Source organism: Phycodurus eques, chromosome 13 (genome assembly GCF_024500275.1).
Source record: "Phycodurus eques isolate BA_2022a chromosome 13, UOR_Pequ_1.1, whole genome shotgun sequence".
NCBI classification, from domain to species: domain Eukaryota; kingdom Metazoa; phylum Chordata; class Actinopteri; order Syngnathiformes; family Syngnathidae; genus Phycodurus; species Phycodurus eques.
The window spans coordinates 5,852,539-5,968,851 of NC_084537.1; the positions used below are offsets into that span (position 1 = coordinate 5,852,539).

General features: G+C 40.8%; 1 protein-coding gene across 1 annotated transcript; it reads left to right on the forward strand.

Annotated features, from left to right (window-relative positions):
- Positions 1-2,029: 2,029 nt before the first annotated feature.
- Positions 2,030-96,571, forward strand: carmil3 (capping protein regulator and myosin 1 linker 3). The gene is given in 41 exon segments (XM_061694237.1): positions 2,030-2,229; positions 9,648-9,742; positions 20,323-20,373; positions 21,435-21,494; positions 21,578-21,699; positions 27,297-27,391; positions 27,672-27,742; positions 34,061-34,134; positions 39,143-39,218; positions 39,330-39,418; positions 44,191-44,285; positions 45,828-45,914; positions 48,155-48,264; positions 48,361-48,438; positions 52,309-52,385; positions 57,569-57,673; positions 58,929-58,998; positions 59,110-59,191; positions 61,872-61,968; positions 62,059-62,113; positions 62,937-63,109; positions 65,753-65,821; positions 68,387-68,462; positions 68,464-68,481; positions 70,325-70,423; positions 70,611-70,730; positions 73,816-73,929; positions 74,417-74,592; positions 74,674-74,761; positions 78,210-78,335; positions 79,005-79,071; positions 79,218-79,390; positions 80,247-80,326; positions 84,810-84,929; positions 87,111-87,279; positions 90,597-90,972; positions 91,449-91,552; positions 91,658-91,874; positions 92,908-92,979; positions 93,199-93,318; positions 95,868-96,571. Coding segments are annotated over 41 exon segments (4,245 nt in total). The 5' UTR covers positions 2,030-2,171; the 3' UTR covers positions 95,909-96,571.
- The last annotated feature ends 19,742 nt before the right edge of the window (positions 96,572-116,313 follow it).

The window sequence follows — 116,313 nt, forward strand, 5'->3', positions numbered from 1 at the left end:
ATAGACATTGTCTCGGACCGAGGTCCTCAGTTCTCCTCCAAGTCTGGAAGGAGTTCTGTAAGGTGGTGGGCGCAGCAGCCAGTCTGTCTTCTGGCTACCATCCACAATCCAACGGCCAGACGGAGCGGGCGAATCAAAATCTGGAGTCTGCTCTTTGCTGCGTTGCCGCACGCAATCCTGCCTCCTGGAGCACCTTTCTCCCGTGGGTTGAATATGGCCAAAACTCCCTCATCAGCGCCGTGACAGGTATATCTCCTTTCATGGCATGCTCTAGTTTCCAAATCCCTCTGTTTAATGAACAGGAGCACCCAGTGGCTTCGGCGAGGGAGCACCTACGACGGGTCCAAACGATTTGGAAGGACGTCAGGGCAGCCCTCACTCGTTCGGCCAAAAGAAACAAGCGGTTGACGGATCTTCCTCGCTCCCCTACGCCTGTATAAAAGGTGGGTCAGATGGTTTGGCTCTCCTCCCGTGAGCTCCCTCTCCAAACTGTGGTCTGTGGTACAATAAAGGTTGCAAGGCACCACTGATATAGAACAGCAGGCACACCCACTTTTCAATTGATGGACCTCCAAACATGCGTTCAGTCATTAACACAGTATTAAATTACATTGGATTTATTTGAAATTACATTTTATTTATTAAATTTGATTGGATTTATTTTATACAGAATTTTAAAAAACACAAAAAAAACACAACATCCTCTGCAATTTTACCATAAAAAAAGACTTATGGACCTACAGGAGAATATGGCCCTTGGTACTTGAATTTTAAGTTTGGGGGGGGGGGGGTCTTCTTCTTTTTTTTTTAAAGTCATATAGCAACACTATATGGGCTTTAAATAAAGGCACCCTGGTTGCTGCCAGATGATGAATTTCTTTTGACCTACATTTATTCTGTCATTACATAACCCACTACGCAACTCACTCCTGTTGACTGTTAGGTTAATAACAAATATTTTAACATTCCACTATCACTTTTGTCATTATCCTGCCCATTTAGATGCTATCAAGCATATCTAAAGAAGGTGATATCACACAAAAAAATTCCACATAAAGTCCATTATTTCCGGCACAAAAAAATTACATTTTTTCCGGTACCCATCATCCAATTCTTTTTATTTCTTGGTGCATTGTACTTTTGACAGATTGTCAAGATTGCGGCACGGTGTATGACTGGTTAGCACATCCGCCTCACAGTTCTGAGGACCCGGGTTCAAATCGGGCCTCGCCTGTGTGGAGTTTGCATGTTCTCCCCGTGCCTGCGTGGGTTTTCTCCGGGCACTCCGGTTTCCTCCCACATCCCAAAAACATGCATGCTAGGTGAATTGAAGACTCTAAATTCCCCATACATAGGCATGTGAGTGTGAATGGTTGTTTCTTTATGGGTGCCCTGTGATTGGCTGGCAACCAATTAATTAGCGGTCTGTGTGACTTTAACCTTCAGTATAGTTCCGAGACAGGCTTTTGGCACCATCAAGTCTGTTAGACATAGCTTTGGTGCCATATTGTGGCATTTTAGGGCGTTTGATAGAGCACAAAAAAAAAAAAAAAAGCAAATAAGTCGATTAATCAATTAATAACGTTCCAAATCGGCAAATTGGGACACCACACGCAATAAAAGCAGTAAAAACATGCTTCAATTTTCGGTTAAGATGCTAAAAATCTGTGCGCGCCATTAAACTTAAACTAACCATGATGTAACAAATAAGCCTCAAACAACCCTGCTTTTTTTTTTTAATTAATTAATTCATTAATTAATTATATATATTTTTTGGGGGGGACTAAAATGATCCCTTCATGCTTAAACATGTTGAACAGATACATCCGGAGGTCACACGTCTTTCGAATCATCCATGCTGATCTATGAATCTGGGAGCATCAGATGAATCATTCTATTCTGATTGCCCCCCCCCCACCAATCCCACCGCTTTCTCTCTCTCTCTCTCTCTCTCTCTCTCTCTCTCTCTCTCTCTCTCTCTCTCTCTCTCTCTCTCTCGCCCCCACATAGAAGCGTCCCAAGCGCTGCCACCAGTGCGCCTGCGAACAGCGCGGCACCGCGTCGTTTTGGCTTCACAGCTCGCGGTGGCGCAAAGTGGACAGCAGGAAGCACGTTTGAGGGCGTTTGGGACGTTTGGCGGAGCAAGCCCACGCAGCCAGGAGCGCGTGGCCATGGCCTCCAAAGACACCACGGCGTCGGGCTTCGCCAGTGTCAGCAGGGAAATGACAGGTGAGCTAAAAACGACCCTCTTCCGGGCTTCTGCGTGATGTTTTCACCCCCGAACCACAACGCCGCACCTGGCGTGGGAAGTGAAGACTGACGAGTGTTTTGGAGTTTTGTGTCTTCTCTTCTTTAGTTCTGAGTTACGGCCGCAGGCAAGCGCAGTCAATGTCCCCGCTGAAGGCAAAAAAGCGGAGTTAATGGCCGCCGAGTCTGTGAAGGTTGTCATCTGTATCGATTTGATCCACTTTTGGATCGATTCCGCAGCGAGTAGGATTTATTGCGCCGCGGGTTGGCGCGTGTCTTGTGTGGCAGGCACTCACACACACATTTTGTGAAGACTTCACGTCTTTATTCGCTTTGTGGCGGAAGTTGGTGTGAGCCTGCTGGGCAGTGATTGACAGGGCGCACAACAACATGCTTGGATGCTGAGGTGTTACACGAGAAGGACGTCCCTCACTGCTAATGATCCTGACGGCGTCGCCTCCTTTTAATCTTGCTGTTAACCAGCTCATCCTGGTCAAAGCCCCTTCTGTCTGGCCATGCTGCATAAAGTCATTAACACACCTGCCAGATCCCAGCCAATGCTGGCAAAATAATGATGGCCTCCGCATCAGAGTGAGCAGGCCCATGGAAGAGCCAAAAAGGCTGTTTGGATATGAGTTGGGGGGGGGGGGGGGGGGAGTGGAACAGCCGCTCCATCTTTTCTCCACTGCTGTTCTTTGGGAGTATCTGAGTTCAACAAAGGGGGTGCAAACTATGTTAAAAGGTTTAAGTGTTTGGGTTTACCCAGCTTAGTGTCAAGAACGCTCTGTCTTTGGTTGATCCACACTTTGGCTCCTCGTTCGCTATTTGCATTGACAGTAAAATGGCTTACGGATCAAATCGTTACTCCTTCTAGCCCCTATTCTGAAATAATAGTCCAACAAATGAAATAACCAACAAATGAAAACTCCAAATTGCCACATCTCCCTCCGGAAATGTTTTTCATTTTAGTTTAAAAAGGCTAATGCCCAGATCAGATGACAGGATTTTAGCCCCGATTAGCTATTGCAGTCGATTTCCCAGATCGGGCCGGACATATTTTGTCGCGAACGACAAAACGCCTTGTAGCGTGACATAATCCACGACCAACGAGTTGGCCCTACGACACTGAATTGAAAAGTCTAGCATGTTTGATTTTCTTGCATATCTTCCGTGTGTTCCGTGTGACATATCAGTTCCCCGACAGCGCACCTTAACGTCGACCAATAGGATTGCGTATTGTGACCGGTGCATCACCTCCCGTGCTTTCCGTCGTCAACATTTATTCACTCGCACGAACCAATGTTTACCGAACCTTTTGCGCATGATTCGACAGAACGTTGGCATGTGTACCTACAAACGTTAGTGTCCCCACTAGCTTGCCAGGCTACATAACGTTTTGTTGCCTGCTTGCGAGCCATATCATATTAAAAGTACATGAACATACCTCAAGCCCTTCTTGAATGGACGGCCCAAAACATCCTCTCCAGAGCGAGTTTGTTTCCGTGGTGTCGGAATACAATGCCAGACAGTCGCTGGCAAGATTTTATGGCAGTAGTATAACAGTGGAATCGTCAAAGACTAAATTTGTCTTGTAGTCTGATCCAGGCATTACTTTAACCAGGATCCCTCGCCTTGTTGTTTGCATGTCGGTGCTGTAAATGTTCGCTCCCTTGGACCAGGTGCTTTCTAGCTAGCTGGCGGGCTACCTAGCCAAGCCTAGCGAAGCAAGGCCTACCTAGCTGGCTGGCTAGCTGCCACGCAGTGCTGCATAAACTTTCTCTCATACTTTCTGCCGTGGGCGCAGTTCAACCAGGCGATCGCTCCTTTTCGGCTTCGGTTGTGGCAATGCCGTGAATCTGTGCAGCTCCTCGGGCTCGGCTATCGGACGCCTCCTTCCGTGGAGGTTTCCTTTGTTTTGTTTTTTTTAACTTTATGCAGAGATCTCGTGGGAGCTACCATGTGTACATGTGCAGAATCTATGTGCAGTAAGTTTAAAGGGTGTCGGTCATAAACAAAGGCTCAACATATTTTTTTAAAGTAAATTTAATTGCAGCTCTTGTCAGAATAAAGTAAACCGTATGTTGGCATCAGAAAATTCTGATTTAGCATTCATTTTCTTCGGCGGACTCGAGTGCCAATTTTAGTCACTACTAATTCGGGCATAGCCCTTATCCACAACCCTGCGCCGTTCTTTGCCCCATTCTTTCTCAAGTATGAGAGCAAACTTCTTGTTTGTTGCAGGAAAATGCGAGTTATGACTCTATTTACAGAGAGGATGCAGAAAAGCATCTGCATACAGCAGGCCTCTCCACATTTCCATTAGCCTGGCCACTTGAGTACACTTACATGTGACCTCTGCCGGATGTGCAGACTTGCATTGCATTGCATCTTTGAAGAATATATGTGTATTTGCTGTTGGTATAGCAAAGCTATAGGATGGAGGACATAGAAATAGATGTGTCCATTCCACTTCTTCAGGCTCAGAGCCCCAGATCTTTCCAGGTTTCATTGGAGTGAGCCAGGTTGTTTCTATTAGGCTCTGAGACTAAAAATAGCCCAGATACTGCATGAGTCCTTGCTTAGAGGTTCTCCGTGTGTTAACAGTGTGTGTTGGCTCATCCTTCCAGTTCTGTCTTTGGAGCTCCACTAATTTCTGTGACTTAATCAACTTCGCATCGCAGCAGTCATCCAACACTATGCGCCTCTAAACTTAGAGCTATGTCATGACCATTAAAATTGTCATTTTCATGGGACTTTCATAATGCCAATTTCTAAAATATACAATAATAATAAGTGCACTCTTCTTAAGCAACACTGTAAAGTAGCGTAATGTTGATGACACATTTACGCAAACCCGTAAATTGAAACCTTGATGGAGTTCCATAAAAGCCTTCAGTGTTCCATGTCATCTATTTTCTGCTGAAGACATTCCTGATGGTTGACAAACAACAAAGGTGTTCCCAAAAAAATACTCACTTCCTGCTCCAGGAGGCACATGCCAGCTGACATAGTCTTTTGATTTCTTGCAAAGGTATATAATTTTAGTTACCATGATCAGGAGTGGTGGCATGGAGGACGAGTGGTTAAGCACATTCACCTAACACTTCAGAGGTGGTGGGTTCAAATCTGGTCTTGTAATTTCCTGTGTGGGTTTTCTCCAGGTCGTCCGGTTTCCTCACACATTCCAAAACCATCCATAGTCGATGTAGGTTAATTGAAGACTATGAATGTTTGTTTGTCTGGCTGGTGACCAGTTCAAGGTGTACCCCCCCCCCCCCCCTCCCTTACCAAAAAGTCAGTTGGGATAGGCTATAGCACACCCATGACCCGAGTGAGGATAAGCAGCACAGAGATTGGATGGATGGATAATAAGGGCTCCGATACTCCTGGCCTTGACTTGAGCAAACATGAATTACTGCTGTCAAAATGTTGATGAACATTTGATTACATTCTCTTGATCGACGACATGGAAACTCAGGTTTAATTTTGTAATGTTTTTAAATGGAATGGGTGAGTCTCTCTCTAAATATTTTGAACTTGTGTGTCCACGAGACGAGAGTGTATTGAGCAGAATAATGCAGCCATTAAACCATAACAGGTGTATGTATAGATGTGCCCTCTGCTAACAGTTGAAACTAAATCAGCAACGCTTCTGGTGGTTGCAACCAAGCAGACTCATCAATTATGCCTCAATTACTTCAATACACAATTAATTCCACTATATATCAAAATCTAAATGCTCAGTTTTCAGTTTTACACTGAAGCAGGAGTCTTTTCAACTGATTTATGATCATCTCTAATTACTGAGGCTTTTTGGTGGATTTGCTATCATCCATTTATAATTGATGCTTATTATTGTCATAATGTCAAATGTAACATGTATGCTGTCAGTTACCTTAATTTGGTTATGGCCTAGCACAAAAAGATCCTTACTGACCCGACATAAATATCGTTCCAATGGTTGTAAATGGTGTAAATGGTGGTGGCCTCTATCTCCTTTCTGTATCTCTAGTTCACAAATTTAATATGCTGAATTGAGCCAGGGGTGATCCCTCCAATATTCATATCAAACACTTCCAGGAATCTGTGTGTTTAATATAGCACAATGTTAACCCAAGTCGGAATTATACATTTAAAACATGCCTTTTCATACAGCTTTAATTTGCTGTACTTGGTTTGAATAAACTTTATTGACACATCATCGCAGCCAGCACGAAAGTATCTCCATAATGAGAAGACTAAAACAATCTACAACAATTGAATGTGTGCAGTATTTGATGGCGACGAGCTACTATTTACCATAAAGAAACAATTAGCCTCATGTTTCAAAAAGAAATGCAGTGGACCCCCGCATACTCGCAGTTCGGCACCCGTAGTTTCACAATCTGATTTATTTTCAAATACTTTTCCATTTTCTTCCGCCCAATTTTTTTAAAATTCAAGAATGTATTGTTCTTTTAGTTTTTTTTTTTCTTTTTGGGGGTGAAGCAACCGCAAAAAAATATATATTAGCAGTTTATCCCCACTTATTTGAGAATTGTTTTGGTTTAAAAAATATATTTTTTCAATGCAATTAAAATGGGCGTCACTTTATCCACGGCTATTCGTGGTCCAGCCCGGTCCCTATCCCCTGTGAATAGCGGGTGTCCACTGTAGTCATTGTTTTTTTGTTTTGTTTTAAAAAGAATGCGCAGTCTTTCTGGGGAAACAATAAATCTGTACTCCTCGTCTGGTACGAGTGGAAGTCTACAGCAGGAGGGTCAAACTCATTTTGTCATGGGCCACATCGTAGTTAAGACTTCCCTCAAAGGGCCACTATGACTGTGAGCCCATATAAATGAATAATCACCTCATATAATTACACAGCACATTGATGAATAACCAGTTTTGAAATCAGAAGCCTATAAAATATACTTATATTTCATTTTAAAGGGCGTTTGGTAACAAAAAAATGCTTGCAAAATCTTAATGTTATTACACCAGAACACAATTACCAATTTTGATTTGCTTTCGCGGGCCACATAAAATGATGTGGGGGTGGGGGGGAGAGATCTGGCAAAAACTGGGCAAAGCCACCACAGATAATCACACGCCTATGGGTGTAATGGAGACGCTGAGTAACAACATGGTGCCCGTTAACCATGTGATGCCGATTTAACCAATGACAGAGTATTGCAGTCAATCACAGTGACCAGACTTTCTTTATAGTTTGAAGATTTGTTTCTTCTTCTTCTTTTTCCTTTTGGCTTGTCCCGTTTGCCAAAGCGCGTCATTCTTTTCCATGTCAGCCCGTCTCCTGCATCCTCCTCTCGAACACCAACTGCCCCCATGTCTTCCCTCACTACATCCATCAACCTTCTCTTTGGTCTTCCTCTAGGTTTCTTACCTAGCAACTCCATTCTCATCATCCTTCTACCAATATACTTGCTCTTTCTCGTCTGGATGTGTCCAAACCATCGAAGTCTGCCCTCTCTAACTTTGTCTCCAAAACATCGAACCTTGGCTGTCCCTCTGATGAGCTCATTTCTAATTTTATCCAACCTGGTCACTCCGAGAGTGAACCTCAACATCCTCATTTCCGCCACTTCCAGCTCTGCTTCCTGTTGTCTCTTCAGTGCCACTGTCTCTAATCCGTACATCATGGGTGGCCTCACCACTGTTTTATAAACTTTGCCCTTCATTCTTGCAGAGATTCGTCTGTCACATAACACACCTGACACCTTCCTCCACCCGTTCCAACTTGCTTGGACCCGTTTCTTCACTTCCTTACCACACTCACCATTGCTCTGGACTGTTGACCCCAAGTATTTCAAGTCCTCCACCTTTGCTATCTCTTCTTCCTGTAGCCTCAGTCTTCCCCCTCCACCCCTCTCATTCATGCACATATATTCTGTCTTACTTTGTGTAATCTTCATTCCTCTGCTTTCCAGTGCATGCCTCCATTTTTCTCACTGTTCCTCCACCTGCTCCCTGCTTTCACTGCAGATCACAATGTCATCTGCAAACATCATGGTCCGTGGGGTGTCCCGTCGAACCTAATCTGTCAGCCTATCCATCACCACTGCAAACAGGAAAGGGCTCAGGGCTGATCCCTGATGCAGTCCCAAATCCACCTTAAACTCCTCTGTCACACCTACAGCACACCTCACTACTGTTCTGCTGCCCTCATACATGTCCTGTACTATTCTAATATACTTCTCTGCTCCAGACTTCCGCATGCAGTACCACAGTTCCTTGCTGGGTACTCTGTCATAGGCTTTCTCTAGATCTACAAAGACACAATGTAGCTCCTTCTGACCTTCTCTGTACTTTTCCATCAACATCCTCAAGGCAAATAATGCATCTGTGGTACTCTTTCGAGTGAACACATTTTCATCTCTATCCTTAATCACCCTAAACTGCAGCACTTCCTTCCAATCTCTATCCCTCTGTCTGGCCAACATGTATAGATCTTTTTTCCTTCTTTAGTGTCCAACCTGGCATACATAGCTAACCTCTTTCCTTGTATGATTTCCTGTACTTTGAGGTTTCACCACCAAGTCTCCTTCTCCACTTTCCTACCAGAAGCTAGACCAAGTACTCTCCTGCCTGTCTCTCTGATCACCTTGGCTGCAGTAGTCCAGTCTTCTGGGAGCTCCTCCTGCCCACCGAGAGCCTGTCTCACCTCTTCTCGAAAAGCCGAATAATGCTCTTCCTTTCTCAGCTTCTACCACATGGTTCTCTGCTCTGCCTTTGTCTTCTTAATCTTCTTCCCCACCACCAGTCATTTTATACACAACCATCCTGTGCTCTCTAGCCACACTCTCCCATACCACTAACTTACAGTCAGTAACTTCTTTCAGATGACATCGTCTGCACAATATGTAATCCACCTGCGTGCTCCTACCTCCGCTCTTGGAGGTCACCCTATGTTCCTGCCTCTTCTGGAAAAAAGTGCTCACTACAGCCATTTCCATCCTTTTTGCAAAGTCCACAACCACCTGTCCCTCCAAGTTCCTTTCATGGATGCCGTACTTGCCCATCACTTCTTCATCACCCCTGTTTCCTTCACCAACATGTCCATTACAATCTGCACCAATCACGACTCTCTCTCTGTCTGGGATGCTCAGAAGTTAATTACTCATACAGAGGTTATCACTTTATTCAATTTCTGAGATAACTTGGTACATTTCAGTTTTTTTCACAAAATTGTTGCTATTTGATTCAATTACTACGTTGTTTGCGATGCTTCTATTTATTTATGAATTAGTAATAGTCAGGATTTGGATGGATTTTTAAAATATGGGTGTTTTTGACCTGCATCACAAGCTATCTTGTCCTTTTGGCTTTAACCCAGTATTATCAATGCACTGGTTAACATCCATTGATACATACCTGTCTGCTTTTTCTCCTTCTCCCAGAGAGCATCAGGAAGGTGCTGGACAAACAAGCCATTAAATTTGTGAGAGCTATCAAACTGGACACCAGGAGCGGTAAATCGGAAGACAGGATTCTGGTAAGAGGCCCCAATAAAGCGTCACATTCAGATTCCGATTACTCTCTGGTTTCATACCACATCACCTGAATGAGGGATTGATTGCTGAAGTGAAGGCATCTTTATGTTATGCGACTTGATGAATATGGAATTGAATGACACCAAGCGGAAATCAATCTAGCTTAATTAAGACAAATTGAAAGAACCGTAAGAAGTAACAGATGAGGCATCGTGACACACTAAACAGACGTGTTGAAAATCAGGGCTTAAGGCAGATGCTGCCTAAGCAGAGCAAAGTGGACACTGTGTCGGGGAGAGCCTACTGAATCCCCAAACGCAGAGTTTATTAGATGTGGCAGGATGGCCTTAATGCCACAGGCAAGAGTTTGGTCTGTGCATGTGTAAGCCTGACATTGCACTGTACACTACGTCACACACTTTTCTTTCTTATAAAGAATCCTGTGTGTTGTTTGAAAGTACATCCCAGAGGGGCTGTGATTCATTCAAGATGCTTTGTTGGCCAAGGCCACATCTGCTTTGACAAATTATGATTTAGTCAGCCACATTAGCAACTGATCACAAAATTGTGGTTCCAGTCATGAAGGAGGTAAAACAAGCTGAAATAAATCATATCCATTATTCAGTTTAGGTTTCTGTTTTTTGTGCCCTATCTTTTGTCCTGACACCCCTTCCTCCTTTTGCCTCCATTACCTCCCCTCCCCACTATTTTTGTCATGTCCTCTTTGTTTCCTCTCGACCTCCCTTTTTCCCTGTCATTTCAATCACTCGCCTCCTCATCATCGCCCCCCCCGATTGTTCTGCTCCCCCCAGCATGCCAGTTGCCTCTCACTCTCCGCTGCTTCTCCCTTGTGCCCTTCCCTCCATTTACATCCCTCTATCTTTAATCCAGCCTATAAAAAGTATTGGGTCCTTCCTTCGATCACAGGCAATTCAATTAGTTCCAAGATTTTGTGTTACTGTCCATATGGGCCTTGACTTCTGCTCTAGACTCAGTCAAGGAGGAATGTATGGATTCATTCTTCTTTTAATCTGAAAAATTGATCCATTTTGGAGGTGTGATGGTGAGCATATGAGGAAGATTTGAATACTCTCTGTTAATTTCTCTGTGGCTTGAGCACTATGAAGAAGGATTAGGGGATTAAGAGCTATACAAATACACTTGACTTGATTTTGAATGTCATATTCTGAAAACTTGAAAACTAATTCTTTAAGCATCAAAGCTGAAATATAGGCCTACTTATCTTGTCTATTATGGTTCTTCCCCCTAAATAAGAGGCTCGCTTTTACCTGGGTCTCCACGTTTATTTAATATTTTGGACAAATACATCATTTGTATGTTGTGTTATGGTATAATGTCTGTTGTTCTCTATTTTTATTGTCTGCCCCTTTTCTGCCCCCGGAGATTGATATCCAGCTTGTCTGTCCGTGTTGACTGTACCAGCCGTCACACTATGACACACATACAGTATACCGACATGGTTGAGCCACCCCCTTACAATTTCTAGACACAGGCAGAAGGGTGTCGCATCACAACCAAGAGACACCCAGGGCAATCTGTTCGGGGAGCGTCAACATGCATGTTTCCATCACTGGATGTACACACACACACACACTCACACACACAGTTCGGTGCCCCCAAAACCTCCCTACATTTTTACTCCCATTTATTAGATCACCCTATTTGAGGATTAAAGACAACTTGGAAAACAAAGCACATCTTCAAAGGCAGAGGGGGAGGTGTTCGAGGGGAGGTTGCAATGCAGCACAAGGGTGGGGGCACTCCAGGAAAAGGAGCTGAAAATGTTCTAAGGGAGAGTCTGGATGAAATGTCTGATACGTTGTGATGCCCCAGTTGTTGATTTGGCTCTTCCACCACTTATTTATCCTGATTAGTCACTCTGTTTTATCCCTAGCAGTCCCATTGTTCGTACCTAATAATTGACCCGTTACTGCGAGAGACTTTCCCCGTTTGACAGTGCTGAGCACATTCGGGTGCAATAGAGACTTCTTTACGCTCTATGGTTCCATGGAGGTCCCGCTTATAACACTCCTGCAGGGCTGTGGTTTGAGGAAAAGTTGGAGGTGTTGAATGTAATGACGGTTTCTGCCTGCTTTGTGGTCTTGCTAAGTCAAGTCTTACTGTATGTCCCTTTTCACATGGAGTTTCCATATTATAGTTGAAGAAAAAAATAATACACAGTGACACAGAAAGCCATCTGAAGCCGGAAATTAATTAATACATCACTGCATATGTCACCTGTAAAAGTATCTTAAAATAATACATATTTTTAATCCATCGTCGCAGATATTTTTGACGATGGCACCTTCAAACCTCATATACTTTGATTCAGGCTGCACCTGTGTCCGCCATTACAAGGTTGATGCAATAAATACAAGACTTTACACCGATTTTATCGGGCTGATCGGTATCGGCCGGTATTTAGCATTTTATGCTGATCGGCTTTAATGTCATAATTTGCTGATCCGATCAATGATGACCTTGATCGGCTCCGCGTCGCCGCGTGCCCAGTATATTTGAATCCAAAAGCTAGTTTATTTTTAGCCTTGTCGCGTGTCTTTTGACTTAGTACTGTCGGCCAATGAAGTTATTTAAAAAAAAAAAAAAAAAAAAAAAAGCGGTGTGGGACAGAGAACACGCCTGAGACAGCCAACACGTAATGCCTGGATCAAAACTACAAGACAAATTTGCTCTTTCACAGTTGCACTGTCAGGCTACTGCAATAAAAATCTTGTATTCCGATACCACCGCCTCCCGTTTTTTATGATCATTGGGCTTTATCTTGTCAACTCAAATGCGACCGGATACACCCGTTACCGTGGCAACGACAACAAGAGTGGAGCGTGCTGACGGTATTATAAGGGCAAAATGGGGAAAAACGTGTGTTGGTGGTCACCGGTGCTCAGGACCGGAGAGAACGTTTGTTTAAGGCTTGCTTGAGGTATGTACACGTACTTTTAATACGAGCAGGCAATAACATGTTATCTAGCCCAGCAAGCTACTGCTAGCACGATCGGTTGTACGTAAACATGCCGCCGTTCTGTCGAATCATGCTCTAAACCTTCGGTGTGGGTGAAGTCATTTAATTAAAAATAAAGTAATTTAATTACAGTAAGTTAGCATCCATTATTTCTGTCATGTTGTAATGTTGGTTTGACCTGACTGATTAGAAGACACGATCTGACTAGAGCAGTGATTTCCAAACTTTATGGAGCCAAAGTACATATTTTACTATTGAAAAATCCCACGGCACACCAACAAACAAAAATGTCCCAAAAAGTGGATACATTAATTACTGTATACACTTCCTGCCATCTAATAGGAGACCATTCATTTGTTCTGTCTGTCACTAGGCCTCACTGGCATAAAGAGAGGAACAAAGATACATTATTTATTTTAAATATAATTTTTGGAACAATTAAGTACACAAGTATATACAGTAAATGAACAGGTCATTTAAATAGACACATTCCTCCATCTTGTGATCGAATCGGTTTTTTAAACTCTCTGATCGGTGATCGGCCCCAAAAATCCTGATCGTGTAAAGCCTAATAAATAGATTAAAATAACAAATACTGAAGCCTGTATTTTTTAACGACAATGATTATAGAATAATGACTGTTTTACAAATGCAGAATTCTTTTTATCCTATTAAATAATAAACGGTAATGTTCTTGACAAAAATTGTAATATTTTGGTAGCTCTGTAGTTAAGTGCAATTGTAGTATACACTCTCCTCCAAAAGTATGGAAAACACAAAATCTTTGTGGGGGGAAAAAAGGCCCAACGCATCTTCAACATAAAATAAAACAATTGCTTGGCCTGAATTTTTTGTTTCTTTCTTTTTTCTATTTATTTTTTATTTTTTTCTGAGTCGCGGGTGGAGCAAAACAGGGGGGACTACTGAACTTCATCAGCAAGTTTGCACATCTATAATGGAAAAACTAGGTATTTCTTTCTGCTTAAATCGTTGTGCTGTGACAAAAAAAAGACAAATTCAGAGCAATGAAATCAGAGATAAGCTCGAGGCGGAATGCTACATTCTCGCATGTTTGCACCATTCTGTCAACACTCCATTTTTCCGTGTAATATGCTTGTGTAATGGTGTGTATTACCACTGCTCTGTTAGTATTCATGCTTCTTCAATCCAAGATGCTCTGCATGGAGTCACTCTGTGACTATCCATATTTACCATCTGACAGTGTGTGATATGAGCCCTCAGTGCTGTAATTAGGATTTAGGCTTTACTTGATTAACATACCACATGTTGGTAGCCCATGGCAGAGAGTCTATGAAGTGTGACTGCTGACCTTCTCTCCTCCCCCATGAGGAGACAAATAAGTGTTGCCCTGCAGTCCTGCCAGTACACACCAAGCATTCCATCTTCTATCCCTCAATCATTTTAATTTCCTTTCTCGAGTTTGTTTCCTCGCTTTTATAGTGCCCTCCTCTCTTCTTCCCATATCCTTCTGGCCTCTTTTACACTCGCTGTTCATCTTTAGCCCTCATACTCGCGCCATTTCCTCATGCCACGCACCCGATCCCTTATCACTTCTCAGCCCCCTTTCCTCCGCTTGTAAACTTTGTCACTTCTTAAGCCTATCGACAGTGTTGCTATTCTCCTAGTATTCTATCTTGCTCCCACAGTGCTTTTTTTGCCATTTATTTAAAGGGGACATAGTATTATGGAAAAGTGACTTTTTAATTGATCGTGTACAGATTTCTGGGTCTCTGGAGGACCTTCCCACCCATCAAGTGTGAATTTAAACAAGTAAATGTAGTTATCTGCCTGAAAATGTGTTTGTGAGTGAGTGATTCAGAATTTTGCCGAATTGTGACATCATAACTACATAACTGCACCCACACATAGTTTGTGAATTAGTGTGCACAGATCTGTACACTAATTGATGAGTGTATAAAATGCAGCCTCCACGAGTTAAAATGCTTTCTGCCTTACTACGTTCCAGACCATACTAGTAATGAAAGCCGTACTCGCCATTGGCCCAGCAGTTTTATAGGCTGGGGTGAGACCTGGCTCACCTACAAGAGACCACCAGGCCGCCCACGGAAAACGGGCTGATTGGTCCTTAAAGGTCAGGACAAAGATGTTGAACATTTTCTTGTTGGCTTAAGATCCCCTTTACAAACCACATCTGCCATTTCGAAGTAATTAAATAGCAGACATACAGCAGTTAAATTGATCAAAATTATACAGAATGCGCCTTCTGCTTTTTGCATCCAGCGCCTTCCGGTCTTTGTCTCTTTCCGGCACTGTGACGTAACACGAGCCAAACAGCCTGTTCATTCGGCGTTGTGCGCTATTGTTCCATGCTGTTGTTCCCGTCCTTGTATATTTGTTGTTGTATGATTTAGCGATGTCACGATTGTTTATTGTGTGGCATTTGATTGTACAAATGGTTCAGGCAATGGCAAGAGTTTTTTTTTTTGGGGGGGCTTTCCAAGTGAAAAAGGAATACGTGACCAGTGAATAGGGAAAGTCAATCGAAAGGGGAAGAAATGTGGTTTGGTATGGGTGCCTAGCAAGCATTCCAAACTGTGCTGATCACTTTGAACTGGCATGCTTTGAGAAAGACTCAGCTGAAAGCATTGGATACAGAGGCAGATGCTGAAACCTGCTGAAAATATATTTCCTATGGCCATCGGGACCTCAACCGCCAGCAAGAGAACTAAATCTCGCAGCCGACATTGTGCAGCGGCGAAGAGGTGAGGATTTCCTTGTATATACCTACAACTATATTATGGTTACTATGGACTGGGCAGTAGGAAAATGCTTTTGACATACTATCACTCTTTTTCTGTTGCACAGCTGCTACTTGGCTGCTCGTCGTCGTCACTGTCAGGTTCCGACCTCCTGATCGGCTCAAACATGTACGGTTTGACGATGCCGAGTTCAGTTAGGCACTCCTGTACATCGAAATCCTCCAACTCCTCCTCCTCATATTCCAACACGTTGCTCGCCATTGCGTATTGAGTGTAGCGCCCTGTGTTTGTCAATTGCATTGTCACTTCCGGTAGCCCGGTAACTTGAGCGTCGGGTATGTTCGGGGAATGCTCAATACGCTTAATAAAAAGCTCATTTTTAGCTAAACTATATTTGACAACTTGCTGGATGTTACATGCATGTGTTATATAACATATAAACAATGCAAATATGAATTTTAACTGACCCCATAACAACTTTGTCATCTGCCCTTTAAGGTATTTTGACAAAAGCATGTCACAGATGGTAACTGTTATAAATTGTGAAATATGTGCAATATGTCTCTTTTAAGATCTGGACTCTTATTGTATGAAATAATAAAAGGCAAATTGTGACCTTTTACGTTTGTGTACTCTCATTTGGTTTCATCTCCAACTCTTTCGACCACTTTAAAGTCCACTTTTCACACAGGACCTGGGGCATCGGTGCTTTCAAAGGCCACCATCACTTACAAACATCCCTCATAAGCAAGCAGACTACCAGATAGCAGGGATGTGCTGTTATGAGGCAGGTTTTTCTTTAGCAATAGACACCCACTATCACACAATTTGTATGTGTGCATTTGTGAGTGACCACAACAGAGAATAGTCGTCCACAGACTTATTTTGCATCGTTATAGTGTATGTGCACAGGAGCCACGAGTTTATTGCTGAGCGAGCGCGCTGTACCAAAGCATGTGGCTATGCCAGATTGCTCCCTATTTTCTACAAGGGTTGTGTTTTAAATGCCCTTGTGGTTGAGCTACAAATACTACCAATCTGGCTCCGATCCGCAACATACACGGCCCACAGACACGCACTGTGATTTGCACCGTGTCGTTTGAAATGTAAGAACCGGATCCCGACAGCTTATGATTTATATTTCCCCCAACCCCTGCCCTCAACTGACTGTAACAAGCACTTGAGGAAGAATTACTTCTGTTTACAGCTTGCACTTGCACTGTAACACTACCTTGATATATCATTATGAAGCTTACCCATTAAACTAGTTCAATCACAGCAAGGGAACGATTATCGCTTATTCTTTTTAGGCTTATCTATACACCTAAAAAGGAAAATTCCTGCTAATATGTCTTGTTCTACATACAGCTGATCAAATCTACACCCATCTGAAGGCCTGAATTATTGATGCCTCTGTTAACACGATGAGACCTGCCAGATTGTCCGATGGAATGAGATGCCCTGTCTGTGTCTCGTTCTTGTTTCAAGGCATGTGCTTCATGCTGGTTTCAAACCGGTGCTGTTATTGGACCAACAGTTTACTGCAAAGGCTCTGTGGAGCACTTGAAATAGACACTTTTTATCCCCTCCCTTCTGTGTCCTTCATTTCCATCCCTCTGTCGTTCTAATTTCTTATCTTTTTTTTTTCAACACTTTGCTTGAGCTCGTTTTGGATGTACGTGGATCAATGAGAGGTCAGCTTCTCGTGTCCTCTGTAGTGGAAGTGGAAGAGAATAAGAAGACTATATTATCAGGATGCAAATCTCTCTCTCCCTCCCTGTCTCACTCGCTTGTTTTGTACGGTTCGTTTTTTTTCTTCTCCTTACCACCCCTCAGCAGGGTGCCATTAACCATTCAGCCTAAGGAGGCCTTGAGGTATTGAAAGCGACAAAGCAGAAAAAGAATAGAAATACTGAAGCTAGAAAGGAGACTGGGGAGTTGAGAGAAAGGGAGACTATAGAACGGTAAGGGCAGCATGGGATGCAGACGGGAAACTGTAGCACATTAGGAGATGGAGGGATTAGGGATTAGGGAAGAGGGTGGCGTCAGTGAGCAAATTTCCATGGAGATGAAGAGAGAAATCTGGGGAATGACAGGGGGCGCTATGAGAGGGTTTTATGGTCTTATTATAGATATAAATGGATATCCAGAACATATAGAACAGACGAAGTGGTATTTGTCTGTGTAGAGATATCATGTGCATTCGTTGCATGCAAATTTTGCATTGTGAATTACTACTTGGGCAGATGTGAATACAGTGGTGCCTTGATATTGACATTTACCACGCTCGGCTGCCGTCCGCGCGAGTATAAAGAAGCCTTTAAGCTTGCGGGGCATTCCAAGGCAACGTTGTTTGGTTGTTTTAAATCAGTAGTGTCAAACTCATTTTTGTTGCAGGCCACACTGAAGTTATGGTTTCCCTTAGAGGGCCATTAAGACTATGAAACCATAAGAGTATCATTGTCTCTTCATATTATTGCATATTTATTAAAAAAAAAAAAAAAAAAAAAAAAAAAAAAAATTAGTTTTGAAGTACAAAGTCAAGGGAAACTATTTGTTCAACTATTGTTCAATTCATTATAAAAAAAGTGGTTTGGTAACAAAAAAATGCTTTTAATCGCTCAACTTTATTAAAAGTGAGGAAAATTTTCAATTTTGGAACAGATTTTAGTGAGAATTATGAAGTAGATGCACTGCTTTGCTTTCGCAGGCCACATAAATTGATGTGGTGGGCCGGCTCTTGCCTCCGGGCCACGAGTTTGACACCCGTGATATAAATACACAATATGTAATTCTCAGTTTTATGTTTAGTTTGACAGTAAACTTCAACTGGGAGTGGCGTTAAACAAACAGCTTGAAAACTCTTTGTTTAAATTTTTTTAATGAATTGTGCACGATGGGCCCATATTCTCCCGTTGTCAGTATTTTACGCGCCTGGCTTCCGAGCTTTCAAGGTGTGCAGATTCTCTGGTAATGACTTCTGACACAACTACCGTGCGTACCCGGCTAGTTTGCGCGTAACACAATGAGACGTGTAACTCATTGAAGTCGTCGGCTTGCTAGCAGAATTCCTGAGTTGTGGAGTTTTTCTGAGACACATGAATGCCATACAAAACCATTTTAAATATGAAATGAACTCCTGTAGCGGATGCAAGTTAATCGTCGCCAGTGTCCTGTAACAGGCTACTATGAAGGAGCATGTGTAGGCCTGTCACAATAAAAAGTTTTTTAAGAGGATATATTTTACCAAAAACTATCATGATAAACTATGTTTCTTTTATTGCCTCTAAAATGATGACAAATAAGGTCTGCCCTAATTATTTTTGAGTATTTATCTCATTTTATTTTTTTGCTTTTAAATCAGTATGGAATTAATATTGTATTCATCCATTTTCCGGACCGCTTATCCTCATTGTTGTTGTTATTGTAATTTCCTTTCTTATTTCCCTATTAAATTGGTTTTCTTTACTCGTACTTGGCCCATAAAAAGTGATATCGGTGCATCCCTAGTTGTTAAATTTAAATGACATCAGTAACCAGACCATTGGCCCTTTTTGGTGTGCAGAACATATTTGTCTGAAAAAGGAGAGCACACGAGTGTTTTCTCCCAGTCCAGGAGGGTTCGAAGTTACTCAAAAGACAGTTAACACTATAATTGAGATGTCTGAATTGGCTTTTGTGGTCCACAAACTGTACAGATACAGTTCTACAATATTTGTCTTCAAAAAAATTCGTCGTGTTTCGCCCCACCCCTGAAGTGTTGTTTGCTTTCTTTTCTAGTATGGAATTCTCATTAATAATACTACACATTTGCAATGAAGCAGTGAGGCCAATTCCTTATTGACTGAAAACATAGTTTTTGTCATAGTTTTTTTTTTTTTTGGATCGTTATTTTGCTGCGTGATGAATGAACCCCTATCATTTTGGTTCCATCTTTAAATTGGCTGAAAACTGTTTTTGAAGATTTCTAAGTAAATTTTGTTGCTGCCATCGTACGTTACATCACTGAAGATTAATTACTCTATTCCAGAAGAACACATGCAAGCCTTGGCATGACTTTACCTGCACTGTTACACGTGTGATCTTGTTTTTGGTCCTTTGTTACAGCTCTTACATTGGACTGATGTCATCAAGCAGATTATTATTATTATTAATTGTGTTTTATGTTTTAACTTTATTTATTATGTAAAACTCGGGTATAGCTGTGGTTGTTTTTTTTTAAGTGCTCAAGACATAAAGTTGAGTCAAGCTGAGAGTTAAGTTTACATTGGTTATAATGTTGCGCAACGCTGAAACCGTTCTATAGCCCTCAAGTGTAATTTTATAGTTATATATGTTTATAGTAATGACCAGTGTTGGGAAGATTACTTTGGAAATGTAGTTGCTTACAATTACAAGTTACTGTTTAAAATGTAATAGCAGTATGCCTATTTCAATTACTTTCTCAAAGTGTTATAACTCATTACATAGGATTACTTTTCTTAATTTTGAATAAATCCATCAGCAGGACCTCTGGATGTTTCCTCTAAAAAGGTTGATTAAATTCAGAGATCATAATAATAAACTCATAACAAAATATGATGTAAATACATAAAAAAATTGGATTACACATGGACAACAGAAAAAAAAATTATACCATGTTGACTGAAGACAAATATGCACAATTTAGACAATATCGCTTCATATGACAAACCAGATGAGTGGAAAAAAATATGAGCTTTTGCGGCTATTTTTCAAATGTAACTAAAATTGTAACTCCGTCTTGCTCTGAATACTCATGTGATTTGCATTTTACATTTGGTGCTTTGTGACAGAGTAAATGAATGTGTTCTCCCCTCAGGTCCTGGCAACATGGAGACTGTATCTCTTTTCTGTCAAAGTGCCTACAAAGGTAAATGTTCCCCCTCTCTCACTTGAATTTTATGGCTTTCACTCTCGAACCTTGATCTCTTGATATTTTACAGGCACACAGAGCAGTGAGGTACTCTAATAGTTTCAGTTAGAAGCAGAGATGATAACAATTTCAATGACTCTAAGACCTCAGCTGGCACCTGATTTAAAGCATTTGTGCCAGATTTTTTGGCAATGCCCAAGTTGCTTTTATTGTTTAATGTGGGTGCAAATGAATCCAAAATATATGAACCTTCAATCAATAGCTGGTTGGCCTTCGTTATGTTTTCTATACTTTGTTTAAAAATTTGTCAGTCTGTTCCTGGTCTTAGTATTTTAAGCTTACCATGACCTATGATATGAAATATACATTGGTCTCCTTTGTATCCATCAGCGTGTGCAACATGAATATAATTTTCTCAAATTATTTTCTTCACGTTTTCTATTCAAATATTGTAAAATGAATTATCTGGTTAAGAATATGGATTGGATGCTACTATCATAAGGATATAGTTTTTTTAATTTTTTTTTTTACTTTTTTTATCTACAGTTTTTTTTTTTTTAGACGTCAATGGCATACTTTATCTTATACACCTATAAATCCCGAGGGAGCACAGATGCAAATTAGCTCTATAGCTAACTCTGGCGCAACACTTATGTTGTGCATGGGCCCTGTTAAATAAACTAAAACAATAAAACTGAAAAATCTCTACTGGTATTCCTCTACTTAGACATTTTGACAGGAAGGCAATGTGAAAGCGTCACTCGTAATCAAAGTCTATGGTTACGCGTCTTGTAGTTTATAGTCACAAACATCTCACACAATCAACATCCAATGGATGTGAACTAAGGGAAACTAAAAAATTACCAAACTAATTGAAAAACACACTTAGCAATTTTAATTACTTGGGAACAATCACTGTAAAGCATTTCATAAAGGTGTCTTACAACTACATAAATTTCACTTAACAGGGCATAAGTGTTATGGGTATAGCAGCTGTGAAAATAAGGAACAATCAAAGTTCTAAAAAAACAACATGAAAATTATGTTTTCTGTTTAAGGTGGAAGTCACATTCAACTTCTTGGAAATACGTGCAATGAACACTTATCAAGAGCATCAGGTAACATTGCTGTAAGATCTTTTCCATTCATCCTTGGCGTGAATAAATATGAAGACAAACACTATCTTGTGTACATCTTGTAGGTTATAATCGATACAGACAAGATCACTTATTCACTGAGACTGGAGACCCAGGACCAGTTGGATCACATGGTCAATCACATCAACTACGCCCTCTCCCGAGTCTTCAACAACTCCATTTATGCGTAAGCATCTAAGACTTCCTTTTGCCTCAAGGAAAGAAGTCGTGTAAGATGAAAAGACAAGTTGGCCGACAGTAACTCGCTCGTTAGAGCTTTGGGATGCTGGCAGCTTCACTTTTGGCCGGCTTTCCACTTCAGCAGCCAAGTTGAATCCTTGTATCTCTATAGTTTGCATCCAACCCATTTTTTGTGTCATGCTACACTATAACACCCAGAAATCATTGGAACTAATTTAGCCAGCTGACACTGAAGAGCTGAGGCCTTAAGACAATGCCTTGCCTCATTTTTAGTAACTACAGTAGAAGACAATGCTTTACCTCAACATTCTAAGTGGGGCAGCCGAAAAACAGTGGCTAAGAATATGACTATTATTCTAACTAAGGGCCTCAAGATCAATTTCCCTGGGCAGCATTGTCACTAATGAGTATAGTTGAAACGGTATGAATATTTCACATCACGATTACCATGACCAACACTATCACAGTTATCAGAAAATATTATCATGATATTGCAAAATGAAATGTTAACCAACCACATGTGCACGCGTATTGCAACATGTTTTAATTTGATGACAAAATACTAGTGTGTGTGTGTGGAGGGGGTGGGGGGTTAAGGGCATTTGCGTAAGTTGGCCTCCAATAATATTCAGTGAATGTTAGAGAATGGAAAAAACAGAGGGAGGGAGCCACTGCCTTGTAACTGATTGGGATCGCTGTATTGAGGTACATAATGCATCAAGATGACACACGGTCAATGAGTGCACGATATAGTAAAGGTAGCGTAACTATTAAGGTCATTGATGTGTCAGAGTCAAAGGTAGAACACAATAATTTGATGTTTATGAACCAAATTCTTACCCCTTTCTGCTTACTACAAGACATTGCATTTAAAATAGAGGCAATAATCCCTTACTTCTGTTTTATAATCACATGAGGAAAGTAGTCAGTGCTTCAATACAGTAGTTTTTTAGGCATCATTTTTTTTAACTCCTGCAAATTTATAACAAATAAAAACAAATTAATTCACATGTACATGCATACAGTATGTCTTCACAGACTTTGCTCAATACAGTCTTTAATATGATGATTTGATCATCATATTGATGATTTATTTGATGCCACAAGGTATCTTTAGCGTCACTGATGGTGTAGTGGTACACTCGCCTGACTTTGGTGCAGGCAGCGTGGTTTCAGTTCCCACTCAGTGACGGTGTGAATGTGAGGGCGAATGGTTGTCCGTGTCTATATGTGCCCTGCGACTGACTGGCGACCAGTTCAGGGTGTAGTCCGCCTTTCGCCCGAAGTCAGCTGGGATAGGCTCCAGCGTCCCGCGACCCTAACCAGGATAAGCGGTGTTGAAAATGGATGGTATCTTTACCTATCTTTGGGCGGTTTCACCCATTCCTCCCCAGAGATTTTCAATCAGATTCTAGTCTGGCTGGGCAACACAAATACATTTGCAGAGTTGTCCTGAAGCCACTCCTTTGATATTGTGGCTGTATTTTCACCCAGTATGTCTCTGTACAGTGGTACCTTCATCTTTCCCTCAAGCCTGACTTGTCTCCCAGTTTCTGCCGCTGAAAAACATTCCCACAGCTGATTATGCTGCCATTACCATGCTTCACTGTAGGTCGAATTGGCCAGGTAATACCGTAATTTCTCGTGTATAATGTGCATTCCCCCCCCCCCCAAAAAAAAAATTGTCAAAAGTCAATAGTGCGCATTATACATAGGTATAGGGGGAAATGGAAAAAAAAACGTTCACATCTTATAAATGTATGCCGCCATCTCGTGGTTATGAAAAAGCTGTACACTTTCATTCCAAAATGCCACCGCCACCTAGTGGTTACAAAAAAGGTGTAGCCTACATTTTCATTCCAATATGACTGGGTACGTATGACTGCATTTATGTACAGTTATGCTCATAAGCTTACATACCCTGGCAGAATTTTTAATTTATTTTATTTTTTTCTTTTAATATGACTGATGAATGAACAACAACCATCATTCATTTCTTTATGGTTATGTGTTGTTTAATGATAATGCTTTTCTGAAATGCTTGACCTTTTAATTTGAATCCCATAAAAATAAAATTAAATGTGTTTGGCCTGGCCCTTCATTTTTTCTTTTAAGAATTGTACCCATTTTACAAATTCTGCCTGGGTAATTAAACATCTGAGTACAACTGTGTGTTTTCTCATTTACTAAATAAAAGTAGGGCTGTGAATTTCAAAATAAGAACAAGTAAATTAAAAAAAGGATTACGTGCTCAAATAAAGTGCTTATCTTCATAATAATTCTTTAAAAAACTAAAAAAATACAGATAATACTTCATGTTTTGAGCATATGGGTAGAAGCAAAATCATGCATTGTAAAAATGCACTATACATGGGTAGAGGGGTTTTCCAGAATTTTGAGGTAAACTTTGGGGGTACGTATTATACATGGGTGCGCATCATACACGAGAAATTACGGTAAGCATTGCCAGGGTTACTCAAAACGTGACGTATGGCATTCACATCAAATAGTTCAGTTTTGGTCTCATCGGACCAGAGAATTTTGTCTCTCATGGTCTGCGTCCTTCAGGTGCCTTTGGGCAAAATCCAGACAGGCTATGATTTGCCTTTTACTAAGGAGTGCATGGCTTCTGTCTGGCCACTCTTCCATTCAGGCCTGATTGGTATATTGCTGCAGAGATTGTGGTCCTTCTGGAATGTTCCCTCCTTTTTCTGTACAGGAACACTGGAACTCTGACAGCGGAGCATTGTGTTCTTGGCCACCTCCCAAACAAAGGCCCCTCTTCCACATACACTCTGTGTAGACGGGCGGACAACTCCAGGAAAAGTCCTGGTGGTTCCAAACTTTTTCCATTCATAGGTAATCGAGGCCACTGTGCTCACTAGGTGGGACAATCAAAGCAGAAGTGTCTCTGTACCCTTCTCCAGATTTGTGCCTCTGGATACTGCTGTCTCTACGGAGATATCCAGACAATTATTTGACTTAATGCTTGTTTTGTGCTCTGACGTGCACCTAACCTTATATAGATAGGTGAGCGCCTTTCACAATTCTTGTCCAATCAACTGAATTTACCACAGTTGGACTCCAATGAAGCTGTAGAAGGATGATCAGTGGAAATGGGATATACCTGAGCTCAATTTTGAGCTTCATGGCAAAGGCTGTGAATAATTACCTACATGTAATTTGGCAATTATTAAAAAAAATGTATTCATTTGCAAAAATCTCAAAATTGTATTCACATTCTTATTATGGGTTGTTGTGTTGTAGAATATTGAGAAAAAAATAAAACTAATGTGGAACAACATTTGGAAAAGTGGAGTGGTGTGAATATGCACTTTACATACAGTATCTCATATCCTTATTTAATGTTCTGTGTAGAAATGCTTTTGCTTTTTAAATCACTAAGACCTAATTTATTTTTATTTTTAAAAAAAAATTTAATTTAATTTTTTTAATTCTCACCACCCATTCCATGTCCTGTGCCCATCTGTGCAACACTCACCCACAAACTGCTGCTTCCAGTTTGCTGATCTTTACTGTGAAATTGATGTTTTCTCTTGTGGTTATATCAGTGCTCGTCCAAGCCTTTTGGTCTGCGTAGTATTTGCATTTGAGCTCAAGTGGTACGCCTCGCTCCAGAGATTTCTTTCAAGCGGTTTTCTTGTTTTGTGTGCACCAGGCCAGCATTCATACTGGAGCAAAATAAGCTCCACCGGCAGAGCAATTGAACTTTGCTTTCAACCAAATTAAACATGAAAAGTGTTAATACCACCATTATCTCGACCGCAGTTGTCAAGTACCCTTCAGAACTTTTGACAATAGACTCGTAGAAAAATTGTATGTACTACTAGTACATACAATTTGTGTTTAAACAGATTATTTAATCTGTTAAACAAAAGTAAATGCTCAAAAGTTTTGCGTTACATGACAGTTCTTCTTAAAGCATAATTTGCAGTTTATTTTTATATTTTAGCCACCCACATTTGGCCTGCATTAGTCAATCAGACAGTTGAGCAGAAATATACCTTTCACTCATCTCGTCAAAACATTACATTGATATTTAAATAAATGTCACTATCGAATCTTTTTATATTCGATTTTCCTATTGATTATTGGTCGAATAATAATTGCCCAGCCCCCACTTTTATTTGTTTACTTACTCACTACTCACATCCATTTTATTGTCATTTATGAGGGATGGACTACGATCCTTAAACTGCATATGTTGATACTGAGTGTATTATATAAATTTGGTGTTTAGAATTTCAGACAGCAAAGTGCTAAATGGTTAGCAATCGCAATTAGCATTAGCGCGCTAGGTCAAAAAACGCTACCAACCATTCAGATCACTCAGAAATCGTGTTATATGTACAATACACATCTAACAGTGTCTTTAAAATCACTTACAGACGCTCCTCTATTGTTTTTGGCAAAGTTTATAGTGGCCCAACACTGTGTCCGTCTGCAATAAATGTCCATGTGAAACATTGGTTCCGGCGGCGCAAACTGGTTGAGCGTTTTTTTTTTTTTTTTTTTTTCCCCATTTATTGTTTTTTTTAGTCCCGGTGGAGCTTCGAGGCAGAGATTTTTTGTGGAATTAGATTTACTTATTTATTTATTTCGCCAGCCCTAATTTCAATGTTGTTGGTACTTTTTTTATTAAACCATCTTACCACTTTCCTCTTCGGTGTGTTATAGATGTGTCTGTAGCTGTGTAATTCAAACAGTATTTCTTTTTTTTTTTTAGATTTAAACATGGATCAAAAGTGCTCGTTCATAGATTTTGAAAACTATTACTATGCCAATTTTTGTCAGAAGGGTTGGGTACTGCAATGATGAGAAAAATCCTGAAAATGCTCGATGAAATATGTTGTGGTCGTCTATGGCTAGATTTAGCAAAAAGGCAATTTGTTTCTTTTTTAAAGCTTTATTTAATAAACAGAAGGTCCTCCATTCACGATGGAGTTATGTTCCTATGGCGATGACATGACCTGAATCAGTAATTGAATTTAATTTCAACCCAATATGATCTATCACTGACTTATGCAAATACAGTTTCGAGTATACTTAATGTAAATATTTGTATGAAAAATTATTCCAGGCCATAAGTACAAAAATGATCAAATGAAAAACAGTATGGCAGTAATTGTGCTACGTGACAATGTATTCTTACGGCTCGTCATAGTCTGTCACTAACTTATGCTAACACAATAGTGAAGTCATAATTACAGTAACTACTTATACTAAGCCATAAATATAAAACAATAAAATAAAAATGTAAAAGTATGGCGGTAACTGAACATGCCCTCTGGTGCTGTATAATAGCGTTTTTTTTTTACACCACTGTGAAAATTAGTTAATTGCGCATCCTTTGTAACCTCAAAATGTTGTGTTGCAGTCGTAGTCTGAGCACCCATGTACGCAGTATACAGATGTTCATGCAGTCTGTATGTTCTGATATTGCAAGTAAAATTTTTTCTGTGTAACGCCCTATGCGAGCCTTTACTTTAGTGTTCAAAATCCATTAGGGTACCTTTTGAGAAAGTGTATATTACAGTTGCAATTCTCTCTCTCATCTTTCAGTCCACCTATTTGTCGAGCAGAAGGAGACATGACTGATGGAATTCACAAATATTCACCAATTTCAGAGTCATCTTTAGACTCCCAGAAAACTTGCGGTGAGTCTACTTTCTGCTCACTGATCTTACGCTCATACAGTACACGATGTACACTCATAGCGTCCATCCGATTATTGGCTTGGTGAATTATACAGTCATTTGTAAGTGATCGGATCTAACTTTTTTGGTATGTAAACCTTGTAATCGACAAGCAAAAGTCAGTCACAGTCATGCACCTTAATGTTTACAACTGAAATCTCCATTTACTTTCATCTTTGCTATTTTTCTTTCCCCTCTTCATGCTAGGGATTAATTTGTTCTTATCTCCCTTATCATTTAGGAGGCTTTTCAGAGACATATGCAGCTCTTTGTGACTACAATGGAATTGGGTGCAAAGAGGAAGTGCAGTGGGTAAGGAAAATTTACAGGCTGCACAAATCTGCTCCTCTTCGTGTTTTCTTGTGTATTATTTAAAAACAAACTCTCTCTCTCTCTCTCTCTTATCTCTCTCTCTCTCTCTCTCTCTCTCTCTCTCTCTCTCTCTCTCTCTCTATATATATATATATATATATATATATATATATATATATATATATATATATATATATATCGATATAGATATAGATATAGATATATATATAGCCGTGAAAAAAGTATTGGCCGCCTTCTCAAATTCTATTTTTGCTCAGTTTCCCCACTTTAAATGTTTAAGATCATCAAACAAATGTAAATAGACAAGTATAACCCAAGTAAACTTAAAATGCTGTTTTTAAACGATGATTTCATTTATTAAAGACAAAAAAAAAACAATCCAAAGTTTCCTGACCCTGTGTGAAAAAGTATTGGCCCCTATACCTTTTGTCCTGTTCAGCTGTTAGGTCAAGCAGAATGGAAGATCTGTATCCCTTTTATGCCAGAACAGTTTTACCGTGTCACAGTGGAGTTTTTAAGCTTTCGCTGTGGTTTCTTTGTATTATAATTGAAGTTTATTGAGAATCAGAGTCGAACAGAACAAAGTTTCTCGAGGGGAGAGAGAAACAAAAACAAAGCACTAATTGTAAATGGGATGAGAGAAGTAAGTTATTACATTATCTACAACAATGAAACATTAAATATGAGTGTTGCATGGGGCTGTAGTGCTACACCCTGTGAGGGAAGGACAGGACAAGATAGAACAGGACAAGGACAGAGAAGAAGCATGTAGGACAAGGGTCGTGAACCCGGCTGTACAACTGAAGTGTGGTGGGATTAACTATGTGAATTATAAAAGTCTACAGGACGAGAGTATAAGTGAGGGGATACACAATCAATTTGCATATTCATGAGTTATTTGTCGCAATAAGTGATTGGCCCCACACCCAGTGAAAGAGTCCCAGGGGTGTGTGCCTGCAGACACATGCAAGTGAATTGAAACCGTTTTACATGCACGAAGACTAGCCCCCCCCTCTACCTAATAACTGGTTTGGCCATCCTCAGCAGCAACAACTGAAATTAAGCATTTTCTACAACTGGCAATGAGTCTCTCACATCTCTGGAGATAATTTGGCTGATTCTTCATTGCAGAATTGTTTGAATTCAGCAAAAAAGGAGGGTTTTCGAGAATTTTTAAGTCATTCAGAAATTAACTAGCAGGTGTGTTTTGGATCGTCGTCCTGCTGCAAAACCCAAGTGCGCTCCAACTTGAGGTCACAACCTGATGGCTGAACATTCTCCTTCAGGATTTTCTGTTAAAAAGCAGAATTGATGTTTCCAACAATCACAGCAAGTTGTCCATGTCCTGAAGTAGAAAAGCAGCCCAAGATCATCACACTACCACCACCTTCTTTGATTGTTGCTATGATGTTCATTTTCTGAAATGCTGTGCTACATTTACGCAAGCTGTAAAGAGACACACAAAGCTCAACTTTCATCTCCCTATAATATTCTTCCAAAAGTCTTGGGAATCAGTCAGATGCCCCCCTCCCCAAAGTAAGACAAGCTTTTACAGCGGCTGAGATAAGTATTTAACATGTCACCATTTTATTCATTAAATATATTTCCAAAGGTTGTATTGACATGAAAATTTCACCAGATGTTGGGAACAAGTCAAGTAATCCACACAAACAAAGAAAGTGGAACAAATAAGGTCAGAAATTAAGTTTTGTGTAATAATGTGAAATGACACAGGGAAAAAGTATGAACACACCAACTGGTATTTATTTAATACTTTGTACAAAAGCCTTTGTTTGCAATGACAGCTTCTAGACGCCTCCTGTATGGAGAAACTAGTCGCATGGCAATGAGACCTTTTTGTAGGCCATAAATTACGACTGAACCATCTTATATTCATTTGCACTGACAAGGGGCTGGATTGTTGTTTGATTATTGATAGATTTTAGGTGTTGTCTTGGCTTTCTGTGCCTTTTTGCACCTCCCTTTCTTTGTGTTCAATATTTTATCCAATTTTGACACACAACTTAATTTCTGATCTTATTTGTTCTACTTTCTGTGTGTATGGATTACTTGAGTTGTTCCCAACATCTGGCGAAATTTTCAGGTCAATAGCACCTCTGGAAGTATATTTAGTGAGACAAATAGTGACGTGTTAAATACGTATTTCAGCCGCTGTATATTCTTTTTTGTCAGCAGTGGTTTTCACCTTGAAACGCTGCCATGGATGCCATTTCTGCCCAGTCTCTTTCTTGTTGTTTTGTCATGAACACTGACCTTAACTGAGGCAAGCAAGGCCTGTAGTTCTTTAGAAGTTCTCCTGAGTTCCTTTGTGGCCTCCTGGACGAGTCATTGCTGTTCTCTTGGGGTAATCGTTGTAGGCTTTAGAAATGGCTTTTGTAACCCTTTCCAGACTGTCATTTACTTTATTTCTTGAATAAAATATTATGGTTTGTGAGACTGCATTTATCCTTGTATGAAGCATAAAGGAAGAACAACTCCTGGCTAAGCTTAACTGAACACTACACCTGCTATTCAATATGTACTCACATTTATTATTTTTGGAAGTCGTAGTAATACTTTACACCAAATGGTAGAATTAAACTTATTTATATTATCTGTGGTGAATTTAATTGAAGCCTTTATAAAGCTAAAGCCACAGGACTGCAGTAATAGACAATAGATGCTCATTTTGTTGGATGTTTATTGTGCAATACAAGCATGTTCAAATAATAATATTTCATAATTTTTTTCTCAGGTACACATGTAGCTGATCTAAAATTTGTTACCTCACAGATAATATAATAGTACAATGTTGGATTAAATCATATAACGGTTTCCAGGTGGAAAAATACAATACTATTGTTTTTTTGGCATGCACAACTAACAACCAAGAGGTTAGTGATCTCTTTTCAAAGCTGATGGCCAAAACGTTAATGCTAATAGCTGTAACCTGACCTAAACTTGACTTATCAGAATCATTTTGCCAAGTATGTCAAAAACACACAAGGAATTTCTCTCCGGGAGTTGGAACCCGTTTAGTACGACAACAGAGAGTCAATTGACAGAGAATACTTTTGAGACATAAAGACATTGAGAAAACTGTCACTGAGCAATAAAAGGTTGCTAGTAATGCCGGTACAAGAAGGTGCAGAGTCCTCTAGCATTTAGAACAGCTTGAATGACTAATAGAGCAGTAGTCCGGTGCAGTGACCATTGTGCAAAGGGCGCCAGGACTTCAAGAAATGTATGCAGTTTAAAGTGACTAGTAGTGCAATGATCTGGGACAATGTCGATGGTGCAAATGTTGCAGATACTACTTAGTTGATTTTGCAAATGGTGTAGATGCTACTCAGGCACATGAGTGGCCAGTATTGGTCAATAACAGATATGCAAATGGTGCAGGGAAGCGAGACTACTACAGTGAGTGCACGAGTAATGTATAATTGGCCAGACAGGAATGTGACAACAACTCAAGATAAAAACATTTGTAGCATGTTGCAATGGAATTGTAAGTTACCTGTTTAAGATGCTAATGGCAAGAGGGAAGAAGCTGTTGGAATGTCTGCTAGTTCTAGTTTGCATCGATCGGTAGCGCCTACCTGAGGGGAGGAGCTGGAAGAGCTGGTGACCAGGATGTGGAGGGTTCAAGAGGATTTTACATGCTCTTGTCTTAGTTCTGGAAGCGTGCAAGTCCTCAAGTTTTGATTGTCCGTAGCAGTCGGAGTTTGTCCTTTTTTTTATAGCAGCACTGTGATGGACTGTGATGGAAGAACACAGGACTGATTCGATGACCGCTGTGTAGAACTGCCTCAGCAGCTCCTGTGGCAGGCCGTGCTTCCTCAGAAGCCGCAGGAAGTACATCCTCTGCTGGGCCTTTTTGAGGATGGAGTTGATATTGACCTTCCACTTCAGGTCCTGAAAAAAAACAACAACACAGTCTGCACCTCGTCCAGCCACATCTGTGGTATATTTTTATTTGAGAGTCATGCACCTCATACGACAATGCAATTCCAAACATGTCAAATGAAAACAGTAGTAAACACAACAACAGGAGAAGCGTTTTGGTGAAGACTAAAAATGCAGTGAGTAGTCATCCAATCAAAAATGTAGTTCAGTTTGAAGAAAATGTTCCTTTGCCATCTCAAATGTATTACTTTCTTAGAAGGGTCTTCTTTTGCTGTTGAGAAATTACCAGGACCTTACTACAAGAGTTCCTAGGAGAGTCTTTCGCCTTTATAAAGTGCTGGCTGTTATTTAATCTGGGCAGTTAGTCTTAGTGCCTCTTGATTGTAACAGTATCACACATTGTTAGCATAATTTCGCTTTAAGTATTTTTATTGTTTTGTGTGTTGCCTGGGCTGGCAGACAATACTCCTATGTGTATTGAAATACACTGGTATTCAAGGCTTTTATTGTTTTTTTTTTGTGCACTTGTGCTAAGTGGTTTTGGTCATGTGTAAAACTTTGACGTTAGCATTTCTAGCCCACTAGTTTGAGATTGTTAGGATTTGTATTGCCCTTTTCTTCATACTTGGATAATGGTAGCTCGCCAAGATAAACCATGCCCTGTTTTCCTTGCTTCTTTCTCTCTATTGTGAATGAGTGTATAAAAGAGAAGAGTTCCTGTGGTGTGAACGTTCTAAATCCCTGATAAAGTTCCCAATTCTGTACAGGTGATAGATACTCAGTTACAGTGTTCCCTTTGTTATGACACTGACACGACACAATTTTGTCTGTGCACACATTGGGCCTCATTCCAAAAAAACGGGTGATAAATTGTTTGCGCACACTGTCGATGGGTGTGTCGCGAGTGATCGTGTAAGATCCCCAATAGCAGGCGCTAAATTGCGTATTCACTCACTGTAACAGATTGTGCATGCTGTTGGCAACAGATGTAAATTTGGTGGAGATTGATTGATTGTTTTGCGCTTTCAGTAGCTCTGATGGTTTTCACCGTGGAACATTTGGGAGAGCACCACAAGCACAAAATGAATTATAAAATGTTGGACTTGTGTTAGAGAAACAAACATATCACTGACTTACAGAAAATCCATCGATGGCTCCAATAATTTTGGGGAAGCCAGCAGATTGTGTTAGATTTTACTCGTCCCGAGTGCGTGGCAATTGGATATGGGTATGTACCCATTCCGCATAACGCTGTGTTCTAATTTTAAGACCGCACACCAGAAAAACTGCATTGGGAGAGGTCGGCAGTAATTGTCACAGTGTGCTGAAATGACCCTGTTGCAAGGAAATTCAGATTTGAAAGGAGTTTTGTCATTTGTGACATACTGTAGGTCCCATGATTCCTTCTTGTGACTTGCTCCAAGTCAGCCCTTAGAATTATTAGATCAAAATTTGCATTGCTGAATAGAAAATACAGTATGTTGAGTTAATTTTTGTTTCTAAAATTTCAAAAATGTTTACACGAGCTTACAAGTACTCCCCGCCTCCTCTCAAATTGTCTGCGCTACGCTTGCACTGGTTGGTGTGCGGGTTTCCACCTACCTTTCAGACACTATTTAAAAATGCAAAATTAGCCATCGCAATTCATCTCAGGTTTTATAATTCAAATTGTGCATTCTAAACTAATCTATTTGCATATACTGCTCCCAGAATGTGCAAAACAAAACTCCATGGGAATTTAACATTAGCTAGAAGATCAGCTTCCACAACTGTTGGCATGAACAATCAAGTTTCGTGCCTGTTTTTGCATATGCAAACCTTTAGTACAACCCCAATTCCAATGAAGTTGGGAAGTTGACCCTGTCCCACCTTTTTTTAAATGTATTCCAGACATAAAATTCAAAGTTAATAATTATTTGCTAAAAACAATAAAGTTTGTCAGTTTGAACAGTAAATATCTTGTCTTTGTAGTGCATTCAATTAAATATAGGTCGAACATGATTTGCAAATCATTGTATTATGTTTTTATTTATATTTTACACAACGTCCCAACGTCATTGGAATTGGGCTTGTAAATGAAGTCCATAGTCTCTATCATTAACCTATGCTGACACAGTAATTGTCAGAATTACAGTAAATACAATGAAAAACACTTTTAGGCCTTAAATATAAACTAACAATGAAAAAAATAACCAAAAAAAGAGCAATTTACTTTTACTGTGGTCAACTTGCTCACTGGAGTTGGCGCATGCTCGTTAATTGCTCGCCGTTCATAAACATGAAACACAACCTTATTGACTATAGTGCTGTTAAAATTGTTGCATTGTAATGCCATTCACTCTCATCTCCTTTTTCCCATCTGACTTATTCTCTCATGTATTTCCTCTTCAGGATGTTGACACCATCTACCACTCTCAGGATAACCGGGAGTTAAACTTGCTGGATTTCAGTCATCTTGACAGCAGGTGACACAGTTTGTATCTCTGTGTGTACTGTTTGTTCGCAATTAGCAGTGAGACTTTGAATACATTTTCATGATCGACTATGGGGAAAGGTAAGGATTAAGCAATTTGTTAAATTTCAAGGGGTGCAGTAGTTTTCTGGCAGAGTTTTCTATATTTTAGATGGCCAAAATACTATGGCATTTAAGGTTTTAGACATTTTATTTCAAGAATTATAACTTTTTGCAACAGTTCTTTTAACACATCAACACACATGAAATGCGTTGAAACAGTGGATCTCGAGGCCCAACTAAACCTTTTCATTAAAGTTCAGAGGACAAAGAGTTTCAAAAAATTATTTAACTCTAGAAGCCCTTTCCCAACCACCACTGCCATTTCGAAGTGATTATATAGCAGATATACAGCAGTTAAAACGATAAATATGATGCAGAATGCGCCTTCTGCTTTTTGCATCCCACGCCTTCCGGTCTTCCTCTCTTTCCGGCGCTGTGATGTCACACAAGCCGAACATCCTGTTCATTCGGCATTGTGTGTTATTGTTCCGTGCTGTTGTTCCCGTCCTTGTATATTTGTTGTCGTATGATTTAACGATGTCACAATGGTTTATTGTGTGGCATTTGGTTGTACAAATGGTTAGAGCAGCGACAAGTTTTTTTTTTTTTTTTTCGTTTTTTTGGCTTTCCAAGTGAAAAAGGAATACATGACCAGTGGATAGGGAAAGTCAATCGACAGGGGAAGAAACGTGGTCAGCTAACAAGCATGCCAAACTCTGTGCTGATCACTTCGAACCGGCATGTTTTTGAGAAAGACTTAGCAGAAAGCATTGGATACAGAGGTAGAGGCTGAAACCAGCTGCGGTGCCAACTATTTTTCCTCCGGCCACCGGGACCTCAACCACCAGCAACAGAACTAAATCTTGCAGCCGCCACGTGTAGCAGCGAAGCGGCGCAGACAAGAGGTGAGTATTTCCTTGTATATACCTACGACTCTATTATGGTTACAATGCACTGGGGAGTAGGAAAAAGATCCACGCAGTAGTTTTCAGTACTGATGTCTGTACTTTTGCCTATATGACAAGCCAACAGAGACTCTCTGTGCGGTGTGTTATAACGCAAATTGAGCGAGAAGCACACAATATATAGGAATACTGCATACTATGTAAAAGGTTGTGCCGTGTCACTGAAACATATATGAATACATAATACGTATAGTCATGCTAAAAAATATTGGCACCCCTGGGGTTCCATTATTTCAAGCCATGACTGTATAAAAAGACATGCTTTTGACATACCGTCACATCGAGCCAGTGGCCACTCTCTTTTTCTGTTGTACAGCTGCTAACTTGGCTGCTCGTCGTCGTCACCGTCTGATCGGCTCAAACATGTACGCTTCGACGATGCCAAGTTCAGTTGGGCGCTACTGTACATCGAAATGCTCCTCCTCCACATATTCCAACACGTTGCTTGCCATTGTGTATACTGTGTAGCGGGCTGTGTTTGTCAATTGCAGCGTCACTTCTGGTAGTCCTTGCGGTAGATAAAGTAACCACACCCCGGTGTCTTGAGCTTCGGGTATGTTCGGGGAGAACTCCATATGCGTTATAAAAACCGTTATAAAAACATAGCCAAACTATGGTTGAAAACTTGCTGGAAGTTACGTGCATGTAATACATAACATATAAACTGCAAATATGAATTTTAACTGACCCCATAACATCTTTGTCATCTGACCTTTAAATGTACATGCTACATAAAGCTAATCAATTACCTACAACTTCCTGGTTAATTTGGAAGAAATATAATAAGCACATTGAGAGACTATAAGCGCAGTCTAGAGATACAGACTAAATTTGGTGAACTGACACGTTTCATTTTCCACTCAGTATATTGGGTTGAAAGGGGATTGGAATGTTCTGAATTCTTGTTTCCATGTCGTCATTGCATTGAACAAAATTATGCTGCATAATGGAGTGGAGAGGGCGCATAATTGTTGTCTTTAGCCGATGGCTTCGCTGAGATGGCTTCGCTGAGATGGCTTTAGCTGATGTCCTGTTGTTTCGAGGCAACAAACTATTTGAGACTGACTCAACAGTGCCACTGCTGATTGCAGCCCAGTAGTGCACGCCATTTTAGCATTTTAGACAATTAGTCAACAATAAATTCAAGCAAACACCTTGGCAAGATTTTGTTTTAATGTTGTATGTTTAATTTGCCAGTATAATGTCTCAGCACTGATAAGGACAGGCAGGATAGAAAATTGATGAGTGGATAATGTCTCGGTATTTGGCTATATACAGTATAATTACCAGTTACGAATCACCAGTAAGCGATAGGTTAGTCATGTGTTTGTGTGCCTTTGTTGATGACTTGTTTGAATTGTTTGGAAAATGTGCTTGAAAGTGTATCAGTAAAATAAATGGCCATTTACACCATACACGATTTCATCCAAACAAATGGAAATGATCTTCATCATTATTTTAACAGACTTTACAAATGCTTTGGTGGTGTAGACATTAATAAGCAAACTTTGGCCTGATACCATCTTTACTTGGATCTTTATTCAATACGCAAGTGTTTTTTCAGTCCATGAATCCCCATTAGCTGTCAGTTCTTATTTTACTTGGTCTTCCATTGAGAGGTTGTCTCAGAGGAACATCCCGGGGTCTAATGTTGAGTGCATTCGTCTGTCACGTCTCTCTCAGGCGGCGCAATTCCAGCTCTCCTCTTTTATTGTCTCGTTCCAACTAGTCGGTAGGGAGGGGGATGATGGGGAAACGAATGATATTCTTGTCATTGTCTGAACACAGGACGTCCATTGTGCGTATTATACATAAGTATAGTAAAAGATCGAAAGCTCCTTCACAGTAAATTGAGTAGTATTGTGATTTAGAAAAGCTACCAGTTAGTTTTAAATCTTTTGATGTATACGTTTACATCATTTAGGTTCACATTTACAATGTTATAATTCATCTACTGTCGTATTGTGTGTAAATATTGAATACATGCTAGGTATTTTCAACCTCCACATGGCCATTGGCATGTTAGCTGTTAACTGGCCATTGGCATGTTAGCTGTTAACTGACATAAAACAGCATTTTAACAACTACGCAACTGCTCTAGGCACGCTGAGAAATATTCTGATAGCGCCATTGTGGAGGCTTGCTGTCAGAGGATGTCCCAGCATGCCTAGCGCCGTTGTGGAGTTATTAAAATGCTGTTTTAAGTCATAAAAAGTTGTAATAATGTGAATGGTAATCGATGTTATATGTGGTTATTCCCCCTCTGCACCTTTATTTGTGTCGTAACTATTTTTTTTAAATTATTATCTTGCACCCGGAGTGAGCACGTTAACCGGGCACATGACCTCGTTAGCTTTTATTATGTTGTGCAAATTAGCAGTCGTGTCAATGGTCACATGGCAGGTGGAAAGCAAAGCTGCCGTGTTTAAACTAAAAACTTGGGTCCACCGCAGAGAGAGCACTATTATTATTAATAGTGCTCTCTCTGTGGTCTCTCTGGTCTCTGTGGTCTCTCTGTGATTTAATTATCAAAAAAATTAGGAGGGGATCACCACTAACATTTATTGCATATAAATATATCAATGAATAGAGAGTAATGGGTGCGCATTTTACATTAGTGATGGGCACGGCAGTTCTTTTGAGTGTGCTGAATCCATCGAAACAGTTCATTAAAAAGATTTGTTCACCGAATCGTTCAGTTCTTTCTTCTCCTCAGCTCTCTTTATTCTTTGTCTTTGAAACACCCCCGCCCCCTTCTTCCAACACACACATAAACACACGAACTGACCTGTTGAAGGTAATGTACTCAAGTCCCAACTAAGCACCAAGCTGTGGCCAATTCTGTAGACTGACTGACCTGCTGCAATGCATATCCTTTTGCACTAAGCCAGAACAAGATGGACCAACAGACTTCATGAGTAAGACATCATGGGTCAATTACACATTCTGCTGTCAAAACAAAAATCAAAAGTCTGTGTTAATGATAAATCTTGACACCACACATCATGTTTCTCATGCAGGCTCAGCTGTTGCTGTCAGAGCTGACGCACACCCTGTAGCTTGGCTGTGGCAGTCACTGGCAACAGGACCCCCTCTGGCTAAATCACACATTCACTCGCCTTGTCTTTGATTCTTGTTATATTTCCTTGTCTTCCCTTGGGATTATCCTCATTCTCTCTCCCATCACTGTGTCATTGCGTGTTTGCACAGTGATGCACAGCAGGTGGCGCAACACCGTGGGTTTGGTTGGACACTATGGGACATAATAAAACTCCTTAATGTAGGCCCTCATTCAAATCTACATAGACAACACAAGCACTGTGAGAGAGACCCCCACCCAATTTGGTTATTTTGTTAGATTAATGTTTGCAGGATTGTGCAAAAAATATATTATGCATTTCTTACATCAATCACGGTTGCTGATTATTGTTCTCTGTTTGAGTAATAGCACTTCAAGCCTTTTGTAACATTCTATACTACAAAATAGGTAAAGTGCGTATGATTATTGCTGATAGGATCCGACCGATATTGGTATCGGCCAAAAGTTAGATAGTTGGATCGGGACAACCCTAGTTTTGTACACTTTGACCTTGAGTCACTCACAAATACGCACCTTTAGACACTGACATGTGACAAACACACTTCGGCAGCTGTGGTTGTAAAGCAGAAGGTACCAGGTTTCATTTCAGGTCAGCAGCTAAGGCACAGTTTGGCTTAACCAACGTATCCACTGACCTAGCCATCAATCTCAACATATCACTCTCTTTTTCTCATTTTCCCTCCTTGCTTCTCCTCCTTAGTGTGTTAGTGGAATCAGCCATCTTTCAGACAGCGGCCCGGCCCACAGTGCCCTCCCTTTCTAGATGATAAACTGCATAGGCAGCCACAAAGAAGCGTAGCTGCGATAATGTGACTGTATGAATCTGTTACTGATCTTTTCAGAAGATTGATTTATCCTATTTATGGATCTGATTTGTGTGTTGTGTGTTTCAGGGACCTGGCTGTGATTGTGGCATCCATTGCGTACAACACTTGGTTCACCAAGCTGTACTGCAAAGACATGCGTATTGTAATTATTGCTTAAATCTTTGTCATTCCCTCTTTCCTTGTCTATCATATTATCAGTTAGAAATTTTTTAATAACGGTAATTGTTAAATAGTATACCGTTTTGCTCTCCAGGGGTCAGAAGTGGTGGACCAGGTCCTTCACACAGTCAGCAAGTCCAACAGCCTGGAAGAACTCACTCTGGAAAATGCTGGGCTAAAATCGTAGGTTTCTTCCTGACGCTACGGTGGCTGGGAAGTGCAAAACAATATAACAAATTGTGAGACACTTTTACATTTCAGAAAAGACATGAACAAAACCTGAAACAAATTTACATTTCAGAAAACAAATGAAGAATACACGAAACAAATTTACATTTTAGAAAACAAATTAACAGCAGTTGAAACAAATTTATATTTCAGAAAACAAATTGAACAAAAACCAAAATACTTTGACATTTCAGAAAACATATGTACAAAACACAAAACAAATTTACATTTCAGAAAACAAATTATAAAAAATCGAAACACTTTTACATTTCAGAACACAAATTAACAAAAACGAAACAAATTAACAAAAGCCGAAACAAATTACAAGTGACACAAACCGGAAAGGGAACGTACCATATCACGGAGTGATGCGTTATTAGGATTCCCATGCACTGTCCTGGCAGGACACACCCTGCTCCAATATTACTGGCTCCAAGACTTGTCCGCTGCACTATGATTGGCTGCTCTATCCCGGTAGAACATGCCTTCCTGCTTATTTAGTGTGGCGGCGTTAATATAAATGCCATCAACCCTAAAGTCTGCCGTACACTGCGCAATGTGACCGAACCCGACTTGACCGGACCATCACATAAAAATAAGAGTTGCCGACGCTCCCCCGCACATTGAGTGATTGTATATATTTTCCCGTGCCACAGTGAAGTTCTGAAGTTGCCACTGTGGTTCTTTATATTCTGATGGATTTTTATTGAAAATTTCTGTCAGACAGAACAGTTTTAAAAGGGAGTGACAGAAAAAAACAAAGGGGAGAGACAGTAAAAAGATAAAAGACTAAATAACATAGGAAGACAGGACAACAAAAGACAGGACATTACCTGTAATAAAGATGAGGAAAGTAAATCATTATATGCCTAGAACAATGACAGATTCGAGTGATGTATGGGGCAGTAGTGCTACGCACCTTGAGAAGGAAGGATTGGAAAATATAGGACAGGACTGGACAGGACAAGGACAGAAGGGGAAACATGCAGGACAGAGGTCGTGGACCTGGCTCTATAACTCAAGTGTGGTGGGAGTGGCTATGTAAATTCTCAACATCTTTAGAAATAGAGTACAAGTGAGGGGATACCCAGGAAGTTCGTATAGTTATGAGTTATTTATCGTAATGAGTGAGTGGCCCCACACTAAGTGAATAAGTCCCAGAGGTGAGTATCTGCGGACACATGCAAGTGTATTGACACTGTGTCGCATGCACAATAACCTTCAGAAGTGACCTGTAATTGTTGTCCCTGCACTGTTGGGGCTGAAGACCCCAGCCCACCCAGCTGAGAGGCAGGGTCGGGCCCAGGAGTCCACCAAAGAGCGGCCCAGTGGACGGGACACCACCTCCACCAAGGCTCCCCGAAACCGGTCACCCAGAGGAGGCCGCAGGGGCCCAAAGCCATCCCTCCTCCAGTGCCCCACACGCTCAATCACCGCTGCCCCCCTCCGAGCCCCACTGTTTAACTTGTTAGCTGCCTCAATGTTGGCAAAGATGTATTTTATACACTCACCCAATTGACTCCACTGGTTCTGCGCAGAGTAGGCTGAGGTTCGGAGCGGGAGGGAGCGCGTCAGACTTCTACACATTGTGAAAGCCTCCTTTGCACCATATAATGTTAATCCAAGTGTTGTTCAATTTTAACCTAGTTAAGACACACTCGCTGCCGTTGGGCACGTCTTCGTGCGCGTTCTTCTTCGTTGGTTTTCGCCGCTTCTTCTTTGGTTTTCGTCACTTCTTCGGGGTCGGCGGACTGCAGGCATCGAAACCGGGAGCCGATTTTTTTTAATTTGAACGATTCCGGGAGAACTGGAATGTTAATTCCGGTTCCCATTGGTGCTTGATTCTCGATACCCAACCCTACTGAGCAGCCATCCATCCAGAGGGGCCCGGGCCACCTCCCCCACGGTTACTGTGACTGCCAGATCCCCGACTAGCAGTTGGCCCTACCCCATGTATAAGTGACCCCTGAGTGGTGTACTGTATTAAAATCTGGAGTGGCTTGTGAGGATGACTGCTGCCCCGCACCCAAACAAAAAGATAGATTAATAGTTAAGGAAGAACCAGGTTGCTGAACAATGAAGAGAATGAATGAAAAGAACAACAACAACAAAAAAAGTGGACACAAAGTGAATATTTGAAAGGAAGCTCGCCGGCTCCATTCATTTCAACGTACATTCTTGTTGCAAACTTTGCTTTTTCATCCACAGGCACATTATACATTATGAATGTCCAGTAGTTTAGTTTTGATGCTTTATACAGTATACTATTTACTGTATATGGCTTGAGCCGAGGCGACATGGCGGCACGGCTCGCAAATGCGGAAATGTGTTTGCACCATGAGGGAAAGCTTCTGTGCATTTTGACTGAATGTAAACTGCGACGTTAAGACGCCGTACAGTGGAGATTAAAATTTTGAATCGCGGCAAAACCAGTGGCCGACCGATTGGCCACTCACGGAAACAGTTGCCAAAACACGCACACTGCGCCGTAGTTCAATCGGGTTCGGCGGCGTCGTTCGGTGTGCGTCAGCCCTTAACCCTAACCTACCATAATCCTAACCTTAACCCATTTTAAACTGCCTTAACCCCAACCCTAGTCCTAAACCTAACCATAGCAAACTTTTTTTTTATATTTTGTACAAATGTGATGCATATTTGGAATGGCCATCTCGTTACATCTGCGTCACCTAGCCTCCCCGCGATGCAGGATCCAATCATCTTGTGGGGTGCTTCTTGCCAAGAAAGGGCGGGCGATTCTTAATAACGCGTCAAACTGTGATATGGTGCTGTCCCTTTCTGGTTTGTCTCACTTGTAATTTGCTTCGGCTTTTGTGAATGTTTTTCTTTTCTTGTGAATTTGTTTTTCTGCAATATAAAAGTGTTTCGGCCTTTGTTAATTTGTTTTCTGAAAAGTGAATTTGTTTGTTTTTTTTAATTTGTTTTCTGAAATGCAAAAGGGTTTCACAGTTTCTATTGTTTTGCACTTCCCAGCCACCACATGACACCCTCCTACCTTCCTCCTCAACTTTGCAATAAAGTGTCTTTGTTCTGCTACTTTCTTCTTTGCACCTCCACACTTCACTGCATCACTTCTTTTGTCGTACCACTGCTCGGCCATCTTTTCTGTCCTAGTCTCTCCTCTTTTTTATTTTCTCACCCATCTCTGCCCGGCCTCTCACCTCTGCACCTTATGGTCTCTCTGTATCCCCACTCACCAGCCACGCTCCTTTTTCTCTCTTTACCTTTTTAGTTCTATTTTTTTTGTGTTCTATTCATTTCAAAACATAGTATTGATGTCACATCTCCCCACCTGCCTGCAGAGGATGGGTTGTTTCTTTATAGAAATCATCTGGCTGAGTAGGTTCCTCATTTTTTGAATGCTTCAAAAGAATTGGATGTCGTGGGACATGATTTAAAAAAATGAAGTTGAGATACTTTTGTGAGCTAAAAATAGCATTTTCTATCATAGAATATGCTTTAACTTCTTGGGATGTAACAAGTATGATTTGTGATGACATGATTTATAAAATTACATTGTAGAGTTTTAGAGCTTGTTTTCCTGATTTTTTTTCACTGCATGCTTTTTGTGTTTCCCATTAGTCTCCAGTAGGTGGTCCGCTTGTAAAAGAGCTGTGTAATCTATGTTTAAAGGTCCTATATTTTGTTCATTTAGATCTCCATAGAGTGACTCTCTAACATGGACTTAATATAAGTGTCAATTTGATTTAAAAAAACAAAACAAAAAAACCCACTGGTTTTGTCATACAAGTGTCCAAAAAAGGCCCTTCTGGCAGGTACTTCTATTTGACCCAATTTTGAATCCGCTTTGTCCAAATTTGGCTAAGACCGCCCCCTTTCCTCTGATTGATTGCCTCCATGTAGAAGACCCAACCCTCACTACTTGTCAGAGCACACGTGTTTATGTTGACAGCGCTGGCTCAGGGGCAGAGAGGTAGGTGGAGATCTTCGCTAGTGATAAGTTGGAGAAATTCGAATGACCTGATTTCAGGCCTTTTGGCAGAAGAACGTCTGTACCTCAGGAATGCATGGATCATTTTAATTCATATTTCACGTTTGGCGGCACGGTGCATGACTGGTTAGCACATCGGCCACACAGTTCTGAGGGCCGGGGTTCAAATCCGGGCTCGCCTGTGTGGATTTTGCATGTTCTCCCCGTGCCTGCGTGACCTTTCTTTTAAAAGGAATGGGAAATGATTATCATGAATTTGTTAATGAACCCTACCCAAAACTAACACATTATCCCAAACAGCGCTTAAGTAGGCACATTAGCAGGAGATATGTTAAGGAAATGTCTTCATCGTATTGAATCATACGAGACTTGGCTTGATTCTTATTAATCCCAGGATTGAACTATTGATGGGCATCAATATCAAGAGATCAAAATCATCATTAACCAGTTAAGAGTTCTGTTGATGTGAGCAATAGATTGCTGATTAATTAGGTCTGGCCAAATGCAACCAGCAGATCCGCTATCGTAGTTTGCAGTCAGAGGTTCAGCTCCATGCATGCAGCCCTACAGAGTGCTATGGCACAACTCCTCAAAGCAGAATCCTTCTGCTCAGTACAACATTGACAACAAAACACGAGTACAGAACATTAAGATGTGGAAAAATATCTGTTTGGATTGTTAATTTGCACATAGTTAAATACTAATCCCTAGATGGAACTGCACACTATTTTTCCTTTATCATGTTTTATTCTTCCAGCGATTTCCCTCAAAAAATGGCATCAGCCCTGTCTGAGAACCCAGCCTCCATGATCCACTCTCTCAACCTGGCTCAGAACACACTTGACAACCAAGGTATCAGCCTGAGCCGCCGCCGCCGACTCCTCATCCTCCTCCTCCTCCTTCTCATGCGCTGTTGGGCCATCTTTGATCTTTTACTGCATCCTGGCTTTTGGATGCTGTTGAAGAATTCAAAAACAATCTCTCTCCTCAGTGATCCCAAATTTTAAGCTTCTACTTTTTTAGAATATTTTTCCCACCATGAGTGGTCCCTCTCAGTACTCCACACAATTAAAAAGTGCACATTCTTTTTTTTTTTTTTTTTTTTATTGTGAATCTTAATGCATGTGGGTCATTTACTGCTGACATATCAACCAACACTTATATTTTCAAAACTGACTTGCATGTGGGTGCAATAATGATAGTTGCATATTAAGTTTCCACAACATTTGGCCAGTTTGAGGTGTAACAGCAGTGTCTGGCATATATTCGCCTGTACCTTTCCAAGAGAACCAACCAAAGCGGGACATTGCCCTGTCTGTGTGTGTGTGTGTTTGTGTGTGTGTGTGTGTGAGTTCACACAACAACTTCTCCTGCAAACATCCATGCCAGCATCTGCAGTGATGCACACAATAATTGAAGGACAGCGACAATGCCTTTCACACAAAGGGGCCCGGGAATTGAGCCTAAGTTGTTAAATTACACACCCTCCTGGTCCCGGTATTCAGATGTCCCGTTTCACACAGGTGTCCTCTCTCATCTATGTTTGGGCTAGTCACAGTAGAACCAACTAAGGCACTCTATTTATGCTGACTTTTGTTAAAGGTGAAGTATGCAGTTTTACTCACTTTACTCCTCTGTCCCCACCCTCTCACGTCTCTGACCAAAGCCACGCTTCTCACTCACGTGAACATGCACTTTTGTAAACAGGCCAATCTTAGCGCCCCAGCTGCTACATTGCTGGCATGAGTGTTGCAAATCACTAGATGTCACTTGTATGATATTGTATTTTTTTGGCATCTACAATCAATAAAAAAATCTAAATAAACCTACCTGTGGAGCAGAAATATTAATAATTCCTCACTGGTCCTAAATAATGGGGCGAATATGTGATTCTCACTCCGCGATGGCTTAAACCGGCAGCTCTTTTTTAGCGGTGCACTTTCAAAGCCCTTGTTTAGCCTTAACCTTTACTCTTTTTTTTATTTTTGTCTCGAGCTGTCCAATTCCTTTGATTTAACTTTTGGTGCTAACCGGAGGTAAATACTGTAAACGGGCCACGAAAACAATTCTGCATGGCTCCGGTGTGTGCCTGCATGTGCATGGCAATGATTGACGACAACCCCTCAGTCGTGCCTTCTGTCTTTCCAGTCTCTGATTGCCTATTCTTGTCGCACTGTGACAAGTTTTAAAATAATAATTAAAATTCAATTAGAGCCATAAGATGGGGCCAGAGAGGAGTGATTTTTATTTTTTTAAAGATCATTTTAATTAATAATAATCTACTGTCAGGTCTGTGACTTCTTTCTTGTTTTAATTGCAAACTTTACTTTTCATAATTCAATTTAGTTTGCAGTTAATTAGCATTGATAAAGTTATTGTCTTGCCTTGTACCAGGGGTTTCCAATCTGATTCAACAAGTGTGTCGTCTAAACAAGGGCCTACGTCTCCTGAATCTCTCAAAGACCTCGCTTTCTTCCAAAGGTAAGATGCAATTGTAACCCAATTAATCATGTTGGACACTTGGAAAATCATCACACAAATGTTCTACTTCCTGAAGCTTAAGATGTTCTTGGTTTAAAGAACAATAACTTGGTCATAAAGCAGTATACAGAAATTACAGTTGCTGTAGATGTGTGCAAGCACTTTTCTATCTCTGAGAACACATGTAAAAGTATTACTTTAGTTTACACTTGTCGTCATGCCCTCCTTTTAAGTACTTTTGATTTATCCCTAAAACTGTTTTACCAGGTTTTTCACAGATAGTCGTTTTAATTTTTAAAGTGACATTCTTTCTAAACAACCTACGTGGTACTTTATTTGCGCTAATGCTAACCACCGAGATGAGACTGCGCCATGACAGAACTGCATTCATTCAAAAGATAACCAGGTCAAAATCATAATAAATTAATCTGTATTTTCCTGAAATCCCACAGAGGCATTAGGACACTGTCCCACTTATATTGCTTTTATCCCAGAAAATACAGATTCATTCATGTCATGTTGTTAATGAAATCCCTAATATATAATTGAGCCTTTTTTGTTTTGATTAGTGGAGCCAGCAGCCCACCAGAGCTCCCAATGTCCAGTTCAAGCAGTAAGAATTCTTTAAACTGTGATATCAAGCATTAAGTATTACATATGTTTTGCTTCATACAACAGCAACAAACAAACAAAAATCTATGTCAAGAGATATTTGTAGTGATTTGCACTCTTTAGCAAAATACAGCACTAGGAGGGCTCAGACATATTTACAGCATGACCTTGAAAGGCCCATTTAAATAAGACTATCATAAGGCTAAATGTTTTTTTTTTTTAAAGCGTCTATAAATTGTTTCTCATTTCTACCTTCTTCACCTTCAGCTATGCTTATCTCTAAGGTATTTTTAGACTTGCAGTCATTGCTTTATAATCCAATATCTTTTCACACCCTTAATCTCTCACACACTTCAATACCAATATCATACACACTGGCTGACTTTTTATAAATCTCTCCTTCCAGAAGAGACTAGTAGATGATGGTCGGAGAGGGGGATTAGACACCATTTTACACTCATTTCGCTTCCAATCCCTGCAAATTAACGTTAAAAAATGTAGTGCCTTGCCAAATTTAGAGTGGCACACGCGGTGGCTGGTATCCAAAAGGGGAAACAAGAAAAGAAGTAGTAACAAAAGGTGGCTAACCAAATGTATAATAATGGGCCTTTGGTCACAAGAATGTATGTACTCCTTCATAAGTATTTGAACAATGAGGGCAATTCCTTTATTTTTGCTGTGGACTGAAAACATTGGTTTTTCATTTTAGCAGGTAAAATGCATGATCGAGGGGTTTAAGTCAAGAGATTGACTTGACCATTCTAAAACCATCCAAGAGGGCTGGGAAATTTGTTTTTTCTTTTTTTAACCGCCCTTTGCTTATAGAGTGATAGATAAAATGGCAGTGATATTGTTCAAAACAGCTTTTGCTTTGTGTTTTTTCCACTTCTTACTTTATTTCTCTTCGTACGAAACAAGGTTTTGTTTGTTTGTTTGTTTTTTACTGTTTGTTTGTTTGTTTGTTTTTTCCACCATCAACTTCCAACTTCAATAATAGAAATAAATATACAGTCTATTTCTTTACATACAGGTATAATGTGAAAATAAATGATTCTTATTGGGGGAAAAAAAATGTCCCCTATGTTAAAATGTATGGAAATGGGACTTGATAAATCGCCTTATGTTATTAGAAAAGTCATGTTTTTTTTTGTACAGGTGAGGCAAGGATACCTCGGCAAAATATTTGCGGCCTGAAAGTTTCCAAAAATGTCGACCCCTGCTTTTGCAATCCATAGATGGGCACAATGCATTGCAAATGTTCAGCACAGTTGATTTCACGATTGCCTTCCAGGGCTCCTCCTTTGTCAGACAGAAAACAATGTGGAAATAATCCAGCTCAGATGGTCTGTTTCTTTACGGGAATTAAAGTTGTATGTTCCATTTTTGAAAAATAGTGTGCAATGTGAATTATTTTTAATTGTCAAGAGCAATAAACTCAAAATAATCGATAAAATTGCTCATCAATCCCTGGAATATATACTAGAATGCTGCAGACCTTCCTCACCTTCTTCCATTATTGGGTTTTGTATTAGCGAAGAAGTTGTACCTCGGATGATTCAGTGACTGAAAAGTGTATGTTTTTCAAACAGATACTCTAATTCCTTCCTGCTCTTCTTTCACCGCTATAGGTGTTGTGTCTCTGTCCCAGGCATTGTGTTCAAGTGATGATTACTCCAATTCTTTGCTGCACCTTGACCTTAGTAAAAACTCAGGGATTCTGTCTGGAGAAGATGCCACGGTGAGACTTCTGCACGAACACACATATATCAATTCAAGATACCCTAACTTAAGGTGTCTGTATTAATACATGAACAATCTTCTCCTATCTGTGCAGAATCTGTACCTCTTCCTTGCCCAGCCCAACTGTCTAGTGCATTTGGATGTTTCTGGAACGGACTGCACAGTGGACTCGGTCTGTACCCTTCACAGGCATTTGCTGTCTGATCTCATTTTGATTCAGGCCAAAAAACAGACAGGGAATGGCATGCAGAATACAAATCCGTCACTTGCTAAAACGAAATGAACAGAAATCCAGTTTTGTTTTAAAAGTGCGCTTTAGCTTTTGTCACATCTGTTATTTTTTTTCTTTTCTTTTTACCATCTTTATCACCTGAGCAGGAGACCGCTATCTAAATATATCATATGTGCCAGATTGACAGTACTAAGACAAAATGTTGTCTTGCTGCATGAGCACAAACACTAACAATTAAAATGACAGAGTATTTTGAGTTCAGTGTCAGTTTAAATGTGTGTCTGCCCCTGCTGGCCTCAACAGAGAAGCACCGAAAGGCTGAATGAACAGCACTCGGGTTGTTTTAGTGGGCATTTTAGTTGCGAGGATATACTGGAGGCGATTGAAATAAGCGCTGACTGGGCAGGAGACTGCATTTCTTGTTTATGTCCGGTCTGCAGCTTACCTTACAACGGTATATAGCTGACATATCACACTTAAGTAATGAAAGATGGAGATTCACTAAATATAATTTATCCCCAGCACTATGAGATCAGTCTCATCCACATCGATGAGATGATGTGTCAGTAGAGTGGGTACTCTCACTGGCTGTAACATTAGCTACACCTGCACAATATTCTAACATCTAATGCAAGTACAGCATTATTATTTGTGCCTTTTTACAGATAATGATGCTGAGCAAGATTTTTATTTAATTGTGTTGTAACACTCGAGAGCACATTTTGAAGTTCTTGGTCTTGTCTCTGACTCGACTTCCAAAAATCTTGGTCTCGTCTCGGATTCTAGCCGGACTTTGGATTTTTCGTCGAGACCGGCCCAGACCAGGACTGATCTGGTATTCTCAAGGATTCAAGGACTTGAATTATCATGCCAACACACATTTGTGGGACACTGCATATGCACCGTCAGTCAGTTGCGCAAAATTTGATACCCAAAGTCTGAGATTAGCCCAATAAATCTCTCAGGACTTGTAAAATATAAATAGAATAAGAAAATAAGATAAAATAAGACAACATAAAAGGGATAAAAATACTTATTTGCAGTTATTTTAACTTCATTAATGTGATAATCAGGAGAAGCAATTGGTAAAACAACGAATACCTTCAATTCATGTGTTCCTAACCCCCCACCATCCCAGTAATGACTGCAACCTTTGCGACTGAGAGACAACACCCCCACCCTCCACCCACCCGCACCTCCCCGCTCACAAGCGGAAGTTAAAGGTGCGAGACAAAAAGGCGAAAGCTAACACTTCTCACTCATTTTCTTCATTTCATTCTACGTTTAATTTTTAATGTGTCTGCCGCAATGCGTGTAAGGTATGGGTATTTAATGTGATGGGTGTATTTTTCAATAATTATACTGTCCAAATGAATTATAAAACAGAGAGGAAAGGGCAGCACAGGTTGCTAATTTGCAACCCGCTAGTTTTTTAAGCAGTATGACTAATCACTGTAGTTTTGATCTTGACAGTTAAAATTTTAGCCTTTGATGTATTCGGACAAGCAAAAAGTGTCTGCAGAGAATACAACTGTTATATTCTGCAATTTGCTCCAACCCCAATTCCAATGAAGTTGGGACGTTGTGTTAAACATAAATAAAAACAGAATACAATGTTTTGCAAACCATGTTCAACCTATATTTAATCGAATACACAACAAAGACAAGATATTTAATGTTCAAACTGATAAAGATTATTGTTTTTAGCAAATAATCATTAACTTAGAATTTTATGGCTGCAACATTGGAAATGGGGTTGTAAATCAGTCATCCAAATAGCTATGCGTCAAGGTGTATTTTTTTTAATTTTTATTTTTTTAAATGGGAATAAGAGATGAGTCATGCACATTTGCGCCACACTTTATGAGGTTTTCAACTGAAATTAAATGGACACATCCACAACCTCCAGAACAGTTTTAGTGCCCCTTGAAATGGATTCTTCAAGTGTGGAACTCTGCTCTCCAACTAATTTATTTTGTTTTGTTTTTCTAATTGTGAGGAGTTTATCAGTTCTTGGGGTTGCCATGACAACCGGGCCATAGTCGCTACAATGGTAACGGTTGTATCCTGGAGCGTTGACAAGTTTTCTGGTCCCGCCTCCCCAGACAGCTTGATTTTAAACTATGTAGACCAATGATCGTAAAAGAAGGATATGGTGGGATCGTAATACTGTAAATGTCATGTAGTGCTGCCAGTGTCTGACAGAGATACGGCAAGATTTTACGACAGTAGTCTGATATAGTGCCATCATGGAAGACGAAATTTGGCTGCTGTTTGTGTCATGCATGTATTTTTTTTGTCAGAATTACTGTTGATTTTTATTCATGGAGATCATTAAAGCCTTAACCCTAGCCACATTGAAAGTTTGATCAATAAAGCTGCCAAGTTTGTTGTGACGGGACTCATCATTGTTTGGGAATGTTTGGACATAGGAGGCAGTTGTCATGATTGAAGAGGAAGAATCATGTTGTGAGTAGACTTTACACCGATATGATGGGGCTGATCGGTATCAGCCGATATTTAGCATTTTATGCTGATCGGTTGATTGGCTTCGTGCACAGTACATGTGAATCCAAAAGCTAGTTTATTTTTAGCCTTGTCGCATGTCTTTTGACGTAGTCCTGTAAATATCTGAAGGCCAATAAAGTTATTTAACAAATTAAAAACATGTCGGTGGTGTGGGACAGACAAGTCTGAGACAGACAACACGTAATGCCCGGATCAGAGTACAAGACAAATTTGCTCTTTCACGATTGCACTATGTCAGACTACTGCAATAAAGTCTTATATTCCGATACCACCGCATCCCGTTTTTTTTTTTACGATTATTGGGCTTTATCTTGTCAACTCAAATGCAACCGGATACACTCGTTACCGTGGCGACGACAACAAGAGTGGATCGCGCCGACTGTATTATAAGAACAAAATGGGGAAAAAAGCGACTGTTGGTGCTCAGGAGAGGATGTTCGTTTAAGGCTTGTGTCAGGTATGTTGACTTACTTTTAATACAATAGGGCTCGCAAGCAGACAACAAAACATTATGAAGCCTAGCAAGCTAGTGCTAGCACTAACGGTTGTAAGCGAACATGCAGGCGTTCGGTCGAATCATGCTCTAAAGTTTCGGCATGGATGAAGTAATTTAATTACAGTAAGTTAGCACCCCTTATTTCTGTCATGTTGTAATGTTGGTTTGACCTGACTGATTAGAATACATGACCTGACTAGAGCAGTCATTTCCAATCTTTATAGAGCCAAGGAACATATTTTACAATTGAAAAATTGTGAGTTTCATTAAGTTATTGCACTTTGTATGTCAATGACATTACAACTTTGGATAAAGTTACTTTATTTGAATATTCCTAATACCTGTCCACTTGTCCTTCCAGACTGCAAAGTGAGGTGATTGTGCAGCTGTTTCATTTGTAGAATGTTATGTAAAAATGGTACATGTACCAGATGTGATTTCATGATCATGAAGTCCTATGATTGAATTTTCTGTTGCATGACACCTTGTCCTAATTTGACCATGAGGATGATCTGTTTCTGCTCCAATTCCATTCAGTCATGCAGCCTTTTAATATTTGTTTTCCCTTTTGTATAGCCATATTCTATTAAGTTCTGATGTGGTAGAGTAGACCTATTTATTGAAGACTTTTTGTTTGAGAAAACACAAAAGGTAAATTTCACTGGTCTCCATCTTTGTACTGTAAGATGCGATGTGCTAACATGGCACAGAGCAAAATAGGTGTTATGCAACACACTTACTGTAAACTTTTCTCTGACGCTTCCCTCTTGTGTCTGTTTCTGCAGTTGTTTGGGGCCTTGCTGAGAGGCTGTTGCGCGGATCTTTCCTACCTGAACCTGTCCAAGAATTTCTTCTCTAACAGGTGGGTGTAACCCTATGCAACTCAGTTTGATCCAATCCCTTTGTCTCTGCCAAAACACTTTAGTTTTCTTCTGACTGAGCAGAAAGACTGTGTGGCCGCTTTTGTGTCAGCATGCAGATTGTGATTGTGTGGTTCCTAAATCCTAAAAAAAAATCCTAAAACTGTATTTTCAACCCTGTCCTGTTCAGCTGCTTGGTCATGCAGACTGGTGGATCTGTAATGCCTTTTTATGCTGCAATAGTATTGCTGTGCATTATGGGAATTTGAAATACTCCCTCTTTGGTTGTTTGTATTGGGATATTTAGGGGGGAATGCAGTCGGACAGATCTTAAATATTCATAATAATAATAACTTTATTTGTATATCACCTTTAAAAACATGTTCACAAAGTGCTTTGACAGAGTAGAACACAGTACACCCCGATTGGGGAGAGCTCTTGAATCGTCTCTGTTTGATAATCCATTGAAGCCCACGGTCATCTCTTTTGCTGGTGCATCTTCTCGGGCCACATTTTGTCCTTCCACTAGACTTTCCATTAATATGCTTGGACACACCACTCTGTGAACAGCCAGCCTTGTTAGATATGAACCTTTGTGCCTTACCCATCCCATGGAGGGTATCAGTGATGGTCTTCTGGCCAGTTGTCAAGTCTGCAGTCTTCCCCATATTGAGACAATTGAACCAAACTGAGGCAATTTAATGACACCAGGGGAAACATGTGCAGGTGCTTTGAGTTTAGTAGATGATTAGTGTGTCACACTCAGTTTAAAAAAACAATAAAAAATGGCCTACAAAATTTGGGCTGATTTCTTCACAGTATTCTAATTTTTTGAATTCCTGATTTCGTGGGTTTTATGAGCTGGAAACCCAAATTATGTAAAAATAAACAAATAAATATTTGAAATTGTTTAAATTGTGGGCCCTGAATCTATATTCTATGAAAGTTTAACTTTTTGAATGCAATTATGGAAATAAATAAACTTTGCTATGATATTAAATTTTTTGGGAAAGGGTCTGTATGTCAGTTTACTCAACATAAACAGAGAACGATACAGTGATGCATCTGGCCATTTAACTGTGGTTTATGATGATCCTTTTTATGATTCATGTCTGTTTAGAGTTAAGCAAATATTTTGAGCTAAATAAGCACTTAATGAGATTTATATATTGCTTCTATTTATCGTAAATGCACAGATGGGTGCTTTTACTTTTACAACATGCCTGGATATATTTTGACGAGACAGACATCAGATGTTTTATCTCAGTTAATGGCCTCTTAGTTTTCTCTACCACATTCTATTTGACCTCCCTTCAACATTAGTGTCATTTTTTTTGCCGCTGTTCTTACACAATCTGTTCTCCACCCTTAATTAATCAGCCAGTGTTTATTTGAAAATATAAGGCTGGCATGGCAAGTTCTGTTTGTGTTGAACACATACACATTCATTGACTTTTTTTGTATCTGTCACTTGAAGTTCCTTCATCCAGCTATTAGATATTCAGCATGCAATCCACAACTAAGTCAATTATTAATTGGCCAAAATGCAATACAAGTCTTCTGTGGGAAGTGTAGTGCATCCTTCCATACCGCTTACCCTCACTCGGGTCACGGCGTGCTGGTGCCGATCTCAGCTAACTCAAGGCGAGAGGCGGGGTACGGCCTGAACTGGTCACCAGCCAATTGCAGGGCACATACAGACTAACAATCATTCACACTCAAATTCACGCCTATGGGCAATTTAGAGTCTTCAGTTAACCTACCATGCATGTTTTTGGAATGTGGAAGGAAGCCGGAGTACCCGGAGAAAACCCACGCAGGCACGGGGAGAACATGCAAACTCGACACGGGCGCTTCGGCACTGCCCCATTCACTAGTATCAAGTTACCCACGAAGCCATGTTGCCTCTGGAGACAGTTTACACAACTATCTGTCGTAAAATGAGCACTGCAGAGTCAGCTGCTAGTGTTGATGTTCAGCTCACCATTTGCTTGTCTTCAAAAAGTCAATCCATCGCTTTATTTATTATTTCCTCATTTGGGAGCTTAAAAAATTTTCACTGAGCTGCTCTGTAAATTGAGGCATCGAGCGAAGAATCATTTTCGGGGTGTAGCAATCGTTATCGTGTGGAACCTAAGCACGGATAACTCACAACTGAGCAGCCAAACGAAATGACGTCACTTTGTACTTCTATAGTGGGGGAGAACTCATGCTAGATAGTATACGCCCCAGCCTCATGATATCATGGAGCTGTGTTTTAGCCCCGGCCACAAAATCAGGACATTTCATACAGTGAAAAAGATGCTTAAGCTATATCTCAACAATTCAGCACTATATTATGTGATTCTTTGCATGTTTTCAGCACTTCAAACTAGGCTTTACACGATCAGAATTTTTAGAACCGATCAGCGAGTTTAAAAAAAACGATAACCGATCACCAATCCGATCACAAGATGGAGCAATGTGTCTATTTAAATGACCTGTTCATTTACTGTATATACTTTTGTACTTAATTGCTCCAAAAATTATATTTATAATAAATAATGTCTCTTTGTTTATTTATTCAGGCCTGTGAGGCATAGTGACAGACAGAACAAATGGTCTTCTATTAGATGGCAGGAAGTACATACAGTAATTAATGTATCCACTTTTTGTGACATTTTTGTTTGTCGGTGTGCCATGAGATTGTTCAATTCTAAAATATGTTCCTTGGCTCCATAAAGGTTGCAAATCACTGCTCTCGTCAGATCGTGTATTCTAATCAGTCAGGTCAAACCAACATGACAGAAATAATGGGTGCTAACTTACTGTAATTAAATTACTTTATTGTAATTAAATTACTTCACCCACACCGAAACTTTAGAGCATGATTCGACAGAACGGCGGCATGTTTACACACTACCGTTAGTGCTAGCGCTAGCTTGCCAGGCTACATAACGTTTTGTTCCCTGCTTGCGAGCCATATCGTATTAAAAGTAAGTGAACATACCTCAAGCAAGCCTTAAACGAACGTCCTCACCTGAGCACCGGTGACCACCAACACACGTTTTTCCCCATTTTTTTCTTATAATACAGTCGGCGCGATCCACTCTTGTTGTCGTCGCCACGGTAACGAGTGTATCCGATTGCATTTGAGTTGACAAGATAAAGCCCAATGATCATAAAAAACGGGATGCAATGGTATTGGAATACGAGATTTTATTGCCGTCATCGGACATAGTGCAATCGTGAAAGGGTAATGAACCGGGCATTACGTGTTGTCTGTCTCAGACGTGTTGTCTGTCCCACACCGCCGACGTTTTTAATTTTTTCAATAACTTTATTGCCCGTCAGATATCTACAGTACTACGTCAAAAGACACGCGACAAGGCTAAAAATGAACTAGCTTTTTGGATTCAAATATACTGTGCACGATGGCGACGCAGAGTAAAAGTAGTTTTTTTTCGGAGCCGATCAATGACGTCATTGATCAGATCGCCGCATTATGACATTAAAGCCGATTAGCCGATAAGCATAAAATGATCGGCTAATACCGATCAGCCCGATCAGATCGGTGTAAAGTCTACTTGAAACATATTTAATGTAATTACAATCAAAACACGGATCTGCTTAGAGCCCCTTGAGCAAAGTCCGATTTACTATTGGTTCATCTTCGCAGCCTGTGCTCTGATGAGTCACATTGCAGTTATTTTCTAAAATAATTATTATTTCTTGCCCCTAATCTTTTGCCACTGAAGCAACCCCTAACAGATATTACATAATTTACTTTTCTCACTACCAGTCCTGCCTCCACTGGTATTACATGCTGGTTCATTGCCACTGGTCAGACTCTCGTAATATTCTAATGACAACAAAGACCTCCAAAGCTGAAGTGAGCTGAAAAGCGCCAGACTCATAAATAGGGAATAGGCCACCTTATACCCCTCTCTCACCCATCATACATGCTGCAGCTGTGACACTTATGAGAAACAATGAACACTGACGCAGGCTTGGTAATACAGTATGTTGCTGATGCAGCTCGCTGGCGGGTGTGTCATAAGAGAGGCAGGGATGCTGGATTCGTTTATGGGATATCTGCAGAGGTTTCATAGGCTCAGTGCTAATTAGCACAAATGGGTCAAAGATGAGTTGTCTCACAACGCAAGCTTGTGTCAGCAGTTACAGTAAGACGGGACTTTAATGTAGCAGACTGACCTTCCCTCACTAAGCCGTTTACACGCTCTCTAATTACCACCGTTAAACCCCAATTTCATATTTTTGTTTAATTTCTCACCTCTCGATTACATATATTTTCATATCTTGACTCGTGTGAGTCGCCTATATTTGTTCAGTTACCATTAAGAATACTCAAAGCTCTCTAATGTATTGAGATTGAGCGTTACAGCATCTTCAAAGATCCTGTTCTCAGATTTCTATCCTGCTGTTTATCCTAAGCGTTGCTGTACTGTGTGGCGCGCACAATTCTAAGGGACATGAATAGTAGAATTTCTGAAAGTGGAAGTAGAAATAATCCAAGCCAGAGTCATATTACTGCTTTTATACCTACTTAGTTATTTGGGCACATTAATAAATAACCTTAGCGGCAGTTGAACAGATTACAGAGCCTTTTTTTCCACTCATGTTGTTCTTGAGGTTTGAACAGATAAACTCCTTAAAATTGCACAATGCAAGTGATAAAAGGCAATTTTGTCATATGTTCAGAAGAGAATGTCATGTATTTATCACCAAAACTGAGATGAATGTAGAGCACACAGACACAAAGTGTGTGATTTCATTGACAACAGGCTATTATACAGTACAGGCCAAACTGATTGCTGAATAATTGGTCTGAGAGAACTTCAAAGTTATGGCAGTAATCTACAGTAAATAATGTCATACTGACCTAAACCTCCCAGCATCTGTCCGGCTTCAGCATTCAATGTAACTCACTTTTTTTTTTCTCCATCCTGTTGTTTCAGTGTCTGTCACTTCCCTTATCAAATGCTGTGTCAGACTTCCAGCCTACCACATTCTCGTGGATTTCTCTCATCGCCATCAGGCTCCTATCCATTCTTGTCGTCTTTCACTCTCTTGAGTGGCTGATTGAAATCCATTCCTAATGCTCTCTTTCTGACCTCCTCTTGCTTTCTACACTTACTGTATATAGCTGTAAAACATCTCATTTTTCATTTTGCTTCATTTCCAGGAAAGCAAGAGATTCTCTGCCAACTTTCCGGCAGTTCTTCAGCTCAGCATTCAGCCTGACTCATGTCAGCTTGGCCTCCATGAAGGTTCCTCCTGATTGGCTGAGGTGAGAAAAATGTCATCAACATCTCCAAATCTAGTGTTATAGTAGCAGTATTGCATCTTAGTTATTTAATGACTACATTTTTGTAAGATCTCAGACATTTCCACAAAATTGTTAAGGCAACTGTTAAGGAAAAAAAAAAAAAAAAAAAAAAAACATCTGCCGCATTACCTTGCGACTTGACAATAGAGGCATATGGCCATGTCACTCATAACAAAAATAGTTGAACTATTATGAGGAAATTCAATTAAATTGGGTGCACAGGAGTTAAAGTGGCACAACACGCTTACGTCACCTACACGTGGGAAGTAGAAGGGGGAAGCGAAGCTTTTTGGTTGGAGGAACGGAAAGATTGCGACGACTAGTAGAAAAGTAAATGAGACAAAAAAGACAAATGTTGTGGGAGCATTTCAGACTGAAATACAAGGCGAGCACCGTGACGTGTAATGGTAACACAAGGCCGAGCCAAAGACGCCCAGTATGAAGCCGCGCAGGACCCGAGACAAGGTAAAATTAACGTAGCGCAAATCAGCGAGATTAACGTTAATGTACCTTAGTAACATAACGTTAACGCTGGAGAGGGCTAGATCTCTGTTAGGTATGATTACCGTAAAATCTGTTGCTTGTTTATTACGATGGTGACAATTACAGATGTGACCATAATTACTTCATACCGGGTGCTTGTACGCTTTGCTCAGTGTAGGCACTGTGTGACATACGGCCAGTGTATAAAAGTGTAAAACAAAATATATATAATAATAATCAACTAACTTTGCTATGTTCAATGTCAGTCAAAGAGCCTTTCTACTCCCTCCAGTCTGAGAACTCAAGGGATTCAAATGATGTGTTCAGCTGAATGACACAAGTATATAAATGACTTTCCCAGAATTTATGGGGCTCAGATAGTAAAAGACTAAGTCTCTTGGCAAAATACAGTGTAAAACAATGTGATGCTAAATACATCGAATGATTAAAGGCAAAGAGTTTTTATTGAATGTTTTCAGTTTCCTGCTGGGGAGTTAGTAAGCTATGTTTTATTTGTAAGTTTATTTTCCCAAATTCACCCAAACGTTTTTTTGTTGTGCATTGAATGGTGCAAAACAATGGGTGGATAATCTATTTGGGTTGTTAAATGGACAAAAAGGCTTTATTCATGTGTGACTTTTACAAAATGTATTTCCAAGTGTAAAATGACACCACGTTTCTAAATTCCCTCACTGAATCTGTCACATTTTGCAATGTCTATGTTTCCCTTCAGAGCTCTGTTCCTTGGTCTTTGCAATAATCCCCATATCACCGATTTGCAGTTGGACATCAGCGGCTGTGAGGTATGCGCTATCTCAGCCTATGCTGCAAAGGCTAGATTGATTCATCTTCTTGTTGATTGATGCCCATGTGCAGCCTATCATGTTCCACTTCTTTCTGTCTTTTCCTGACAGTTAAGGTCTGCAGGTGCTGGGGTTATTCAAGAACTCTTTCCAAGAGTTTCGTGTGTGGGGACTTTAGATATCTCCGATAATGGTAAGACACACACCGAAGTGCAAACTGCACATATTTCTACCCGAGGGCATCTGGTCTCCCTTGTACAGGAGACCTAACTCTGTTATATAAAATTTTCCAACTGAAGCACACCTTCCAAACTTTTCCAAATTGTTGAGAAAATCTGGAAAACAAGAGTTCATTTGGAGTCCGGTGAATTAATTTGTGTTCATTTCTGAATGGTATCCTTGTCAAATGTTCTCAAACTATCTGCAGATATTAGCCGCTACCTAAGCTCTATTTGGCAAACTACACTATTATAGCATGAGAGTGTCCTCGAACAAGACAGACAACAGCAGCTAAAAGGGCAAATTCCATTGACGACGTCATCTAAGGCCAACCGCGCGCGTAACAACGAGGCCGAGCACGACTTAACTTTCGCGTGTTGTGCAGGCTTCTGCAACTAGTTTTAATGAGTGGCCGATCGTCAGCTACTACTTGTGCTGTGATTCAAAATTTAAAGGTGGAGTTTGCATTCTTAAAAAATATATATATTTATATATATATTTTGTCATACGTATACGTTAAAACTGTGTGTATGACTGACAGAACAATGTTAAAATTATCTTTTGGAAAAAAAAAAAAAAAAACATTCCTCTCTGGCTCCATCTTATGTTTGTAATTTAACTGTAATTACTATTTTAAAACTTCTTTTCACTGCACGACAAGAGGAGCCAATCAGAGACTGTAGAGACAGAAGGCGTGATCTCAAGTTGCTTTCAATCATTTGCACACATGCATTGTGCACACGCAGCCTCACGGAATTGGACAGCTCTCACGACAAATCAAAGGTAAACATATTTATCGGGGTGTCCAAAACGCAGGACGGCTGCATATGGCTGGGCTTGGAAAAGCGCCGTGTATGTCACGTCACCATTCTCACTAGGTCATCATGTACATTGATCACATCTCTTATATTTTAAATTGATTGTACATTCCCCAAAACAGGACATTAAACCAATAACATTTCGTGTTTGGCAATAATCCGTCATGAATAATTCATGCCAGCAATGCAGGAGCCTTGGCGTCCCATGCGTGCGCATGAGTGAGCTGTGGCGGTTTCTCTGGGCAGAGACGCGCGGGGGCGGGGAGTGAAATTAAGCTACATTCAAATCATGCCAGCAGTTTGAAAACTGCCGACTTCGCCTTTAAATTGCAGATGAACACTGTCGTAAATTCACAGGTGTAACGGCCAATCGAAAATGGCATGTCATAGTATCACGTGAGGTTTTACAGCAAAATCAAGTTTCAAGTGTGAAGCGAGATCCAGCCAGCCACCGTCAAGCCGTAGTTGTAGTTGGAGTTCTGTGCTGACACTCAAAGTTAACAGTACAACATTAACATTAGAGAAGCGCTTTGGATCTGAAAAACTCACCATGAACTTAGTTTTTCCACAATATTCAGTTTTATTAGATAATACTTTTCTTTTTTATTTGCTCCAAGTTATTTAATTAAAATAAAAAACAGTCTTGTTCAATTGATGTAAATAATATGAGTTTAACTTTTTTTTTTTTTAGTAGTTTTCAATGGTATTTTAATTTATTGAGAATGCACCTCTATAAGTGTTGGCATGGTGGAAAACTGGTTAGCACTTCCGCTTCACAGTTCTGAGTACCGGGGTTCAAATCCCGACCCTGCCTGTGTGGAGTTTGCATGTTCTCCCTGTGCCTGCATGGGTTTTCTCCGGGGACGCCGGTTTCCTCCCACATCCCACAAACATGCATGGTCAGTTAATTGAAGACTCTAAATTGCCCGTAGGTGTGAATGTGAGTGTGAATGGTTGTTTGTTTATATGTGCCCTGCGATTGGCTGGCAACCAGTACAGGGCGTACCCCGCCTCTTGCCCGAAGATAGCTGGGATAGGCTCCAGCACGCATGCGGCCCTGGTGGGGATGAGTGGTGCAGAGAATGGATGGATGGACCTCTATAAGTTCAGTAAGGCCTGGTACACACACAAGATTTTTTCAAATCTTTAAAAGATTTATTTATTTTTATTATTTATTTATTTATTTTTCCGTCTGATCCGCTTCCGATCTCGAAATCGCGTAATCACACGTGATCTCACAAAACTGAAGAAGAAATACTTCTGGATATGCGCTGATCTATGCCGAGTCTTTCCAACGGTTGCCAGAGCCGGGAGCCTTGTAAAATGGCCATGACCTAAAAAAAAATTGCTTGCTTTGGAAAATACTTCTTGCCGTCTGGAGAACCCACTTTATTTCAAAAGAATGACATTGGGTTTATTCTTTTCCTCTTACTAATTCAGGACGAGTCTCGATTGGCTACATTCCGTTCCACGTCACAATTCAAAGCGTCATGACTTGGGGAGACATCAACCTACATCAACCTTCCCCATACACATGAAGAGTCTTGTTTGTAAACTTTCACTATTTAAGATTGTCGGCCAGACCTTTTTCGGACTCTAAAATCAAAACAAATCCATTCTTCACGCATCTCAGACCCAATGATAATCTTATAGGATAATCTTATAAAACATAAGATTGTCTGGTGTTTGACGTCCTTGGTCGGGAAGGGACAAAATCGGGACAAAAACAGCCAGAATTTCTTTGTGTGTACCGGGCCTAAGAAGCATGATGGTCTTTCCCAAACAGACTGTGATTGGAAAAAACAAAGGTATTTTAAAAACCTGTCATTTTTACAGGCTTGGACTCTGACTTGCTAGCTGTCATCCCAGCATTCTCAAGACACCCCTCCCTCAAACACCTGATGCTGGGGAAGAACTTCAACATCAAGGGCAGGTATGGACCTTGTCAGTGACGAGCAATGCAGAGAGTGACGATGATAGCGATGATAAATGTTTTTCTCTTCTTTTTTTTCTTCCTCCTCAGGGTGCTGGATGAAATACTCCAGAAACTGGTTCATTTGGTTCAAGAGGAAGAGTGTGTGAGTTGGCTTATGTAACACTGCACACAAATCTGCAGTGGCTTCACTGACAAAATGCACATCCACACTAGTATATGCTAATTCAGGCACTCATTTTTAACCAAACGTTGAAATGGCCACAAAGATGAACTTGTCTCAATTTATTTCCACATCTGTATGCTGCGAATCACAAAGTCACATGTCACATGCCACATGTATCCGAACATGATGCAACCATGCATGCCTGGTGTGTTGTCTGTGGGCCGAACAGATGATTAATCTGGTCACATTTTTTTAACAACTCCACCGCCCCACACTGCCACCCCCCACCCATTCCTACGGGCCTGCTTTACTCCTGATATCCCGAGTGACAAGCATATTGTTTAAATATTTACGCCAGGGAGGTTGACCACCTGCAAATATTCCTCCAAGCCCATATATCTTTGACTAAATTACTATTATTAATTTGTGCAGTAGCAAAGCCTTGATTTTCGTTAGGTTAGTACAGAGTCATCGCCATGAATGTATTGTACTAATAATTTATTCAAGGGGCTTAAATAATACAGTTTAAAGACTCTAAATATGAAATAATCACTCGAATTTAACGTATGATATCATGAATATACAAGGCCAGTACAAGGTTCGATAGGGCTACCACCCAAAAAAACTTAACATCGGACCCTGGTAGTGCTATATGTAGTTCATATAGCTTAGTCTTGTGCAGCCGGTTTGGAATAAATTGAATCAAAATGTCTAAACAGGTAGTAGTGGTACAGAAAAAGGATGGATGTGGTCTCATCAATTTTTTGATCAACTACACCTTCCTCTTGCTTTTATCCTCCAGGTCCTGCAGTCTCTCTCTTTGGCTGAATCGAGACTCCGCCAGCGGGGCACCATGTTGGTCAATGCGCTGGGCTCTAACACATGCCTACGGAAGGTGGACCTGAGTGGCAATGGCCTGGAGGATTCCGGAGCAAAGATGCTCAGCAAAGCCCTGCAAATTAATACAACACTCAGGTGAGAGCCCAAAAGGAGAAATAGAGAGATTTCTTTGCAAATTATAGTGCTTGGAGGACACAGGGGGAGAATTAGGGACGTTTTAGAGAGCAGTTGAAGGAATAGGGTCAACAAGAACATTATTATGTTTGAAAGCATTTGAAGAGATGTGCTGAAGGCCTTTCGTGGCAGAACAGTGAGACAAAGCGTGAACAGCGCAAGAGATAAGAAGTTGCAATTAGGCAGTGAGGCAAATCTCAGACACAGAGAGAGAGAGAGGGAGTGATTAAACGCTTTGGTGCATGCGTGTTAACCTCAAGTCTGTATTTATTTTATTTTTTTTTAAAGTTGTGGATTATAGCTTTAAATATTCCCTCTGTGGTTGTTTGTATTGTGATATTTATTAAATGAAGCCAGACGCAGCAAAGTTTGAGAAGGTACAGACAGAAACAAATGAAAAGCAACAACCGAACAATAGCAGAACAACATGGTATATTACTACCATAACGTTACGTAGGAGTCACTCTTATCTGTGAAGTAAAGGCACACGCTGTGAGGAAGGGTTGCAATAAGTAACAAATAGGACAGGATGGGTCAGGTAGTGCTACCTGTGTGTGGTGGGAGTAGCTATATTCAGTGCCTAAATACCAATAAGGACTTTAGAGAACAAAAGAGAGGGCAGTCTGAGGAGTTGATATAATAATACAGGCTGTGTCATTGTCAGTGGCCACACGTCAAACAAATAAATCCTCGAGGCATGTATACGGATATACAGTATATTATTTATTGTAATGAAGAAACAAAGTCGAAAATGCATGTTAGTCATATGGTGTCTGGAGGTGCTTTGCGAGCACCATGAGGAGAGGCGGACTCGGCCTCACCAAACCAAAATGGGAAGCGCCGACCAGGGCGCCTACCCTGTGGGGACGCGACCCACGACCAGGGACTCTCCACCAGGTCCGGTTCGCCAGCACCACTGAGGCGCCCCGACCAGCCCCCAAACCAAGGACCCCCTGTACAATATTGGTGTTGCAGTTGGAGCAATGGACTCTGGAATGGGGTAATGGACAGGCAGCTTTCCTAATTAAATTTCAAGGGCATAGATGGGAGGAGAGAGACAGAAAGGAGGAATTGAAAATGACAGGTTTATTAAAAATCAGGTGAAGAAAGTACAAGAGTAGGTGGAAAATTCAGGGACAGAAGCTCATTAGAGCCATGACAGTTGTTTGTGCATACATTATGCGAGGATATGAGCTCATTAGAATATGCATAAAGGAAAGTCGTGTAATTCTGTTGATGTTTCTGCAATGCATTAATTAGCAACACAACCACGCAACTACCGTGTTTTCAAGACCATAAGGCGCACCGTATTAAAAGGCGCAGTCTCAGCTACGGGGTATAGTTCTGTATTTAACACTTACATAAGGCGCACCGTATTATTGGGCGCAGGCATGGTAAAACATACGCTAGCTTAAAACATACGGTAGCATGCATGCACGCTAAAACACTGATTTGAAAAAGGCAGCGGGAGCAAAACTGAGTTCGGTTGTACTTTATTGAAGTATTTAACAAAGTATGTTATGTTTTGATCAATCCTCATCTACAAATCCATCAAAGTCCTCATGTTCTGTATCCGAAATGAACAGCTGGGCAAGTTCTCCATCAAACACGCGAGGTTCCATCTCGTACTCGTACGGAGTCTGTCTCGTTGCCGTGCGGCTCCTCAGAAATGATGCCGGCTTTTACAAAAGCTTGAACAACAGTGCATGCAGAGCCCAAGCATCCACAATCCATCCACAAAATGTGGCGTAACTCGCCCGGCGCTGCCTCCTAGTCTTAGTAAAGCTGTGTTCGCCATCTGTCATCCATGGCTCCCACGCCGCTCGCAACTTCACTTTGAACGCCCTGTTTACGCCTAGTTCCTTCGTCAAGCCTCCCGCAATGATGGAAAGCTCCGAGTTATTGCACTCAGTCGAATGGTGACTGTAGAGACGCTTCTCCTGGCTGTTCTTTGCTCATTAATCCATTGCTCGAGTTGGTCTTCCAACTCGGGCCACCTCGCCTTGTTTCCGCAGAAACTCAGGCTTCAGTCTTCTTGACTTGGCGAAGCTCGTTTTCCTGCTTCCTCCACCTGAGAACCATGGATTCGTTGATCTTGAATTCTCTCGCGGCTGCTCGAGTCCCATGTTCCTCTGCGTAACTGATAGCTTGCAGTTTAAACTGTGCTTCGTAAGCGTGTTTCTTAGCCAAACCGATGTTGTTTTGCACAATGCACACCCCGGTGCTATACACCTACTGGGGGCGTGCCTTGAGCGTCCTCCTTCACGCGCACCCTTCCCCCTTTAACAGCCGCATGATGTCCTCAGCCACGGCCGCTTTTCCTCTGTATAAGCAACGTGTCGGCAGGAAATGCTCCCAGTCAGTCAAGCGGAGCGCTCATCACACAACAACATTTATAGATTTTGGAAATCAGCGTACACATAAGGCGTGCGGAATTATAAGGCACCCTGTCCATTTTGGAGAAAATGTAAGAGTTTTAAGTGCACCTTATGGTCGTGAAAATACGGTAATCTTACTGTGACATTATGCTGAGTGCCCGGTAATTCTCATCTTTCTCCTCTCTGTGACTGTCTTTCACTATTTATTTGGTTTGATCCCTCTCAGAAGTGTTACATGGGATCGCAACAACACCACGGCAACAGGCTTCCAAGATGTGGCAAGAGCATTGGAGCAGTAAGATCAACACAATAACACACACACACCAAGCATCTATTGCATGCAAGATGCACCCATAAAGCAGATGAGTCACACATTTATAAGGCAGGTAGTCATCATTATGCCTCAGTATATATTATCAATATATATATATATATATATATATATATATATATCAATATTTCATCAGTCCATTGATGTGACAAAACATTTACGTGTGATGTTGGATGTTGTGTTAGAAAGATGTGTGGGAGCATTTCAGTTATGTATCAATCAGTGTTTTTACACCAAAAAAAGAAAGCCTAGAGGATGATTACAAATGTAATAATTATTGGCCAAATTAAATGCCACCCACTGTGTGCGGCATTGGAATTCCCAGAGGGCATCTCTCGCTCGCCCAGGCATGCTTGCTCTCGCTTTTCTTTCCAAATTGAAAGCTCAGCTGTTGGCAAAACCATATAAAGACAGTTTTTACATGTATATTTTGAACAGCTCAAGCGCCAATTGGAGTTTCCATCTGGAAAAACGGTTACTTTAAAGCACCAGAAACCTTTTCTCATTAAAAAAAATGAGCTGACTTCCCTTAAATCCTTATTTCAAGCATTAAGCCATTAGTAGTTGATTCATAGATGACTACTTTGACAGAATAATTTTACCACCACAAAATATGTCTCTGTGTTTATCACAATTTTAAGCCGAAAAGATGAATATGCTTCTAGAAAGTTCAGGTTCATAGCATCATTCCATCAGCCCGTAGTTAGCGTTGTGCACACAGGAAGTTCGCCAACCTGTTTTACGGTTTGGTCATTTGACTTTCTGCATAACTCCCTATTGTAAACAAGCCAATATTAAAAAATAAAAATAAAAAATTATCATGTGCGCCTGCTCAACACTCTAACTGTGACCATGTACCGTCACTTCCTGCTTCAATGTCTGCGTTCCCGCTTCCTATCCAATCCCACGGTTCGATCTCACAACAGACCACGGTCATGTGACCATCCAGTTTCAAAATAAAATCTTTATATCAAGGTTTTTAAAAATCACAACTGAAATTTATTTAGTATGACGTTTTACACGTTATTTGTAACGTAAGCCCTTTTAAGTCTCTTATCCATCCATTTTCTGTACCGCTTTCTCCTCACATGGGTCGGGGGCGTGCTGGAGCCTGTCCCAGCTATCTTATTTGTCTTGTATTTATATTCCTATGTATTAACATTTTTAAATACTTCATCAACTCGAATCTAGTTTGTATTTTTGTAACATGTGAACCATAAATGTACATGAAATATCTCTCTCACACAGCTACATCTGGTAAAAAATCCCTAATAAATGGTCACTTATAAGTCTGCGACATAGCGGGGGCGCGAACGATGAACCGCAATATCGCAAGGCAACACTATTGATTTTACATCCCTCACTCAATTCAGCTTAAAAATACTTATTCACCATATACAATGTGGTGAAAATGCAGAAAATTTGCAACTGAATAATGTTCCCCATTAAAAGTTTATAATCGCCCTGATGCCACGAGATGGCACCAAAGCACTACATGAAGCACCTCAACTCACTTCAACATAGTTCCTTGCCACGAAAATGCCAGAAGACTGCGGCAAAGCACTCCATAAAGCTCAACTCAACTCATTTCAACATAGTTCCTTGCCCCGAGATGCCACATGATGGCGCAAAAGCATTCTATTATATTAGACAGGACTTTGGCCTGAGCACAAAAACAGCAAATTGGTGTTTTGGGTTTAAAAGAAGTTGTCACATCTGCAAGTAGCAAATCGCAAATATGTGGTAAAATAGTGTAAATTCACCGGTGTCATCTAATTTGGAAAAATAAAAATCCAATTGGCCTCAAACCTGTTGGATAAAACAAGGTCTCAACTCAATTTGCAACAAAGCACATTGAGTCATCTGGTCATCACCTCATCTTGTAGCCCCTGAATAGTGCTTCTTAAATCCGTAGGTTTTATATCATGAGGACAATAAAAATAAAAACAAATGCGCAACATATACATCTGACAAATGTGTTTGCTTTTTGACCTGATTATGATAACATATGTATGTAGTGTATCATAACTCAAGACATGGTATAGCAAGTCTCATGGTTTGGGGCTCTGGCAAGATATGCACCACATGTTGTGGCACGTCTTATTATATACAGTGGTACCTTGAAGTTTGAAAAAAAAAAAATATATATATATATATATATATATATAGTTCGAACAGTCAGCATATGGCACGAGCTGTCAGTATACTGCTGTAGACTTAATTTCGCTTAGTATCAAGTACAACTCTGCGAGTTTGCTTTGTCTACCTTTGGCTTTTTTTGTTTCCTTTTTTTTTTTTTTTTTTTTTTTTTTTGGTGACCCTTTTGATGAAAGGACAATGGTGGTAAGAGAACAATGTCCACCAGAAGTTACCATGAACTAAACGGACTGATATTCTAAGCAGAAAATACTGCAACAGTGTCAAAGTACTTTTGTGAGCGCCATTTTATTTATTTATTTTTTGTCACTAAATTATTCCAGTAATAAAATGTCTTTACTCAGTCTTTGTCTCATTCCTCTCTACCTTTAGCAACTTTACACTGCAGTACATGCCCCTCCCCCTCAGTGATGCCACACAAGCATACCGCAGTGCCCCAGAGAAGACCTGACCAGGCTCTGACCAAGGTAAGAAAAAAACATTTGAAATATACAAAGCAGGGACATACAGGCAGTGAATAATCACACTGCCTTTTCAGATCGCAGAGGGACATGGGTCTGATTACTGACTTCAATTTGTTCTTGCGTTGGCGACACGGTAGACGACTGGTTAGCACATCTACCTCACAGTTCTGGGGACCGGGGTTCAAATCCCGGCCCCGCCTGTGTGGAGTTTGCATGTTCTCCTCGTCCCGGCGTGGGTTTTCTCCGGGCACTCCGGTTTCCTCCCGCAGCCCAAAAACATGCGTGATAGGTCTATTGGAGACTCTAAATTGTCTGTAGGTGTGATGGTTGTTTGTTTCGTGTGCCCTGCGATTGGCTGGCGACCGGTTCAGGGTGTACCCCGCCTCTTGCCCGGACATAGCTGGTATAGGCTCCAGCAGCCCCGCGACCTGTGTGAGGAGAAGTGGTAAAGAAAATGGATGGATGAAAGGATGTTTTTGCGTTTGTAATTAGGATGAATGTTTCCTTCTATATTGTGACAGTGGAGACCTCACAACTTGTTTTCTGCCTAATTTCTTTCAATGTATGTCATGAATTCTATGGAAAATACCTAGTGAGGATAAGCGGTATGGAAGATGGATGGATGGTGAATGGTCACTCGCTCTTTCGGCATGAAACATTGTGCAGTTCAGGTTGACAACCCAATCTAAAATATTCAGTATCACAAAGAAAATACATCATGAATCAACTCTACAATACACAAAATCTTTTCTCCCTGTAGGAAATTTCTGAATATTTAATCATTGTCCTTTATATATATTTCAACGTGCCGTTTTGTTTATTTTTAACTTTTTCATTGTCGAAATTGAACCCATTTTTATTATGGCACAGTTGGTTATGGTTATGGCACAGCTGTCCTACGTTAACAGCATTGGAAATTACCAAAATCATTTTTTAGATTTCTGTAATGGTTCGTACAATATGTAGAAACTCTTTTCCCCAAATTTATATTTTTAAAGCTAGAATATAATTCTCATTTTTATCCATGAATTTTCAACTGGACTATTGTACAGTATGAGATGGCAGGCGCTGTGCCTAACCATTCACAAACAGCTTTGGCAAGATCGATGGATGATTGAATACATTTATGAAAAAGAGGGGTCTGATTAATCAGTTGACTGAGAAGTCTGACACAGTTTTTGGGTCCGGTCTCTTTTGCTACTTCAGACAACGCATAACAGGATAATTAAACAGCATTCATTATTGCGTGTCTGTAATGTGGCTACTGTCTAATTTCAAAGTAAATGGCATTACGCAGTAACCGTTATTTTCCATTTCTTCATTATTCAGATCAACTCAACTTGTTACACTTGCTAACACAACAGTGTCATCTAACTGTGGACACACGATACTACTGCTAAACCAAGCCATCTTGCATACAAATGTTGTTGTAGCTGATAAATGTTTTGTTGCAGTGATTTGTTTTATTGTCATTCCAACCACATCTCATCCACCACAGGCTTGAATGCAATGAAAACAATGTTTGAAAATATTCTTGAGGCAATCTTTTCTTTAGTAAGACTCAAAATGCACAGTATATTTTGCCATTATTTAGATTTAGGTTAGGGTTATCATTTGGCTGAAGTTTCCAAGTCTTTAAACGCTTTATTCCAGCTGTGATTACATAATATCATTAGACAGCATTTCCACCTGCGGAAAGGCATCCAGCTAATTTACAAGGCTCAAAGTTCTCCTCAGTCTCCTTATTACCATAAAAATTGCCTTTTTTTTCCCACCACCCAGTCATAAGCTATGCTCTGTAAACACCTTCTAGCCTCCCTGTGTTTGTGTGTGTGTTTTATGACAGATCCAACGTGCCCTGCTCAGAAACAACCAGACGCAGCGTTTCTCTCAAAAGCAAGCTCTTAGACTGCACCTGGGCCTCGTCACCAATACAGCTGAACAGGTCTGTTTTTGTGTCTGTATTTTTGTACACAGCTCTAAATGTAAGTTGGGGTTTCAGAGGACAATATACCTCTAAATCAATGCCCATGTGTTTCTTTATATATATATGTTTCTTTATATATATATATATATATATATATATATATATATATATTTGTGTGTGTCTGTGTGTGCGCGCGTGTGTGTAGGTGATGGAACGTTTGTGCGTGCGGGTGCAACAGCAGATTAGTGTCCTGAAAGGCTCTGAGGAAGCAGAGGAGGTCCAAACAGCCAGGCAGATCCTCAAAGAAGCCAGAAACTCCAGAGCTGTGAGTTGAACAAGAGCATCATTCAATTTGAAGCCCCTTTCCCTTTGGCCCACCCCTATTAAAAGTGTTTGATAGCCCCAGGATGCACTTACACTAGCCCATCCGTATCGTGCTGGGGCTGTTTGACATCTAAAACCTAGGCTGTTTAACTAGATTGAGCACGGCGATGTGGGCTTGAAGTGTGATAAACTTCCATTGGCCCCAGCACGGTTGGAGGAGGTGGGCCTGCTCATGCACGGGCACACATGGCCAACCTGGATGTGTCGTATGATCAATGCTTTTGTTCCTGCCACATTAATAACAACCACCTTGGACAACAAAATTTTAACCACAAAGTCATGGAAGCTGCAGTAATACATTGTTAAATTTATGAAATGCTGAAGTCTAAATAAATGCAGAGCAGTATTACTGCTGCTACTGCTATTACTGTCCATAAAGGTTATGAACAAAATCGGTGACAAAGGCGAGCCTTGGCGGAGTCCAAGCCTCACCGGGAACGAGTCCGACTTACTGCCGGATATGCGGACCAAACTCTTGACACCGGTCGTACAGGTACCGAACAGCCCGTATCAGGGAGGTTCGGTACCCCATAGTCCCGAAACACACCCCACAGGACTCCCCGAGGGACACGGTCGAACGCCTTCTCCAAGTCCACATGTAGACTGGTTGAGCGAATTCCCATGCACCCTCGAGGACCCTGCCGAGGGTGTAGAGCTGGTCCAGTGTTCTACGGCCAGGACGAAAACCACACTGCTCTTCCTGAATCTGAGATTCGACTTACCGACGGACCCTCTTTTCCAGCACCCCTGAAGACACCTTACCAGGGAGGCTGAGGAGTGTGATCCGCCTGTAGTTGGAACACACCCTCCGGTCCCCTTTCTTATAAAGGGGGACCACCACCCCAGACTGCCAATCCAGAGGCACTGTCCCCAATGTCCACGCAATGTTGCAGTGGTATGTCAACCACTACAGCCCCACAACATCCAGAGCCTTTAGGAACTCCGGGTGAATCTCATCGCATTGAGGAGGTCTTCGAAGTATTCTCCCCACCGACTCACAACGTCCCGAGTCGATGTACGCAGCGCCCCATCCCCACTATACACAGTGTTGATGGTGCACTAGCTTCCCCCTCCTGATACGCCGGATGGTGGACCAGAATTACCTCGAAGCCATCCGGAAGTCTTTTTCCATCGCCTTACCGAACTCCTCCCTTTCCCGAGTTTTGCTTCAGCGATCACCAAAGCTGCATTCCGCTTGGCCAACCGGTACCCATCAGCTGCCTCAGGAGTCCCACAGCCCAAAAAAAGCCCGATAGGACTCCTTCTTCAGTTTGACGGCATCCCTCACTGTTGGTGTCCACCAACGGGTTCGGGGATTGCCACCACGACAGGCACCGATCACCTTTTGGCCACAGCTCAGGTCGGCCGCCTCAGCAATGGCGGCGCGGAACATGGTCCACTTGGACTTGATGTCCCCCGCCTTTCCCCGGAACGTGAGCAAAGTTCTGTCTGAGGTGGGAGTTGAAACTCCTTCTGACAGGGAATTCTGCCAGACAGTTCCCAGCAGACCCTCACAATACGTTTGGGCCTGCCACGTCGGACAGGCATCTTCCCCCATCAACGGTGCTAACTCACCACCAGGTGGTGATCAGTTGACAGCTGCGCCTCTCTCTTCCCCTGAGTGTCCAAGACATGCGGCCGCAAGTCCAATGACACGACCACAAAGTCGATCATCGAACTGCGACCTAGGGTGTCCTGGTGCCAAGTGCACGTGTGGACACCCTTATGGTTGAACTTGGTGTTCGTTATGGACAATCCATGACAATTCAATAACAGAACACCGCTCGGGTTTTGATCGGAGGGGCCGTTCCTCGGAATCACGCCCTTACAGGTCTCACTGTCATTGCCCACGTGAGCATTGAAGTCCCCCAGCAGAATGTTGGAGTCCCTAGCGGGAGCGCTCTCCAGCACCCCCTCTCAGGACTCCAAAAAGGGTGGGTACTCTGAACTGCTGTTTGGTACATAGGCACAGACAACAGTCAGGACCAATTCCGCCACCCGAAGGCGGAGGGAGGCTACCCTCTCATCCATCGGGGTGAACCCCAATGTACAGGGGCAACTCCAGAGTGGAAGAGAGTAGTCCAACCCCTCTCTCGAGGACTGGTACCAGAGCCCAGGCTGTGTGTGGAGGCGAGCCCGACTATATCTAGTCGGAACTTCTCGACCTCACACACCAGCTCGGGCTCCTTCCCTGCCAGAGAGGTGACATTACCCGTCCCTAGAGCCAGCTTCTGTAGCCGGATTTCGGATCGCCAAGGTCCCTGCCTTCAGCCCAGCTCACACTGCACCCGACCCCCTATGACCCCTCCCACAGGTGGCGAGCCCATGGGAAGGGGGACCCACGTTACCCTTTTGGGCTGTGCCCCCGTGGGTGCAGGCCCGGCCACCAGGCGCTCGCCTTGGAGCCCCACCTCCAGGCCTGGCTCCAGAGGGGGGCCCCGGTGACCCACGTCCGGGCAAGGGAAACATCTTCCTGAATTTTTCATCTTCATAGAGGTTGTTGGAGCTGTGCTTTGTCTGGTCCCTCACCTAGTGAAGTGAAACAGCCAATGATTTTAGTCCATTCTTTCTCAGAATGAGAGTGCTCAAAGAGGAAGATGCTATTCATGTGGCACAGCTTGAAGCAGGCATCAAGTGCAGGTGGAGATGGGCCTGGCTCTTGTTGGAGGCCAAAACAAAAAAGCAAAGAAATGAGGCAAATTTAATTTTAATCTTAAATTTGTGCATCAACATGTACTTCAGCGGTGTAAATACGTTTTTCTGCATGAATAATTTTAATTTATTTATTTTTTGCTTTATTGTACTCTTCAGAGTCTTCCAGATTGCTTAATTTATGTTAGAATCCAGATCCCCCCTACAATGTTTTTTAAAAAAATTTTTAATTGTATTTTTTTTCACCTTTCTCGTGTCTGATATACGACCTAATTGTATCCGACTGAGTTGTATTAGATTTTAAAATCTGCACCTGTCCTGCCCTCACAGATTTTGTTTTTAGCTGTTATTGAATCTCACCTCCTCTCTCTCAGCTGTATCCTTCCCTATGTGAGCTGGCTCATGTGTTGTCAGTGGATGGCCCAGTCAGACAACGACTGGATACTCTGGCCGGGGAGCTAACAAGGGCTGCTGACAAAGAGCTTCAGGTAGGCTGGGTGCGACTCTGTCGCCATAAAAGACATAAACTAGCAAATGTGTCCTTTATAATATTACTAGTTGTATTTAAAAATACCTTCAATCATATGGCTCTGCATTTAAATCCTAAACCACGTATTTACTTCCATTCTGTTCCCATTGGGATTTATAATAGGAATATTGTTCACCCTAACGGGTATTCAGAGTAATTGTTTCTTCAAATTTCAACTAATTTCAACCTCATTTATTTTTTGCTATTCATTTCAAAGTTGTTGTCATGCTCAAAGTTAGCGTTGATGTTTAGTGATTTTTTTATTTTTTTTTAACAAGTACAGCAGATTTTATGAATTCATGCACATCTTAGTTGTGAGGTGAGGACAGTTAATTTTGAATGATGATTGTAAATAGTGAATATGAGAATTGTTAGCTTGCTGTTGCATTACCGAAAAAATGGTCACACTTGAAACGTAAAGTCCCTAATGCATGATTTGTTTACAGGTGGTCGTGGACTCAATGGTGTCTCTGTGCCGGGAGCTGTGTCCTATGTCCTGCTCAGCTGCTGAGAGACTCAGCCCACATCTCTCATCCATCTCTGAGCAGGTTTCGATCCCTCGCTCTGCCATACGCAGTGCCCTCATGGAACGAGCATCTGAGGATATCAACAAAGCCCTCGAGTAAGAATAAGCACTAGGAAAAAAAGTTGTGACCAAAAGAATGTGAGCTACCCGCACAATTTCACCCCTTCTCTGTCTCAGGGAGGTGAAGTTGTCCGTAGTGTCCTATTTAACAAACTCCATCGTGGATCAGATTCTACAAGAACTCTACACGACCCATAAAACACTGGTACTGGTAATACCCCTTTTCTGCATGACTTCTTTGTAGAGCTCTAGTAAGTAATGTTGGATCACCATATGTTGTAGTTTTATAATAATGTGACCAGCTAGTTTGTGAAAGCAACCTATAGAAATAGTCAGTCCAGCTTCAAGGTACCAAAGTTTACTGTTTCTATCCTGTACGTCATTGCAGTATTTACAACAAACATAATTTGTTCGTTCAGAATCGTCCTGAGCCAAAATTCACTTTCTTCCCGTTTACTTAACCTGTTAAGGCAGAATACTATTTGGGATTGAATTATGATGTAAAATGTATTGTAACTCTACTCCTACTATTACACAAAACTGTGTTCATTTAACCGCTCGATCAAGTTAGTTAATTACCCCATGATCAACAATTTTTTTTAAGAATCAAAACTGCATTGCTGGATTTTTCCTGCTCATGCCAATGAATTTACCTCATTTTTGGGGTGAAATAAAACGTGACATTGAAGTCCAACAGACCAAATATATTTAACTTGCATTATACAACAACACTTGCTATATTTTTTTAACAATGCAATAAACTTGACGGATTATTCAGGACTTCTGCACACAAAGAGGTCCAATCAATCTTTACAGTATTGCACCAACGAATACACTTAAGAAGCAATGTGAGTGTAATAATTATTCTTGAGTCTAAACAATAACACATCTATTGATTGCCCTACAGAGCTGCAGGAGAAAAAGTTGTTTTTAAAAGAGATAGATGGCCTAGCGTTCTCGTTTTTTAAAACATGCACGTATTTTGTAGTCATTCTGCTGTCAATCGATGAGGCATGTCCAGTTAGCGCCAATTGCCATTGTGACAAACAAGCAAGAAGGTTACTGCAAAAAGCATTTGCAGCAACATATTGTGTTAGCGATAACTAAAAATACTGTAATAGTCATGATGTCGCATCCATCCATCCATTCATCCATTTTGCATACCGCTTGCTGGAGCCTATCCCAGCTATCTAATGTATGTTCCACTATTGACCGTCCTCCAGACTATACCTCAAGCTATCACAAATTTAATAGAGGTTTATTTAATTTTATTTATATAGAAGCCATATTTGAATAAACTTTAGGGGACCAGGAACCACAAATACCGTAATTTCTCGTGTATAATGCGCCTCCCCCAGCCCCCCCCCCAAAAAAAATTTCAATAGTGCACATTATACATAGGTATAGGGGCAAATGGAAAAAAACTTTCACATTTTATAAATGTATGCCACCATCTAGTGGTTATGAAAAAGCTTTACACTCTCATTCTAAAATGCGACCGCCACCTAGTGGTTATAAAAAATAAAAAAAGGTGTTGTCTACACTTTAATTCCAATATGACAGGGGTACGTATGACTGCATATATGTACAGTTGTGCTCATAAGTTTACATACCCTGGCAGAATTTGTGAAAATTATTATTTTTTTTTTATTTATTTTTTTTTTTTTTAAATATGACTGATGGCTGAACAACCACCATCATTAATTTCTTTTTGGTTATGTTTTCTTTAATTATAATGCTTTTCTGAAATGCTTGACCGTTGAATTTGAATACCATTAAAATAAAATTAAATGTGTTTTGCCTGGTCCTTCATGTTTTCTTTAAAGAATTGTACCCATCTTACAAATTCTGCGTGGGTAATCAAACATATGAGCACAACTGTGTGTTTTCTAATTTACTAAATAAAAGTAGGACTGTGAATTTCAAAATAAGAGCAAGTAAATTTAAAAAAGGATTATGTGTTCAAACCAAGTGATTAACTTCAGAATAATTCTTTGGGGGAAAAAACTAACAAAATACAGATAATACTTCGTTTTGATCATATAGGTAGAATTAAAATCATGCGTTGTAAAAATGCATTTATACATAGGTTCAAGGGTTTTCCAGACTTGAGGTCAACTTTGGGGATGCGCATTGTATTTTTTTTGTTTTTGTTTTTTTGTCGAATTTGCAAATGAACTCGATTTAGGACCGATTCATTCGTAAAACTAATCACAACTAATACAAGAGTCGTCCGTCTCCCTCTCCGCTCTGTGCTGCTTAGCTCCGGCCGGCCAAACCAGTCGCTCCCATCACGAAGCTCCCGTCACGGTGATCGAAAAACTTGAGCCGCGAGCACATGGTTCCTGCAAGTAGTATATGCTTGTCATGGTTATTATTTTTTTATTTGTTGTGTTGTGTTTTAATATAATCAATTTTGTTGTAAGTGCACCATACAATGACAATAAAGGCTTTCTATTCTATTTAAAGTGCTCTATTAATGAAGTTGTTGTGTCTCAAAAAGCCATACAAGTCCAAATGCATACTGTATACCATAGCTATCAAACTCAAGGCCCGGGGGCCAGATGCGGCCCGCCACATTATTTTATTGTGGCCCGCGAAAGCAAATCATGCACGTCAACTTCCGTGATTTATGCTAAAATCTGTACCCAAATTCCAAATTGTCATAATAAACAATTTTCATAATAATAAACAATAATGTTGAGTTACCAAACCCTTATTCTACAGTAACTTAAACAATACTTGAAGAAACTATTATCCTTGTCTTCTGATTTCAAAAGTAGTTATCCCTCAATTTGTTGTATAATGGTAATAATATGATTTGGTGTTAAACATTTATATGGTTTCACTGTGCTAACGGCCCGCTGAGGGAAATCATAACTACACTGCGGCCCGAGACAAAAATGAGTGTGACACCCCTACTGTATACTGTACTCAATTGTCAATATTAGCAACACGAGTTCAAAATTACATCATCCACCAAGATATTACTGCCTACAATTATTAGTCTGTGACATTGTCACAGATGATTTTATATTTAATGTTTAATATTCTGTTTGTAGTTTGCAATGGGGTAAAACTGCACTTATAATATTCTGTTCTCCTATGTGGCAAATTGGGTAACTCGAATTATTCGCCAGTTTAGTCTGTGTCTGAGTTTAGTAGGGCAGTTTCCATCAGGTAAAACAATGTAAGATGCATAATGATAAATTCCTTAGGTATTTATTCATTTGTATCATTACTGAGAATATAGGGGGGTTATATTTATTTCCCGAATATTTGTTGACCAAATTGCAACAAGAGAGGTCATTGAGTTTTTATCACAATAAAATCCAGATTTAAATGAGGCAACAGGAAAATAGCAGAGTGATTAAGACGTCCAGTGATAAACAACACCTCCTCTGATCTTTTTTTGCTAACTAGTGTTCACTAGTCGCTTGCCTTCTATCTCGTTCCTAACTCTCTCTTCTGCTGCAATCCATCCCATGAGTCTCTCCACTTTGATTGTCAAGAAATTGCTTTTCTCTTAGGTCAGCTCATCAACATTTTTTTTGCTATTACCTTTGTGGGCAACCAGGCAGATACATTTTTCCCCTGATTTCTGTTCGCCCATTTGCCACTGTTATGATGCATGTTTGCATGTGTTGCATCAGCTGCGGGAAGTGTCTCAGACGAAGCGTTGGGATGATGTGGAGATGGGAAGACATACAGTCAGACAGTCCAGAATCGCGGCGTCTCTGGAATTCCCGGATGAAGACGTGGGTGTCAACCTGGGAATAGTAAGTGATAAATTGATAAATTAAATTGGTTACAGTGATAAAAAGTATGTTTGAAATCTAAGGAACTTGGAATTCGGAACATCTAGGATTTTACAGCTATTTTTCACACTTCTGGAAGACTGTTAGTTACACCTGCAGAATCTAAATAGATTCAATACACACAAGCTCCATCTACAATTTACAATGACACTACAGAGCAATTAGTCAATATAGTCTTTGTTGTCAGTTTTGAACAGCTGCATCGCTGCAAGAATATTGGTTTGAACCAAGGGTTTCCTGATGTTTATACACGCTATGTGTATAAACATAAGGAAGTTTTGACTGACAGCAGTTTTGAACTGTGAATGAGATTACCAAAAAAATGAACATTTTATAAATGTTTTGTTTATAGTAGTCTTTGTTTCATTCTTAGCATGCTACTTGTTGGTTCATATCAAATGACCTTGCCCTGGTCTATGTTTTGATTTTTACCTTGTGGAAAATGTAAACCTCTTTTTGATATCAGCCATTTCTCCCTAATAAGCAATGAATTCAGTCCAAAAGCACATAACTGTAATATATTCCGTATTAATTGTGAACAAACATGACTGACTTGTGTTATGCGCCATTAAGGTTTTAGTGACTATTATAAATACACTGCAAACTCATGACGCAATTCCTTGCCTAAAGGACACCATGGCTATAAAGAAGCGGAGCTCCAGAACCAGAAGAATCCGTCCCGTCTCCACCAGACCAAGTGAGTCTTTTACCCAAGGGCCTTCTTTGGATCTTTCTTGATTGAGAAAATCATGTCATTACTTATAGAATTCATTTAATAGAAATGGAATGGGAAACCTAGAGCTTGACAACAATCAGTTTTGCTCCAAATTCACTCTGTTATAGGTCTCGGAGACGAGCCCAGTTCCTCCCCCACACCCTCCGCACATCTTTCCCACTCGGCATCATGGGAGTGCCTGTCCACCCTTCCCACCAACGGCTCGCCCTTGCGCCATATGACGCACGTAAGGCCCCGTCCTCCACGGAGACACAGAGCAGTGCACCTTCCCCCAGAATCTGTGAGTTCATGGCAAATGACATGGCAGTGACCTCTAAAACTTTCTTGAGCTTCATTGAGTTGGAGACAGCTTTGCCCTGAGCTTCTTGCAGAATTTCTGAAGGGGAATTTTGCATCATCATCAACATCATCAATATACTGTGAGGTGTTAAATGATGTTGAACTGATTCTAAACTATTGAGTGCTTTCAATCTAAGCTATATGTGATCTACATCTGTACAGTCTCTCTTTCCACATATTCTTAAGGTAAGAAATTGTTGTTCCGATGGTTGCTTCGTTTGTGCAAAATTTCCATGACAGCGGACCCCCGCTGTTTGTGGGGGTCCGCTCTCATGGAAATTCGCGAATAATTGACACCCGTTATAACCGCATTGGATTTTAATAATTTTTTTTTAACTCCAGAAATCTTTGAATAAGCGGTGATAAACCGCCAACAAGTGTTTTCAGGGTTGATTCCACCCCCAAAAAAGGGAAAATAAAATGTTTAGTCCGCAAATAGATGAATCTGAGGGTGCTGAACCGTGTGTATGCGGGGGTCTGCTGTAATTTTAGTCTAAATGCCAGTGTCGCTTTCAAGACTAAGCTCCTTTTGAATTTAGTAGCTGTTGCCTGAGTCTTTTGTGCAAGGAATAGGGGTCATGTGCCGTTGTCGCCACAGGCACCTTCTAACTTTCCAACTCTGGACATTTGTTCCAAATCACTTCAAATTTTCTTAGGCCCTCTTGATTAAAGTCTGTTTGGGAAAGCGGATTTGATTTTGTTTGCTCTTTTTATGCTAATGGGGGCCTTTCAGCTTTACTGTTGTTGACGCGGTTTATTGGTTATTTGTTATCTTGTTATTTCTCTTTTGCTTGTAGCATTACTTTGAAAACGGAGGGGTCAATACGCTGGATGATGGATTGCCGGACTTCTACAGCAAGAGAGTTCTCCCTGACAGGTAGCAGCATTTTTTATTTTTTTCTTTATTTGGGAAATCATTCAAAATGTATTGGATTAGCTCCGATATTAGATATCTGCTGACAACACTCAACCTCAAGCAAAAATCCCTTGTCAATACAACCTCACATTCAGTCACTTTCGTTACAGCATCCAAACAACTGCAAATGTCATTATTTTGGATCAAATTACCAAGTTTGCTCTGTGACTTAAATAAACCTCTCACTCTGCTGTTCTCTTCAGACGATTTTTGTGTCTGTCAGAAAGCCGCAAATAGTTTTTTTTGTTTATCAAATTCCAACTTTTTATTCTTAACTTTTTTTATTCCCATGTGCACAGCAGAAATGTTAAATAATGTTCTCTAAGTAGTTTTTCTGAAACTACATTTGCTGTGGTGCTTTAACTATCTCAATTGATATTAGGCAACGCAAGCCGTAAATCACATCTTAAAACTCACATCTTAAAGGCACACTGACAAGTAATTTTAAAAAAATAATAATTTCTTCACCATTGCTGCGGTGACTGCAAATCATATACTGAAGCAGGTTATTTTATTGTCTGATGTTTTTTTCAAATAACTCTTGTGCACATTTTGTGTAGTGATTGTTCAAGTTTTTTACTACGTTAAAATGAGCAAGCATTATTAAACCTAGAATGAGAATTAAAAAGGTAAAGCAAAGGTAAAGGTAAAACAACAATCAAAATTTTATTTACAACACTTTATTTCGCTTAGCACAGAAGCAAAGAAAAAGAGAAACAATTACATTCCATGTGACTGTTTTAATGGCTTTAGAAGTTAGCATTTGAAGTGTGATTATGGTTGGTAAAGGTTTTTTTTTTTTTTTTTTTTTTTAAATACCGTAGTCCGTTATGTTTGCGTCAATAAAAAAAAAAAAAAAAACTCTACTACTGTTACGCTCTCAATTTATTTAAATTCCGAATCGAGTTTTCCCAAAGGAAATAATGAACATTTTATTATGATACTTTGCCAGGAAATTGTTAATCATTCATCCATTCCAGGGTCAAACAGTCACCAGCATAAAATTAGTCTCAACTGTACAGTCAAGGTTTTAAGTGTCATTTTAACATTACATACAAATAACTGGGCAGCACTGTGAGCGACTGGTTAGCATATCAGTCTCACAGTTCTGAGGACCTGGGTTTCAAATCCCGGCCTCACCTGTGTGGAGTTTGCATGTTCTCCCCGTGCTTGCGTGGGTTTTCACCCGGTACTATAGTTTCCTCCCACATCCCAAAAACATGTGTGGGAAGTTGATTGAAGACTCTAAATTGCCGGGCTTGGATGTTTTTCTTTGTAAAATAAGGCTTCCATCTTACCACACTACCCCATAGGCCAGACATAAAGAAGACAGGAAATTGTTGTTGCATGCACTAAACACCCGGTACTCAACAGAAATATTGTGTTGGCAGCATCCCTGACCAGTTTTCGTCTCATCTTTTAATCAATTTTGGAGGGATGTCCAGTTTTTCATAATGTTATTGCTTATATTCTCTACTTGATGATGACTGTCTTCACTGTGTTCTGTGTTCTATGCCTTGGAAACTCTTTTGTCCACTTCTCCTGACTGATACCTCAGAACAAGTGAGATCCCTGTGATGATGTGCAATCTCTCTGTGGACCATAGGTTGTGCTGTAAGATGTGACTGCAAAAATGTCAGGAAAAGCAAACTAGAAAAGCTGAACTTTATTTGGGGTTTATTAGAGGCACTTTAAATGGTGGCAGGTGTGTGCAGAAGCCCATGTAACATGACTTTGTATGTGATTGGTTTATTCTGAATACAGTATTTATTTTTTTTTTCAATTGAGTTGTACAGGTTAAAGATAACAGTAATGGTGGAAACGGGTTTTAAAATGAGTTATGTTCGTCTCAGTTTTTTATACCACAAAAACCTGACATTTAGGGGTGTGTAAATGTTTATTTCCACTGTAGGTCTAACATTCAGCTACACACACATTTTTTTTGTAAGGTCTCCATTGCAGTCACAGTGTGTAATACAGATGGTTTTGGTCTACCATGTACCCTTGGATATAGTGAACATGCAAGGCAGGTTGACTCACATAACATAGTAGTAAGATCAAGTTAACGTTACTATGTCAACTAGCTGTATGTATATGTATGTAATTTGGCCAGTTTTATGAAACCCCACTCAAAGTTATCATTAACCTGCACAAATTGAGATCCAATGTAAAATATACAAACTAGTCAGAGAGAGATGAATATGACAAGATACAGTATCCTGTTTGTTAATATGTTTGTAGTTTGCAGTGGTAGAACTACATTGGCTGATCCTGTATGGGACAACATAAGACCGTGCTAGTATACCTAATCAAGAGTCCAGGGGCAATAGCTACTTCTACCTAAGTATAATTTAGAAAAGAACAGAGACACAGTACAGAAAATGGATGGATGGATGCAAATAACTGGAAAAGAGGTTAACTGCCATATAATAAAAATGAAATCGATCTTCTGACCCTTCGATGACACATAGCTACTGGTCCATCACAGTTAGCGCTGTTTCCAGTTTGATGGTCATCATCACACGTTTCCTCTTTGCCTTTAGCAGTACACTCCTGTGCTGGAATGACAAAAATGAATAAATAAAACTTTTGGAAAAACGCGAGAGACCTTAGAATTTAGATGTAACACTTTACATAGAGTACCCGGTTTTATGAAAATAATTATTTCTATCAATAAAATACTACTTCCTAAATTATATGTGGGGATACTATGTATTCCACTTTTTAGTTATACGATAAGACTATAGCAGAAGTAAGTAAGTACGCTCATATTTTTATTATAAGGTGATATGCCAGTGCAGTGCATTTTATAACATTACAGCTGGGTATGGATGGCTTTTTCAAAAAAGCTTTTAAACCCAGAATAGAACGGATTAGTATGTACACATTTGTGACTCAGATGTGCAGTTCAATGGTGGACAGCCGACCGGCAACAACTTCAAGGCTGCCCGACAATGTTTTCATGTCGGTCGTGCAAAAATAAATTGAGGCAGAAATTTCCCATCTGTCAGGCCCACCCTGAGGAAAAAATGTGACAGAAACTCAGATGGACATTTTTCAGTAATATACTGGCCCAAACAAGACATTTCAACTGAGGTTGAGTGTTCTCTCCTGATTGTCATCACTTTAATAATGGAAATGTTTGAGCATTTTTATCTGATCAAAAAATATGACAGGCGTGTACTTACATCCATATCAAATCGGTGCTAATAAACCACGTTAGGCTGGCTGAACCCAAAAGAAAAAAGAAACTGAGTAAAACAAACTGTTAAGAGTTGATTAATCTGTGTGTCCTCTCAGCAAAACTGAATAAAAATGTTGTTGTCAGACATGTTAGATTAGGTTTAGACTATTGGGCTAAGTAACAATGTTAAACTGACTCTGCATTAGCTAGATTTTTCACAGGCAGAAAACACTCGGTTGAGGCACTATCAAAGCTTTGCTAGTGTAGAGGCAAGAAGAAAGCAGCTAAGATGAAGGATGCCAGAACTCTGCTGTACTCCCTGGTCCAAATTTAGCAGCGGGACCATGATAGTGGTCTACATTCCTGGGAAAAAAAAAATAAAAAATTATCAGAGGTGTCTGGGACATGGGACATGAAAACACAAGAACTGCGATGAAATGTCTGCAGGCAACAGTTATACTGTTGTTAAGGTTGAGGTTTTACGTATGTATTGCATTTCTGGAAACAAGAGTTGAAGGCTTGGATTGCATGAGTTAAGAGTCCAAAAAGTAAAAACTGGGAAATGGACATTTTGGGAAATTCTTAACTGTTTTTTTTTTTTTTTTTTTTTTTTTTTTTTGTGTGTGATAGAAAACATAAAAGATGTTGGTTTTTTTTTCCTCTGTGAAATTTTTATGTTCTCACTCTAAATAATTAAAACATTGTTTTAAAAAAAAATCTATACATATATGGTGGAACATAAAGGAAACACTTGAGGCTCCAAACTAACCCTCTTCACTTTTAAATTCATATTTTAAGCCAAGCAACAAAATAAAGTAACTCTAGCCTACTCATTTTTGTGGAGACATGCATCTTCTAGCTGACAACACCTGCTCTGAATGTAGTGAAGTTGCGGGCATACAGAGGTACAAATGCAGCAAGTGAGAGCCTCACTCCATTTAACATTCTACTCTAGTTATTTGCAATATTTACGACAAAGTTTGCTGTTTTTAGTTCAAAATATTACTGCACGAAAGTCAACAAAGTAGGTGGGCCTGAACTAATTGCTCCCACCGCTGGTTGCTGCAAGGTCATCAAATTTTATGATGCCTGCATTGCTTCAAGATATGGACTGGACCGGTTATTCTCAAGCGGTGTGCCACGGCACGGCAATTAGGTTGAATTACACTTTGATGGACAAGGTCTTTATCTGTGTTTTGTGTTTCAATTAGCCACTAATACATTCTAAATGACCCTTGTATGTTTTTCTCTGCTCTTCAGTCAGTTGTCATCCATCCACCAAGCCCAGTCACTGAGGAGGAAAAAGAGACGCAGTATGTTGTCGATTTTCTCTGGTTTCCGCAAGAACCGCAACTCTACCATATCAAACCAGGAGTTAGAGTAAGTCCTATACAGCGCAAGCCTTGATTGATTGCCTAAACACTCTTAATTTATTCCATTGCCGAGCATGCATGTTATTTCGTGTCATGAATATTTTAATGGAAGCAAATCGCTACTCCTAACTGTTCCCTGTGTCGATTTTATAACGATACAGGCATTTAAGTTGCATAATTGTAGTGGTCAAAAAGTAGACAAAATCTTGCAGGCCGGAAATGAGTCCTCTATGGTAGGCTAATTGAAATAACAATGAATGATGGACTAATAATGTCAATAACGGGAAACACAAGCACTTTGCAAGTGTACTTAAACAAAGGATATAGAAACAGTACATCGTAGCATGCTTGATGGTGTACTGTATCGTTATCTTGAACAATACAGTACAGTATTTGCAGGTTACATTGTTTTGTGGTCTTTTATTTCAGTTAAATGTTTAGCAATCCAAAGGCAGTCTTCTCTCCACATCCTTCATTGTGACTGAATGTGCAGGCAGAGGACTACAGTTGGAACCAGATGTTTACATACAGTACACTACATAAAAAGACAGAACCTTTTTTTTTCTCCCACTGTCTGACACGGAATCAGACTAAACGTTTTAGGTAAATTATGATTAATAAAATATTTCTATTTGCTAAATGCCAGGATAATGAGAATAATTTTTTTCCAAACAATTTTTCATTACTTTGTTCAAAGTCAGAAGTTTGTATACAATTTATCAGTATTTGGTACCATTGCCTGTAAACTATATGACTTGTGTAAAACATTTTGTATATCCTTCCACAAGCTTCTCACTTCGAGTCATTGTCCATTTGGAAGAACCATTTGTGCCCGAACTTTAACTTCTTGGCTGATGTCTTGAGATGTTACGTCAGTATTTCCTCATGGTGCCATCTATTTTGTGAAGTGCATCAGTCCTTCCTATAGCAAAACAACTTCACAACGTGATGCTGCCACCCCCATATTTCAAAGTTGGGATGGTGTTCTGAGGCTTGAAGCTCCCTTCTTTTTCCTCGAAACATAATGATGCTCCTTATGACCAAACAGTTAAATTGTAATTTCGTCAGACCACAGGACATGTCGCCAAATCGTATGGTCTTTTTCCCTGTGTGCAAATGCAAACTATAATCTGTCTTTTTTTTTAATGTTTGATTTGGAGTTATGTCTTCTTCCTGGCAGGGTTTCCTTTCAGCCCATGTAAGACCGTGCTAGTATACCTAATCAAGAGTCACGCTCGTCTGACTTGTCTTCAAAATGTGATGTCACAATTGTTCAACAAAACAGATGCAGGAAAAAAGCAACAGTGTACGAACGAGAAGAAAACAGTCTGTCAATAAAACTGATAAATACAAGAAAATGTTGGCTCCATTTGCACAAAATCCTTCAAATTGTCACAAATACACAAGACCTACACGTGGGGCCATATTCTGCAAACACTCGTGTTTGTGCACATGAGCAATATGATGTCCTTTTTGTGCATATGTCTGTGACTTGACGGACTCATACTGTCTACAGTAGAAGTCACATTTGTTTTTGTAATGTGACCGACAACATAAAACGACTGGATTTAATGAAAAATCATAATTGGGCATGATGCCCTGCAGTGTGAACGTAGCCCATCACTTTCTCATGATGTTACATAAAATGATGTTTCAGGTGTGCCTAGTTCGACTACATCCACAGGTGTGTCTCTAATTAACTCAAATGTTGTCAATAACCCTAGCCGAAGCTTCCAAAGAAATGACACCTTCATCTAGGTTTTCCCAAATTGTTCAAAGTCCTCGTAATCTTACTGTAAACTTCTGACTTTGAAGAAAGTAATGAAAAATTGGCTTTTCTCATTTTTCTGCCGTTCAGCAAACACAAAAAAAAATTGGTAATCCTAGTTGACCTAACTACTAACTGCTAATACTGAGAAATAGTATTTTTATATTCCGTAGTGTATGTAAACATCTAGTTTATACTGGATATCATCAGGATATTTTTTTTTTATAAAATATGGTCCATGATACATTCATTAATACGGTCATGTGAAAAAAGATGAATCTACTCTGTAGGTTAAGATAGAATACTAACAATTGAGACATGTTGACCTTCCATTTTTGCTCGCCTGTTAGGTGCAGTCCTTCATACCCGTAAAAGTACTAAATTTAGACTACCGATAACTATTGTTCTTGTCCGTTCCAGCAGCACTTCAGAGAATGTCTACTCGATGATTCAGCACCCAAAGGATGATGGGAGAGCAGATAATTCGGTGCATGGAGCAAACGGGACCATGCCCTCACCTCTGGTCAGACAAGGTGTTCCTTTGCAAGGCTTGAGGCCCACCAGCCCCTCCTACCTCATTCAGCGACAGGTGCAGTCTCAGCAAGGAGTGACGCCTAATCTTTCACATTTTCAGTAAAGCAGACTGTGATAAAGTTTTAATTGTTGTTTTCCTTTAGTAAAATGTGCAATATTTGAGCCAGCTATACAGTACTTCCATACTCCTGCTCCCTTTATTACAGCTAGTTGACATAGTAATGTTAACTTGATTTTACTACCATGTTATGTGAGTCAACCTGCCTTGCATGTTCACAATATCCAAGGGTACATGGTGGACCAAAACCATCATTATTACACACTGTGGCTGCAATGGAGACCTTACAAAAAAAAAAATTAAGTGTAGCTGAATGTTAGACCTACAGTGGAAATAAACAAAAAAAAAACTTTTACACACACCTAAATATCAGATTTTTGTGGTATAAAAAAACGGAGACCAACATAACACATTTTAAAACCCTTTTCCACCATTATTGTTACCTTTAACCTGTACAACTCAATTGAAAAAAACAACTGGTCAGGGATGCTGCCAACACAATATTCTAGTTGCAGGAATTTCTGTTGAGTACCGGGTGTTTAGTGCATGCAACAAGAACTTCCCGTCTTCTTTATCTCTGGCCTATGGGGTAGTGTGGTAAGATGGACGCTATATTTTACAAAGAAAGACATCCAAGCCTGGCTAAATTTAGCAAATATCACGCTTCCCACACACACACAGTCTCCCAAATCAATGTGGAAAAATGTGTTATGGTCTGATGAAAGCAGGGTTGAACTTTCTGGCAGTAATTCCAAAAGCTATGTTGACGCAAACACAACACTGCTCATGACCAAAAGAACACCATTCCGATAGTGAAGCATGTTGGTAGCAGCATCGTGCTTGGGTTTTTTTTTTTTTCATTTGTTTTTTAAGGTGTAGGGAAGTATGAACACCAAACCATCAGGCTTTTTCTAGAAAGCAAAAAAAAAAAAAAAAAAAGGCATGAAAAGCTTTCTGTGCAGATCTGAACTTAAAGGAGGTGCGCAGTCTTAATGGTCCATTTTTCACTAACAGGTGGATTTTATGAATTGTTTTGAATTTAAGAATTTAAATGCGCGAAGCCTACGGTGAAAGCAGTGAAAATGTGGGCCAACGAAGCAAAGATAGAACTTCAAAGCTGTCTAGACTGCACAGACTGGAGTGTCTTTTAAAATTCAGCTGGTAGCCTGGATGAATATAACGACAAGAGGCGTGTGTACCAACAAAGTCATTTCGCACGTTCAATAACAACAAGCCGTGGTTCACTGCCAAACTTAAGCAACTTCGCCAGGCTAAATGCGTATCGAAGTGGTCATAGGGCCTTGGATAATCGCAGTAGAAACCAGCTGACGAAAGAAATTAACATTGCAAAGAGAAACTATGCAGTAAAGTTAGAAAAACAGTTTACCGCTAACAACTCAAAATCAGTCTGACATGCATTACAATTTCTAACCAATTACAAGCGACCAACCCCCCAAGCTGAGAACAATAAAAGACTACCCGACGACTTGAACACCTTCTACTGCAGATTTGAAAAGGACACTTTCACAACCAACACCCACCCAGCCGCACCACCGACCACCATCGCGCTTCTGACCTCTGCGTTGACCATCCATCCACGAACAGGATGTGAGACGCATCTTCAAACAACAAAAGATTAACAAAGCGGCAGGTCCAGACCTTGTGTCCCCATCCTGCCTCAAAGTCTGCACGGACCAGCTCGCTCCAGTCTTCGCACAGATCTTCAATAGATCTCTGGAAATATGCGAAGTACCATCCTGTTTCAAATGCTCCACCATCATCCCATCAAGAAACCTGCAATCTGTGGTCTGAATGACTACAGGCCTGTCACCCTGACATTTGTGGTCATGAAGTCCTTTGAGCGCCTCGTGCTGGACGTCACAGGCCCCCTGCTGGACCCCCTGCAGTTTGCCTACTGAACAAACAGGTCTGCGGATGACGCACTCAACATGGGACTGCACTTCATCCTAGAAATATCTCGACGGCGCAGGACCCTACGCGACGATCCTGTTTGTGGACTTTAGCTCTGCGTTCAACACCATCATCCCAAAACTCCTCTCCTCCAAGCTTCTCCAGCTCAGCGTCTCGCCTGCCATCTGCCAGTGGATTTTTTTTTTTTTTTTTTTTCTGCCAGTGGATTTTTTTTTTTTTTTTTTTTTCTGCGTATCGACAGGAAGTGGAGTGGCTGGAGCTGTGGTGCGGCCGACACAACCTGGAGCTGAACACTTTCAAGACTGGAGAGATGATCGTGGACTTCAGGAGGCATCCTTCGCCGCAACTGCCCTGTACCAACCGTCGAGACCTTCAAGTTCCTGGGAATTAGTCTCTCAGGAGCTGATGTGGGAGAAGTACTTCCTGCGGCTTCTGAGGAAGCACGGCCTGCCACAGGAGCTGCTGAGGCAGTTCTACACAGTGGTCCTGTGTTCTTCCATCACAGTCTAGCTTGGTGCTGCTACAAAAGAGGCCAAACTCCGACTGCAACAGACAATCAAAACTACTGAAAAGTTTGTCGCTATGCCCCTACCCCCACAGACTTGCACACTGCCAGTACTAAGAACAGTGCATGTGAAATCCTCTTGGACCCTCCACATCCTGGTCACCACCACCTCTTCCAGCTCTTTCCCTTAGGTAGACGCTACCGAACAAAGCAAACTAAAACAAGCAGACATTCCAAGAGCTTCTTCCCTTTTGCCATTAACTTCTTAAACAGCTAACCTACAATTCCATTGCAACATGCTGCCAATTTTTTGTCTTGAGTTTGTTGTCACATTTCTGTCGGGCCAATTATATACTACTCATGCACTCACTGTCGTAGTCTCGCCATGCTGCACTATTTGCATATCTGTTGTTGACCAGTACAGGCCACTTATGTGCCTGAGTAGCATCTGCAACATTTGCAGAATCGACATTGTCCCAGATTATCGCACTACTAGTCACTTTAAACTGCATACATTTCTTGAAGCCTCTGCGCCCTTTGTACTATGGTCATTGCACCGGACTATTGTTATATTAGTCATTTCAAACTGATCTAACTGCTAGAGGACTTTACATCTTTTTGCACAAAAATAAATGAATAAATACAATTATACCGGCATGACCACGTTACTGGTAACCTTTTATTGCTCAGTGACTGTTTTTTTTATGTCTCTATGTCTCAAAATATTCTCCGTCAATTGACTGTCTGTTGTCGTATTCGAACGGCTCCAACTACCGCCGACAAATTCCTTGTGTGTTTTTTACGTACTTGGCAAATAAAGATGATTCTGATGTATTTGTTTACTTGCTATCACTGTCTTCTTCTTGTCCTTGGTTAGTCCACAGACCTGGTCAGTATGGTGTACAGCTGCATTGGTGCAGACATTGAGGAATCGGATGCCAGCAGCACCTGTGACACCAAAACGATGGATGAAGTTACCGACAGGTCAACCGGCATATCGGGGGCCACGGCAGACAATCGCACGAACGGCCATGAGGTGTCCTCCAAGCAGCAGGCAGACAGGCTGGCGGAGATCGGCAGGCAGGAGAGGATCGTACCTCTGACTGGCCTGCAGACTGACTCTGACGAGGATGCTCAGTGTCGCGACAAAGGTGCAAGTGGGACTCCCTGTGGTCTGAGGCCTGAGCCGCCACCTCAGAGCACCAAGCCCAGTCTTGCTGCCATGAGGCAGAGACACCTTCAGGAGAGTTTAGGTACTGTAAGTAGTGTTTTATGAAATGTGCCATGTCCAAGCAGGTTGCCTGTCTGCTCTTTAATTTTTAACATTCATATGCTGATGTTAAGTGGTAGTATTATTTTTATTTTTTGTTTCTCTTAATATTAAAACAATAAAAACCTTTTGAGGAAAGAAATAAACACACTGTAGAATTGTGTTAACCGGTTGGACTTAAAGAATTTGACAAATATTACATAAAATATACATTCTCTTCCCTTTGATTCAGTGTGATATATTACAATGTGTGCGCAGCAAGAGGGGATTAAATATTTCGAGTCAATTGTACTTTATTTGTTGGGATCTCCTAACTAGATCTACACACCCCTCACTGCTCTTTCTTGTTTTGAATGTGGGACAATCATGCGGCATTCAGCAAGTGACTTTGATTCTTAGAAATGTGTTAATTGCGTGACAAACTGTAACACACTACTTTTAAAATGTTTTGATTTCCAGCCGAGGCAGGAAGGTTGGAAGCAGTAGAGCAGAATGAAAGAAAACGTGAGGAAAAAGAAAGGACGCAAGGACCTGAGGGACAACGTCCTCTCATTCCTGTCAAGGTGTGTGTCTACAAAGTAAAGAGAGACTTTTTTTTTTTTTTTTTTTTATATCTTCACTAGTGTTTTGAAAATGCCACCTAACCAAACACTTTATCCCATATTCAGCCTAGTCTCGACCTCTCAAGAGACAAAACCTCTCCAGAAACCCCCAAGACTTCCCCCAAAGTCTCACCCATTAGTCAAGAAGGAAGTGAGGCCCAGAGGAGTGCGCCTCTTGCCCAGTCTGTCACTCCGGAGGAAGTCACCAGTAGAGAGTGGAGAAGCCCGCCAGCACCTGTCAAGCCTGAAATGGATTCAGCTGCAGACAGTGTTGTTTGTGAAGGTACGAAGTGTAATCTGTCAGTAAATGTACAGGAAATTGTAGACTGGTTAAAAAAAAAAAAAAAAAAATGAAAATCACACCTCAACACTACAAGCGGTGATTTTCTTTTTTTTTACATTTTTATTTATTTATTTATTTATGTTCGGCTGTTAGGTCAAGCAGAATGGAGGATTTGTATCCCTTTTATGCCGGAACATTTTTACTGTGACACATTGGAGTTTTTAAGCTGCCGCTCTGGTTTCTTAGTATTATAATGAATAAGTGTGGTGGGAGTGAATATGTAAAACATGAAAATCTATAGGACGAGACTGTGAGTGAGGGGATACGCAAGCAATTCGCATATTCATGAGTTATTTGTCGCAATAAGTGAGTGGTCCCAACAGCAAAAAAAGTCCCAGTGGTGTGTGCCTGGGGACACATGCAAGTGAATTGACACCGTTTCACATGCACAATGACTGACAGAAGAACTGTATAATTTGCTCCCAACATGATGCATAGCCAGACACCAGCTTCTGGCCGCATTCCTCAGGAATCTTAGCCCGTTTCTCATGGGGAAAATCCCTCTAATTAACAAATATTTGTGTTTTATGTTTTCCAATTGTCTTCTTCCAACTACCCCCACCACCGATTTTCTACGAAACCACAATACTGTAGTTCTAGTGAAGCCTTGCATTGCACGTTGGAATTGTCAGTGCATTCTGCTATTAGAACACAGTTGGTGAGTTGAACATTATATAGCGGAAACAGTCGTAGGATGCCCAGTGGGGAACATTTTCACTTTGATTCTGCTGTCTGCAACTCAGTCAGTATTGCAAAAGAGAATCTGTTCCCAATTGCCCTACCTTGATAAATAAAGGTTCAACTAAAATAAAAATTGAGATGAATTTGAATGCAGAAAAAATACTTGTTTCATTAGGTTATTACAAACAACTAAAAGTTGAGAGTACATTTCTCCAGTCAACCTAATTTGGAAAACCTTTCTTCTTAACATTGCATGAATTTATTAATCCTGGGAACTTGTCGCACCTGTCAGGTAAAAATGAGGGCCGCAATGGATTTCCAGCCCCGTCACGTGGCACAAGAAAGTCCAACTCTTTTGACACAGGTACTGTTTGTCCAACACTTACATACATTTACTGCACCCTGGCTGATCTGTTCATGTTAAGTCATTAACACAGCGTATTTGTGTGAAATACGTCACAAAATATATGCATTTTTAAATGTCTAAAGAATTCTTTTTTGCTCCCATTTTTATAGAGCATGTTGGCTATGTCTCTCAAGTCCCGATGCCCCGTGTTATTTGTGCCATGTCGTTTCCCCTCAGGCATGGAGCGGGGCAGTCACTGTGATCTGGAGAGGTTTTCAGATCCCAGACTCCCTGTGAAAAAACCTAATTTCCCCCAGTACAGAAACAGATCTCTGGACTACCCCGCAGGGACCAGGTGTATGTACTGCATGTCATTCCTTTCCCCAACAAAATTTGACCTCACAGTCGTGTGACAGCAAAGTTGACAAAATACTTTACCTTGCATCGACAGAATCCATCCATTTGTCTCATGTATAGTTTACTTAAAGGATAGAAATGTATGTTTTGACAATTTAGAACACTTCTCATGAAGATGCCCATAAAGACACTAAAGGTATATTCCTCGAGGAGACTGTTTCAAGAACTTCACATAGCGATCAAGTATGTCTCGGTTATTAAGAAGTAACGCTAATCTGCGCATGCAACAAAACTTTGGTTTTGCCATGATAGCAGGGCCAGCACAGCTGTGGGGGATGTGACTGTTTCTGTATTATGGGGCCTTAGAATGATTGTGTTTCCGACACTGTAGTCCAGAGACCACTCCACTCCAGAGACCCAACCATTTATATACGTGCAATTCATCCAGCCAACCGTTTGCGCGCACATTCACACCCAAGGGCAATTTAGAGTTGTCAATCAACCTACCATGCACGTTTTTGGGATGTGGGAGGAAACCCACGCAGGCACGGGGAGAACATACAAAACTTCACACAGGCGGGGCCGGGATTTGAAACCCGGTCCCCAGAACTGTGAGGCAGATGTGATAACCAGTCGTACACTGTGCCGCCTGTACGAGCAATTAAAAAGTCAATTTACATAATATTTCTCTAAGTTCTTCACACACTTTTTGTTTCTAAAGCTACAATGTTGGATTACAGCTGGCATCCGGATTTAATTTTGATGAGATAAATGTTCTTATAGATGAGAATTTAAGCATTCTTGGGGCACAAAACTTTTAACAGTTGTGCTTTCATAACATCTGATTCCTATACAATGTTTCATTGCTGCAGTAATTGGCAGGCATGTTTGATGATTTGACATCCCTTTTTTTTTTACGCTGAACTGTCGGGACACAGAAGACGAAAACCTCTCAGAAGTTGAATCATGAGCCTAAAGTATAACAAAGTAATCTGGAAGTACACATGCAAAGGCTGCAGGCGAATCAATTAGCATCAATTGGACAATGACAAAAGTCGACATGTCGCACAGGATGGCATACATTTTTGTTATTAAAGAATATGTGAAAAATCCTAAGTGATGCTCTGTCAAGTTACATTTCCTGTAGGGTAATGTTTGTGCCCTCTTGTTTGCGCTGGAAGCTGAATATGACATGTGGAAGTTTGTTGTTTGGCCACTAGGGCAATGCAAAACAGACAAACATAAAACTCTTACTTGGTAGCTTATCATTGCCTTATTCTTGTCTGTGATAAAGACTGTTGCAATATGATACGTAATATTAGGGGGGAATAATAAAAAAGACAAAGAAAATTAGACAAAAATTTGCACTGTGAGAGGCCCTCTGCCTCTCCCATCTGTGGTTGACCTTTGGTTAATATTAAGTATGAAATATATACTGTAAAATAAGGAAGGGAAACATATATTTGGAACCTCTAAAATTGACCACAATCCCTGTTTCCATTCCAAATGCTGTCATTCAGATTGAGTGTCACAAAAAAGGAAAGAAAAAGGTATCCCTCGTTCATCGTGGGGGTTACGTTCCGGAAAACGCCCACAATAGACAAAATCCATGAAGTACCCACCAAATATTTATTGTATTATTTATGAATTTAAAATTTTCCATGTGCAATTTAGTGTCTGTATTTTCAATGTCAATTGGCGAATCAATTAGCATCAATTGGAGAATGACAAAAGTCAACATGTCGCAATGGATGGCATAAATTAAAATTTTTAAAGCACAACTGCTTGAAGTCTCGGCGCCCTTTGCACAATGGTCATTGCAGCGGACTTTTGCTCTGCATCTTTTTGCACAATTATCAAAAAAAAAAAAGAAAATGTACCAATAATGCTAACTGCACCATAGATGTGCAGGTTAGTAATTGTGCTACACTGATCAATTAAAAAAGAAACATATATATATATATATATATATATGCAATGCATTGAATCTGCAATAAGTGAACTACAGGGGATTACTGTATACAATTACTTAACGCCCATTGGTGAAAGTCAGCCTGGTGGGCTTGATTGGCATATGCCAATTTCCTCGGCCAATTAGGGCAGTTATGATTTGAGCCCTTTTAACGCTGCCTAGCAACATTACGGCAGTGGAAATATGAAGTAACTAGGGGCTAAAGCGGAGCTGTTCTTTTTCACTGCAACCATGCCTGCAAGTTAAAATTATACTGCTGTACATCTGCATTGTGAGGTACACTGACAGTTGAAGAGAGAGAAAAAGAAAATAAAGATCAAGAGATGTACTCTACTAAGTGCAGTCGATTTGATGCTGTTCTCAGTAGTCTATCAGTGACTTTGCAGATAGTATCACCCTTGTTGTTCTGAGGTAAAATATATCAAATAGTAGTCGTAGTGATAGTCCTAAAATGCCTGAATTATTCAAACCAATGTTTGTCATTGTGCATGTATGTTTAGATTAATTATACGGTACATATAGCGGTCAAATTAATTCGCATTAATCCTCTTACACCGACAATGTGTTTGCTTTTTAGGTTATGAAAGTCCCCACCTTGGCAACAAAGATGCTTTATGACGTCACACGTGGACCAGACGGGGTTTGCATGGAAAACAAGACAAGAAAGCTGAGGGCTGGAGTGAGACAAGCTCGTAAACCGCACTGACCATTGTTTTAATTCCTGTAATGTGATTTGTTACTGAGTATGCATGTACTGTATGGTTTTTAGTTTAAAGCAGGTGCACTTGTTAAGGGGCATTTTAAATGTGGTTCAAAATGCACTTTTTATACAAGAGTACAGTAGAGTTCAATGTATCTCCCGTATTTGCTGCAACTGTTGTTTTATGCTGTAAAGCTAAATGAATGCAAAGTATCCTTTCTTCTCGTCCCCTGCCTGTTCTTCACTGACAATCTGTTAAGAAAATGAGTTTGTACTGTATTTATTCAAATGGAGATGTACATATTTAATATAAATCTGCACTAACCTTTGTGGTAAATCTACTGGTGAACAATCATGATTTTCCTCTTTAGTGTTAATTTATCATTTGTTACATGTGATCAGTACGTGTTAGTGTATGCAAATGGTTTAGAAATTTGTTTAATGCACTAACGCAGTCATCTCTTCAAAGGTATTTAAATCAGTTGGATAATCAGTTATCCTTTTAATCTGAATTTACTAGCGGGAAAATGCGTATTTTTTTCTAAAAATGCATCTGTTAACCAGAATAAATAAAAATTACTTTACACAAATGAGGTTTCTCAAGTCTTCGTTCACATTTACAAATCTAATCTAATATGTCCTAAAGCTTTTTTTCTACTTAAAGCTGGCACTGTTATTGACTATGCATCATGCACTATTTAGCATGTGACCACTTCCTTTTTAAAACACGTTTAAGACCCTAAACATGTAATTCTTTTAATGCAAATTGTGAAGGACTGTTATGGTGCCAGAACAGCAGAGGGCAGTAGAGTCTCAGTGCTTCTTGCACTTCTGTAATGACCTAAGAATATGCATGACCATCGCAATCTGCTCTGGTGTTTATTTGCAGCTCATTGGAAGATGGTCGCCTTGGGAGTGTGGGCCAGCAGATCTAGAGAAGACTTGCTAATGAGGCGGGATGATTGCTTAATTGTGTGCCCGTTAATAATTTTTGTCTCTCGCATGTAAACGGGACATTAGGCCCTGTAGGACGTTTCCAGGTCTGCCTCGAAAACCGATGAGTCGGGCTCTGGACCGTCTGTCAGCTTTTATTAAGAATGAGAATTGAGACAATGGCATGTCACCTGATCGCTCACATTGGGAGAGTTGATAAAGAGGAGAGATGTCACGCTGCAGGCTTAATCAGTGCATCTGAATGCTGGATTTGTAGTTTTCCACACTTAACCCCGCACCATATGCCCAGTTTCATCACAGTACACCATCAGTGTACTGTGCATGTGCACTTCCGGAAGAAACCGCACTGACACACACGAGACGAGAGCGTGCACACTTTTACAAGCTCTCCTGTCTCCGCACCGTGTCTACCCTCGTAAAAGTGTGTTCCGTCACTGTGCATGAGTGCTGATGTTTTTGTGTGCGCAGCACTGGCAGATGGGTCAGCAGTAAGCCACTTGACTGCTGTGTCAACAGTGGCAGGGTGGTAATGAGTTGATAGGAGCCTTCGTGCACCTGTGTACCCACTGAGAGAGACCCAAAAAAAAAAAAAAAAAGTGCAGCATGTGAACGCGAATTTCACTTGGAATGTTAAGAAATAACTATTAATTGAGTCTGGTACTGTAGTAAGGCCTACGGAGAATCTCAAACCGATGGGAAAAGAATTGAAAATAAATAGAAACATTTATACTGCCGATTCACTGCTGCTGAAAGCTGCCATAGGTTTTTACCAAGGTGCCTTGCTCAAGTGCGCTTTGACAGTTTGTGAAAGGGTCCAATTATTGGAGGGTGATATTACCCTTGGGTCCATGATGTCAACCTTGGGGGGTACTCACATTAGGCCATTTGAACCTTGTTGAATTTACAATCCCCCCCCCTCCTTATTCTCTTCAGGCCAGCGTTGACACTATATGCATTTGTTTCATGGGTTCATCAGTTCATAAGACAACATTGTACCACAACTTTCTTGCATTTTCAGATTATTTGTAGTCCTTCTGTTTAGTTCTCTGGTGCAAGGTGACTGGTATTACTACTAGCCAAACATACTTTGGGCATTTGTTGAAAGTTGTCACACATCAGTTGATCAGTCAGGGGTAGGTCACTGACCACACTCATTAAAAAAAACAAACGAAAAAAACAACAACATTGGGATTAGCTTCAGCAAAGCCAGGTCCTCTCATCTAAACTACACACCAAATCTTGAAGAATGGGGGTCTATAGGGTCCAAATGGTCCATATTTCACTAACAAGTTGATTTTATGTATTTTTTGCTCAAGAAAATGAAACTGCCAGTCTTTTCCAATAATATCGATCTGTTTTGGAGCAATTGGTGAATAACTAATTGCACTTGGAACGCCCCGTTTTCATCACCAAAATCGACATGGCCCCTATGTCTTGGTGTGATGTCAGTGGCAGAAGTGGAGACCAAATTCGCTGCATATTGCCGCTGTCGGCCAGAATCCCCCCACCTCCAGAATGGCAACTTTTAAGGAAATGTAAAAAACAACAACAACAACTGGAGACACTGCAGCGCCAGTGTGGACAAAAGAATGTAATATACTATAAATTGGCAGTATATCGTCACTGTTGGGTGGAATCCCCCCACCTCCAAAATGACAACTTTTCAGGGGGGAAAAAAAAAAGGCACATTTTTTGAGTTTCCAAACACCACTCAAGGTGTTCTCATCAATCGCTCAGACGAGCAATCGTATACCATTGCACTTGTACTCTCACATGAACACAACAGCTAGCGCCCTAAAATTGTTTAATCGCTAATTTCATACGCTGAAATATGGCCGATTTATTACGGTGTCATCGATTGAAATGGTACAAAAATGGTGCCAGCCAGCCGTCCACATCAAAGTCTGCTGAAGTCAGACTACACTACAGAAAGACTTTAAAAGCAAACGCATGTGTTACGTCATCTGTCCAAACTCCTTTCAAATATATTATTGGTATTAGTGATGCAATCAATACAACACGGAGGTGATGAAACGTAGTCTAACCACTGTGTCTTATTATTTGGATTGCCAGTAGAGGAGGATTGTTAATTAACATTCCTGTACAATGCAGGCTGATGTGCAGGCAGTTATGAACCTGGACATGATGCTGAATTGTGTAATTGCCCTTAAAGTAACATTTATTGAAGCTACGTTGGCTACAAGTTTCCACATTTTGTCACGTTACAACTGCAAACGTAAACGTATTTTATTGGGATTTCATGAAATCCCAATAAAAAAAAAGAGGTGCATAGTTGAAAATGCAATTATTTTTACCAGTACAAATCTGCAAAACAAAATTAAAAAAATGCAAAAGAATTTTGCCGCCTTTACTCTGATACTCCTAAATATAAGTATAATATAATTCATTGATTGTTTTTACATGACTAAGAACTGTTTCTCAAACATTGTATTTACCTAAATTATGACTTTACAAGGCGGCACGGTGACCGACTGGTTAGCACATCTGCCTCACAGTTCTGAGGACCGGGGTTCAATCCCCGGCCCCGCCTGTGTGGAGTTTGCATGTTCTCCCCGTGCCTGCGTGGGTTTTCTCCGGGTACTCCGGTTTCCTCCCACATCCCAAAAACATGCGTGGTAGGTTAATTGAAGACTCTTAATTGCCCATACCTGTCATCATATGCCTCTTGTTTGGCCTTTGCCACCTCTACCTTTGCCCTACGTCGCATCTCCATGCTTTCCTTTCTCTTCCCCTCAGTCCTCTCAATGTCCCACTTCTTCTCACGAATCTCTCTCTGTCTGCGATACTCAGGACTACTTCGTCTAGCTCCTTCCAGAATTTCTCTTTCACCTCGAGGTCACATCCGACCTGTGGGGAATAGCCACTAATTACATTATACATAACATCCTCAGTTTCAACTTTCAGCCTCATCAATCGATCTGACACTCTTTTCACGCCCAAGACATTCTTAGCTAACTGTTCTTTTAAAATAACCCCTGGCATACCTCTATTCACACTTAAAAAGGGGGGATATGACGCAACCAAGCAGCAGACACTTGACAAGATTCCTCCAGCTCCATCCGGGCTGCTGCTTTTATTTCTCCTCTCCAAGTCGTAAAAGCCATCTATTCAGCTTGTCCCCATCTTTTCAAAGTGAGGAGGTGTGGTTAGATCGAGCAGTGATAGTGAAGCTGAGTCAGAGTGAGATTGAGTGGGTGTGATAGATGAGACATTTTGCAGACGACGCATACCTCGGGCTGCATGGCTGACTGAGGTGCCCAAAAGCAGAGAGGAGGGTTATATAATGAAGACGTATCCACAACTTTGTTAAGTATTTAAGGGTGGGGGGGGGGGGGTGCTGATTTGCTGCTGTAACAGCCTCCAGCCTTCCAAGCGACTTGGTAACGTCATGGCTCTTGATTCTGCATGAAACATCTGTGCATCCTTTTTCTGTACCACTAATTAGGGTCACTGGTGCACTGGAGCCTAATACCCAGGGTGAAAGGCATGGTACACCCCGGATTCACAAATGCAAGAACCACCAATTACTCTTGTCAAAGACAAATTAGGAGGGAAAAGGTCACGATTAAAACAAAATCTATATTTCCAGAGTATAGTATGACTCACCATTTCACACATACTAAAGATAATATGGAACATGACGGTAATTCAGATTCCAAGGCAAATCTTTTCCCCAAATTTTTGTCAACATAAAATTATTCAGGCTTAGGGGTGTTTGAATTGAGGAAGTGAGGTTGCACTGCATTTACTATCAGCTTTTACCTTCAGTTTTATTTATTTGCTTTTCCTTTTAAGTAAGCCTATTAGTGTCAAGGTTTTATACCCAGGGGGATTGGTACATATTCAAATACTTAAGTGCTCCAAGACGTTGATGTGGTACTGGTATCAAGGCACTGTTCAGTACCACATCCCATAGGAGACACACACACAAGACCACACACACACACAAATTCTCCTGCCCCAGTGTTTGCAGCCTGAGGTTTTTCATGATGACCAAGGCTATCGAGGCATTGAACACTCCACAAGCCTTGTGAAACAAAGGTGTTTTTGGTCACTTATGCGGTGCGATATCAGGTCGTACAGTCAGAAATGCCAATGCTGCATCCTGGCTAACCAATGGTTTGCACCTTTAGAGGGGTTTTTGGTTTCCTCAAAACCACTTGAGGTCATTGCCATCAATGTCAACACACTGGATAAGGCAAAGTGATGAGCAAGAGGATTTGCTGGTCATCAGTTTCTAAATTTGTCCATGCCTATCCAACACTGGATCAGTGAGTCACTACAGTAGCATGTGTGCTGACAAAGAAGTGCTTCTATACCTATAGTGTGGCCAAATTCATTCACAGCGATCAAGGGAGGACTTTTGATGGAGATCTCTTGAAATGGAGGTGTCAACTCTACGGCTTGGAGAAAAGACAATGCCATACCAACCTTAAGAAATGGCCAACGCGAGAGATTTATTGGCTGTGGCGTGACTTATTGCGCACTCTCCCTCTAAAAAGATGAAAAGGTAGCCTTCAACTGAATGCTCTGTGCCTATAACACAACAGAACATCTGTCAACAGGATATATGACTGTATATGAAAGAATATGTCAATTTTACTCGTTCAGATATGGAGAATACCGAACGCAAACCTTTGAAGACAAAATAAGCTGCAGTTTATTTTCTTTGCAAAGTGGTCAGATAGCAGATACGTTGACAGGCAGTACAGAATGTCAACATCTGGCTGAGAGGAGGTTCAAAGCCCAAGTCTTCAACCCCAAGGTAGAAGGCGAGAGCAGTGTATCTATGGCCAAAGAGCAGCTTGGCAAATAAAGAGGAGGAGCACAGGTTTTCCCCTCTTCATCCATCACATCAAGTGAGGGTGAGCTGACAGCTACGACTTGGAGCAGATCGCTGTGCACAGTAAGTGCGGCGCAAACTTTAAACATGAACTTTTTCTTTCTCCCTGTGGTTCTGCCCTCCTTTTTTCATCTACATTTTGGCTCAGTTCATCGCTGGACCCAAATGACTTGACTGGCGTCAGGTTCGACTCATCTATTGCGTGTTTCTTGTCTTGGCATCACAAACCTTTTTCACTAGTGTTGGATTTATCTCATCAAACATTATAATGAATAAACACAAAAGGAATGAAGACGTTGGTCATTTTACTCATGAGGAGGGCGCATGGGAGATTGTTCAGGTCACAGCCTCTCAACACGCTCTAAACAATCTCCCCCGTCGCTCCTACATTTATTTGAAAATAGGAGGGTTCTACAAGACATAATATTCTAAGCATTAAGACACAACACAAAACATAGGACCAGACGACACCTGTCCCGTCCCCGACCACATCCGATCACGTCCTTGGTCAAGGCGCCCTTCCATCAAATGTTGCTGAGTCATCTTCTTGAAGGCGAGACATCTTTCTATCTAAATATTGTCCATAATACTAATGCAAGCTACTAATGCAAAATACTAATGCAAGCTACTAATGCAAAATACTAATGCAAGCTAAGCAAATAAATGATAACTACTAAAATATATCTAACAACTAGTTACAGCACACAGGCACAATCCAATACCACCTGATACAAGAACCGTGTCTAAATTCTATCTTTAAAAGCAATAATGAAATGTTAAACACTAAACACTGCTCTCAGTGCATTTCTAAACACGATGGCAAATTACACCTACAAAATATTGTCAAATCAATATCTAACAGTCAAATGAGCACTGATTATCATTCCATTGTCCTTTTAAATGAATCATTTTTGGTACATTATTTGATGTCCTTCGACAATTCATGTGTACCATGGAGTGTGTGTCATTCGGGGGGGGGGGGGACTTTTACACTGATTTTTTTTTTTCTTCTTAGGGAACTAAATTGCAGTTTCATGTCTGCTTTGATTAGATTTGTGCACTCTGGAGTGAATGAATAATGTGTCCAATTGTAAAGCATCTTTGAGTGACTTGAAAAGTGCTATATAAGTGGTATGCATAATTATTGTTATTATTATTTCAACTTTTGTATGATGATTTTAAAAGAGTAATATGACAAAAATCTGTCTTAATCCAATCAGTAATGTACAAAGAGAAACTCAAGAAAAAGGAACAGGACATAAAAGTGGACTGTGGATGAATGGTTTGAAATTGGGTTAGGATTTATTTGAATCAAAAATCACAAACTTCACGTCCATCTCGGATTGATCAGGGCCGCTGATGACATGGCGATGGTAGAAACTGGGCTGATGACACACAGGAGAGGGAGGTTAGGAGTGTCGGACTGAGAGTTGAACGTTAACTGTCTCTCCGTAGCATCGCATCCGTGTTCCTGACTGTCTCTGCTCCTCTTTTCCCCAAAAGGCCCTAAACACAAGCCAAAACTCGTACACTCAGCATTTAGCCTAGATTTAGCAGCCACATAAAACAAAAATAATCAAGATTCCTTCACACCACATGACAATTTGTTGTAGGATGTGTAGAGATGGACTTTTTACTGGTCTGTTTTAGGTGGGTGGGTTGTTCAAAAATAGCTTTCATTAGAGAATAACGTTTGTTTGACGAGGCAAAAATGAAAAAGTCCATTTTAATCGTGTCAGATGACAAAATAGAACTAAACCTTTTCCCTGCCCTCGCATCATTTTACAACTGCCGACAATGACCTTTTATGTTAGTTTTTAATGTACAGCACACAAGGCATAATATTGCCCTTATGTATACTAAAACTGCTTGAATAGTTAATAGTTCCTCCCTAACTGTGACTCTGCCTTCCTTGCTGACCTCCGCCTGCACGCCAAGTCCACATTCGCAAAATGAAAGGTGCATGAAGACACAGGGTCCTTGGAATTGAGCGAGTGGCTGCAGGAGAGGCACAGATGGGTGACGGAATAAACAATCGTTTGTTCATTTGCTTGTCCATCTGTGCCACGCACAACACACAGAGACGCTTGATCAGATTTTGACAAACGTGGGAGTCATGCATCCCACTACTACACTAGTCATTTTAACATTTAGATTAGCTGACAGCAAGCCTTCGGCGCCAATAGAAATGCTATTATATTTATTCACTTTGTAGTTGAACGTTATGCTTGAATGTTATGTTGAATGTTGTGTTTCTATCTAGCAGCACAAATTTTGGTATGAACAGTGAATTCAGTTTGAAATGACTAATTTCTATTAAAAATAGTAAAACAAAAATAAAATAATTATCGAAACCTTACTGAAGAGTCCGCATTAAGGCTCATTACTGCATGTCATCTTCAAGCACCCAACACACTTGGAAGACTCCGGCACGGTACGCTTGCTCATACTTTAGCACATGCACTCAACACAAACGTGTGATATAATCAATGCGATCGTTCGTCCAGTTATTCATGATTGCTGCCGTCTTGTCTGAGCAAAACAAGCCAGGCAGTAATGCGGTGTCATGATGTAGTCGCACGATAACGTGCAGCCACGGATAAAGTAAATGCATTGTGAAGTCTGGTGAGCAGGGGACAGGGGAGGGAAAGGTAGAACATCTCTGGGGAATAAATAGAATTCATTTGCAATAGCTTTTATACCATTGAAATACCAATATTTTACCATAAAACAAGACACTGTGCACAGTATTTCTTCGTGTAAAATACAAACGCTCACAATCTATACATGAATTTCCTCACCATACCCCAAAGCAACATTGTTGAGATGGTAAGAAATGAGGGCTGTGTAGACTCATTCACTAGTGCCATATTGAGCTCTATGGATGCATAAAGCCTGTGGTAACGTGAGTAACAAATTATTAGTGCGGTCTTGTTTATGTATTTGACTGGTGGGAAACAGGCCACGGGAGGCTGGAGTGCGCTCAGAGACAAATGTGCCGACATTTATTCAACAACTCCCACAAACGTAGAGGTTTGAGTTTTTTTTTTAGTTTACTGTTCATGCAGGTCAATTTTCTGGATGTAACTAAAAAAAATGTCCCCTTCGTTTCTATGCGTGTATATTTATTCCTTAGGAACAAACAAGCTTCCTCCCACTGTTTTCGAAATGTGCCCATTGAGGTGAGCTGCCTTGTTTCTGTCGCCATAAACGCCAGTCCCCGTTGTTAATGTCACTGAGGATTTGCTCAGGTCTCCTGAGAGGGGAGGAAGGGGTTTGTTGGTGGAGGGGTTGGCGAGACCACGTCTGACTCATCGGGCCTGTCAGTCATCGGGAGATTTCGATGCCAAGGGGTGCAACTATTATCTGCATGAATAACGCATGCCATTATTTCCCTCCAGGAATTCATGACTTGATCTACAACCCCAATTCCAATGAAGTTGGGACGTTGTGTTAAACATAAATAAAAACCGAATACAATGATTTGCAAATCATGTTCAACCTATATTTACTTACACTACAAAGACAAGATATTTCATGATCAAACTGATCAACTTAATTGTTTTTAGCAAATAATCATGAACTTAGAATTTTATGCCTGCAACATGTTCCAAAAAAGCTGGGACAGGGTCATGCTTACCACTGTGTTACATCAGCTTTTCTTTTAACAACATTCAACACGTTTGGGAACTGAGGACACTAATTGCTGAAGCTTTGTAGGTGGAATTCTTTCCCATTCTTGCTTGATGTACAGCTTCAGCTGTTCAACAGTCCGGGGTCTCTGTTGTCGTATTTTACGCTTCATAATGCGCCACACATTTTAAATGGGAGACCGGACTGGACTGCAGGCAGGCCACTCTAGTACCCGCACTCTTTTACTACAAAGCCACGCTGTTGTAACCCGTGCAGAATGTGGTTTGCCGTTGTCTTGCTGAAATAAGCAGGGGCGACCATAAAAAAGACGTTGCTTGGATGGCAGCATAAATTCTCCAAAACCTCTATGTACCTTTCAGCATTAATGGTGCCTTCACAGATGTGTAAGTTACCCATGTCATTGGTACCAACACAGCCCCATACCATCATAGATGCTGGCTTTTGAACTTTGCGTCCAGAACAGTCCGGATGGTTCTTTTCCTCTTTGGCCCGGACGACACGGCGTCCATAATTTCCAAAAACAATTTGAAATGTGGACACGTCGGACCACAGAACACTTTTCCACTGTGCATCAGTCCATCTTAGATGAGCTCGGGCCCAGAGGAGCCGGTGGCATTTCTGGGTGTTGTTGATACATGGCTTTTGCTTTGCATAGTAAAGTTTCAAGTTGCAGTTGTTTGTGTTTTTAAGCATGTGAATTAAGACTGAAACTGTATTAATTATTTTTTTATAATAATAATAATAATTCATTTTATTTGTAGGCGCCTTTCAGGGGACTCGTGGTCACGGTACAAACATAGTTAAAATAATTGACATCTCAGGGTCCCTGCAAAACTTAGGGCCCCATGGAATGGCCTGTGATTGCCTTATGGCCCAAGGGGCCTAAGTCCGCCCCGGCTTTTGAGCGAAGAGCTGCCACTCCAGTGGACATTTTTCAAAAGCGGTTGATAACAGATTTATTTAGGCAGGAGACCAGCAGTAAGAACACATTGTTTTCGATGCGTTTATTTTTTTCATTTTGACTTGATTCATTTTTTTTCTTGTATTAAATAAAAAAATGTTTGATGATTCTATTTCTATGTGAAACACTTTTTGAGTCCTCTCTGTGAAACATGCTACATGAATAGAATTTAATTAGCTACTTTAACACATACTATACCAAAAAAAAAAAACACATGTATTTTGCCACTTTAATATTCTCTTCCATTGCTTCTTTACAGGAACATCTGGTCCAACACCTTACCTTCATCATGCCTGCCATTGTCAATCTCCTTTTCAGTGTTGTCTCAACCAACACCACCATCTCCTTTAATGTGTTGTTGCCCCTGGTCAGCCTGGTGTCCCTCATGGGGGGGTTGGGGGGGGGGGGGGGGGGGGGGTCACCTCCTCATGTGTTTGGTGCTGGTGAGGAACCGTCACAGCCGCACAAAGCCGGGCTCCATCCTGCTGCTGAACCTGAGCCTGCCAGACATGGGTGCTCTGCTCACCTTGCCCTGTGTGCTTCTGAGTGCTAGTTTCCAGGACTGGCAGTTTGGGGGTGCCACCTGCATCCTGCTGGGATTCATGACTTCCATAACAGTGGGGGTGGAAATTTTCAGCCTGGCTACTTTGTCTGTGTTTCGCTATCATATTGTTGCCTCAGGGACAAGACGACCTGTGAATTTGACATATATGTGAGTATCAATGAGTCAGAATGGATTGGAAGCTATAGCATAAATCTATAGCTATAAATCAAACTAAGGGTGCTTTCACTGTAGAAGCACACCTGGCTAGGCACGAACCAAGTTTACACACTCATTAACTGTTTGTGTGAAAGCACCCTTAATTCTTACAGCCAACATAAATGTTCTCTTATTGTCGTCCACAGGTTATCAATTGTAGTGGCTATTTGGCTTGTCTCAGTAGCCACGGCTTTGCCCAAGGTCACCTACATCAACTTCAATGGTGGTTGCACATGGTCAGTAGGCCAAGACAAGTGGCTGTTCTTTCTGGTCCCGGCCTTCCTCGTGTATTATATTGGCCCTCTACTTTGTATTGCCGTCAACTGTGGCCTTATCATCTCCCACCTCCATTGCTACAGGGGGTCTTTAGCTGCACACAGGCGGAACAAAAAGGCTACTGCTCTACTAACTACTTCAACTCTAGTTTTTGCTATAAGCTGGTTGCCATACTATGCACTTGAGTTTGTTCACGTTATGTCTCCTTATATTTATTCTGTAGCTTCTCCCTATAGCAGATTTGCCCATAGGTTTTCCTCAACTTTATCTCCATCATATTTGTTAGTCACAACATCTGGGCCAAGTGTTGAAAAGAAGACAAATGTGTCCCTGCTATGGGAAGTGTCATCTTTGACCGCCATATTGTTGGTGTGTCTTGCACCATGCTGGAACCCGCCACTTTATTTTCTCTTATCACGGCCTGCAGTGCGTCGGCTACGTGCTCTCCTACCTTCCTTCTTTAATGAGCATCTGATGGAGAAAAGGAAACTTGCACAACGGTGGCGAATCACCCCTGTTCTCTTCACTCACTCACAACGCCGTCAGCCTCCCGTACTTCCTCACAAAACTGGTAATGAATCGATAAAAGTTAGGAGGCAACGTGACAAACTATTCAGGACAAGGAAATAAATACGAATGCATGAATTACGAGATGGATTAAACACTTGCATGGCCATACCTTCATCCTGTTTGCTGTATGCCTTTTTGTAATAAAAATATTAACATTAACAGTTGTTTGATAGATAACAGTGCCATTACCAAAATGCATTGCATGCCATAAAAACAAATACCTGACTCACTAAGTGACAGACTTTAGTAGCTCTCTTAAATTGAGCGCAAACCTGAAATGATGAAATGAAATAGCACCTAAAGAGCTCAAGGTAAACAACTGTGCATTACATTGTGCAGTAATTTAAATTTCCCACAACAATCAATACAGAACATGAAAAGTAAAACATATTGTGTCGGGAGTGAATAGATGAAATGGCAGTGTCGTCTACGTTGGCTCGCGAGAGTGTCCCTAAACTAGGAGTTAATACGGCATCAAAATCCGTGGCGTCCATAATCTGTGCGGAATGTTGCTAAACCTATCTACGACCGACAGTTCGTGTTCTCACTGTGTATATCCAGAAGTTAAAAAAATCAAAGCGCTGACCATTTTGCACAGCCAACAGCCTACAAAGCCGTGGACTTTCCCTGCACAGAAGCGGGCGGGAGGGAGGGGCCATGGAGTGTCAAAATAATCGATGCACACTAACACCTGCGCTGTGCTGTGGAATTAAATGTTCATTATTTTACGCTGACTGCACCACTTCATAATTCTTGATCATCGTCTTTAGAATTGTTGACTCGTACGTAAAGGTACTGTACATTGTGTATCTGTGTGGCTAGCTGTAAGTTGTTGACTATATTTTGGAGGGTACAGCAATGTTTGAAAATGTAAGCATTTGATATTCTATTAAAGTGTTTTGGGATCGCAGGGCAGGCCAAGACTTTGGCCTTCTGGGCTCATCTGAATGTAAAATAACTGTAATTTGATGTTGTTTTATCCTTTGGCTTCACTCATATTTGACTTCTCTCAGTCCTCTGCGCTTGTATATTCAGATGAGACAACCCACATCATCATTCTTGGGAGAACATTCTGTCAATTTCTATGTCAGCCTCAAAATAATATAGAACTTTATCTCTTTTTTTGTAGACACTTTGAGCACTCAACTGCCTCAGTAAGTTTGTAAAATCATATTTCAATATCGTTCCTACTATCCTAGATCGCAGGGCACATATGAACAATCAACCATTCACAGCTACGGACAATTTCGACGCAGGGCTGTCAAACCCGTTTTTGTCACGGGCCACGTTGGTACAATTCCTCTGAAAGGACCGTTATGACTTTGAAACCATATATATGATTCAATGCCTTATTATAAATCGGTGGACCCCCACATACTCATGGTTTGCCAAGCGCAGATTTACCCGCTCACTGATTTTTCTTTTTTTTTTCCAAAATTATTATCGGCATCAGTTATCCGCAAATTTGTGCTATTCTTTGTCTGGCCCGGTCCACACAACAAATTGATGGATAACTCTATTTGAAAACAGAACTCAAGAATGATGGTTTGTCCAACTATTGATAAAGTTACTGTAAAAGAAATGGGCTTGGTAACAAAAACAAATTTGTATTATATAATCTCAATGTGGCGGCACGGTGACCGACTGGTCAGAGCGTCAGCTTCACAGTTCTGAGGACCCGGGTTCAATCCCCGGCCCCACCTGTGTGGAGTTTGCATGTTTTCTCCGTGCCTGCGTGGGTTTTCTCCGGGCACTCCGGTTTCCTCCCACATCCCAAAAACATGCATTAATTGGAGACTCTAAATTGCCCGTAGGCATGACTGTGAGTGTGAATGGTTGTTTGTTTCTATGTGCCCTGCGATTGGCTGGGAACCAGCTCAGGGTGTACCCCGCCTCCTGCCCGATGACAGCTGGGATAGGCTCCAGCACGCCCGTGACCCAAGTGAGGAGAAGCGGCTCAGAAAATGGATGGATGGATGGATAATCTCAATGTTATTATTACATACAACAATCTAAAATGTTGGTACAGATTTTAGCTAGAATTATAGTTGATTCTTGATTACAATAATTTACTTTCGCGGACCACATATTATGTTGCGGCGGGCCAGATGTGGCCCCCGGGCCTTGAGTTTGACAGTAGTGATTAAGAGTTTTCAATCAACCTACCATGCATGTTTCTGGTATGTGGGAGGAAATCAGAGTACCCAGAGAAAACCCATGCAGGCGCGGGGAGAACGTACAAACTCCACACCGGATTGGAACCCAGGTCCTCAGAAATGTGAAGCAGATGTGCTAACCAGTCTTCCACCGTGCCGCCATGCTTTTTAATGGTCATAATTTTTGGCTTCAAAGAAAGAATGGCGAAGGGTGAGCTAAAGAAAATGATGACAATTTCAGTCTTTGTAATGTTCTTAAGATGAAAGTATACTGTATACAGAACTTAATAGACATCTCTGAGCTTCCAGGCATCTTGCCTGGGCAGCCATATCTTATGCCTTAGTTGCCTTTTTGACCCTCTATGTCCCAGAATGCACTGCAGCACATTCCAATAACCAGAGCCTCATTTGGTCTTTCTCATGGTCATGGTGGCTAATGAGGGCGCTTCTTCATCATCTGTGTGATGATCCTTTGCACTCTGAAAGGGACCAGTGCGTTCTAACGTCCTGACTCGAGTTAATTAAGTCTTCTGCAGAATAGCGAGCCATTTTAATATATGTCACACTAAGCAGGGGTCCATTTATAGAATTTTCCCCGCTGCCATGTTAAGTGTTTAGTGAGGCTTGAGCTTGCTGCTTTATTTCAGAACACAGAGGGATCAGACAACCCAGAGCACCATGAGCTGCAAAGTGAAGCTGTAAGCAAGAATAAAGATTCCAGAGGTGCTTAGAATAATGGAAGGTGTCTTCCCGTTATTCTGACATTTTGATATCATATTGAGTATTTAAAGTTCATTCCCACAATGAACACTTAACTTTTATAAGGTTGCAGAATAAGACGTCAATTGTCATTGAACAGGCGGCATTGAACACTATGAACTGCCTCAAGGCAAAAGTGTTCATACAAAGACAAAAACAGGGAATCCATTTGAGTTCATTGGTACTAAAAACAAAAGAATTGGAGGAACGATTGAACAATGACAGAGGACTCGTTTCTGAGTCCGGTTAAACTTACTTCCATCTTAAAAAAATCAAGTGACAGATAAAAATGTTCTGAAAGTGTTAAGGGACGGGAACTAATTTGTAAAGATACAGAGAAAAGGGAGAAAACATGCAGGATGAAAGAGGTAGGACGATATACTGTAAAGTAATGAGTGTGAGTAATGTTGGCTATAGGGGGTAAGTGGAATAAAGGTCTGGGGAATACCAGAGGAGGTTTCAATGGATGAAAAAAAAGAGAGAGCAGGAACGTTAAGGGAGCCAAGGAGACATGAGAGATGGGGAGAAAATAAATAGTAGGAACTTTCTGTTGATGTTTTAAAGGAAGCTTCCAAAAAAAAATCGCTAGGATTCATGACTTACTCTGTGGGGGAATATGTGCAGAGAGATTCAGTCACACAGCACTAACATGCAAGGAAAGAGAACCTGTGCAAGGTGTGGGGAGGATCATGAATAAATACGGCGTAAAAATGAGAACCGACTAAAATGTTGTCATTGTGGCATATGGGGGATGTGAGGGAATGAAAAATGAGGTGCCTGTACAACAGGTCAGAGTGCAAAATCAAGCAACATGCTAAGGCTTCATTTTAGCTCATGGGAACAAAGAGGAATTGAGCACTCCATTGTTCCATCCATCCATTTCCATTTTCTTCTGGTAATCTGGAGTAGCCCAGTCTTCCCTCTCCTCAGTCACTTCATCCAGCTCTTCTGGGGGGATCCCAAGGCGCTCCCAGGCCAGTCAAGAAACATAATTTCTCCAGCGTGTCCCGGGTCGTACCCGCGGCCTTTTCCCGGTGGTACCTGGCCGGAACACCTCACCAGGGAGGCCTCCAGGAGGCATCCTCATCAGATCCACGGGCCAACCTCATCTGGCTCCTCTCAATGCGGAGGACCAGCGGCTCTCCTCTGAGCCCCTCCCGGATGTGTGAAGGAAGGTCGTTTTGGCTGCTTGTATCCGGGATCTTGTTCTTTCGTTCATGACTCACAGCTCGTGACCATAGGTGAGCGTAGGAACGTAGATCGACCAATAAATCGAGAACTACGCCTATTGCCTCAGCTCTGTGGTCATCCCGCTGTGCCATTGTAAAGATTTCACACTCGACACTTTTGGATATGCACATACTCTAGTCAGGGTTTCTCTGGGGGATAGTGCCTGCAGTCAAGGGGATTCCGCTAGCGGACTGGAATTCAGCATGTCGGTGCTGTTTGGTCGGGGTTAGGGTTACTGCGCTAACCTCCTGGTGGCTGGTCAGAGCGCTTCAGTGAAGCTGGCGTTCACCCTGGGTTCCTGGACGTAGGTGGTGTCCTGTCAGCCCGGGTGGGCATCCTGGCCAACCATTCCCTCTTGGATGAGTGGGGCGGGGTCCTCACCTTGCCTGCGCAGCAACTCCAGGACACCCTTGATGATTATTGTGCTTTAGTGGTGATGTCGATTCACTAGCATGTGTACACAGACAAACGCCCATATGACTTAGTTGCTCGCTGTGGCGCCACTCACTATACACGACTCTTATGACTTGGTAAACTTCCTGGACTGTCCTCACACTTGCACTCAGTTTCTACAGGTATTTAGCTATTACATAGCCACTCTCACCACACTACTCACTACTGCTCACTAACCCTGGTCTGTTCTGTCCTGTCCTGTCCTGTCCTATTCTCTGTTCATTGCATCACTTCCTCACAGAGTGTAGCACCACTGTCCAGGTTAGAATGGACTCCGATGTAATGTTTTTTACTGTCCTGTCTTTATTGCGTTTATTTTTGTATCCTTTCTCTCTGTCTGTCCTCTCGCAAACCTCATTCTGTTCAACTGCATTTTCTAATAAATGTCCATCATAATCCAAATAACATTAGAGGGAGTATATAAAACTCCCTTGTTTCACAAAAATACTGTTTTAGCATTAAAAAAAAATACAGATCCTCCATTCTGTATGACCAAGCAGCCAAACGTTTGTTTAAACTGTTTTAAAAAAATAATAAATGCAAGGTAGCACAAGATAACTCAGGTAAAACAGTGAATCAGCACCAAAAAAATGAAAAACCAGGTACACAATAATAAACTAGGAAGGCAATAGAGGCAAGGAATAAGTAAACAGTGTGCAATACTCCGGCACTGTCCTGCAACAACAGTGTTTAAATACTCTGCTGATTAAAACCATCAGGAAGTGAGTCGCTGGAATCAACAATCACCACGGAGACTGAGGAAACCAGCAAGGCAGCAGGACAAACAGGCTCAAAAAGCAGGAATGTGACACTGCTCCATTGTCTATCAAAAATTAATTTTCACATAATAATTCATCCATGCATCGATTTTCTACCGCTTATCCGAGTTTGGGTCGCCGGGGCAGTAGCTTTCGCAGGGACGCCCATACTTCCCTCCCCCCAGCCACTTCATCGAGCTCTTCCGGGGGGATCCCAAGGCGTTCCCAGTCAAGCCGGGAGACCTAGTCTCTCCATCGTGTCCTGGGTCGTCCCCGGGGTCTCCTCCCGGTGGGACGTGCCCGGTACACCTCACCAGGGAGGCGTCCGGGAGGCATCCGAATCAGATGCCCCAGCCACCTCATCTGGCTCCTCTCAATGCGGAGGAGCAGCGGCTCTACTCTGAGATCCTCCCGGATGACCGAGCTTCTCACCCTATCTCTAAGGGAGAGACCCACTGCGGAGGAAACTCGTAGATCGACCGGTAAATGGGGTACCGAACGATGAAAACCACACTGATCCTCCTGAATCTGAGATTCGACTTCCCGATGGCCCCTCCTCTCCAGCACCCCTGAATAGACCTTACCAGGGAGGCTGAGGTTTGTGATCCCCCCTGTAGTTGGAACACATAATAATTGCGAATGACCAAACATAAATACACCATAAGCTTTGATGACGAATATGATTAACGCCCATTAAAGTGTTCCTAGTAATCCAATAACAATCCCTACCATTAGCATTGTCCTAATCACTTTTGTTGTCTGTGGGCTATGTTGCTAATCCCCCATTAACAAAGAATTCTTACCGATAATACTCTTAGGCCGACAGTTAATACCACAAATCCAGTCGTGGTAAATACAGTATTTAAGTTTGTCCTGTGTCTTCTGCTGTTAAATTAGAATGGTAAATGAAGCAAGTTGCTGCATTACAATATGTTTTGATTTTCTGTTTTATGAGATGGGTCTTCCATTTCTAATCTATTAGTACACCTTTGACTCGTTTCAGAGCTGTGCAGCGTATTTGTATGAATGTGCCAGAACTCAGCCTGTTTGGAGCTGTCACTCACATTGATACTCTTCCCTTGCTTGCCTTAATATAGTGAGATATTAGATGTCGCTATATGCATTCAAAATCACCTTTCTTTGAATAAACAACAACAGGAAGCCACCCATGTATGGTTAGTATCCAAAAACCTGTTTGAGTAATATGACCACAGGATATGAGTGGATTCATTTGGGTTCAGGTAGTGCTGTGTTATTCCTTTGGCACTGGTGTCAAGTATGTCGCTGACTCTTAGATGCTATAGCTATAAGCATTTTGTGTTGGTGTGTGTGCAAATGTTACATAATGCCTGTCTACATCACAATTGCTTTTATGCCGTTTTTGTTTAATTTTTTTTATGTGTTTTCACTTTTCCAAATATTTTCTAGGCCTCAGCGTTTTACATGTAGAGATCAAGATGCAAATGAATATCTGATACTGTAAAGCAAAATGTTTAATCTTGACATACAGAGATGATTTCTGATACAACTGTTGTTCTTTGAGGGTTGTCACTATTTACTTCCAATGCATTCGATTGGGTCACTCCAGATACATACAGTATTGTCTTTTTTTTTTTTTTTACAATCTTACACCCTGAATAGATGGATATAATATATACACCCCATTGGGAAATTAAAGAACATTGTGGTTTTATTCCTATATACTTACCCACAGTGCTGTCTTCACCTACATTTTGTGCAATTTAGGATATGTGTGCGCAAGAATATTTTTCATATTTGTTTTTTAAACGTTCCATTTTTTTAAAACGATCCCCATATACACCTAGCTGGGAGCTGGGAGGTGTTTTTTTTTTTTTTTTAATAAAATTGACACTTTTATACTAAGTCCATGTTAGAGAGACGCTCTATGGAGGTCTAAATAGCCATAATATGGGACCTTTAACATACACAGATTGCTACAGAAATGTTTTGTTGTGTTGCCAGTGATCTGGCCCAATGAGGACACATTTTAAATCTGGTTGGTTGCTGATATAGTTTGTTACATGTAACATTGTAAGTAAATAAAAATAAAGTATTACTTTATTCAAAAAAAATGCTTAACTTCAGAATAATTATTTGAAAAAACTAACAATACAGATAATGCTTCATGTTTTGATCATCTGGGTAGAAGCAAAATCATACATTGTAAAAATGCATTACACATAGGTAGAAGGATTTTCCAGAATTTTGAGGTCAACTTTGGGGCTGCGTATTATACATGGGTGCGCATTATACACGAGAAATTACGGTACTCAAAGACAACCTAACCCAACATTAACTTGTAAATATATTCGTCAACGTCAATGTCAATGTAAATATGGGCGATGGAGTGCCAGAGTGCCGCCCTGTGCTGTCGCACAATTTCCACCACTGACAACAGGTTTTTGTCATCAGTGCGGGTCAGCGGCACAACCACACTATGCCACCCGGAAGAATCCTGGCACCTACACTTCACAAACATTATTAAAAGGTCAATATGGCTACACACTGCAGGGCATGATGCCCAATTCAGATTTTCTGTTGAATCTGACCTTTTTATGTAGTCTTTCGGAGTATAAAAAAAATAAAAATAAATGCAATTTCTCATGTGAATGCAATACGTCTGTGTAGTGACATGGATGCGCACAAAATTCAACGTCACTTGGCGACAAAACTCAACGTATCATTGGGCATGTGCATGAAATACAAGGCGCTGTGGATTTACAGAAGTAAATATGGCCTCCCTTGTTGGATGCATTTGTGGTAATTTCAAGGATTTTAAGCTTGAACTGACGGTCCCCCCATTTATTTTTTAGTTCTAAAGCATCTTCTTTCTCTACTGACTGTTTTCTGCTCCTTTGTCCGTCATTGCTTTTTCGTCCAGACTGCAGTTGCATCGGGTACATATCG